This window comes from Heteronotia binoei, chromosome 13 (genome assembly GCF_032191835.1).
Source record: "Heteronotia binoei isolate CCM8104 ecotype False Entrance Well chromosome 13, APGP_CSIRO_Hbin_v1, whole genome shotgun sequence".
NCBI classification, from domain to species: Eukaryota; Metazoa; Chordata; class Lepidosauria; order Squamata; family Gekkonidae; genus Heteronotia; species Heteronotia binoei.
This window is the reverse complement of record NC_083235.1, coordinates 35,267,272-35,411,450: the sequence shown is the minus strand read 5'-3', so window position 1 is coordinate 35,411,450 and position 144,179 is coordinate 35,267,272. Positions and strand designations below refer to the sequence as shown.

At 44.3% G+C, this 144,179-nt stretch overlaps 1 protein-coding gene across 3 annotated transcripts; it reads right to left on the bottom strand.

Moving 5' to 3' along the window:
* Positions 1–63,746: 63,746 nt before the first annotated feature.
* PECAM1 (platelet and endothelial cell adhesion molecule 1) lies at positions 63,747–139,574 on the bottom strand. Of its 3 annotated transcripts, XM_060252721.1 has the most exons (16): positions 139,247–139,572; positions 139,127–139,153; positions 132,472–132,765; positions 127,506–127,811; positions 123,140–123,406; positions 119,149–119,397; positions 115,741–116,016; positions 112,738–113,019; positions 109,239–109,343; positions 106,926–106,953; positions 106,002–106,075; positions 102,315–102,371; positions 100,740–100,808; positions 94,852–94,908; positions 81,108–81,130; positions 63,747–65,644 (listed from the first exon to the last, which is right to left on the bottom strand). In XM_060252721.1, the coding sequence occupies exons 1-16, from the start codon at positions 139,278–139,280 to the stop codon at positions 65,615–65,617; spliced, it is 2,178 nt and encodes a 725-aa protein (XP_060108704.1). In that variant the 5' UTR covers positions 139,281–139,572; the 3' UTR covers positions 63,747–65,614. The 3 variants fall into 3 exon arrangements, with proteins under 3 accessions (XP_060108704.1, XP_060108706.1, XP_060108705.1); XM_060252723.1 differs by lacking the exon at positions 100,740–100,808 and having other exon boundaries at positions 139,247–139,574; XM_060252722.1 differs by lacking the exon at positions 81,108–81,130.
* Between the last annotated feature and the right edge of the window lie 4,605 nt (positions 139,575–144,179).

Below are 144,179 nucleotides of genomic sequence, written 5' to 3'. Positions count from 1 at the left end.
CGCCACCCACTTGGGGCCGCTCGCGTAGTTCCTAGCGTACACGGAGTCCCCCCGGGAAAACCCCCCTGGTCGCCTCTCTGCACTCAGGGGAGTTTCGGATGTCGGTGGCCCGGTCGGGGTGCAACCGATCGAGCCTCGTTATGAGTTTCCGTCCCATTAGCACCTCGGCAGGGCTGATCCCTGTGACGGGGTTGGGAGTTATCCTATTGTCAAATAGGAATGCGGCTAGGCGGTGATCCCAGTCCCCCTGTACTATGCGGCCCAGGGCCTCTTTGGTGGTGCGGACCATCCATTCTGCCTGGCCATTGGTAGCTGGATGGAATGGGGCTGACCGTATGTGATGGATTAGGTACCTTTGCAAAAACTCCCGGAATTCTCGGGAGGTGAAGGCGGTTCCATTATCAGAGACAATGGTGTCTGGGATCCCATGTGTGCTCAGGACCCTGCGTAATGCCCGAATTGCCGCCGCCGTGGATGTCGAAGCCACCGGGATGACTTCCAGCCACTTAGTGTAGGCATCTACCAATATGAAGAAGATCTGGCCCTGGAAGGGGCCCGCGAAATCTATGTGTAGCCTGGCCCACGGCTTTCTGTGTGCTTCTCAGCACTGAGTGGGGGCGCTGGGCGGCTCCGGCCGGGACTCCTGACAAGCGGTGCACCTCTGGACCCATCCCTCAATTTCTTCGTCCATCCCTGGCCACCATACATAGCTGCGGGCTAGGGCCTTCATCTGGACGATCCCTGGATGCGTTTCATGCAGGGCCTCCAGCACTTGTCTTCGCAGCGGGGGGGGGGGACCACCACCCTGCTTCCCCATAACAGGCACCCCTTGTGGGCAGCTAGTTCTTCCTTTCTTGTGGAATATGCCTTGAACTCCTCCCCCGGTTTTCCCTCTGGCCACCCCCTCACCACCCAGTCGAGGACCCGGGCGAGAGTTTTGTCCCGCCCCGTGGCTTTTGCTACCTCTGCTGCATGTAGGGGGTGCTCTGGCAGCGTTTCCATAAGCATCACATGGTTGGCTGGGGCAGGGTCGGGGTCTATGGAGGGGAGTGGTAGGTGACTGAGGGCGTCTGCGTGCCCCATGGCCTTGCCCGGCCGGTGGACCAGGGCATAGGTGTATGAATTAAGGAATTGGTTCCATCGCAAAACGCGTTGTGATAGAATCTGTGGCGTTTGGCGATCCGGGGCCAGGAGCCCCAGGAGTGGCTTGTGGTCTGTGGCTATTGTGAACCGCCTCCCATACAAATAGTCGTGGAACTTGCGCACCCTGGCGACAATTGCTAGGGCCTCCTTGTCTATTTGCGCATAGTTCCGCTCCGCTGAAGTTAGGGTCCTAGAGTAATAAGCTACTGGGACCTCCCTCTCGTCCGGGAGTTGGTGACCCAGATGGCGCCCACCCCGTACGGTGACGCGTCACATGCAAGGATCACCGGTAGGCCCTCATCAAAATGGTGGAGCATATCGTTCGATGTGAGTAGGTCCTTACTGCTTGGAATGCTGCTGCCTGTTTCGGTCCCCAAGCCCAGGGGGCATTCTTATCCAAGAGTCTGTGGAGGGGTTCTGCAATGGCGGCCTTGTGGGGCAAGAATGAATGGTAAAAATTTAATAACCCCAAGAAACTCTGGAGGTCCGCCTTGCTCTTTGGGGTTGGGGCTTCCACGATAGCTGTGGTTTTGTTGGGTGTCGGGTGGATTCCTGCTGCGTCCACCACAAACCCCAAGAACTCTACCCTCAGCACCCCCAGGGAGCACTTTTCCCGCTTTACTTTCAGGCCGGCCTCTTGGAAACGGCGGAGCACCTCATGCAGCCGGTTGCAGAATTCCTCCGGGTCCGGGGCGGCGATCAAAACATCGTCAAAAAACAGCTGTACCCCGGGGATCCCTTTGAGGAGCGAATCCATCAGACTCTGGAAAACCCCCGGGGCCACGCTCACCCCAAACTGTAACCTCCGCACCTTAAACGCTCCCCTGTGGGTGACTATTGTCTGTGCCTCTGCCGTGGCATCGTCTACGGGTAGCTGCTGGTATGCCTGTGCCAGGTCTAGTTTCCCGAAAATCTTGGACCCCGCCAGTGCAGCCAGAACGTGGCTGATGACTGGGACCGGGTAGGGGTTATCCTGAAGTGCCTTGTTAATAGTACACTTATAGTCTGCACATATGCACACGTCCCTGTTAGGCTTCACCGGGGTCATGATCGGAGTTTCCCATTCCACGTGGGAAACAGGTTCCAGCACCCCCTGAGCCGTGAGGCAATCTAGCTCGGCCTCGATCTTAGGTTTTAGTGCAAACGGGACCCGCCTAGCCTTAAGCCTTAGTGGCCGCACTTGGGGGTCGAGAGGTAAGGATATGGGGGCCCCCTTATAACACCCCAGGGCCCCATCAAACACTTCCGGGAACTCTTTACACGCGTCCCCAGCTGCTGCACCCTCACTATTTTTATTCCCAGCGGCTGGAACCAGGCTAGCCCCAAGAGTGTGGTGAGCTGCCGTTTGACCACCAGTATTTCGAGGTTGCCCCTCAACCCCTTGTACTCCACCCCCACCGTTGCCCAACCCAGGACTTGTACAGGGTTCCTTTGGAAGTCCCGGAGCACGAAATCAGCTGGACGCAGTCTGGGCTGGCCCCGCGAGCACAGCCTCCTCAAGGATTCCTCTGATATTATGGAGATGGAGGAACCTGAGTCCAGTTCCATTAGGCAAGGCTTGCCCTCTATCCTGACTGAGACCTTGACCTTGCGGGGGGTCTCGTTGGGCAAGTTCATTACCTGTACGCTGGTCGATGCTGTCGCGTAGTCGCCTGTCGATTCCTGGTTGATCGCCTGGCGGTGGCGGGTGCCCTTGGACCGGCAGGCCCTTGCTATGTGGCCCATCTTGCCGCAGCTCCTGCAGACCACGTGGCAGTAAGGGCAGTCCCTTCGCTGGTGTTGGTCCCCGCAGCTGGCGCACCTGGTCGAGGCTGGTCTCTCCGTCGCTCGGGGTCGCTGGGTTGCTCGTGGGTCCGTCCCTGGTAGGCGGCGCAGCTGGAGTGCCTCCTCCTCCTCCGGCCTGTAGGGGTCCATCTCTCCCTGGTGGACGGTGTCGGTTCTTGTTTTGGGAAAGGTCCTCGTGGACCGCTCGAACGCCACTGCCTCGTTGAAAGCGCTCTGGAGGGTGAGCTCTTCTCTTGCGAACAGCTTCTGCTGCAGCCTCTCATCCCTCAGGCCCCAGACGAAATGGTCTGCCAGGGACTCTTTCAGCTGTGCGAAGCTGCATTTGCCAGCGATTTGGCGGAGGGCCGCCAGGTAGTTGGCGGCCGACTCTCCCGCCTCTTGGTCCCGCTTGTGGAAGAGGAACCGGCGGGCTACGCGTGAGGGCTGTGGCAGGAAGTGCCCGGTAAGGAGCCGGACTATCTCTTCGTAGGACTTCTCCGCGATCCTCGCGGGGGCTGAGAGACCCTTGGCGATCTCGAACGTGGCCGCTCCGCAGACGCTCAGGAGGACGTCCCGCTTCTTGCAGTCTTCAGTTATGCGGTTTGCCCGCAGGTAACACTCGACCCGCTCTGTGTAAGTCTCCCATCCCTCTGGGGTAGCGGGGTTGAATTCTTCAAGACGGCCAGTGGTCCTGCTCTGGGTAGCCATGGTGGCTGTGGCGGCGGCCGTGTTCGCTCAATGGGTTGCCTTGGTCGTCTCTGTTGGATCCGTTTGAATTTGGCGGGCTAGCATCCCATCCTCGTCGCCACTGTAATGTACTGGAAACCGAGACGGTTGGAAGGCAACATTCTTTATTGCGAGCACATTACAAAAGTGAATACACGCGGCCGGGGTCTCGCATATATACATTTCCCTGGACGGCCCCCCTGGTCCGACCAGGCCAATCCTGGTCGGTTAAACTTCCCGCCACAGATGTTGAAGGGCAGGGCCACTGCGAGCCACATCTGGGAACCCGAGGGTCTCCCTTAGGTGACCATTGCCATGCGGCCTGGCCACTTATGAACAATACATAACAGGTGCAATGAAAATGCAGAATGGATTTTGGATGAAGGTGTTTAGGCCCAGATTACTCTGAGACTGGAATGACAGCCCCCAAAGTCAAACTGGAATGACAATCGCTAGAGTGACACAACAGTCCCCAGGAACAGAATTGAATGTCAGCCCAAAGAGCAGAATTACAGTCCCTCAGAACAGATTAAAGATTACTGATTCTATTCATAGGGAACACTTTTGCTACTCCTAGGGGCTGCCATTCCACTCTGGGAGCTGTCAATCCAGTTCCAGAGCAGTCTGTCTCTGACCTGAGAGCATCGTTCAAAATCAATCCTGCATTTTTGTTGCAACTTTTGTTGTGTGTAATGTGTTTCAGTGGGCAGATGTGAGTCAACTGGCATTCCTGGCTCCCATTATATCCAGTGGGCATGCTAGGGCTTCCCATTGTTCCCAATGGGCAATCCTGTCATTTGTTTTCCCCCTTCCTCTACCAGAATTCTTGTGATTTTAACACAGAAATTCAGCCCATGTAAGTTCTTCTTGATACAGAGAGCGATTGTAGGAGGGAAATCTTCACCTGTTGAATTTCTGCATGGCATTAAAGAATTAAATATACAGGAGGCCTGCCTGGGGGAACAAAAAGATGGCAGCCTTGGCTCGAACAGAGTACTTACTTGACTACTGGATTTCACAACCTTTTAAATCTGAATTTTGAAATCCTGGACATTTAGTATTAACTAATCTTGGATAGTGCCTACCTCTTTTATTGCATCATATGGACAGTTTTATGATGAACTTTTCCTGATGGGGTTTTTAATCTTGGACAGGGCTTTTTCTTTTTTTAGCAGGAATGCACAGGCTGGCTTGGCTTGGTGCCATGGGGTGTAGTCTAATATGCAAATGAGTTCATGCTGGGCTTTTTCTACATAAAAGTCATGTGTGAAACAATGGGGACATCAGGGGCTGTGGCCTAAATGTAAATGAATCCTGCTGGGCTTTTTCTACAAAAAAGGCCTGATCCTGGATATTTCTTTTTCATGGTTGTTGTTAGCTGCCACCTTGGGAGACCCCTATGGGCCTGAAAAGTGACAAACTAAAGCCTAAATACATAATAAGTCTTTTAATATATGAAGATTACTAGAGAATTAATGGGGAATGTACTTTCATATGCCTAACCAAATAAAGGAAAAAATACATATTTTTGGATGGTATATGCACGTGCCATCTTAAAAGAGGCATTCCTCTTCTAAGATAGCTACCACTAGCTGTCATATTTCTAAATAATTAAAATAATTAGCTTTTTTTTTTAAAAAAAATATCTGATGGCCTGGAAATTAGTTTTCAATTGATAAAAGGTTGAAACTGGTGGTGTCTATTTGAACTTTTTTCTGGCATTTAGCTTTAATGCTTAAGCTTGTAGGTTTTTAATTTTTAATGGCTTATCTGATTTTTTTTTGGTGGTTGTTTCTCTTATGCACTGTGTGTCACTTGACAGAGACCCGCCAGCTATTTGCAGCATGAGCAAGCTATGATCATCTCCCTCCAGCAGTGATCCCAGATCACCTCAGAGCTCCTGTAACACTACCTCTGGGATAATCCTTCTTACCTTGCTATAAAAGTGTGAGAGGGAATAGAACAGCATCTCCTTCATGCTACTTTTTCAGCCTCTGGCTGCTTGGAGCATGAGCAGGTTATGCAAGTTATGCTCTGCTTCCTCCAGGGTTTTCCCCAGACTACCTTGTAGGCCCCACTGACATCCCAGAAGTCCCTGTCTGTCTTTTTAAAATCTAATCCTTCCTTCAAGGAGATCAGGGTGACATACAGAGGTTTCTCTTTCCTATTTTATTGTCATAGCAAACCTGTAGATTAGGCTGGGACAGTGTAGCTGACCCAAGTTACCCAGGGAGCTTTGTAGCATACTGGGGATTTGAACCTAACTCTTCCAGATCCTAGTCCCAGGGTAGCCAAACTGCGCTTCGAGAGTCACATGTGGCTCGTCACACATATTGTTTGGCTCTCAAAGCTCCCACCATCTTGTTGGCCAATTTGGAGAAGGCATTTGTCTCTTTAAATAACTTCTCCGAGCCAAGCCAGCTGGCAGCTTGGAGAATGCATTTAATGTTAAAGTTGCTTTCTTTCCATCTCTTCCTCCCTCCCCTATCTACTTGCCTGCCTTTCTTGTCTCCTTCCTTCCTTCCTGTCTTGCAGCTTTCAAACATCTGTTGTTCATGTCTTGCGGCCAGGGCTTTTTTTGTAGAAAAAGCCCAGCAGGAACTCATTTGCATATTAGGCCACACGCCTTGACACCAAGCCAAACAACTGCGTTCCTGTGCGTTCCTGTTCAAAAAAAGTCCTGCTTGCAGCTCTCAAACATCTCATGTTTATTCTATGTGGCTCTAATGTTAAGCAAATTTGGCCACCCCTGTCCTAGTCTGACATTCCAGACACTACATTAAATTGCATTTCCTGTCACCTGGAGGAGACAGAAGACTCCCTTGCACTCAAATCCAAACTAGGAAGCCTCCATGACTACTGTTTGCAGAAGTTTAAAGAGTTGTAGGATCGCTTCACAGATTTTCAAAAACACGTCTCATTTAGTCTCAGTTGCCTTAAGATCATTCCTTTCTTCCTATCCCCTTCTATCTTAGGGCCAAACTAGAACAATGCATTGAATATTGCATACTTTTCTAAGGCTCAGAGACATAGATAGTCTTTTTCATTAGACAGGGCTGGACTTGCACCTTTTTCCTTATGCAAATTGACTACCAGATGTGCTATGTGCCTGGATAAAAAACACATATATTTTTGTGAGTTTTCCTTATCAAGGCAAACAGCATCTCCAGAGTACATGGGGGGAAGAAGGTTAAACCTCCCCAGAGTTAGTCTCAGATGTTGGACACCTGCCACTAGTGGACCCACTTCTAAATAAAAGCACTTGGGTGAATCTCCCATTTAGCAATGACAGAATTGGTTGGTAGTAGTGGAGGACTCTCTTGCCTTCTCCAGGTGTCCCCTCCTAATTGGCTGTCTGTGGCGATATCCCATTTCCCACCATCTGAGGGCTGGAGGAAGCAACTGATTGCAATTCATGCTCAAAGGAGCATAGAAGAGTCATTGCCACCCTTAGGTGCATTGAGGTGTTTCTTGTATCAGGAAATGGACAATTGCCCCGATCCTCTGGGAAGATTTCCCATTTCCTTTTGGTAAAGGCATCTGGCAGAGGCAAACAGCAGAGTATGACTCCCTCTGGCACAAAGGAGTGTGAAAATTTTTATATGTGTAAGAGAGAGCCAGTTTGGTGTAGCAGTTAAGAGCAGTGGATTCTAATCTGGAAAACCAGTTTTAATTCCCCGCTCCTCCACATGCTGTCAGCTGAGTGACCTTGGGTCAGTCACAGTTCTCTCAAGAGCAGTTATCTCAGAGCTCTCTCAGCCCCATCTACCTCACAGGGTGTCTGTAATGGGGACACAGGGTTGCTAAATCCTACCAGACAGCCAGTGGGGGAATCCTTGGTCATCTCTGGGAAGACCTTGCCAACATGAGAGGGGTGATGCTCTAGTTTTGGGGCAAACCTCTATGGTTTGTAGCCAATTTCACCATAGAGTTTTGCCCCCAAATTAGAGCGTCACTATACAACATTGGCACCATGACACCACTTCGGGGTTACGTCATCATGTTGCCTTTTCGGCCAATTGGGAGCAGGATTTCCACTTGCTGGCCAGCTGGTTGATGGTGGGGAAGTGCCCCCAAAAGCAGGGGTTCCCCCACCACCAGCAGGGGTCTGGCAACCCTATGGGTAAAGGAAGGGGAGGAAATTGTAAGGAGCTCTGAAGCTTCAAGTGAAAGTCGGGTATGAATCCTCCTCCCCCTTCTTCCAGGAATTCCTGGAGATTTGGGGGGTGGACTCTGAGGAGGGCGGGGTTTGGGAAGGGGAGGGATCTCATCAGGGTATAACGCCATAGAATATACTGTCCAAAGCACCATTTTCTCCAGGAAAATGGATCTTTGTCATCTGAATATCAGTTATTATTCTGGGGGATCTCCAGGCTCCACCTGAACATAATTCTCCTTACCTAAGAACTTTGCATTTAATTTACATTCCCATTATATATTATTGTTAATGGATTATTTATTCCTATATGCATCATTATTGAACTTATGAAACATATAATTATTCATTATTTATTCTATATTATTCAAATATTCCTCATTATTTAACATAGCATCCCATGTTTTTATTTATTTTATACAATTATTATCCACTGATTATTGTTCATCATTATTCACTGGTCATTTCATGCATTCTCTTAGGCTTTTTAGATGTTAAATCATTTAATTTTGTATCTGGTTTTTCTTGATGTCTCACAGAATTTAGACTGGCTATCTTTAATACACATTTTTAATTTATATCACATTTCATGTTCTGTATTTCATTAGTTTCTTTGGTATATTTTGGAATGTCTCCTAATAAGATTTCTTTTTGGGTGATAGGGAGTATAAATGGTGAATATATATCCTTATACGATTTATTTTTGGATGATAGGGAGTATAAATTGTGAATATTTTAATTATAGTTGACTGAATTGATATGGCATCTACACTGAGGGGGGAGTGCTGCCCCTACTATGTAATTGCTGATCCATCACAACCAATCTATGGTGACTCCAGCAAGCAGATTTCAGGACAAGTGAAAAACAGAGGTTGTTTGCCATTGCCTTCCTCTGCAGAGTCTTCCTTGGTATGCTCCCAGCCAAGTACCAACCCTGCTTAGCTTCCAAGATCTGATGAGATCAGGATGTTCTATATCATTCCACAGCCCTTCTTTTATATGCAGTCTTATTTATTCCTAGATATGCCACTGTAGACCTGGTGGAACATTCTTCCAGGTGAAATTTGTCCCCTGCAGGATCTAATGCAATTCCACAGGGCCCTAAAACAGTTGTTCCACCAGGCCTATGGTTGAGGGAAGCAACAGTTTTATATTGATTGGCCTTCCCCCTTTCCTACTTCCTACATTCCCACTTTGCCCCTTTCCCTCTGCATCAGACAGTTTATAAAATATTTATTCCCCTGAGATTTTACGCCATCAGTAGTTGTAATTGTTTGTATAGCTTAGGTTTATTATATTTATTGTTTTTATTGTATAATGTTTTATTGTATAATATATTGGGTTGCCAGGTCCAGCTCAGAAAATACCTGTGGACTTTGGGGGTGTAGCCAGGAGACTTTCCCATTCCCTAAAATAAACAAATAAAAGCACAGTAGTGCAGTTTCCCCTGAATACAATCTTCATTTCCTCATCCATCAGCAGCTGGCTGCACTTAACACTAAATAAAAGTGAATACACCCATATGCACTCACAAAGCAGCCAAAATATATGCAGTTTGCAAGCACACCTTTGTGATGTCACTGGGTCAATTTACTCTCGGGAGTTGCTGAATGTAACCATCTGCTGTATTTCCACCAACTTTTTCAGATTAACACAGGAAACGAAAGGTTCTAGTTTACTCTTTATTATGCAAATGACTTCTGAAAGGAATGTAAAGCAAATGGAGGGACTGGACTTTCTTCCTTTTGCACAGCTTCACAGACTCACTGGGAACAGCCTCGTGGCTCTGCTGGCTTGCCCTGCTCCCATTCAGCCTTGCTCTTGCTGAGATTTAAAGGCACACACACCTTCCAAGTTTCCAAGCTTCTTCTAAGCCTTCTGAGGTGGAAAATCACATGGTGGCTGTTGGGGTGGGGCTTCCTCCCACTGACCAGCTGGCTGGCAGCAGGGTGGAACCTGCAAAACTGGAGGATCTCCTGCCAGAACCTGGGGACTCGCAAGCCTAATAATATGTTTTATCATTGATGTAATCTGCTCTGAGCCCTGTTCACAGAGGAGAGTGGGTTATAAATCTAATAAAATAAGTAGACACTGCAAGTCATTTTTATGTTAACCTATCACGCAACCTATCATCTTTGCTTATTGATTTCTAATGGTATTTGAGAACTCAATTAATTCCTGTAGTAATTCAGATGGAACCAGCAGATTGTATTAGTTATTTTCCATCTCCATTTTAGTGCTTGAGTTTAATTGAGGCTTAGCGTGAGATCTGAATGCAGCTGCTATTGTCTAAAAGAACATTGGGTACTTTTATGTGATTTTTGTCATTTGACTGTGCAGAATCTCAAGAAGAATAATTATATTTCTCTCCGTTGTCACATCAAGAGGAGGGTCCCCTTCAGGTTACTCATAATACATAAGCAGAACAAATGTGTTAATACAAAATGCAGATTATTATTCAAATCTCCTGCTTGTGTTTTGGACTATCTAGGCAAATGGAGGTGAATGGAAATATATGTGGGAGAAATTTGCATTTTTGTTTACTGCTTTAGCTGTTTTGTTTTAATATAGCAAATACATTTCTTACACTGAGGCATTTAGACTTAATTCTTCCCAGCTGTGTAGTTTCTCTACTCATTCACTCTTAGGTAAATAGCACTAAAAATCCTTAAAAATGGCATTGTGAAGGGGAACAAAAACAGGCTTAATTTTTCTGGGCCTGGTACAAACTTTTAACATGATCTTATTCTGGAACAACAATCCCATGAGTTATGCAAGAAAAATATCTATTTTATTTTTGAAGTTACATAAGTAGATCATACCATGGCAATGGCCGGGGTCCCTCCTGGATTAGAATAACAGAATCATAGAATCACAGAGTTGGAAGGGGCCACGCAGGCCATCTAGTCAACCCCCGGCTCAGTGCAGGATCAGCCCAGAGCATCCCTGACAAGTGCTTATCCAGCTGTCAGTGACTGTCAGTGAGGGAGAGCTCACAACCTTTCTAGGTAGTTGATTCCACATCTGAACAACTCTTACTGTAAAAAAAGTTTTTCCTAATATCCAGCTGGTGCCTTCCTGCCCTTAATTCAAACCCATCATTGTGAGTCCTATCCTCTGCTGCGAACAGAAACAGCTCCCTCAGTAAAGTGTGCCTATCAATAAAGTGATTCCTCAATAAAGTGTGCCTATCTTGTTTATTTTCACATGTGTGTGTTGAAGTTAGGGTTGTCAGGTCCCCCTTGGCCACCAGTGGGGAGAAGGGAGAGTTGTTAGTTCAGGTTGGAAACTCCTGAATATTTGGGGGTGGAACCTGAGAAGGACAGGAACCTCAGTAGGGTATACTTGCCATAGAGGCCACTCTCCAAAGTATCTTTTTTCTCTACAAGAACTGTAATCTTTATAGTCTGTAGATGAGCTATAATTCTGGGAGCTTCCCAGGTGCCACTTGGAGGCTGGTATCCCTAGCCAGAGCGCTGTTTATAGCGTTTCCTTCTTTCTTTGGTTTACATTAATGGTATTTGTAATCTGTTTGATGGTGTATTATGAGGTTTGGAGGGGCAGCACTCCTAAAGTTGTCTCCATTTTGTATAACTCTGTGAACATTTCCTAAGGTTTAATAGTTGTCCTAGACTCTAACTACAAACAGAGCCTAGATCCATGCCGCTCCATAGTCACAGAATGCAGCATTGTTAAACTTTGTACAATTAAGAACATAAGAGAAGCCATGTTGGCTCAGGCCAATGGCCCATCCAGTCCAACACTCTGTGTCACACAGTGGCCAAAAAATTATATGGATACACACACACTGTGGCTAATAGCCACTGATGGACCTCTGCTCCATATTTTTATCTAACCCCCTCCTGAAGCTGGCTATACTTGTAGCTGCCACCACCTCCTGTGGCAGTGAATTCCACATGTTAATCACCTTTTGGGTGAAGAAGTACTTCCTTTTATCTGTTTTAACCTGACTGCTCAGCAATTTCATTGAATGCCCATGAGTTCTTGTATTGTGAGAAAGGGAGAAAAGTACTTCTTTACTTTCTCCATCCCATGCATAATCTTGTAAACCTCTATCATGTCACCCCGCAGTCGACGTTTCTCCAAGCTAAAGAGCCCCAAGCGTTTCAACCTTTCTTCATAGGGAAAGTGTTCCAACCCTTTAATCATTCTAGTTGCCCTTTTCTGCATTTTTTCTAGTGCTATAATATCCTTTTTGAGGGGCAGTGACCAGAATTGTATACAGTATTCCAAATGAGACCGCACCATCGATTTATACAGGGGCATTATGATATTGGCTGATTTGTTTTCAATTCCCTTCCTAATAATTCCCAGCATGGTGTTGGCCTTTTTTATTGCAATCGCACACTGTCTTGACATTTTCAGTGAATTATCTACCACGACGCCAAGATCTCTCTCTTGGTCAGTCTCTGCCAGTTCACAACCCATCAACTTTTATTTGTAGCTGGGATTTTTGGCCCCAATGTGCATTACTTTGCACTTGGCCACATTGAACCTCATCTGCCACGTTGACACCCACTCACCCAGCCTCAACAGATCCCTTTGGAGTGCCTCACAATCCTTTCTGGTTCTCACCACCCTGAACAAATTAGTGTCATCTGCAAACTTGGCCACTTCACTGCTTACTCCCAACTCCAAATCATTTATGAACAAGTTAAAGAGCATGGGACCCAGTACTGAGCCCTGCGGCATCCCACTGTTTACCGTCCTCCACTGTAAAGACTGCCCATTTATACTCACTCTCTGCTTCCTATTAATTAGCCAGTTTTTGATCCACAAGAGGACCTGTCCTTTTACTCCATGACTCTCGAGCTTACTAAGGAGCCTTTGATGAGGAACTTTATCAAAAGCTTTCTGTAGCAAAGAAATCTGCCCAGTTTCAAGCTGATACTTTCTGAATCATACCAATAGCACATCTTGTTATAGATGTGTGTGTGTAAAGTGTAAGTTGTAACTGACCCACAACAACGCCACCTGGGTTTTCAAGGCAAACGAGCAAGCAGATGTGGTTTGCCATTGCCTTCCTCTGCAAAGCTATCCTTGGTGGTCTTTCAGCCAAGTACTGATCTTGTTTTAGCTTCCAAAATCTGACAAGATTGGGCTATACTATACCATTCCACATCCTTCCTATTATAGGCAGTCTTACTGATTCCTAGATTGGATATTGTAGACATTGCAAGTCATTTTCATGTTAAAGACAGAATCTCTTATAATCTCATTTATTGGTAAGTCAGTCCCATGGATTTTAGTGAGACATAATCTGAATTAATGTATGTTGCATATTTACCCCAATGTGTCCCTGCAAAGCTAACTAGAGGATATGAGTCCTGGGATCTCCCAGAATTATCATCTTCAGAGTACAGAGAAAAATGGAAGGTGAATCATACGGAATTGGAAGGTGAATCATATGGAATTGTACCCCACTGAGGTCCCTGTCCTCCCCGGCTCCATCCCCAAATCTCCTGGAGTTTCCCAAGCTAGATCTGGCAACCCTACTCCCCATCCCCTGTCAGTGGCCAGGGGGGACCTGACAACTCTGGAAACTCCTGATGTTAACTTCAGATATATCAATAATAGTGCCTGGTTTGGAGATGGTAATCAAAGACTTATATTACTCTTTGCCCTTATGCATGATGGTACGTTGTGTTCATGACTTAAGATTTGAAAGTCCCCCTTTCTGAAGTTGTATTTCATAAGATTATTACATATATTCATAGATCAAAGGTATGGGTGTTGGTACATATAGTCTCCAAACCAGTTAATTTGTGTAATTTAAATTAAAAGTAATTCTGTTGTCTTCTGTTTAATTAAGTAGAAGATGGGGGTGGTGGTGGATGGGGAACCACAAATTAAAATATCCCTGTAAGCTTCACCCTTCAAGGAAGGAAGAGTTGCAAGCACATAAAACCAATCAGTCTTAAGTATTTCTATAGCAGTTCTCTCTACACTACATCAGATTTGATTGCTGATGAATTAATTTATTCTTGAATTGAAAGCAGAAGGCAAGGCATATTTGTTGCATATTTTGCTGGTCTTTGAGTCAATCTATTTGCCGAAGGATTCAGTAGCAAGTTAACAGAAAAATACATTGATGTTGTCCCAAATATTTATAGTGCATTCTGAAAACATTGTCCCTAACAGTCTCTGAGTATCTTAGAATTACTTGTGATGCTACCTTTGACCTATTTAGATTATACGTTAGCAGGACTTCAGAATGACACATATAGACTTTCATCTTAATGTATGGTATCAGGAATAGTGCTTGGAGTATTTTCATATGACCCAGGCTTTCTCAAATAAGGTCTGTGTTGGCCAGTACCTGAAGACTTTGGGGGTAGATCCAGGGAATGGAGGGGCTTGGGGCAGGGTGGGGCCTCAGCATGATACAATACCATACAGTCCACCCTTCAAAGCAGCCATTTTCTCCAGGGGAGCTGATCTCCGCCAGCTGGAGTTCAACTGTAAAAGAAGGAGATCTCCAGGCCCCACCTGGAGGCTGGCAACTCTGTAAAATGTGACATCTTCTGCAGTCTTCAGAGTCTACTAGATGTATCATGTGAAGAGATCTCACATAGGATGAAGTCTCTAGATACCTGTTGAACATATAAAGGTCACAGAGTGAGTCTTTGAACTGAATTTCTACAGGTGATGGAATTTGATGGCAGTTACCAGTATTAAGAGATAAAAGATGTGTTAGGGAAACTGGATCATACCATTTTCCACCTTCTGTAATAATATAGTAGATATCCAGCACTTGTCCTGCATATGCTATCTCAAGTTTATGATATTCATATAAGGTGAGCCACAACTATTATCCTAATACTACAGAAGAAAAACTAAAATGAAGAAAGAATGGCTTGCCTAAAGTCATCCAGTGAAATCATGACTTATGGTAGCTGAGATTTGGGCAAACCTCAGTTAACCACTAAATAAGGTCTCAACAGAAAGAGAAAATGTTAATTCTATATTGTTCATGGCTTGGAGTCTATGTTAAGAGACTCATTGGTCTGGATCAACCCAGATTGTGTTTGTTTTGTTTGTTTAATTATCTTATTTGTTTAAATTGTTATATTGTTTGATATTTTTCTATCAGATGCATTGGGATTCTTTGAGGGAAAAAGCAACATACAAGTCCTGTTGATTAATAAATTAATACTCCTGCATCTTCATGTTGGAGAATTAAAGACAATGGAGGCCCAGGTCACTGCTGTTGCCAGGTCTGCCTTCAATCAGCTGAGGCAGCTTGTTCCCTGTCTTTCCTCCCAGGACTTAGCTACAGTGATCCTCCACACAATGGTCACTTCCAGGTTGGATGCTGTAACTCACTCTACAAAGAGCTGCCCTTGAACCTGACCCAGAAACTCCAGCTAGTGCAGAAGGCAGTGGTGCACTTGCTGACAGTGTCATCTGTGAGGGCACGCATTCAGCCAGAGCTACGTCAACTGCACTGACTACCATTTGAGTACCGGATCTGCTTCAAGATTATAGTGCTGACTTTTAAAGCCCTACATGGCCTGGGACCAGTATACCTTCAGGACTGTCTTTCCTCATATATGCATCGAAGAGCCTTCTGCTCCGTCGATCAACATCTACTAGTAGTCCTTGACCCGAAAGATATCCCCTTAGCCTCAGCCATGGCCTGGGCCTTTTCTGCCCTGGCCCCACCTGGTGAAGTGTGCTTCCAATTGAAATCAGAATCCTGCAGGACTTGTTACAGTTTCACAGGGCCTGTCAAACCGCGCTGTTCCTCCAGGCCTTTGGTTGAGGCAGCTGATGTCTCTACTTTCTCAGCCTCCCCTGCTCACAGCATAGTTTACAGATGCTTGCTATCCTGCCAGTGTCCAATAGGAAGCATATTGGTCTGCTCTGAGCAATCATGTATGTTTTTTGCTGACATCTTGTTTTATTTAACTGGTTTTAATTATATATTTATTGTATTTTAATTATGTTGTTAGCCACCCTGACCCACCATGAGATAAGGCAGGATATAAGTGCAATAAACAAATAAACAGATTCATATAATGGCTTCATTCATTCCCAGTTAGAAACAACTGAGGAAAAATTTTCAGAAACCTTTTTAAAAATGGTCAGAGCCCATCTCAGCTAGGGTTGCTAACCCACAGGTGGAGCTGGAAATCTCCCACTATTACAGACAGAGATCAGTTCACCTGAAGAAAACTGCCATTTTGAAAGGTGGATTCTATGGCATTGTACCATGTTGAGGTCCCTCTCCTCCCCAAACCCCACCCTCTCCAGGCTCCACCCACAAAATCTCCAGGTATCTCCCAACCCATAGCTGGCAACCCTAATCTCAGCCGCCTGAATATTAAACAGTATCACAGTTTACAAGCCCCAAATGGCTTGGGCCTGTGTACCTAAAGGCCAGTCTTTCCCGCATTCTAGCCTGATAGTTAAGATCTGCCTTTCAAGCCCTGCTAGGGTTGCCAGCCCCCAGATGGGGCTTGGAGACCTCCTGCTTTTACAACTGATCTCCAGCTGGCAGAGAATGGCTGCTTTGAAGGGTGGACTCTATGGCATTTTACCATGCTGAGTTAGGGCTGCCAAGCCCCCAGTCTGGGCAGGAAATCCCCCGCCCAGGAGGTTTCCAAGCTGCCGGCCCACATTGGGCCAGCAGGGGGAACCGCCCCCCACATCGCTGGTGCAATGATGTCACCCGGAAGTGAAGTCATAAAAATGGTGGCACCAGTGTGGGGCCGCTCTAGGTGTTTCCGGGAAAACTCTATGGTTTTCCCAGATGCTCTAGCCATTTGGGAGGTAAAAACGCTATGGCACCTATTGTACCATAGAGTTTTTACCTCCCAAATGGCTAGAGTTTCTGGGAAAATCATAGAGTTCCTCCAGAAACGCCAAGAGTGGCCCCGCATGGGCGCTGCCATTTTGATGATGTCACTTCCAGGTGATGTCATTGCGCCGCACGCGTGCTTTGCACGCATGAAAGCCCCCTGCTCCAGGAAGCTGGGGACTTGGCAATCCTATGCTGAGTTCCCGCCCCCTCCAAACCCCACCTCTCTCCCGGATCCACCTCAAAAGTCCAAACCCCACCTCTCTCCCGGATCCACCTCAAAAGTCTCCAGGTATTTTCCAACACAGACCTGGCAACCCTAAGAGGTGAGGGAGTGGATACTAGAGACCTTCAGAGGTGAGGGAGTGGAGACTAGAGACTGGACATTTTCTGTGGTGGCCTCTTGCCTTTGGAATGCCCTCCTCCATGAGGCTTGCCTGGCACCTACTTTTCTATCTTTTAGGCATTAGCCTAAAACACATCTTCTTACTCAGATTTTTAATTAGTGGTTTCATCTTCTCAGCCTTTTAATGGCCTGATTCTGTTTTATGGATCGTTTCTATCTTGCTTATGTCCAGTAGCTTGTGTTTAAATGGCTTTTATTTTAATAATAGGACTCTGAAGAGGTGGCATAGAAATATTCTAAACACATACATGAGACATTGTTAGTCTATATTGGTTCCTGTATAAAAATAACAAATGCTGAAGTTCTCAAGTCAGTATTCTTCTTTTTTCTTGATGGTGTGAGACCCCACTGGAGTTTTATCATTTGTTGTCTTCCCCTCTTACCCAGAAGCACTATAGTGCAACCTATGAAGGCACCTATATGAATCAACTAGCTCCAGCATTCAGCACAGAGAAGCACAGAGAAGAAAACCGTATGGAGACTGGTCCGCCATTATATAGGGTATAATGGAGAATTGATCTGTGGGTATCTGGGGTTCTAGGGCAGCTGTTTTTTGAGGTAAAGGCACCAAATTTTCAGCACAGCATCTGGTGCTTTTCCTCCAAACTCCTCCCAAGTTTTGAAAAGATTGGATCAGGGGGTCCACTTCTATGAGCCCCAAAAGGTGGTGCCCCATCCTCTATTATTTCCAGTGGACGGAAGGCATTTAAAAGGAGCACAGTCCCTTTAAATATAATGGCCAGCACTCCCTTCAGAGTTCATTCATGCTTGTCACAACCTTGCTACTGGCTCCACCCCCAAAGTCCACAGATATTTCCTGAGTTTGACCTGGCAATTCTAGTGCAGTAGGTCTGGTTAGGATTGCCAGGTCTGAGTTGGAAAATACCTAGAGACTTTGGGGGTGGAGCCAGGATAGGGTGGAGTTTGGTAAGGGGAGGGACCACATAGTATTCACCCTTCAAAGCCGCTATTTTCTCCAGGGGAGCTGATCTCTGCCACCTGGAGATCAGTTGTAAAAGTGGGAGATCTCCAGGTCCCACCTTGGAGGCTGGCAACCCTAGGTCTGGTATCTCTCCTGCTTCCAGGCCTTTTCATTTTTGTAGCTCAACAGGAAATTAAAGAAGCACTGAAAATTTAAAGTTCTGTGTACTTGGATTGCTTGTGTCAACCTCACAATACTGACAAGCTTCTGCACCCCCCATTAACCAGCAGTTGCAAGGGAGTGTGGGTGTTTACTGAATTACCACCTCATGCTTTGTAGTGTTTGCCTAGGCCTCACTTCTAGCTGCCTCTTAAATGATTCAGAAAGACAAAAGGGTTCCGTTTGTGAAGCACAAACAAGTGATGGTTTCTCTCTGTCACCTTTGCCCCATCATTCATAAGGACCCTGCTGTCATCCCTGCAACAGAGCTGCTTTTCCTCCTACATATTTACCTAGCAACTCGCTGTAGCTTTTCCGGTTTGCCATGTGTCTTTTTTCAGCTACCTTATGCAATTCTTCTTGTGCTCTGTCCATTTCAGTCTCATTCCATTTCTGTTATCAACATCCTTCACTCTCACTAGCCCAATCCAAAACCAAAAGCTAATATAACACAACACATTGCGAAAGCTTTTGAGTTCTCTACAACTTTAGATCAGGCAAGATGTTTTTTTTAAAAAAAGGGGGGGGAGTAATTGACGCATACTGTGATAGAGCATTGGGTAAGCTGTTCTTTTGGGTGTGCTCTGCAACATTTTCTGTACTTGTGTAAGCAGTTTATTTCTTTGTATATATTTGTTTTGCCTCGGCGGGGAGGGTGGGATATAAATAAAAGGTATTATTATTATTATTATTATTATTATTATTATTATTATTATTATTATTATTATTATTATTATCATTATTTTGTTGTTGTTCAGTCGCACAGTCGAGTCTGATTCTGCAACCCCATGTCTGCTTTTGTTAGGTCCCTACCATTTTTATCCTTTATCATGGCCATCTTTGCACGAAACGTTCCCTTGATTTCTCCAATGTTTTTGAAGAGATCTCTTGTCCTTCCCATTCTGTTATTTTCCTCTATTGCTTTGAATTGTTCCTTCAGGAAGGCCTCCTTATCTCTCCTTTCTGTTCTCTGAAAATCTGCATTCAGTTGGGTGAATTTTTCCTTTTCACCTTTGCCTTTTGCTTTCCTTCTTTCCTCAGCTATTTGTAAAGACTCATCAGACAGCCACTTTGCTTTCTTGCATTTCTTTTTCTTTGGGATGGCGCTGATTGCTGCCTTCTGTACAGTGTCATGAACCTCCATCCATAGTTCTTCAGGCACTCTGTCTATCAACTCTAGTTCCTTAAGCCTATTCTTCACCTCCACTGTATATTCATAAGGGATGTGATCAAGGTCAAACCTGAATGGCCTAATGGCTTCCCAGCTTTTCTTCAGTTTAAGCCTGAATTTTGCAATGAGTAGCTCATGATCTGAGCCGCAGTCACCTCCAGGTCTTGTTTTTGCTGACTGTAAGGAGCTTCTCCATCTTTGACTGCAGAGTATATAATCAATCTGATCTCTGTGTTGCCCATCAGGTGATGTCCATGTGTAGAGTTGTCTTTTAGGTTGTTGGAATAGGGTGTTCGTTATGACCAGCTTGTTCTCTTGACAAAACAAATTAGCCTTTGCCAGGCTTAATTTGTTCTCCAAGGCCAAACTTGTCAGTTGTTCCGGTTACCTTTTGACTTCCCACTTTGGCATTTCAGTCCCCCATCTTTTTTGGGTGTTAATTCTAGAAGGCGGTGTAGATCTTCATAGAACTGGTCCACTTCAGCCTCTTCTGCATCAGTGGTTGGGGCATAGACTTGGATTACTGTGATATTGAATGATTTGCCTTGGATACGGACCGAGATCATTCTGTCATTTTTGAGATTGTATCCCATTACTGCCTTCCTCACTCTCTTGTTAACTATAAAGGCTACACCATTTCTTCTATGGGACTTTTGCCCACAATAATAGATGTAGTGATCCTCTGAGTTAAATTCACCCATTCCTGTCCATTTTAGTTTGCTGATTCCCAAGATGTTGATGTTCAGTCTTGCCATCTCGTTTGACTACATCCAGTTTACCTTGATTCATAGATCTTTCATTCCATGTTCCAATGCAGTATTGTTCTTTGCAGCATCGGACTGTTCTTTCACCATCAGACATATCCACAGCTGAGCGCCCTTTTGGCTTTGGCCCAGCCGCTTCACTCTTTCTGTGGTTACTTGGACTTGCCCTCCGCTCTTCCCCAGTAGCATATTGGGCACCTTCTAACCTGAGGGGCTTATCTTCCAGCACCATATCTTTTAGCCTTTTGTTACTGTCCATGGGGTTTTCTTGGCAAGGATACTGGAGTGGGTTGCCATTTCCTTCTCCAGTGGATCGCATTTTGTCTCAGCTGATTGTCTCAGCTGATTGTCTCAGCTGTGGCCTGTCCATCTTGGGTGGCCCTGCTTGGCATAGGCCACAGCGTCACTGAACCACGCAAGCCCTCTCACCACGTCAAGGCAGCAATTAATTTTTAAAAATTTTGTTTCAGTTCCAGATTATTGAAGTATTTTGATCACAGGAAGTTGGTATCGAAACATGTAAATTTTACCTGGGAAACGTGTTATCAGTTATACTTCTTTGTCTTTCAGTCTTCACTACACTGCAACATTGTTGTTCAGAGAGTTTGTCAACAATCATTTTGTTTTTCCATGGAGAGGTCTGCATGTCAAAACTGCTACTTCAGCAACCCTTCCTGGGGTGGACTCTTCAAGTGACTTGTTTTTCTGTATGATTTGTGACTCTGTAATTTTGTAAATGTTTTGTATAAGTGGTATAAGTTTGTAAAAAATAGGCTTTGTGCCTTTAACGAGCTCACAGCTTTACTAGTTAGTCTCACAATAAAAACAATTTTTGGCATTGAGCCTGTGTAACCCTCCAGGTGGTGGCTGGAGATGTCCCATTATTACAACTGAACTTCACGTGCTGGCAATCAGTTCACCTGGATAGATTCTATGGCATAATATTCCACATAAGTTCCTCTTCTCCCCAAACCCTGCCCTCCTCAGGATTCACCCCCAAAATCTCCAGGTATTTCCCAATCCAGAATTGGCAGCTCTATGTATTTGTATTTATTTTTGCCCTGTGTTTTAGTCCAGTGAGGATCCAAAGCAGCTTACAATCCAATACTCTCTTCCTCCATTTTCTCATGACCACTATCCTATCAGGTAGGTTAGGCGGAGAGTGTGTGACTGGCCCAAGGTCACCCAGCAAACTTCCATGGCAGAATGGGGATTTGGATGTGGATTTCCCAGATCCTAGTCCACTGGTGGTCAAACCTGCTTAAGAGCCACATAGAATAAATGTCAGATGTTCAAGACATGTAAGACTTGAGTGTCAGATGTTTGAGAGTTACAAGGAAGGAAGGAAGGAAGGAAGGAAGGAAGGAAGGAAGGAAGGAAGGAAGGAAGGAAGGAAGGAAGGAAGGAAGGAAGGAAGGAAGGAAGGAAAATAGATGGGGGATAGAGGGAGAGGTGGAAAGAAAGAAAATAGATGAGGGATAGAGGGAGAGGTGGAAAGAAAGCAACTTTGACTTTAAATGCATTCTCCAAGCCGCTGGCTGGCTTGGCTTGGAGAAGTGATTCCAAGAGACAAATGCCTTCTCCAAGCTGGTTGACAGGATGGTGGGGGCTTTGAGAGTCACACAATGTGTAAAAGAGCCACATGTGACTTCTGAATCACAGTTTGGCCACCCCTAATCCAATTCTCTAAGCACTATACCACATGGACCAACGCAGCCACCTTCTTTTTGTTTTTGGTCCCAGTAGCCCAGTCTCTTCAGGCTTTACTGACACTGTTTTTATCTTCTTCTGTGTACAAATAATAGCAGCTTTGCCTCCACCACTCCCATTTTGTCTGGCTTCTCTCCCACCTACTCATAGGCTAGAGTGAAGCCAGTGAATACACATCTGAAGGACTGATTCAATAAAATATTTTTTATGGTATTCTAATTTGTGAAATGAAAGCTTCAATTACAGGTTGAGAACTTGTTTTTAGAATAGGGGAAAAATGGGTTGTGGTGCTTCATTCTCCACCCACAAAAGCCACCCTGCACTGCCTACAAGAATCTTCCTGGCTCAGGTGGATTTATGAAGATCAGTATCACTCTTACTATTTGGGTGTGTGCACACATGTGTCCTGGGAAATAAAAACCTTGAATTTATTGCCATAAACATGGTAGGGTGCAAAAGGCAAGCAAACAGTGTTTCTTCTTTAAGGAAATTATAACTAGGCAAAAGTGTCTGTATTCTTGGAAAATAAATATTTTACATACATTTCTGACAGTCTGCACGTGTGAAACAATTCATAAACACAAAAGCATGGCTAGGCAGACAGATAGCAGGAATAAGTCCTTTTCTGATCTTTTTTTTTAAAGGTTCAATTAAATTTATGCCAACTCCCACCAAGGAAGAAAGACATACTATGGATAGGGATGGGCACAAATTGCATTTTTATAGTTCAGTTTGTGGTATGTGGCTGAACCACAAACTGAATGGATATGCCAGTTCCTGAACTGAACCATTCATATATTTGTAAGCCATTTAAAGTTTAAAATCTTGCTTTCTGCTCCCTGTGAAAGTGGGAGGAGACAAAAGCAGGGGTTGAGATGGCTCAGAGCCATTTAAACCCTCCAGTTCAGCTCCCCACTGTTTTGAAGCAGGGAGTGAACACACCCAGGGGGTTAAATATGGAGGCATTTCACCCCCTCCTGGCCACAGAGGACTGTCTGCTGGCCAGGAGAAAGAGGGAAGGGATCTTCTGGGAAGGCACTTCACCCTTTCCATTTAAGCCGTCCTTTCTGCTCCCTGTGGCTTTTCCCAGGCAGTAGAAAGCAGGGCCATTTAAACTCCTGTTTTCTGCTCCTGCCACAGGGAGCAGAAAGCAGGGGTGGTTTAGAGTTGCCAGCTTCCAGGTGGTGCCTGGAGATCTCCTGATTGTACAACTGATCTCCAGCTGGCAGAGATCAGTTCCCATGGAGAAAATGGCTGCTTTGAAGGGTGGACTCTATGGCATTGTACCATGCTGAGGCTCCTCCCCTCCCCACCCTCTCCCAGCTCCATCCTCAAAGTCTCCAGTTATTTTCCAACACAAACCTGACAACCCTAGGTATAAATGGGTCTGAGCCATTTAATCCCTGCTTTTTCTCCCATGAAAAGTCACGGGTAGTTGAAAGCAGGGAGTTGAATGCTCAGAGCCATTTCAACCAAACACCTTAGCAGTGGGGAGCTCCCAACCACTCAGCTGAAGAGCAGAAAGCAGGGGTTTCTATGAACCTAAATATAAGTCTTCCGTCTTCACTTCTTTCCTGTTTCCACTTACAATACATCAGTTCCCTCCTTCCCTTGGCCATGATGCAAGAAACATTTCTGCAGAACCTGATTTGAGGAGTTGGTTTGTTTCCACCTTCTAACTGCTTCCTGACAGTTCTTCTCTTTTCACAACTGAAAGTATCAGGCTGGGTTGCTAACAGGCCTGCTGATATGTTTTGTCCTTTTAACAGAGACTTAATGCATGAAAATGGGCAGTTGAAGCTTTTCATGGCATGGAGGTAAATAATCTCACCTGCTAATAACATCTCACTATGACTCTGTTAAAGGGACAAGTCATTTTATCCCCTGGCTGTTGGTAACTCTAAGAGGTGCCTAAATACATGTTACTTTGTAAGGAATCTGGACAGATACCAGGTTCTTGTTACATACTAGTGAGTCACTAGCCAAATTTGGGATGTTGCAGTATAATTATCTGACAGAAACTTTGTATGGAATAAGTCTATCCTTACCCTTCTGTCAAGGCCGACTGCCTTGGTGCAGAAGCATAATCAAGCTTTACCTGGGTATGATCTCAGTAACTTGCCAGAACTCCCTTTGGAGTTCAAACATGCTTGTCACACCCTTGCTCCTGGCTCCACCCCAAAGTCTCTAGATATTTCTTAAATTGAACCTGGCAACCTTAGTTCATGGGCAAACTCCAAAGGCACAGAGATACCTAAGTAGCACTGCATGAAGCAACTTTGGAACGGCACAGCAGCCATTTCATTACTGTAATCTGAGTCTGCTATTGCCCAGTTCGAGAACTAAATCTTCTCTTCTACCATAGAAGAAGCAGTATCCCCAGGAATCACAGGTTATTAATTTGCCTAGTTTGTATAAAACACGGAACTTGTACAATTGGGTGTATCCCTTAAATGAACTCTATCAGCTAGATTGCATTGCCTGCTTTTTCAGCTTGCACAGGAAGTGGGATCTTTTTGAGAAGTGATTGCAAGTGTGCATCAGTTTATGGGCAGACTCCAAAGGCACAGAGACACCTAAGTAGTAAGTGTTGACTAAAAAACTTCAAAATAGTGTTTCTTGTTACTATTCACTTTGTAAAATATGAGGCAGTGGTAGGGAGCAGTGGCCACAAGAATGCCATCTTATTGTACAAGAAACAATGTAAATGCAAACTGGATGCATCTGAATTCACTTGGATGTATCCAAACAGTCTCCTGAACAATTAGCTCCATGCTTTCAAGTGGCAAACAGGACATGCGCTGAACATTCAAGTGTAATTACTCTTTAAGTGGTGAGCATTCACAATTAATTAAATTTGGGAACGATTTTGGTCTAATTAGATTTAACAATAAACTCTCCTACAGTAGAATATTATTATATATATAGCTTGGCAAAATATTATTGCAGAATTTTATTGTACATATAGCGTGGGAGAGAAACCTATTCATTATAATGCAACTTGTTAAAACACTGAATTGCTTTTCAAGATAAAAAGGGGGGAGCGTGTGTGTATTGCTTTAACTGAAAGCCTTTATCAGACATTCTGTAAAGAAAAAGATAACAATACAAGACAGCTGTGTGTGCAGTCCGTGTTCTAATAAGCTGTACTAGAAATAAAGGCTGTCTCTTTGTGCCACTGAAGCTTTGTCCTGTTTGTCCTCTATGACTCCATGCTAAAAGAGTCCCACTGGGAGCATTTATCCCGCCTGATTGGATCCCTTTCAGATCTCAGCACCCCTATGAAATCAGTGAGTGGCTTCAGCAAGTCACTACCTTTTAGAATCAATAAACATGGGAATAACAATAATCTCTCAGATTGTTGTAGTAAGGAAAATGCAACTACTGGCAAAGGATTTTGCAAATTTAAGGACTGCTACAAAACAGTCTGATTCCATTAAATCTTGGAAGCTAATCTGGTTCATTACTTGTATGGGAGAACACCAAGAAAGACTTTACAGAGGAAAGCAAAGCAAACCACCTCTGCTTAATCGTTTGTTTTGAAAACCCTATGGTGTTGACATAACTTATCTGATTTAGGGTTGCCAGGTCCTTCCTTGTAGCCGGTGGGAGGATCCTGGCTCCTTTGACATCACTGATGTCAGGGGGTGACACTCTAGTTTTTAGGCAAAACTCTATGGTTTGTAACCAATTTTATCATAGAGCTAAAAAGCTAGAGCTTCGCCACACAACATCGGCAATGTGATGACATCACTTCCAGGTAATATCATCACATTGCCTTTTGGGCCAGTTGGTGGGGGTGGACAGCAGGAAGCACCCTGCAAAAGCGGGGGCTCCCCATCCCCAGTGTGGGTCTGGCAGCTGTACTGTGACTGGTTGGCACTTTACAGAGAGAGAGAGAACTCCTTCAAATAATGGGCATGATGGTTCCATGCTTGTTGAGCAGCAAAGTGGAATTACAGACATAATGGAAGTTGGTGCATCTCAGAGCTCTCCCAAGATATGGAGGGGGGAAAATAGTATATATTAAAAACCAACACCCTCCTAGAACATCTGCTGGACTTTTTTTGAGCAGGAATGTGCAGGAATGCAGTTCTGGCTGGCTTGGCATCAGGGGTGTGGACTAATATGCAAAATGAGTTCCTGCTGGGCTTTATCTACAAAAAAGCCCTGTATAAAACAACGGTGATGTCAGGGGATGTGGCCTAATATGCAAATGAGTTCCTGCTGGCTTTTTCAAAAAAAAGTCCTACATCTGGATGAACACTAAGCATGGTTTTTGGTCACTGGGACTAACAAAAGTTTGAGAGCAGCTGAGCATCAGTTGAAGGAAAGGGAAAAAACAAAAAGCAAGGAAGGGAGGAGAAATTGGACATTTGAGTTCCTATAATTTAATCTCCTCTAGAATGAGATATTAAGCCCAACTCCATTACCTTCAACAGGGATGGTATGCATGTAATTTCAGATCAAAAAGGTTAGAGCTTCATGGGACACAGTTTATCAGACACCAAACAGCTCTCTGACAAAGCCTTTCTTATCTAAGCAGGCATAACCATTCAAGACAATATAGACAACTCTCCAAAATAGGCTGAGAAATCAAAGGGGAGACTCATTACTAGGAACCCTTTTTTAATGGAACAACACCACACTAGAATCATAGACTCACAGAGATAGAAGGGGCCATACAGGCCATATCCCTGCTCAATGCAGAATCAGCCAAGACTCAGGGGTGGCCAAACTTGCTTAATCCAAGAGCCACAAAGAATAAATGTCAGATGTTTGAGAGCTGGAAGTCATGAATGTCAGATGTTTGAGAGAAGGGAGGGAGGGAGAGGTGTAAAGAAAGCAACTTTCTTTAAATGCAGTCTCCAAGCCAACAGCTGGTTTGGCTTGGAGAAGTGATTTAAAGAAACAAATGCCTTTGCCAAGCAGGCCAATGGGGCAGTGGGGGCTTTCAGAGCCACATGTGGTTCCCGAGCCACAGTTTGGCCTAGAGCATTCCTGACAAGTGCTTGTCCAGATGCTGCTTGAAGACTGTCAGTGAGGGGGAGCTCCCCACCTCCCTAGGCAGCTGATTCCACTGCTGAACTACTTTTACTGTAGATTTTTTTTCTCCTAATATCCAGCTGGTATTTTTCTGCCTGCAATTTAAACTCATTATTGCGAGTCCTCTCCTCTGCTGCCAACAGGAACAGCTCTCTGCCCTCCACAAAGTGACAGCCTTTCAAGTATTTAAAGACAAATAAATTTAAGGGAAAGGGAGAAGTAGAAACATCTCCTTATCCCCATTGCACTGCTCAGATTCCACTCTAGATAAGCAGCACCCTGTCCATTTGCTACTCATCTCACCTGGAAGTCCATCAAGCCCTAGGAGGAAAGGCTTAGCTGCTTAGGATTGTTCAGACTGGTGAAGAGGAAGCTGAAGGGGAGGGCATGACTGCTGTTGGGATCCTGACTGTGCTGGGATGGGAGGCCACTTAAGAAACTGGAGCTGCCTGGGAGGGAGGTCAGAAATTGATATAATAAGCCAGTACTTTAGTTTGGAGGCGTGTCATGCAAATGTTATTCATATTTAATGACAGCATGGAGGCAAACCTTTGCTTTTCTTGTTTTAATGGGCCACCTGTCCAAGAAATGCCACAAAATTGGTGATGTTGAACATGTTCAACAGTCAAGCATATCTTTTTTGGACAGCTGAGATCATCCTATCAGCATAGCTGTCAAACAGTTTTGCAGCTGTGCAAGAGCTGTGGTGACGGATTTTCTTCTGCTTGCAGTGGTGATGTTCAAAATCCTCCCCCTGCAGGGGCTTGTGCATCTGTGCAGTAGATGAAACTAAGTTTTCCTGGGGTTCTGGGTGAGGCTGTTAAGTGCCACCACAGAAGAACAATACCTCCTGTAACGCAATGCAAAAAATGTGCATGCATGATAGAACATCAGTAATGTGGATTTAAGAGAATACCAAATAGTAAGGCTTAAAAACAAGAGCCGTGTACTTTCTATGACTGGCTAGCTGACTGATTTGCTTACTGTTTGTTTGTACCATTGGCTGCTGAGCAACTTGCAATCATAACAGGTCTGTGGGGGAGGGGGAAAATAGGTCTGCCATTTGGCGTGGTGAAATCATGCATGCGTGAAACATTACTAATTGGTCCGGAGTGTGCTGTTTGAATACTTGAAAAGTAAACCTTGAACTTCTTATGAACAGCAAACTGATTGACAACTGCCTCCCTGTTTGTGACTGGCAAACAGATGGTGAGTCAAACTGGCAGGTGTTTGGGTGCCCTTTATCTGTGCCTTTGTGACATCAACAGTCGTTATATCAACTCCCCATCCCAATCTCAGAAATTATTTGCATGCTTATCATCCAATACATCCCACATTAAGGAAACAGTGTGAAGCCTGCCATATCTGTAAAGGATCAAGAAGAATGTAGGTGAACAGAGGTGAGCAGGGCTTTTTTTTGAGCAGGAATGCACAGGAATGCATGTGGCCTAATATGCAAATGAGTTCCTGCTGGGCTTTTTCTACAGACAAAGCCCTGGAGGTGAGCGTTTGCCCATCCATTCGGTTATTGTCTGTCTTTATGGCCCCACTTGCCCATTTGGTGGGCAGTTCCCTTGTTATCAATAACAGTAGCAGCAGGTGGTATGAAGGGAAAGGGTAAATTGCACAGGAAAACCTTCGTTGTGTTTTAAAGACAGCCTCCGTGTTTCTGTGTGACTGCCAACTCAATAAGCAGGAGTTGCCAGGCCATCACTCAGAAGCGGCACTTGTGATTTAAAGGCTTCATGGGGCTGACAGAGGATACAGCTCAGTTGCAACACCTTCTGCCTCAACAGACCCCTTGTCATTATGACAACTTAATTTGTCCCACAGTAGGTGACTAACAGGTGCTGTGCTCCCAGTCAGTTGTAGGAAACAAGGCTAGCTGAGAATCCAGCTTCTTTATAAGCCAGTCCAGTGTAGAGTGCAGCCCCAGAGTTTAGAAATTGAAAGAAGATTGTTTCTATCCTCCTATACGTTTTTATAGCCCCACCTTCTGTGCCCCCTGCAAGGCTTGTAGCAGTGAAACCATAGCCACTACATCACATATTTTGCCACTTCCAAAGTTTCTTCAGCATCAGGTTTCTTAAGACAAAGGCATTCAAACTTTTGCTGCATCTCCCCAGGAGACATCTTAAGTAATGATTGTCTCTATAGGGATACAAATGCAAATTTGTATGGTAGACTCCACAAACAGCATAAAGTAGACTGAGAGCACTGGTGGCAAATTTCCAAAAGGTGAGTTACCAGGTTTCAAAGCCTGCGTAGAAGTCACATACTCAGACCTTAGTGCCCTATGAGTCCCAGTGGTATGCAGACAAGCAGTGATTATTCTGTCATGCTGAAAAGGCTCAGAGGCACTCTCTTATAGTCTTCCATGCTTCAAGGCCAGGGCTGGCCCTAGACTGGCACTCTAGGCAAGGCTAACTTATGGCACCCGCCCCCCACACTGATAACTTCACTGAGTCACATGATGGGTGCCCAGTCTGTCACCTCCAGAAGGCCAGTGCCTTAGGCAATCATCCAGTTTGCCTAGTGGTGGAGCTGGCTGTGTTTAAGGCTAAGGTATAATATAGAGAATTGGTTCTGGGACTGAGCCCTGGCTCTAAGGTTGCCAGCCTTCAGGTGGAGCCTCCTGCTTTTACAACTGATTTCCAGCTGGCACAGATCAGCTCCCCTGGAGAAAATGGCTGCTTTGTATGGTAGACTCTAAGGCATTGTACCATGCTGCAGCCCCTCCCCTCACCAAACCTTGCCCTTTCCTGGATCTACCCCAAAGTGTCCAGGTATTTTTCAACACAGACCTGGCAACCTTACCTGGCTCAGTTCAAGCTCCACAAAACATCTGTCAACTGGAGCAAATGAGCCTTGGCCAGAAACTGATGCTTACCTGCATTCTCATGCCATTTGTATCTTAAAACCTCTATGGTATGCAGCACTGTGTATACCAATAAAAGTCATAGGAAGGTCAAAAGTGCCAGTATCTGGATCACTAATGCATCTAGCCATTGCCCCCACTGTTCTAAATGGCTGAAAATTGATTGGCACACGAAGATAATTCCCTCACTCATTGTGAGAGTAGATGGCAATGGTAACACAGAGACCTTTTCAGGTTTTCAGTATAACCTTGAGAAATTACAATAGAGCTGAAGAATGCAACAACACAGCTATAAATTCAGATCCTTCCCACAGACATTCATGCCAGAAATCCTTGACAATATCATTATGTCATAGACAGCTTGCTACTAGTATTTGCTGCTGGCTTCCTATTAATAGAGGTGAAAAGCATGGCAAAATCTAAACATAAACAAGGCACTTCAGTCTATTACTCATAAGTAAATATGGGAGTGTTCCTAAGCTAGGTCTACTCAGAAACAAGTCCCATATTAGCCGGTGGGCTGCATGATATATCTATGTTTAACATCAAATGAACATAAGAAACCTTTACAAGGCAACTTTTGAAAGGTTAGCATCTAATACAGGGGTGGCCAAACTTGCTTAAAAGCCACATCAAATAAACATCAAATGTTTGAGAACCACAAGACATGAAGACCAGATGTTTAAGAATCTCAAGATAGGAAGGAAGGAAAGAAAGAAAATAGATGGGGGAGAGAGGGAGAGGTGGAGCACAGGTCCATCAGTGGCTATTAGCCACAGTGTGAGTGTATATATAAAAATTTTTGCCACTGTGTGACACAGAGGGTGTTTTCGCACTCACCTTCAGCCGGCGCGACCCCCCTCTTCACCGCGCAGGATCTGCGCGGATTTCGCACTAAATGCCGCGGAGCAGCCTTTTGCGCCGGAAACTCCCGGCGCAAAAGCCGCTCAAACGTAAACCGCCAAAAAGCAGTTTCCGTTGGACTGGATGGGCCGTTGGCCTGATCCAACATGGCTTCTCTTATGTTCTTATGTTATGTTCTTAGATGGAAAGAAAGCAAATTTAAATGCAATCTCCAAGCTGCAGGCTGGTTTGGCTTGGAGAAGTGATTTAAAGAGACAAATGTCTTCGTCAAGCAGGCCAATGGGGGAGTGGGGGCTTCGAGAGCCACACAATGTGCGTGAAAGAGCCACAGTTTGGCCACCCCAGTCTAGTACATATCTTAACTATACTGTCCACATTTGTCAGGATCTCCCTTGATTGTTCCTACGCTCCAGTTAAAGGGGGAACTATAACAACAAAACTAAACATTATACAGCAAACACAGATACTAATCTTTGGACAGTTTCTTTTTAAATGAAAAGCAGCTTTGATGAGCAGATCCTGGAAGCAGAAGAGTGGCATATGAGGAGAGGCTGCTAACCATTCCCCATCTAGCTTAATTTTTGTTCTATCCTCCATAAATTGTTTTCCCCCAGTCATCATTTGATGTCAGAGAAGTTGTTGCTACAGTTTGCTCCAGCTTTCAATAAACAAAGGAGAGGAAAGCACAGCAAAATCTACAAATAAACACTAAGAAAAGATCTGAGCACCTGTCCATTTCTCTTCATAAAAGCAACTTGAGAGGATCCAGCTGGTCCCCAGATGCCAAACTTGGGAGCAGGGATCCCTTGGTTTAGAGGCTCTCCCTCCACTTCAGGGTTATCAGAAAGTAGTGGGGGGGGGGGGAGGGAGATGAGCATTCTGTTATACAGAGACCAGTTCCCCATAGGGTATAATGGGGAATCAATCTGTGGGTATCTGGGGTTTGGGGAGGGCTGGTTTTTGAGGTAGAGGCACCAAACTTTCAGCATCTGGTACCTCTCCTCAATCCCCTCCCCCGCAGTTTCAAAAAGATTGGACCAGGGAATCCAATTCTAAGAGCACCAAAAGAAGGTACCCCCATCCACCATTATTTCCAAAGGAAGAAGGGGATTTTAAAGGGATGTGGTGGCCAGAACTCCCTTTGGAGTTCATTTATGCTTGTTACACCCTTGCTCCTAGTGCCACCCCCAAAATCCCCAGATATTTCCTGAGTCGGACCTGGCGACCCTACTTCCTTGTTTTCCAGCTGTAAAAATGCTTATAAAATGCCCCTAAGTGCTGTTTGGGGTGATGACAAGGCTTTGAAACATCCCGCACTATGAGAAAGGAGACCTCTGGGAGCTGTCTGCCTTGCAACCTCTATGGATGGTGAGTGGGGGCTGTGGGTGAGCCACACATGTACAATGTGCTCTTGGAGTGCTCCCAGACTGCTGAGGGTGCTGCCGAGAGCACCTCTGAGAGCTCTCAGAGGTGGGGGGGCAGTGGGGCAGGCACTGGCCTGGGGCACCAGAGGCCCTAGCACTGGCCCAGATAGCCATGCACTGAAAGCCTGATGCTATGTATACAATTCTCCCAATGTCCCCCCCTCTCCAGCAGAGCAGCTCACATCCTGAGTTGTATATAACTGCTGTAATCTTAAAATGGGCGATGGGCAGTGCAAGACTCTCTGTGTGGCTTCAGGTTGCTGCTGAGTGGGGCTTCCTGTGTTAATGAGAGGCTGCTCAGGCACACAGTTTAGAGGAGCACTGTGTCCCAGCTAGGGTTGCCAATCCCCAGGTGGGGACAGGGGATCCCCTGGTTTGGAGGCCCTTCCCCCGCTTCAGGGTAATCAGAAAGCGGGGGGAGGGGAGGGAAATTTCTGCTGGGAACTCTATTATTCCCTATGGAGACTTATTCCCATAGAAAATAATGGATAATTGATCCACGGCTACCTGGGGCTCTGGGGGGGCTGTTGTTTGAGGTAGATGCACCAAATTTTCAGCATAGCATCTAGTGCCTCTCCCCAAAACACCCTCCAGGTTTCAATAAGATTGGACCAGGGGGTCCAATTCTATGAGCCCCAAAAGAAGGTGCCCGTATCCCTCATTATTCCCTACGAAAGGAAGGTATTTAAAAGGCGTGCAGTCCCTTTTAAAGGTAATGGCCAGAACTCCCATTGGAGTTCAATTATGCTTGTCACACCTTTGCTCCTGTCTCCTCCCCAAAATCTCGTGGCTCCACCCCCAAAGTCCCCAGATATTTCTTGAATTGGACTTGGCAACCCTAGTCCCAGCCCTTCTGCTCTGACACAGTAGCCAAGGTGTTATTTCCCCCCCTCCCCCGTCATTGAGTGACAGTTGAGTTATGGAGACAAGAGAGTTCAGAGTTGGTTTTCCATCGCCTGCCTCTGTGTATTCCTGCCTGGTATTCCTTGGTGGCCTTCCATCCAAAGTCTAATCAGGGCTGACCCTTCTTAGCTCCCCAGATTGATGAGATCAGGCTAGCCTGGCCTATCACCAATTCACCAGAGAGGCTGTGAGGAGCAACCTGTGTTGGCATTGCTTTCAGCACAATGCAGTCCCTCACCCATTTGCCTCTCAGAGCTACAGCACCCTATGAAGCAGTATGTAAAACATTAATTTAGCTGTGGGAAACCCAGGTTTATAACTCTGCACAGGAATAAGCCTCACTGAAGAGCCCGAAGCATGTTGTTACACTCCAGTGTAAACCCCCATAGGGTTATTATGTGAAGAAAATTGAAAACCTTATGTAAGCCATCCTAAACTCCTTATAAGAAAAGTGGAATGTAACTTTGTAGGATTAAATAATCTAGTATTATGACTGCATGTGTAAAAATGGCTGCATCGATACACCCTTCCATTGGAACAATAATGACAAAACAGCCTGTGGTATTCCAGTGAGGGAGGTGTGTGTGTGTGTATAGCAACTGCTCAAATATTTCCCCTAGTCAAAGAGTAATGTCATGGTTTATAGCTGAACAGGGCTTTTTTTGAGCAGCAATGCACAGGAACACAGTTCCAGCTGGCTTGCATCAGGAGGTATGGCCTAATATGCAAATGAGTTTCTGCTGGGCCTTTTCTACAAAAAACCCTGTGTGAAACAATGGTGACACCTGAGGGCATGGTCTAATATGTGAACGAGTTCCTGCTGGGCTTTTTAAACAAGAAAAGCCCTGCAGCTGAGGACATTTTCACTTGTAAACTGATAAATACATATAGTTGGAAAGAAAATAAATGGTGGTACGTGTTGTTGCTAAAGGGAATTTAGTTAAACCTGCCAATAGTCAAGGTAATCCAGAGCTCTGTAGGCTCAGTGATGGGCAGGGGAAGGCTTTTAGGTGGCTCTGTCCTTACCCCCCATGCTGAAGCAATGGTGGCATCATTCTGGCACCACTCACACAGCAGACAAAACATGAGGCCAAGTGCTCTGTACATGGAGTTAACTATGGATTGGAGAGAATGGTGCCACCTAGATGCTGTTCAGATTTCTATACCAAGTTCCTATTAACATGGATCCAGCAGTATGAATAGCCTATCCCAAGTGATCAGGTTTCTGAAAGTGCCAAGAATTTGTGTCTGTGGAAGAATGCTTTCTTACTTCTCTGACAGCCTAAAATGCCCCGGTAAATCCAGGAATAGGATTTTAAGGGACTTTCTAGATTGCTGTAGGAAAAGGGAGACAGTTAAAGTCTGCTTCACGGGCAGAATTCTTGCTTCTGCAGAAATGATCGACTGGTTCTATGCAATAGCATAGCTATTGCACTGGAACTCTGTCTGCCATTGCCATTTGGACTATTCTCAGGGTTCTAAGCCAGCACTTTTTAGTGCAACTTTATACAAGTTGTTATGTGTGTGACTTCCTGTCAGGTGGGCACATAAAGTCTAACTCTGGCTCTAAGAGTGAACAAATTGAAAATGAACCCTGACAAGATGGAAATGATGCTGGTTGGGAAGTGGAATGTCTTGAAGGCCATTTCCACTTGTGAAGGGGTTTAGCTGATGCTGACTCAGTTAAAAATCCAGTCAGACGGTGTAACTTCCGAGTTCTGACCATGCCTCTAATTTGATCCAATTTATTTTTCATGCTGGAGACTTTAGATTAAACATCTACTCATGACCTGCTTCACTGTGTTGGTGACTGTCCGGATTATTGCTACGCAGCAACAATGGTACAGTTGGTTAGACACCTTTTAAAAAATGTGTTGTTTGTGCATGCACATGACATAAGTGTGTATTTGAGCCATAAGGCAGAATTTTTAGTTATTATTTGTTGCTCATGCATGCACAGAAGTCCTATTTGAATCACTGCTCCTGTGACATGGCATGGAGAAAGAAGTTCCAGTGGCAGAATCATGGCCGCCAATATGGGAGCCTAGCTAGGGACTATTTCACCTCTATCCCATACCAAGAAATGGCAGAAAGGACTTTTTTTGTTGATTTTGTCACCCCAAAACAACCCCAAGGACTTCCAATCCAAACAAAACATTGCTGTGATTAAATGTGCAAGCAGTGCCTCAAGACCCTCAAAATCCACTTATGCATACATTGCTCTCTCTCGCTCTCTTTTTTTTAAAGGAGTAAAAATATAAGGGAAGGTTCAGACTTCCCAAACATCTCAAGATCACAACAGGAGAGTTCAGACATCTGGAAATGTGGAGTGAAGCCAGCTGTCTGGTAAAGCCCATACTTTTCCCGGTGTAAAAAAAAGAAGAATCGGACAAGGGTGACAATGGGAAGCTGATGGCAGGACAGGATAGGGATGATGGTGTCTGATCATACATTTTAAATCTGGAACACAGCAGCGATGACAAACAGCACGTCTGATCACACCCTTGGGTTAAGCTGGATCCATGTTTATTACTGAAAAAGCAAGTTAGTGTAGCTGCAAACAAGCAAACCATCAAACAAGAAAATGCTTTGTTTCAACTTAGTTTAGACCAGAAGATGGAGCTCTAGCTTGACTTGGCCAATTTGGCCACCTGGATGCCATGGCAACATTGGGACTGGACTGCTATAATGCACTCTAGGTGGGTCTGTACTTAAAGTCACCTCAAAGACCCCAGCTGGTATAAAATGCCATAGTTTGGTTATTACCAGGAGCTAGGCAGAGCATCCAGATTATACCCATTTTGCAGCCACTCAATTAGTTACCCATCAGTTATCTGGTTCAATTAAAGGTTTTGGCTATAACATACATACAAAGCCCTTTGCGGCCTTGGACCCTCATATCTGCATGGCTGCTTTTTCTCCTATGCTGTGCCATGACAGCTATGCTTATCTGAGCAGGGCCTTCTGTAAATGCCAATGAGCAAGTTGACCAAGCACCCATACCCACACAGGGCTTTTTTTGTAACAGGAAGCCAATTGCATATTAGGCCACACCCCCTGATATAGCCAATCCTCCAAGAGTTTACAGAGCTCTTTGTACAGGGCCTACTGTAAGCTCCAGGAGGACTGGCTACATCAGGGGTGTGTGGCTTAATATGAAAAGGAGTTCCTGTTACAAAAAAACCCTCTGCACCCATACATCTCCATTTTCTGGCACCTACCTTGTGCAATAGCCTGCCTGGGAAGGTCATAAGGCTTCCAAGCACCTGGTCCAGGTGGGGATTCCCAGGAGCTTCCCAACCTGCTGACCAACATTGGGCTGACAGGAGAAACCTGATGACGTGATCACACCGGTGACGGTGCGTGACGGCCATTCTAGGCGTTTCTGGGAAAACTCTATGGTTTTCCCAGACGCTCTAGTCATTTGGGAGGGAAAACTCTATGGTACAATAGGTATCATAGAGTTTTTTCCCTCCCAAACGGCTAGAGCATCCGGAAAAACCATAGAGTTTTCCCAGAAACGCCTAGAGTGGCTGCGAGCAATGTCGCTGGTGCAATGACATCACTTATGAGTGACATCATTGCATTCATTGCACACACTTTGTGCACACACAATAGTCCCCCGCCGGACAATGCTGGGGACTTGGCAACCCTAGAAGGTCAGGAAAGCTGCTACTCTTCTGTCATTCTTCAAGTTATGTAAAGCAGAACTGTTCAGGAGGAATTTTTATAAAGGCAACAGGACTATAATGGAATGTTTCAGGAGGGTGCTTTAATAAAGGGAATAGCACTGTGGACTACACTGCTACATTCTGTATGTGTTATATGTTTTCTGTATGTATTACCTTGCTCTCACTGTATTGTTTTCTGCTTCTGTAAAACCATTTTCTGCATTGTTTAAAATATCTTGCACAATACTTTTGTGTTTCAGATTTCTGTAATCCTAGTCCTATTGCATTGCTCATTAGATGTCTAATTCTGTTGAGTGCATTGATTTACACTGAAATTTCAGTGAGAAAGGCAGAGTCTGAATAAGGCAAATAAATAAACGGTGACCTCACTTTGTTAGCAGTCCAATAAAAAGTGCACAGGAAACAACCAAAGGAGAGAGGAGTTGTAATCGATTTGAGTGCATCCCTGATGCAATTTGTATTTACTTTCATGCAGCTGCAGCCAAGGAAGCCTCTGGAGGATTACTGATTCTTCATGTGAAAGGATCTCCTGTGGTAACAATTGCTGTTAATTGGATTGTTCTGTCATCAGAATCTCCTTCAACATTTTTAGAGGGGAACTGTTCCCTAGAAGAAACTGACATGTAGCCTCATCCATGCATGTCCACAACAGGGCAAACAGCGCCCTCTGGGGCCATTTCAAGTTGATAAAATGGCATGGAAAGTAAAGGAAAGATCCCCTGTGCAAGCACCAGTCGTTTCCGACTCTGGGGTGACATTGCTTTCACAGCGTTTTCATGGTAGACTTTTTACAAGGTGATTTGCCATTTCCTTCCCCAGTCTTTCACACTTTCCCCCCAGCAAGCTGGGTACTCATTTTACCAACCTCAGAAGGATGGAAGGCTGAGACAACCTTGGGCCGGCTATCTGAATCCAGCTTATGCCGGAATCGAACTCAGGTTGTGAGCAGAGAGTTCAGACCACAATACTGCAGTACTGCTGCTTTACTCTGTGCCATGGGGCCAATGGCATGGGGGAGGTTTAAATTCCTCACTCTACATGCCATGGTCCTGATCTGAATCAAGTCCGTGTATGCGTGGCAAGTGTGTGGAATTTCAAAACACGCCTCTTCTAATATGAGGATGTTCCCAGGGAACCATAGCATGTAGTTAGATAGGCACTAACTTTCATAATTAGTCTGAGGTGTTAACACGTTGTCCCTGATATAGTTGCATATACAGCACCAATTCAAAAGTACTGGTTGTATAAGGAAACAAGTAATGAAAGATAAAGGCCATTCTGACTTCTTAAAAAAATAGTTAATGGTATGAACACATATTATAAAAATGTTGCAAATACGAATTACCTGCAAGCTGCCACTTATTTCTGGGTAGCAGAACTCTGCATGTCAATGGCCTTTACGCAAGTGCCAGGGAATGTGTTTCACAGCTGTAATTATCTGTAACCTTTTCAAGAGCAGCTGAAGTACTCCGGACAAAATTTACATTTCCTAAGAGGCGCAAATACCCTGGTGCACCCATGCCTAATCAGGAAAACAGTGGGAGATGGAACACTAGATACTGTAGGTAGCCATATCCTTAATTTTCTGCATAATAAAAAAACCAATAGTACCATTTATTTTTTATTAAAACTAGAGAAAAAAAATATGTTTCAGTGTTTGCAATTGGACAAGAGGAAGGAAGTCAAAGTTAAGACCACCTACTATGGCTATAATTTCAGTTTATTCTGCAGTTTAGCAATCGGGTCAATCTTTAGCTCCTTTATATAAGTACAAAACTCTTTCGAAGTATTGACTAAATTCTTCTCAAAGAAGCTCTGCTCACAAACTCCTGCAAGTCTAAAATGACATGAGAGCATATGACTGGGATTTCCACACATGCAATTTATTCCTGCTTTTCTTAGCTGCCAGTCTGCTAGCATTGGAATTGTATTGGACATGGGGATTCTGAACATCTTTCCTCCCTCTGCATTTTTCCAGCTGCTGTATCAGTTTATTTTCTTACAGATGGTTTAAAAAACCATAGGACTCATAGAGTAACCCAGGGGTGGCCAACAGTAGCTCTTCATATGTTTTTTTGCCTACAACTCCCATCAACCCCAGCCAGCATGGCCAATGGCTGAGGCTGATGGGAGTTGTAGGCAAAAAGCATCTGGAGAGCTACCATTGGCCACCCCTGGAGTAACCAATCCCCAGTTGGGGGCAGGAGATCCCCCGGTTTAGAGGCCCTCCCACCACTTCAGGGTTTTCAGAAAATGGGGGGTGGGGAGGGAAATGTCTGCTGGGCACTCCATTATTCCCTATGGAGAACAATTCCCATAGGGTATAGTGGAGAATTCTTCCATGGGTATCTGGGGCTCTCGATGGGCTGTTTTTTGAGGTAGAGACACTAGATTTTCAGCAAAGCATCCAGTGCCTCTCCTTAAAACACCCTGAAGGTTTCAAAGAGATTGGACCAAGTTTTTCAGGTTATTTGACATTATTTTAAATGAAAAAAACTGACGTGGAACTAAGAGCCTGCACAAAGCAACAGTCAGTACATGTTAGAGCGAGCGAGGCCTGCTTGGGCTTGCTATAGATCCAGCCAGCCCAAGCAAGTCTCACCCACCTGGGACTCTCCTTGGCCTCCCCTCCTCCACAGTCAAAAGGCCAGCTAGCCACCTGTTGCCCAAAATCACATAAGAAATAGAGAAAGGGTGACATGGGCTTCTCCAGGGGTTAATGAGGGCTGCTGGGAGTGTGGAAAAGCTCCTGCTGGCTGGCTGGCTGCCTGCTTTCCTAATCCAGGGGTTGTTATGTAGCTGCATCTACTATTCAATGGACAAGGTAGGTGGGGAGCAGGAGGGGGAACCCTCACAAAGGTTCAGGAGCTGTGCTCCTGTGAGCTCCTGCTGAGTTCAAGGCCTGCACATGGAACTGGTCTAAAGAATAATTACTAATTATTATTGTGATTACTATTCTTATTAAAATGTCCGGCATTGCTGAACAAAAATCTAGTCTCTTTTCCTCTGTTCCTGTCCTAATGAGGACAAACATGGGGATGGTTTTGACTGTAACCCTCTCACCCAGGCTACTAGTTACTGCAGGTGGGTAGCTGCATTGGTCTGAAGTGGTAGAACAAAGTTTGAGTCCAGTGGTACCTTTAAGACCAACAAAGTTTTATTCTATGTATGAACTTTTGTGTGCACATCAAAGCTCATATATTGGATAAAACTTCGTTGGTCTTAAATAGTGTTGCCAGGTTTGAATGCCACGCCAGCAGGGTTGGGTGGGAACTTTCTGGGAATGGGGGGGGGGGGGGGCGGAGTGCCATGATGTGCTGATATCATGCAGAGGTGACATCAACACATTGAGAATGCTGCATGGTGACACTGTGGTTTTGGACAAAAAAAAAGTTTTGTCCAAAAACAAGAGCATTACCACACAACGTCCTCATGTGCTGAAGTCACTTCTGTGTGATGTCAGTGTGTTATGCTTTTTTCCTGCACCGACACTGTTTGGGGGGGGGGGGGGTGGGATTTCCTCTTGGTGGCCAACTGGCTGGTGGTGGGCAGAAGCCCCCAAAACCAGGGAATCCTCCATTCCCAGCTGGGGATTGGCAACCCTAATCTTAAAAATGGGTGCTCTAGAGGAGAAAAATGGGTGCTCTAGAGCAGGGGTGTCAAACTCATTTGTTATGAGGGCCAGATAATGAGACCTTGTTGGGCCAGACCATGTTGGGTTGGGCCGTGTCATGTTGGGCCGGGCCATGTGTGTACCTGTATAAAATTAGGTAGCAGAGATACAAATTTTATAAAGAACACAGACAAGCACAAATATATTTTTAAAAAACTTAAAACATGCTTAAAACATTAGCACTCATTGGTCCTAAAAGTGCTTTCTTTATATTTCTCCCACAAGATCTAGGGAACTGGGCAAAGGAAGCTCTGGCTCTTTCCTTCCTTCCCCAGGGGACTGAGAGGGGGAGGAGCCTTAGCCAACAGAAGGAAGAGAGGTTTGGCTCAGTAACTCTGCTCTGCAATTGAGAGAACCGGCAAAGCAAGCTATTCCTCCCCGGCCCCTCCTCCCCAGTGGAGGAGCCTCAGCCATCGGAGAAAAGAGGTTTTGCTCTGTAGCTCCTGTGCAGTCGAGCAAGCCTTGCAAAGCAAGCTGTGATGCAGAAGGAAGCAAGAGAGAGGGAGAAGAAAGCAGATGACAGCCAGTTGCTCGGGGGCTGGATAGGAGCCCTCCAGGGGCCTGATTCGGTGCCCAAACCGCACGTTTGATACCCCTGCTCTAGAGGGTGGACTCTATGACACTGTTCCCAGTGAGGTCCTTGTTCTCCCCATCCCCCAGCCCAAATCTCCAGGAGTTTCCTAGCCTGGATTTGGCAACCCCCTCCTCAGCCAAGGGCTGGGGGGGACCTGGCAACCCTAGCTGAGCCAACTTATTACAAATGCATTAATTTCTATTTACAGTTGGCTCCCAAGACTCTTTCTTGACAAATCCAAGCCTTACTTTTCCTACAAAGCAAGGCTTCTTCTGATGGAATAACATTCTTGCTTGCACATGGGAGGTTACAGACCCAATTCTGTAATCATTTTGGATATTCCCATATTAGGAACATTTGTGTATAATTTTGCATACATAACAGTGCAACCTAAGCTGCATTATACTCTTCTAAGTCTATCAGATCCAGAGCACTTAGAAGGACATAACTGTAAAGGCACCTTTGAGTCTCTTTTTACACTATTGCTATGTACACATGAGTGTGGTTAATGCAGTATATTAAAACGAAAGGACATTTTTTTAAACAGAATGTATATTTTGATCGTGTTTTTCTGTTTCATTGTAAACATTGGGAAGCAGAAAAAAACCCCCTTTTAAGAGTCATGTTTGCAAATGCTTCAGGGTCTATGCAGAGTTGAAATCATATATGTATGTGATGGGGGGAATAACTATGAACTTTGTCATGTATTACCAGGGTGCTAATTACTATGTCATACATAATAAGCATCGAATATGAATGTGTGGGCTAAACGTGTATTGTATTACACAAAAAGGCAGCAATTGCATTCAGACGGGAATTATGTCTTAATGATGCAGAGTTGAAAAAATACCATAATGCAGGAAATGTATAATTAAGAAGAATAAATTATAGCCTTCTCTTTCCAGGGGACATTTAATCAAGTCTGCTTTTGCTGAACCCCACAGACAGCTGCGCATGATTATATGAATTAGCCCATAACAGGAAAGAAGGAGTAAGCAACAACATGGAAAGGCAGCTTTAGCAGGAAAATATCTCTTTGAGTTTGTTTGATTTTCTTAAATAAAGGGGCTTTTAATAGCTTCCAGAAAACAGGTAAAGAATATTTCACACTCTAGAACACTGTGCTTGCTCCTAATTATGTATTCTTCTTTCCTTGGATCCTCTGTCTCTTTCATTTAAAAGCAGCCTTTTTAAAGGCTGATTCATGCAGCCAGTGTAGCTATCCTGAGCAAGGCTGGTCCTACCAGAGAGGCAAACTTCACAAGCACTTTGGGCACTGCCACCAACAATGTCTTCTGCCTCCAATAAGTGAATGTCTTAGGGAGAAAGAACCACTGCAGGCTTTTTGGTAAGAGGCCTACAAAGAAAGAGAATCTGTTTGTTATGCTTTCTGTTATAGGGCCTGGAGTGGGGGTGGCCCATGCAGCATGGAGGCATGGAGAAGACTAGGTGATAGTTGCAGTTCCATCCAGCTTCAAGATGTTGAAGAGAATCCTTTATTGTTGACTTCCAAACAGCACAACCATGTCTAGCTGGAGATTTTGGGTGTGGAGCCTGGGGAGGGTGAGGTGATGGGCTGCCCCTAAAAGGACCAAAAGGTTGGGTAGTTAAATGTCACTCCCCTCTCTGGCATGTATGCTGCTCCTCCTCCTCTGCTCCCTGTTTGGTCCACCCTCACCTTTAGAGCTCTTCCCAAGAACTATACCTGTGCCCCAGTTCCTTCTTCCTGCCTCTAGTTGCCCAGCCTCCAGTCCCAGCATCGTCTTAAGGCCATACCTTTTGTAACTAATGCATTTGAGACCATTAGCAGTTCCCATCCCACAATATGGATCTCAGGTAACACCCACCCTATAGGTAAGGTGAGGCCTCCCTCCCTTTAATCTTCTTGGTTGCAGGCCTCTTTTTTATCAAATTCCTTGCCCTCTAAGGCCCTCCTGTTGCACAGTTAGTACCATAGAGTTTTTACCCAAATCCTAGAGCATTCCCAGTGTTACGTGCCCAGCATGATGGTGTCACTTCCGGGTGACATCATCATGCCAGACACTTCATGCGGCAATGAAGCTGTTTGGGGGCAGGGACCCCCCTGTGTCCTGCTCCGTGCCAGTGGATTGGGGAACCCCCCCACCCCCAGCGAGAGCTTGGCAGCCCTAAGAGGAACAGACAGAAGATCAGGAAGGAAACTGATTACAAAATAAGGTCACATATTCAAGGGATAAATGGATAACCATCTCTTGATTGAATGAGGCCTTGAGGCTTTCTTTCATAACAACACCCCCTCCTTTGCCTTTCTCTCATTTATGGCTAACTTACTTATGGTGCTAGGAAATCAGATCCCCCAATATTGCCATCAAAAAGCAGCCCAAAAGGGTCCATTGTGCTAGCAACTCTTCTCTTCATGCTCTCTTCCCAATAGAATACTCCCCCCTTCCCAATCTGCTCGTCCCCGGTAGGGTGGGAGACAGGTCATTGCATATGTCTTTTTCCAGTCCTGGGGGGATTTCTGATAAGGAAAATTACTTAAAAGGTGAAGAGTTAACTCCTTAGCTCAGAGCTACTATTGTAATCTATATATTACAATCTATGTAATTCCAGGTTGCTTTTTGCAGCTAAATTTTGCACCTGGGGATCCAGTCATGAATTTCCAGCATCATTTGGTCCTTAGTCATGATATCACAAGTTATTGTGGAGATGAGGCAACATATAAAGATATAGAGTTGCAGTGGAGAAATGCACAACACAGTGACAGCACAACATACAGTAAGGAATCCAATATGTTGGTACAAAGGAAGAAATCAATCAATTATCAGTCAAATTTCGATGCTGCTGGCAAAGCTATAGGAGAGAAATCAAGCAAGAGATGCCATTTTCAGCCTCATTCCTATGTAACATATAACACATAGTTGTTCTTTTACATAATTTTCTCTCTTACTCCTTCTGCATCCCCAGGTTTTTTGTTTTTTTTAGAAAACCCCCAGTGAGAACTCATTTGCATATGAGGCCACACCCCCTGATGCCGAGCCAACCAGAACTGCATTCCTGAACATCCCTATGTCATACCTGGAAGGTCAGCCTGGCTTTCCAGGAACTTCACTTAAAGAGCTGAAGATTGCCTGTTGCTGCAGAACTAGGTATGTACGTACATTGTAGCCAATGTTCCCTCTAAGCTGCAAAGTCTTGTGAGCAAAAATTCTACTTTGTGAGCTACTAGTATTAAACTTGTGAGCTACTGGCATTAAAGTTGTGAGCTACTGCTATGGGATCATTTTTCCTGAGCTAAGACAAAAATGTGTGAGCTAGAGGCTAAAAATCTGTGAGCTAGCTCACGCTAGCTCAGCTTAGAGAGAAGACTAAATTTGTAGCTCTTTTTTTATGTTGCTGTCAAAAGCAACGTCTGAACTTTTTTTGGAAACATATGTGTAGCATGTATTTTGTATTTACAAAGGGTTTGTTTTGAAATCTACACTGTCCACAAATTCCATGTTTGAGTAAGGACTGCTAGACTCAGTGGGCATTTCTTGACAACAGCTCTCCTGAGGGGGTGACTCAAAGAAGATGACACTCTCCACTTATTCTCTTTCAATATAGATATGACTTTCTGCACATTATTTCTTTGGGTTTTTTTCATATAACAGTTATGGTAGAGTTCATTCATCCCCCTCCTACTCAGCTATTCCTGAACATACTTAACATACTGCTAACATTTTAGAAGTGCACAAATAGTTCTACTCATCCATCACTTCAATCCCTATTTAATTGTCTCCATTTCTTTAAATGGAGTTCTTTTCATCTTCCATTGCTTCCAGTCACCTTCGTTCTTGCTGTGATGTGCATTCCTGAACAGCTCACCGCCAGCACTGAAGGGGGGAGTTAGCCATACACTACCAGCAACATATGCAAAACCTTGTTCTGTGACACAGCTACAGAAATAACTCCCTTCTCTGTTAATTGTAATTATAACAGATGAGATGCCAGGGATTCACTGAGTGGTTTTCTACAATTCATTTTCACTTCAAAGCTTACAGACTATTATTGCTTACAGAGAAAAACACAGAGTTGGTTCAGATATAGCTATCCTTTGTTTATTAATCATCCAAACCCTTACTAGCACGCTAGCTACAGTTAATTTGGGTACCTCAGGCCTAGATACAAAGCTGGTTTATAAAGTTGCCAACATCCACATGATACATGACGATCTCCCAGCATTCCAAGTGATCTCTAGGTGACAGAGATTAGTTCTCCTGGAGAAAATGGATGCTCTGGAGGGAGGACTTTATGACCCCTCCACAACCCAACTCCACCTCCCCAGGTTCTACTCACCCAAATCTCTAAGAATTTCCCAACCCAGAGTTGGGAGCCTTGGCTTGGAACAGAGACCTGGAGGAGAAAAAAAAATGTCTTGCCACTTTAACAGAGGCTTCATGGCATATTATTTAACAGACAATATTATTTACTTCTATGCCATGAAAAGTTTCAGCTGTCCATTTCCATACAATATACCTCTGTTAAATGGGCAATGCATTTTTTCCTCAAGGTTGTTGGCAAATCTAACACAGGGCTGCACTAGCTTCTGTCATCCACTCTATGCACCACTTCTCATTGCCCTCACCCTGCAAAGGAGCCAGAGCTACTAATGCTCCTTTGGGGAATCACACCGACCCATTTCCTGAAAATCTGCTGCAAAATAACAAAATGTTGCAAAGTATTCTAGAGAATTCTGTAAAGTGTGTGTTCAGTTCATGTCAGGCTGTGCTCACAAAACCTGTTGGACCTAACCAGACCTCAGATTCAGTGGGAGCTCACAGGAGCACAGCTCCTGAACCTTTCTGAGAGTTCCACCTCCTTCTGAGAGTTCCACCTCCTTATCAATTGAATAGTATGTGCAGCTGCATAGCAATCCCTGGATGAGCTCCACCACCTACCGTATTTTTCTACAAAACGACCCCTGGATCTAACCATGGAACCTATGAACTGGTTCTGCATCCTAGAACACCCCCCCAAACACCACACACACCCTTCTGCAGATGAATATGGTAGGAAAAGAACATTAGTGATGGGCAGGTCTGACTTTGAGGGAACTTTGACCATCATTACTGATCTTTTCATTATGGAGTCATGATAAGGTCCACAGAAGCTCCAGATTTGCCTGTAACATAGTTCCTGACAAACACTAGTAAAGGGCACTGGAAAGTGTCCCAATATCTCAGTAACTATGTGGTATGCTTTGATGTGCATATTTGGTTTTCAATTAAACGGTCATCGTCAGGTACTATTCTTGCATTGAAATCACCTGCTACTAAAAAACCAAATGAAGAAACCCACCAAATGTAAACCCACCATGTAAAACTGGGGAATATTTGTCCTAGTAATCCCTGTAATCAATTAGGAAGGTCTTTCACTAACCAAATTACAGGCATTTCTGCTCTATGCTCAAATGCTGCACAAGTGTTCTGTAAAACCTCTGCCACCAGGGGTCAGAAGTGATTTAGCACTCCTGTGAAGAGTTATTTTTAAAATGAAGAAATTCTCTTTCAGCCCTGGATATAAAAACATGGATTGTGGAAACTAGTTGCAGATAGAAATAACCCCAGTGAAGTGAGATAATGTGTCCATTCTGTTTTTCAAAATCTTTAGGGTTACTCCAGAAATCATTCACAGTTACAACAGTTGACTCTTTCTGTGTATGTGTACATGATTGCACTGTGTACTTAATATAGTTCAAAAGCTAGGCTACACATTAACTTTTATAAGAATTCTCCTGAATAGTACAGTCGTATAAATTATTAAATGTATAATAGCAGAAAAAAATTAAATACAGCTGAAACATCCCTCAATTCACAGATAAGCTTGTAATATAAATTTCTGAAACGTTAAGCATTTTCCAACATTATTTTCTTCACACAGCTTTCCCATCCATCTTTTGTTTCAATAAGATACACACCCCAAACATTTCAAGCTTTTCCTTCCACAAATTCTTCCCACAGGATTGCTATGAGGATAAAATAGTTGCGTGGGGAGGGGGGAGATATTGTATGCACCCTTCAACTCTTTGGAGGGAGCATAGGAATAAAAATTGGATTAACAACAGCAACAACAACAATAAAGCCTAGGGGTGTGAGCTAGTCATGGGAAAAAGTGCTATGAGGTAACTGGATTGTTAGCCTTAGGGTCTCAACATTTAGGGTTGCCAGGTCCAACTCAAGAAATATATGGGGACTTTGGGGGTGGAGTCAGGAGACTTTGGGGGTGGAGCAAGGAACAAGAGTGTGACAAGCATGATTGAACACTAGCAATCACATTTAAAGGTACCACACACCTTTTCAATGCCTTCCCTCCATTTGGAAATAATGGAAGATAGGCGCACTGTTGTGTCTGGCATTCGTCCCAGAAAGTACAGCACAGCGCACCTGTGGGCGGTGCCTGGAAGGGACGAATGCAGCCTGCCTATGATGATCAGTGGTGGGAAGTTTAACTGGCCAGGATTGGACCTGGCCAGGAAGAAGGTTGTTCTGGGAAATGTATATAACAGGGGACCCGGCCCCGCCATGTTGTCTTTGTGATGTACCCGCTAATAAAACATGTTGCCATCTGAATGTCTCCAACCTCAGTACATCACAGGCAGCTTCTTTTGGGGCTCATAGAATTGGACCCCCTGGTCCAATCTCTTTGAAACTTGGGGGTGTTTTGAGGAGAGGCAATGGATGCTATGCTGAAAATTTGGTGCCTCTATCTAAAAAACAACCCCCCCCTCCCGAGCCCCAGATACCCACAGCTCAATTCTCCATTATACTCTATGGGAATTTGTCTATAGGGTTGGAGTGCCTAGCAGACATCCCCCCGCCCTGCTTCCTGATAACCCTGAGGTGGGGGGAGGGTCTCCAAACTGGGTAATCCTCTCCCCAGCTAGGGATTGGCAACCCTATCAACATTTGACCCAACAAACCAGACTTCCAGAAAATAGGCCTGGGGATCTCCTGCTTTTACAACTGACCTCCATCTGGGAGAGATCAGCTCCCCTGGAGAAAATGGTTGCTTTGAATGGTGGACTCTATGGCATTGTGCTATGCTGAGGCCCCTCCCTTCACCAAAGCCCTGCCCTCTCCCGGATCCACCTCTAAAGTCTCCTCATATTTTTCAACACAGACCTAGCAACTTCTTGTAAATGCTAGTTACAGAAGTGAAAGTTTTTCTTCCATGGCTGTTTGTTTCCAGTGGGTTGTTGAACTACATTTTTAAAGTAAAGTGGCAGAAGTAGAGTGACTGGGCATTGTATTCTGCAACCTAGTTCACAAGTTACAGTAAACAAACATCCTGTCTGTGTACAGTGTACATTTGATAGTTCTTTATATACATGTTGAACAATTCTCATGTTCTTGTAAGGCATTTATATGCTCCTTTCCTGCAACCTAGAATAAAAACAGAACCTGGTGTAACATTTTTAAAAAGTAGACTAAACAATTTAACAGGATTCAAAAGATCAGTGAAAAAGAAGCCAAAGTCTGTAAATACAGCCTGTTTTATCAAACGGAAGCTGAAACCAACCAACAAAGAAAACATTCTGCAGTCTTTCCAACAAGCAGAAATGTATCCATGAAGCCCACAAGCACACAGGGCATTTGTATAGCCCCAAAACAGGATCTGGTAATGACAGAGGATCTGGTACATGAATCTTTCACTGCATATTCCACTAGAAATGGTATTATTTTGGCGAATTTTCCACCTCAGGTTTGTATAGGGCTGCCGAACTCATGCTGGGGGTGAGGTTTCCCCTGGTTTTGGAACCCCCTGCCTACTGGTATGGAACTGGCCGGTGGGGAGATACCTGCCCCCCACAAGCTCTACTGGCACATAACATGCCCAGTGCAGTGACATCACCCAGAAGGGACATCATCATGACAGGCACATTGCACCAGGGATACTTTAACATTTGGGTAAAAACTCTATGCTTTTTTCTACCCAAATTCTATCGTGTACCTGGTGCGATGTCATTTCCGGGTGTTGTCATTGCATTGTGTGTATAAAGCGTGCATGAAAGGAGTCCCCCTCTAAACCACAGGTGGGGCTTGGCAACCCTAGTGTTGTAGCATGAAACAGCATCAACTAGGTTGCCAACTTCTGGATTACAGCTCATCTCCAGACTGCAGAGATCATTTCTTCTGGAGAAAATGGATGCTTTGAAGGGTGGATTCTATGGCATTGAGGCCCCTGTTCCCCCCACCCATCTCCCCACTACATCCCCAGATCTCCATGAGCTTCCCAACCTGGATCTGGCAATTCTACTTCCCATCCCCTGCCTGTAGCCGGACTCATTACATTAATAAGGGCCCTCACATTGTCACTTTGATGGTTCTTGCTCCATGTTGTTAATGGCATCTGGCGAGGGTGGGGAATCTCCCTACACCATGAATCAAATTACTGTGAATTCACATTCACAAGTACTGTGTCACATCATAGCTCTGAACTAGTAAACTTTCCAGAGATTTGGCTTTTCAGCAGCATTTGCAAGATGAAAACATCATCCTCTTGGGATGGGGTGTTTGTGTTCCTTGGAAGAAGTTGGCTGCAACTCGTGAGTAGAGAGGCCAATCCCTCACTTCAGAGTCGCCCGAAACCGGGGGGGGGGGGGAGGAGGGCGGGGGGGGAAACGTCTCCTGAGCACTTCATTATTCCCTATGTGGAGATCGATTCTCATAGGGTATAATGGGGAATTGATCTGGAGGTTTCAGGGGCTCTGGGGGAGCTGTTTTTTAAGGTAGAGGCACCAAATTTTCAGTATAGTATCTAGTGCCTCTCCCCAAAGTACCCCCCCCCCCAAGTTTCAAAATGATTGGACCACAGGGTCCAATTCTATGAGCCCCAAAAGAAGGTGCCCCTATCCTTCATTATTTCCTATGGAAGGAAGCCATTTAAAAAGGTGTGCTGTCCCTTTAAATGTGATGGCCAGAACTCCCTTGTGCTTGTCACACCCTCGTTTCTGGCTCAGCCCCCAATGTCTCCTGGCTCCACCCCCAAAGTCTCCTGGCTCCATCCCCAAAGTCCCCAGATATTTCTTGAATTGGACTTGGCAACCCTAAAAAGTACAGACCAAACAAGAATTGTCTGGTGATAATTTAGTAGCCATTTTACTATGTCACAAAGCATGAGAGAGAAAAGAGATCACTCCGCTTTTTGAAGAAAAATGTTTAATGTCTAATTGACATTGAACTTGCAAGCAAATATTAAGCAACAGTGGGGCATTCAGTTAAAAAAAATAAAAGAAAGTAATATCTTTCAGCTGCAGCAGGAGCAGAAGCACAGGCAGTTCTATTCTAGCATGAGGTCTATTCTGAGGAGGCTGAAGGGCAAAAATTGAAGAAACTGTTTCATGAGCCACTAGGAAATCAGCCACCAGTCTCCTCTTGCTTCAGGATGTTTTGGATCAAAGCCTCCTAGGATTTATGGCTATTGACGTGAGATCTCCGTATCTGTAGCCAGGAATACTATGCTAAACAAACCAGAGTACAAACAACATGACAACCTAATTCATAGTTCCAGCAAAATATAACGTATTTTTCCTGTTTAGCTGCATTATAAGAAGAAACGAGCATGCCTCCTACTTCACAAAAAGTGACAAGTGCTTGGCTGCCTTCTAGGGGCCTAAGTCTTGCCTCCCTTTGTCCTGGAACTTCTATCCCACATTGAAGGAAATGACCCCCCATGAGACTATGAGAGATTTCTTAGGCTTTCATAGGACCCCTCTCAAAACCATGTTCTATTGGTCTGAGGCAATGAGATGAGTTCATAGAGGGGTCACATCACAGTATTAGAGACCTCTCAGGGTCACATAGGTCAGGGGTCATTCCAGGCAAAGGGAAGTGGGAGTTAGCCCCTAGAGAGGGGCAAGGCACTTGTCACTTTTATGTCACCCCTCTTTCTTCTGCCTGTGTGATTGTCCTGGAGGCATCCCGCTTTGGAGCAGCTGGCACGAGAACTGCACTTTGGACCAGGAACCAGCACATGTCTCATAGAAGGGGAGGGTCCCCTAAATGTGGGAGTGTATGACATATGGTGGTCCATACTTTGTTTTGTGGTGTAGGGGGCAAAAAGTCAAACCAGCTCCTTATTCAAATCTCCTTTGGAATATAGGTTTCTTGGTGTTAATTCAACTGGAAACTTCTGGCTCCAGAACCAGTGTTTGGACTGGGCACCACTGTATGTCCTCACAGGGGACAGTCTCTAGAGCATGGCATTGTGTCATTTAGGGTGGTCCAAAGACTGTTTTGGGGTACAGGCTCACAACAGTGTCCTGTGAATGTCCTGGGGCACCCCATTTTGGAGCAGCTGGCACAAAACCTCCACTTTGAACCAGGAACCAACTCATGTTCTCTCAATGGGCAGAGTTCCCTGAACGTGCAGGTGTATAATATGTGGTAGTCCAGACTGTATTTTGGGGGTACAGAGGGCAAAAAGTCAAACCAGCTCCTTATTCAAATCTCTTTTGAAATACAGGCTTTTGGGTGGCACTCCAAATAGAAGCTTGTGACTCCAGAACCAGTGTTTGGACTGGGCACCATTGTATGTCTTCTCACAGGGGACAGTCTCCAGAGCATGGGGATATGTCCTTTGGGGTGGTCCAAAGATTTTTTGAGGTACAGCCTCGCAACAGTGTCCACTTTTGTGAGTGTCTTGGGGGCACCCCGCTTTGGAGCAGCTGGCATGAGAGTCGCTCTTTGGACCAGGAACCAGCACTTGTCCCCTAAAAAGGCAGAGTCTCCTGAACATGGGGATGTATGATATATGGGGGTCCAGACTTCATTTTGGGGTTCAGAGCTTTCAAACTCTCTCAAGTGTTTTTGGTTGAATTTACGAATAAGTCACAAATAAAAAATGAATAAGGAACTGGGACTAAGGAACAAACTCCAGCTTCCTCTTGCCTTGAGGAGTGGAGCTGACTTGTAGTCCCCTCAGAGAGATTCCACACAGCAGTAATAAAGGGATGCTCCACTGACCATTTAGGAAAGATGAGTATTATAAAATCTCTTGGGATAGATTGGCCCTGATTATTTTTGCAAGTGGAAAGACTGAAGCAAGCCAGCTTCATGATTATGCCAAGTTATTCCAGGAAAACCTGTACATGGCTTAATATGCCAAATAAACTATTGGCTCTGGCCTAGATTTCACTGAAATGAGCCGAGTTGCCCTTACTGATTGTGGAGCAATTTTTTAATGCAAGCCTAAGGAGATTTACACAATTCTATTAATGTCCAGTTTTCATCTCACCCCTCAATAGTAATAAAATTTTCATTCTTTCCACTATGAGCAGAAGTGAAACCCTTTAGAGCAGAGGTGTCATAGAATCATAGAGTTGGAAGAGACCTCTGGGGTTGTCAAATCCAACCCCCTGCACAAGACAGAAAATTCACAAATACTTCCCCCCAACCCCCCAGTTACTTCTGCTCCATGCCCAGAAAATGGCAAACACTAAGCACTGATTCAACTCTTCCTGCCTTTCCTCTCACAGTCTGCCTAAGTTCACAGAATCAGCATTGCTGTCAGAATTGTTATACCTGGAAGGTCAGCCTGGCTTTCCAGGAACTTTACTTAAAGAGCTGAAGATTGCCTGTTACTGCAGAACTAACTTGAAAGAGCTAGGTATGTGTTGAGTATCGGACTCTGCACCCGCGCCGCGCAAGCCGGGACGTCCTCGGGTTACCTGGCGCAGCGCGGGAAAAGTCACCGCCAATCAAGACCAAGCGCGGGAAGTTTAACTGGCCAGGATTGGGCTGGCCAGCAGGGGGGTTGATCCGGGGTGCATGTATATAATAGCGGACCCGGCCGCGTGTTTCCCAGTTCTGTAATGTATCAGCGATTAAAGACCAATGCCTTTACCACGTCTCGTCTCCCAGTACATTACACTGGCGACGAGGATGGGATCTAGATAGGTCCGGCCGGAGACGAGGAAGGCGAGAGACCGCAGGATCGGGCAGCCCGCCGCCACCATGGCGAACTCGAGCGTAACGACGGGCCATCTTGCGGAATTCAACCCGGAGCACCCCGAGAGATGGGAGACCTACACCGAAAGGGTCGAGTGCTACCTGCGGGCGAACCTGATCGACGATGACGAGAGAAAGAGAGACGTCCTGCTGAGCGTCTGTGGCGAAGAGACCTTCGAGATCGCACGAGGTCTCTCCGCTCCAGCTAAGCTGACGGAGAGGACCTACCGGGAAGTCGTGAGGCTCCTCACGGGCCACTTTTCACCCCAACCGTCCATCGTCGCCCGCCGATTCCTCTTCCACAAGAGGGACCAAAAGTCGGGGGAGACAGCGGCGGTCTACCTGGCGGCCCTTCGGCAGATCGCCGGAAATTGCAACTTTGACAAAAGGGACGAAGCCCTGCGGGACCGTTTCGTCTGGGGCCTCCGCGACGAGCGATTGCAGCAGAAGCTCTTCGCGAAGGAGGAGCTAACGCTACAACAAGCCTTCAACGAGGCAACGGCCTTCGAGAGGGCCACCAAGGCGTTCGGCCAGCCACGAGGTGAAGCAGTCCACCAAGGGGAAACGGAGCCAGAAGACCGAACAGAGGAAGAAGCGTTTCAACTCCGGCGGCCCCAAAGAACGGACACAAGGGCCCCCACTAGACAGCGAGCGACGGAGAGGGCCACCGCCACCACCGGTCCCAGATGCGCCAGCTGCGGCGACCCCCACGAGCGCCGGGACTGCCCGTACCGCAACCTGGACTGCCGCAGCTGCGGAAAGACGGGCCACATCGCTCGGGCTTGCCGGGCCAAGAACAGCCGCCGACAACCATCAGCGCATCACGACTCCCTGGACACCCACACGACGGCATCCACCACTCTGCAGGTATTGAACTTGCCCCTATCGGCCCCAGACAAGGTCAAAATGTCGGTCCTAATCGAGGGCGCCCCCTGCACCATGGAAGTGGACTCGGGTTCCTCCATCTCCATCATTTCGGAGGAAACCCTCAAGAAACTATGCCCCCACCGCCGCCTTCAAACGAGGCCAGCGGACTTCGTACTGAGGGACTTTCAGAAGAACCCAGTACACATCGTGGGGTGGGCCCGGGTGCATGTGGAAAGAAGGGGTTTCAGAGGGCCCCTGGACATCCTAGTGGTCAAGCGCCAACTGACCACACTTCTAGGGTTGGCTTGGTTCAATCCCCTGGGGATCCAGCTGGTGGGGGTGGACCACTTGCAGGCAAGCAATTTCGACGGGGTCTGCCATGAGTTCCCCGAGGTCTTTGATGGGTCTTTGGGGAGCTATAAGGGTCCGCCCATCACCCTACCGATTGACCCAATGGTCAGGCCCATAAGGCTTAAAGCGAGGCGCGTCCCGTTCGCCCTTAAGCCGAAAATAGAGGCAGAACTGGACCGCCTAACGGCCCAGGGCGTCCTAGAACCGGTAACATACGCGGAATGGGAAACCCCCATAGTAACGCCCGTCAAACCCAATGGGGAGGTGAGGATCTGCGCTGACTACAAGTGCACGATCAATAAGGCGCTACAAGACAACCCCTACCCAGTCCCGGTGGTCAGCCACGTCCTAGCAGCGCTAGCCGGGGCGAAGGTTTTTGGGAAGCTGGACTTAGCACAAGCATACCAGCAACTGCCGGTCGACGCTAAGACAGCGGAGGCGCAGACGATCGTGACCCACAGGGGCGCGTTCAGGGTTAAACGGCTGCAGTTCGGGGTCAGTGTGGCTCCGGGGATATTCCAGAGCATAATGGACTCTCTCCTTAAAGGGATCCCCGGAGTTCAACCCTTCTTTGACGACGTTTTAATCGCCGCCCCCAATGAAGGAGAGTTCTGCTGCCGCCTGCGCGAGGTCCTCAGGCGGTTCCAAGCGGCGGGGCTGAGAGTCAAAAAGGAGAAATGTTTGTTAGGGGTCCCGCGAGTGGAGTTCCTGGGGTTCGCCGTGGACGCGGCGGGGATACACCCGACGGCGGACAAGACCAGGGCCATAGTCCAGGCTCCTGCGCCCAAATGCAAGGCAGAACTACAGAGTTTTTTAGGATTGTTGAACTTTTATCACACGTTCCTACCGCACAAAGCCGCCGTAGCGGAACCGTTGCACCGTTTGCTGGATAAACAGGCCCCGTGGGTCTGGGGCCAACGCCAAGCCGCGGCGTTCCAAGCGGTGAAGGACCTCTTGGTCTCTAACGCGGTACTTCACCACTACGACGAAAACCTACCCCTGATCCTAGCTTGCGACGCCTCCCCCTACGGAGTAGGAGCGGTTTTGGGGCACCAACTCCCGGACGGGAGGGAAGTGCCAGTCGCGTACTATTCACGGACTCTATCTCCAGCGGAGCGGAACTACGCTCAAATTGACAAGGAGGCCTTGGCGATCGTGGCGGGGGTGCACAAGTTCAACGACTACCTCTACGGTAGGCGTTTCACCATCGCCACGGACCACAAGCCGCTCCTGGGCCTCCTAGCTCCAGACCGTCAGACCCCCCAAATCCTATCCCAGAGGGTCCTGAGGTGGAACCAGTTCCTGAACTCCTACACGTATGAACTGATCCACCGCCCGGGTAAAGCCATGGGACACGCCGATGCCCTCAGCCGCCTGCCGCTCCCCATGACAGAACCGGATCCCGCCCCTGCACATGGGGTAATGCTCATTGAATCGCTCCCCGAGCGCCCCCTGCACGCGGCGGAGGTGGCTCGGGCAACAGGGAGGGACCGCATCCTGGCACGGGTCAGGGACTGGGTGGGGAGGGGGTGGCCATCAGGCAAAGTCGAAGACGCGTTCAGGCCATTCGCGTCCAGGAAGGACGAGCTATCAACCCACAAGGGGTGTGTGCTTTGGGGCAGTCGGGTGGTGGTTCCCCCCCCCTTGCGCAAGCAGGTGCTGGAAGACCTCCACGAGACCCACCCGGGCATCGTGAGGATGAAAGCCCTGGCCCGTAGTTATGTGTGGTGGCCGGGCATGGATGAGGAGATAGAGGGGTGGGTGAGGAGGTGCCAACCCTGCCAAGAATCCCGGCCCGATCCCCCATCAGCCCCGGTCCACAGATGGGAGTCTAACAGGCGACCATGGTCCCGCCTCCACTTAGATTTTGCAGGCCCGTATCAGGGCCAAATCTTTTTTATACTTGTGGATGCCTACACAAAATGGCTGGAGGTGATTCCAGTAGCCTCAACCTCCACGGCAGCAGCCGTCCGGGCACTCAGGAGGGTCCTATGCACGCACGGGATCCCAGACACCCTGGTGACGGATAACGGTACTGCATTCACCTCCCGGGAATTCCGGGAGTTCACGGAGAGGTACCTCATACGACACATAAGATCCGCACCCTTCCATCCGGCCACCAACGGCCAGGCAGAGCGGATGGTGCGGACCACCAAGGAAGCACTGGGGAGAATAGTACAAGGGGATTGGGACCACCGCCTCTCAGCCTTCCTGTTCCACAACAGGATCACCCCAAACCCTATAACGGGATCCAGCCCCGCAGAACTGCTTATGGGGAGGAAACTGACAACACGCCTAGACAGGCTGCACCCCGACCGGGCCCCCGAGGTCCGCGGGTCCCCAGAGGTCCGGGAGGCGGTGCGGGGGTTCTTTCCGGGTGACCCGGTATACGCGAAGAACTTCGCAAGCGGTCCCGAGTGGGTCGCGGGGAGAGTCCTTAGGGTGACAGGTTCCAGGTCATACGAGGTGACCACCGAGGGGGGCCAGGTACTAAGGCGGCACATAGATCAGCTGCGCCGCCGCACCCTACCCGAAGAAACAGAGGAGGTAGGGAATAGGGATCCGCGGGCAACCGAAGGTCCGGAAGGGCGCTCGCCAATACAGGAACTACCCACTTATGACGCCCCCAGAGACACCGAACCAGAGCCGGAGCCTGAAACAGACCCCAACATCCCGCAGCCAGAAGCAGCATCGCCCACAACGGAACCAGCCTCCGCACCAAGAGCGACCCCGAGGAGATCGACACGGGAACGGAGAGCACCGGCGTACCTCCGGGACTATGTGGTTTAAACTAAGGGGGGAGGAGTGTTGAGTATCGGACTCTGCACCCGCGCCGCGCAAGCCGGGACGTCCTCGGGTTACCTGGCGCAGCGCGGGAAAAGTCACCGCCAATCAAGACCAAGCGCGGGAAGTTTAACTGGCCAGGATTGGGCTGGCCAGCAGGGGGGTTGATCCGGGGTGCATGTATATAATAGCGGACCCGGCCGCGTGTTTCCCAGTTCTGTAATGTATCAGCGATTAAAGACCAATGCCTTTACCACGTCTCGTCTCCCAGTACATTACAGTATGTTTACAAAAATAGCTCTGGAGTCTGGACCTCACTTAGTGTATTATGTTCAGTTTTGGGCACCACATTTTAAGAAGGATATAGACAAGCAGGACTGTTGGCAACCTTATTCCAAGCACAACTGAACTCCAAAGGGAGTTCTGGCCATCACATTTAAAGGGACCACACTCCTTTTAAATGCCTTCCCTCCATTGTAAATAATGAAGGATAGGGATACCTTCTTTTGGGGCTCCTAGAATTGCACCCCCTGGTTTAATCTTTTTGAAACTTGGGGGATGTTTTGAGGAGAGGCACTGGATGTTATGCTGGAAATTTGGTTCCTTTATCTAAACAAACAGCCCCAGCAGAACCCCAGATACCCTCAGATCAATTCTTCATTCTACTCTATGGGAATTGGTCACCTTAGGGAATAATTGAGTGCTCAGCAGACATTTCCCTCCACCCCTCACTTTCTGATGACCCTGAAGCGGGGGGAGGGCCTCCAAACTGGGGGATCCCCTGCCCCAGTGGGAACTGGCAACCCTATATTTCTCTTGCTATAGCCCACAATCAAATTCATTTGTTATGAAAGCCAGATCTGACATAAATGTCGCCTTGTTGGACTGGGCCAGTGTGTCATAAAACGTAATGCCAGGGACCTTAGAAACAAACTTTATAATGGACAGCAGCTGATAAGCTCCAGGTTGGTGTGACCTCACTGCAAAGCCCCATGGGCTGCTGGGAGAGTGCAGAGGAAAACTCACATGGGAGGAGAGCCAGTGGCGCAGTGCTGGGCAGACATCCCCACTGCAGGGGTGGCACTGGGTTTTTTGTTGCCCCAGGCCACCTGCATGGCTGCACCCCCTCCCCCCCATGGGGGAGGTCTGAGCAAGGCTGTGGTTCCTTTTGTCTGCCCAGTTGCTGGGCAGGGGAAAAGGCTGCAGGACTGCTGTGCCTTGCTCTGAAGCTGCCTCCCTTTGCAGGGGAGGCAACTTCAGAGCGATGCCGTGCCTCTTCCTTCCTCTGCCTGGCTGCTGGGTGGGGGGAAAGGGCCATGGGACTGCCTGCCTTGCTCTTAGGCTATCTCCCTTTGCAGGGGAGGCAGCTTCAGAACAATGCCGGCTGCTGGGCGCTGGCTGCTGGGCGGGGAAAAGGGCTGTGGGATTGCTATGCACTTCTGTGCCTTGATCTGAGGTTGTCTCCCTTTGCAGGGGAGGCAGCTTCAGAGAGAAAATAACGAATAATGTTTGCATTCTATCATTTGTGGTCATTTCCACAGATTTATTTGTCTCTTGGTATCTATAACATTTCTAAGCAGAGGCCAAATGTATGCAAGATAAAAACAAATTATATTGATTTCCTATAATACATGTTGTCCTATCCAACATCTTCCAGTTGAAACTAAATAATAGTTTTCAGTAGCAGAACTGCTGTCAGAGAAAGGTCAACAACACATTATGTTTTATGGTTGTTGATCCAGCCTTGGTGAGACAGCAGAAGCATGAGCTAAACAGTCGGGAGTTTTAATGCCTTATTGTTTTTGGTTTTATTGAAACTGAGCCCAGTTTCAATTAAGACATAAAGGTCATTTCAAAGTGTTCAACTTCTAGATGGATATACGTAATATGGGGAGTTTGTATGAATAAAAGGATACTGACATCAGCATCAGTGATTTTTTTTTACTTAATAGTGGGCCATTTAGGATTGGCAATATCAGAATTATGGCTTTCCCACACTGGACATTGGAAAACAACAAATTTAAACTAGTTTCATGGCAGTAATTTACTTTTTCCAAGGAACCTTGGGAACTGTAGTTCTGCAAAGGTGACTGAGGATCTGAAGATTTTCAGTGCCCTTGCTTGATATAATTTTTAAAACACTGCTGCCACATTTATATATCTCAGAAAGAAAACTGAGATGGTGCATATCTTTGCTAACTATTTCCATTGTATGCTTTTGGCTGTGGGTTCTTGTGGTGCTTCCCAGAAACCTCTTAATTGTTCAGTGATTTTAGCAATCCTCAGGGAGCTCTGATGGGGTGAAATAATACTCATACATTTTCCCCTTTGCTCAGAGGACTGGATGTTTTCAGCAGAATGACAGCAGGTAGAATAGTTTTTAAAATTTCCCCATATCCTGCTTTCCTTTTAAGTCATGCTTTATTCACAAGTAGGGTTGCCAACTCTGGGGCCGCGGTCACACTCACCATTAAATCCATCGCTAACCCATCGCTATTATACCCCGCAGCTTTTTTACAACTGATCAGACATCCCTCCATTCTTCAGTTCTAAGCAGTGTTGTTCCTGTCGTTGGTTGATCAGAGGTCTCAACCCAAAGCATTTCTAGAAGGGAATTTAATTCTCTGACCTCAATCTTACTGGACTGTATACCCTCTCTGACATACAGAGCCACCCCACCTCCAACCCTTCCCTCCCTATCCTTCCGATATAACTTATATCCAGGAATCACCGTGTCCCACTGATTCTCCTCATTCCACCAAGTTTCTGAAATTCCCACAATGTCTATGTTTTCCCCCAACACTAAACATTCCATCTTCCCAGTTTTATTTTGAACACTTCTAGCATTTGTATACAAACATCTATAATTTCACAGGCAAGTTAGGCCCACAACCTTCCTCCGGCTGCCTTGAGACTTTGGCAGACAGTCTGTTAGCCAAAATGCCCTCAAAACGAGGTTGGGGAATTAGTTAGGTGGGCACCTGGCTCACGAGGGATCTTTCCCAATGTATACAAGACTCAACCAACCAGAGAGTGATACTTAAAATATTAGGGGCTCTAATTTAGTAAAACCAATTATAATTTATTGAGAAAAATATAGTCTTCCATACAAGATAAAAATATTCATACAATCATACACACACAGTCCTAGGAAAAATAGATAGATGGATAGGGGAACATATAAGGGTAGACACACAGGGTAATATTACCTATCGTAGTCTTCGAAGAAGGCTCCAATGGCGACAAAAGAGGACGGGGGAAATGGACCCAAAACTGTGGCCAGAATTGGGGATGGATCTAGACAGCAGAACTGGGGTACTGCTAGATGCACACACGAGTGGAGTTGGGTCAGAGGTTAACTAGACTACCTTAGACCCTCAGGGGCTGGGAGGTATGAGGGAGGAGAAAGGGGGGGCTCTGCAATGACCAGGAGGGCTGGATTATTGCAGAGCCAATAGCAAGTCCCTTGGTGGCGCCCAATTGGGTACCTGCTCTTGACCAATGAACTTGCCTCGGTCCTGTGTACCTGAAAGAACTTTCAGATTGAAACAGGCCATGGGGCAGGCTCCAAAGTGACAGTTGGGAAGAAGAATAGAAGTGATTACTGAGTGGGGAACACTTAAGATTAGATGGACTTATCTGGAAAGGTGATAATAGAAAATCAAATATTGACCTAGGTATCACCCGGATTAGACAAAAGACTTGGCTCTGGCAGGAGATGGTGTTCCTCTTTTTCTATCTTCTTCCTGGCACCAGTCTTTGTCCTGGGTTTCGTTAGACAAAGGCTTGAGTGGTCTGGCAGGATCCATGCCTGGATAAGCTTGATTGCCTTATGCAAAAGTTGAAGCAGCGGTTGGATATGAAGTCAGGGAAACAAGATGGATTCTGGTGGTGTTAGCCTTTGGTTCATGGAAACAGGCTGGAAACTGTTTGCTTGTACAGTTCATGGTGGCATGGCTTCTTTTACTGCAGCGGCCAAGACTGGGCACACAGGGAGTAGCTGGAAGCACGTCTGTAGTTCTGGCTAACACCCATCCAGAGTTGTAGAATGCTGCTGCAAAGCTGAGGCTTATAGTATCCACATAAGCCTTAGAAACTGTGGGCAAAGTCCACTTCTTAGAGCAGATGTGTGAGAGTCAAAACTCCAGGCACCCTGGCAACCATACTGGTGATCACGATGTCCATTTGTATGAAAAGTAGGGGGCTTTTCCTTACAAGTCCATACTGTTTGTCACCATCTCAGTGGACAACTCTGATCCATTACCCGGTAGAAAGGTAACAGCTAACCCTTCATCCTCCCGAACCAGAGACATTTCATCTCCTGTCGGCTTTCCCCCAAGATTTAGTTTAAAAACGGCTTTGCCACCTTTTTGATTTTAAGCGCCAGCAGTCTGGTTCCATCTGGGGACAAGTGGAGACCGTCTCTTTTGTACAGTTCCTGCTTGTTCCAGAAAGCATCCCAGTGCCTAACAAATTTAAACCCTTCCTCCCTACACCATCATCTCATCTACGCATCGAGACTTCTAATTTATGCCTGTCTCTCCAGCCCTGCACGTGGAACAGGTAGCACTTCTGAGAAGCACTTCTTGTCTGCTCTCTCTCAGAGCTCTCTGAAATGTGCCTGTGGGACTATCTCCTTCCATATATGCCCAGGTCATTACGTTCGGCTTCCCAACATCTGTTGACTGTCTCCAGCCCAAGAGATGCCCACCTCACCTCAACTAGGGCCAAAGCTTTTTCAGTCCTGGCCCCAACCTGGTGGAATCAGCTCCCTATTGAGATCTGGGCCCTACCTGGCTTATTAGCCTTCCGTAGGGCCTGTAAAACGGAGCTGTTCTGCCAGGCTTTTAGCTGAGGCTGTGGGAGTCTATTCTTCATCAGGTTGGCCTCCCTGGTCAGCACTGTCATCTGTACTAGGAAATGGAATAAAAACTCCCATCTCTATGAGATATCATGATGTGAGACGGCTAGTCTGGGCAATATGTGATGAAATGGTAATCTGAGTGCTGTTGAGTTGTCTGTTTTTAGAATGTTTTTATTGTATTTTATTTATTTATTTATTTATTTATTTATTTATTTATTTATTTATTTATTGTTTTATCATATGTTGTACTTCGCCCTGAGCCCTACAGGAATGGGTGGAATAGAAATATACTAAAATAAAATAAAATAAAATAAATGTGCAAAAATCAGCAGGTGAAGATTTCAGTGATGGTGTGGAACTCAGTGCTAACACCTGCCAATTGCACTTGATTAGACTTCTTTTAAAAGGATCACTGCAATCAATCAGTCTAAATTTGGCAGACCCACTTAATGCTAATCAGTTAACTCTGGGAATCAGTGTGGCTTAAAAAAATTTAACATGCCCACGAGAATGGACTTGGTGGGAAAAATTCTGGAAACAGCAAAGCTGGACTATTTATCCCAGCTGTTGGCTGGAGGAAGCAAGAAAATATTGGTTGAAATTCTATATTTGACTAGATACTCAAGACTCTTCAGATTCTTTGGTGCGAACTTATATCTCCTTTCCCCTGTATTCTGTACTATAAGATTCTCTTTGTTGGAAATTTCAATTTGAATAGGTATTTTAATAAGACTTACAATATAAAAATATCAAAATATTGATTATGTGAAGTTAAGAGATAATAATGTGTGACAATTTATGTATTTTAAGAAAGTATATTAGATGCAGACTTGTATTTTATGGAAGTATACTATATGCAGACTAAGATTGATTTGTAACTATAATTTCTTGTCCCCTCTTGCCCGTTGCCCTCAATTTTGAGAAAACTAATAAAACTTTTTTTAAAACACAGAAAAAATTTTAACATGCAATTTTAACTCTGAGTCCGAGGGAAAACACTACTTAAACCTAACCAGAATACCCTGCAATGGGTTAATGTATACCACTCTGTTTTCTCCAAAACCCAGCTACAATTCTCGGGAAACATGAGTATAATATATTACATAAATCTTATTTAGATTTGTAGCATAGATATATTGTTACAGCAAAATAGCAAAATAGTTGTATGATTTAAGCAGGGGCATAGCCAGGATTTTAAAAGTTGTGTGTGTGTGGGGGCTTTTTAAAAAGTCAGGGTACCTTTTCCCATCCATTGCAGGGCTTGCTGCTTCTCAGAAGTTTTCTGGGGTAGGGGCAAAAGCTGGAGGCTCTGAAAGTGGCCATGTCAAAGCAGTCAAGAACTTTGGAGTCAAGAAGGGACTGCAAGTTGTGTGCAAACAGGGGTTTCCTTCCATCTCCCTCCCCCACTTTGCAGCCAGCAGCTCCCTCCATCCCCCCCCCTTTACCAGAATACCCCACAATGGGTTAATGTATATCACTCTGCTTTCTCAAAAGCCCAGCTACAATTCTCAGGAAACATGAGTATAATATATTGCATAAATCTTATTTAGATTTGTAGCATAGATATATCCTTACAGGCAGCAAAATGGCAAAATAAAACAAACCTGTCATCCATTCCTAACAAGTGAGGTTTATTTATTAGATTTTTATTCCATCACTTTTTATTCCATCCAGTAAGCTAAAGACAATGTGCATGGTCTCCCCTCCATTTTATCTTCATAATGATCTTAAGGGGGTGTCCCTATTGGGCTGAAGGGCAGCGTATAAATTAAGTACATAAATCCATTGAAGTCAATGGGCATAGAAGGGTGGAACTCTCTCTAGGATTGCACTGCTGAAGATCTAAGAATTCTTCAGTCCAAGTACTGGTCAGACCATATGTAATTTCAGAATGATTTATGCCATCACATACATTCCCAGTTTGGAACCAAATATGCCAACCAGACATGGTTCCCTGGTTCCCATGCTTCCAACATAGCCCCCTATGTGAACCGATGCTTAATAAATAATGTGGTATTTTATTAATATGAAAGAAGACAATTCTGATGCAAATTATTTTCTAATGATTTCTTTAATAAAATACTGCATCAAATTCAGTGTAATAGTATTTGATTAGGGGTGCATACTCAAGAGCTTTCTTATGTACATTTGCCAAAAGAGATGTGTCACACAGAGCCTGCCAGTTTTTAGTTTTGAAACATTAACTTTTTACAGAGAAAATACAGGAATCATGGGAAGGGAGTAAATAAATAAAAAATCCCAAATATTTCATTAGTGTGAACTGGAACAGCTTACCCTTTGTGTGAGTCACAACAAACCTTGCTTCAAAATGAATATCAGTCCTTCTGGTTTGATATGTTGTTCTATAAACAGCAGTGATAACTTCACATGAGATTGGTTTTGTTTAAAAATACATTTGAATGTGAGGTATATTGGGGTTAAACTATATTTCTTGTGTTAATTTTCTGTCATTTTTAGACACCTTGATGATTTTGGATCTAAATATATCAATGAGCATTCATACTTCTTGACCCAAGACCATAGTGAAACTACTGAATCTGTAAGTGCATATTAAATACTATATTTTATATGCTGTATCGTTTTTCATTCTTCTTGGCCTTTTTAGGACATCCATTAAAAAGGGACAAAACTAAATTAAAATATTATATACTGGGATGACCATATCTATGCTATTAATTGCTACTACAATCTGGTATTCAATTGATTTCTGCTCTTCAAAATTTAGCTCAAAAATTCAATCTGATATCTTTATGAGAAGGGGGAAAGGCAGAAAACTGCAGATCATACGCAAATATGAATTCAGTATCTTAAACCCTCTGTTTGTCGCCAGGGATGTCCTGTATCAGCGACCTCAGTTTTGCTTCAGGAGACAACCAGGTTCAACTATCCATAAAAGATATCAGATGCAAGAAATAGTTTGACAAATAATTATTAATGTTCACGAATGCACTGAAATTGCATTTTTAGAAGTAATAATCTTTGCAAAGGCACTCCAAGTTGTATAGTAAAAAACAGCTGTGATTTTTTTTTTTTGCTTCAGTGTGACATTCCCTAATCTGCAGAAAAAGAACAAGGACATAACTGGTTTAGCTGGAAGAATTAATTAGTATTTTCTGTCTTTCAAAAAGAAAATCTTTAAGGACATCATTATTGTATACCTTAAGAAAATGAACTCAGGAGCCAGAAGGTGGGCAAGTATTTGAACATTTTTACACTTTAAACTTTAAGTCTAAACTTTACACTTTAAACTTTAAGTCTAAACTTCACACTTTAAACTTTAAGTTTAAACTTTACACTTTAAACTTTAAGTCTAAACTTTACACTTTAAACTTTAAGTAGCCACGCAGCATAGATGGTGCAAAACTTGACACCAAATTATAGACTGCGTTGATGCCATCACCTGTTATTTTTTCCCTATGTGAAACAACATAATGTATGAAGTAGTCCTGCCAATCTGATAGCAATAATAACTCAATTGTTTTGCTTCCAACAACATTTCTGGCCATAAATCAATTGCTTAGACCAGAATGCTTTTCACCGAGATCACAAAAAAATGACCAGACATGGCCTCATTTTTTACAAGTTTATCCATAATTGCCTGGAAATTTTTTTTTTAAAAAAGATGGCAAACATTCATCATGTGTACATACATTCATTGACTAGAATGACACTGAATAAAATGTAGAACATATAAGTGGAGGCTGGGCTGAATGTCACTATTTAACTAGTGGAAGTGGCAGGACAGCAGTAATACTGTGTAGATGTCACATTCACCCCACAGGGGTTACCAACAGCTCAAGCAAAAAAATGATTTCTGAAAGCATCTAAGTGCCGCTGAATGTTTGGGACTGGTAGAGCAGCCTCCATCTTGTTTCCGCCAATGGTTTTTGCTTACTTCTCTAAGTTCCATCAGGAGAACCTTCTATTCTCTGCAAGCAATGATATTAAAACATTGTAAGAATCATTTTGACAAATTTATCCCTGTGAAACATTCATAGGGCCATAGTACAATCTAAATAACATCCCTGAAGAGTTTAAAGGCCATGTAAAGAACAGATTTGCATTACTAAATTCAAGTAAATATAAACTGCAAGATGGATCCATAGATTCATTACAGCAAAGATTTTGACTGCGGATCATGAAAAGTTATGGTTGATTTTAAAAGAAATGGGTGTGCCACAACATCTGATTGCTTTGATACTCTGGATAAGAGGCTATTGTTAGGACAGAATATGGAGAAACAGAACAGTTTCCAATTGGTGAAGGTGTCAGACAAGGATGTATTTTATCTGCCCATCTGTTCAATTTGTATGCAGAACATATAAGGAATTCTGGATTAGGCGGAGTGAAATTTATGGGAAGGAACAGTAACTGTTTGACATATGCAGTTGACACCACATTACTGACAGAAAATAGTGAAGAATTGAAACAATGACCAAACAGTTTCCTATTGCTTTCTACATGAAAGCTGTTTTTTTTAAATAAAAGCTTTAAAAACAGATATGAACTTCCATTTACAAAAAGAGAGAACTTGACCCATAAGTTTTATTTATTTTATTTTATTTTCGTAGATTTAAGGGCCACCCTTTCCCATAGTGGGCTCAGGGCGGCTTCCAACACGTTAAAACAATCAAATCCAGTTTACACTTCATTAGCAAAATCTGTAGTATCAAATTAATCAAAGCTACCACCATAATACATTATAAACCAGGATAATTTACCACTGTCAAACTAAAAAATGACTGTTTAAAAGCTCCAGATCAATGTGACACAAACCCTCCTCCTAATCCTATAGAATTTGTCAAAAAAGGGATGAAGCTTTTGAAGAACAAGTACCAATTTGGAAGTACAGCATGACGGTGTTAAAGCTGGAGTCTTCAACAACTAGCTTGTGAGCTATTGCTATCTCACTGTAGGGCTTTAAAAATAGTGTTTATTTCATAGGATATTACTCTGTGCTGTTTAGCTGGTAACTTCATTTCTGGTGCTCCTCCTATTATGTTTCTAGAGCAGAACGAAATTTGGTAACATGGTGGGGGAGGGAAGTAATTTGGAGTACTTTTCATTCATAGTCCTGTTCACAAGTTACAGTGGACACATGTACAACCTGTATTCTGTGTATGCTTGATATTTCTTTACACGCCTATCAAGTAATTAAGTTACAGTCAATGCACATAACAGCTGAACATGTAATTGAAATCCTACATTCATCAAGTCCCTAGTTTCATGTGTAAGGCGAGTGCAAGTTGGCTCTTTGTTATAGTCAAACGTGCAAAAACATGCAGTATGTATGTGTGTTTATGGTATCATGTGAACAGAGCTGCTCTTGTAATAGAAAAAGTTGGCTAATCCTCTGCTAAAGCATACTTTTTGATGTCTCTCTGTGCTAGCAGACTTTAGGGTGTAATAATTTGTTACCCACCCCATGCCCTTGGGATGTAATGGAGCTATAAATCAAATAATTAAATGCGTAAGTGGAATTTCATCTCCACAAAAAGCATGTAAGGAATGAAGAACAGTCAGGACATAATTAGTGTCTAGGCTAATTCCTGCAATATATATGGTAATAAAGCAGAGTGCGTGTCCTTTAATCACAATAGAGTAATAACAATGGTTCTCCAGCCTTTCTGTTGATAGATTAATCACACATAACAGCAAAAGGGCTCTTAATGACTCCTTTGTCTAAATGACCACCTTTGATTCCTCCCATTTCACCCTGGAAAGACAGGATGCTTCGTTTCTGGGCAACGAAGGAAAAGCTGCCTTTCTGCTCAAGTATCTACTTTGGTTCACAAGAAGAGGGGATAACTATTCTTCCAAGAGGTGAGAATAGAGGTGCAAACTGCCACCAAATCACAGCTGACATGGCAACCTTGTAGGTTTTCAAGATGAGAGAAACTGAGGTGGTTTACTATCACCTGTCTCTGCACAGCAACTCTGGGTTTTCTCAGTAGTATCCCATCCAGGTACAGATCCTGCTTAACTTCCAACATCTGATGACTGGATAGAATTGTCACAGCACATAAAGACTTTAAAAAAATATAAGTGGTTGAACTAATTTCTTAGGTGGAATACTCTTTCATATGTGCATTAATTGCTGGGGAGCGTTGCAATGCACATAGGGTTGCCAAAATCCAGGAGAAATAAATCTTGCCCCTTTAACAGAGGTTTAATGTATTGAGACAGACAGTTGACATTTTTGAAGCACAACGTTAAATAACAACATCAAGTATACTATAATTAACATCAGGGCTTTTTTTGAGCAGGAATACACAGGAATGTAGTTCTGGCTGGCTTGGTGTCAGGGGGTGTGGCTTAATATGTGAATGAGTTCCTGCTGGGCTTTAGCTACCAAAAAAGCCCTCATTAACATGTTCAGAAGAAATCATTGCAAGGAAGTAACAATTTAGAAATCTAGACCACCCCCACCCCTAAATCTTCCTCTTCTAGAATTATTTAAGCTCTTGGGGATTTAAGCAGGATAATTCCTCCCTCCCAAAAAAGTCTGGGAATATTGTCTTTTTGGTAGTTTAGAACTCTTCTAGAGCTCTTCTGGATCATCTGCACAAAACAATAGTTGTCCAAAATGAAGAGCTGTTCCACATGATGAATAGTAAATGTCAGCCTTTCAGATATCACTCTTATCTTTACTAATTTGCCCTTGAAGTGCAGTGTGTGCTGACAGTCTATGAAACCCAATGAAGCTGATGGACAATAGGTTCAGAGGAAACAAAAGGAAGGTCCGGCCCCTTCCCAGCCGAGCCAACTGGCGGGCTATAGGCTGGGGGCCGTCTTTGCACCCCCGGAAGGAGGGAGGGGCACCAACATCACCCGACATACGGGTGTTTTTGCAAGGCGTGGAGTCGGGGCTTTATAAGCCCCGGCTCCCGCCTTATTGCGCAGTTTTGTTCGGCTCTCTGTGGGAGAGCCACGTGCGTTTGTTGCTGCTGCCGGGCGAGGCCTGGGCAGCTTCGGTGGGAGCTCACGCGCTGGCGGCGGGTGTCTGGAAGGCGCGGCGAGCTTCCTGAGGGAACAGCTGTTCGGCGGGTCCTGGCAAGGCGCGCTTGCGGCGGCGACCAGAGGCTGCGCTCCAGGGATCGGCGGTTTGGCGCGGCTGGTCCTGGCGGCGAGGCGTGCTTGCGGCAGCGATCAGAGGCTGCGCCTCAGGGATCAGCTGTTTGGCGCGGCGCGGCGAGGAAGACGCGCTTGCGGCGGCTGCAGTAGCGCTGCGAACGGCTTGTATTCTTCGGAGGGTTTGGGGGGAGGCCAGGAAGGCGGCGCGAAGTGGCCCAGCTAAAGGAGCCGGGGCCGCGGGCCGCACATCCAGGTGTTTCCTTCCCTGGGGATTTTGCATTCCTTCGGGGGGGGGCCCGGTTTCCTGTTGTTTAAACCCCCCCCCCACCGCCGCCCTTCACCTCTGCAAGAACCTTCCCCTCCGGTCATCCCTTCCTTCCCTGTGGGGTGGGTAGGTCCAAGGGGCAGCGGAAAAGTCTCAACTGGCCATTAGCTCCGTGTGCTGGGGCTCGTTTTCGGACCTCCTCCCCCCCCTTCTTTTTCTTCCTCCCCCTGCCTCTTTGTGGGGGGTGTGAACTGGAAGGGTTGGTGCCCCTCCCCCCCCCCTGGTGCCCTTCTCGAGGGCCGGGTGCCTGGGCTAGTGCCTTCAGCTACCTTCCCTCGCTCGTCCTCCATCCCTTACTAATAGGGTTGGTAGTTTCTGGGGTTGTGCCTTTCTGTGTAGTGGGGGCTGTGGTGTGGGATACCCCATTAACAGGGGCGTTTGCTGCTTTTCCTCTCCTGGGAGTAGGTGGTGGCTGAAAGGGGCCTTGGGTGGCTGGTAGCCTCTGCTTTGTGTATTGGTACCATTAGAGGATGGCACCTAAGAAGGGACAGGGCAAGTCTAAGGGCAAGCAGCCTGCTCGCCCACCTCGGGGGCGGGGCCAGCAAGGAGCCCCGCCTGAAGATCAGGGCCAGAGTGAGCAGGTTCGGCTCGCTATTATTAGCCAATTGGACGCTCTCGAGCAGGAACGTGTGGCCAGAGGTTCACCCATTTGGGAGGGCCGTCGTCGTGCCACCAGCCGGTCGGCCCGGCTGACTTTTGAAACTGAATTGCTGGCAAGGTTGTCTGCTTTACAGGGCGGGCAGTCGGAGCCGGAAGCGCCGCTGGAACCTGACCAGGAGGAAGATCCAGGAGAAGGCCCATCGGGCGTGCCATCGGGCGAAGGGGCATCCGGAAGCGGTGGCCCGCAGCCCCCTGGAGGCTCGGGAGTCTTTCCGGGTGATGGTGGTAAGCCCATGACTCCGCCCGTTCAAGGTTGGCCTTGGGGTCCAGCCCGGCCGACCCCCCATTTACGGGGAGTGGGCGGGCTGGGATGGGGGCCCGGGTGGTCAGGTGCTAACGAACAGCTGGGCCCCGCTCAGCCGTGGGCCTGGGGTTTTAATACACCCAGCTTGCTGTCCAGTGCAGCCCCTGCCCCCGTTGGTCAGCTGGTGGGCGCTGTGGCGCCCCCTTCTGCCCCTCCTTCACTGCCCACACCGGGCATTTGGCCAGGTGGTGGTCAACAGGGGGCCCAGTTGGGGGGGGCATGGCCTTCAGCTCAAGTGAGTGGGTGGTTCTATCCCCCGAACCCCTATGCGAGTGTCCCCTTTCACGCTCTCCCCTATGGCGACACTTCATTGCCTTTGGGGGATCATCTGACGGCGGCCACACGGGAGAAAATCCTCCGTGGGGAGTACGTCGATGTTTTCGGTCTCCTGTTCAGGGAGCTCGAAAAAAAAGTAAGGATGAGCTCGACGACAGGGACAAAGAAAAGATAAAGCGCAGGAAGGTTGACAGGGCCTGGGCCAATTGGTTGCCCGGCTTTCTGATCTATGCCGGGGTCATCGCAAGGGCTCAGCCGGCCAGGGCGGCCGCCCTCTTTCAATATATAGACATAGTTTATAGGGCTTATACGGACTTCGCCGGGGCAGCATGGCGGCAATACGACGAAGCCTTCCGTATGCGGGCCGCTGTTAATCCCGGAATGCCATGGGACCAAATAAATCAACAGCTGTGGCTGCAGCTGATGGCCCCGGCAAAACCAAATCCCGGGGATAGGTCCGACAGCGGCCATTTGGTGCAGGGAGCACAGCAACAACAGACTACCCCAGGTGCCCGCGTTTCGGGGGGCCAGCCGGATCATTTCCGGTTGCTGTGCTGGGAGTTCGCTTCCAAGGGGGTCTGCCCCAGGGAGCCTTGTAAATTTCGTCACGAGTGTCCGCTGTGCAGTGGGCCCCACGCACTGTCGGCCTGCAGTAGATCAAAGCACGGAGTGGGCGGTAAGCGTCCCGGAGGCGGCGGTTCGCAGCCACCTGGAAAAGGGCCCCAGCCCCCTCCGCCGGCCGGCTCCCAGTAGGTCGTTGGCCACATTACCGTCTGGGCTGATGCTAGTTATTTCTGGGACGGTTTTGTTGAGGTGAACAGGACGTTGGGGTAAAAAGAGCTAGGGAAGGCAGGCCTCTGTGGATTGTTTGGGGGTTGGCCTAATGTTGTCAATTTTGCATGTTGCTGATTATGGTTTGTTTTTCAGGTGCTGTGGCTCGGGGTGAGAGATGGCGGTTCTCATCTTCGGGCTCAGCATGGTCCTTTGGGGCTGCCCATTTCTCCGGACGGCCCCTGGGGGCACCCAGTCCAGTCTCAGTGCAAGGGCTGCTGTGGATTGGCTGGGTCGCGGGGGCTGCGCTGGCCCGGGATCTGTCCTGTTGGTTAGGAAGGGTGTGGCGTTGCTTCCGCACTCCGGTTGCTTACTTGGGAGCGCATTCCCCCGGGGGGAATTGAACGGGCCTGACGTAAGGCCAATAGGGCCATTCCAAGGCCATGGAGTAGTGACCAGGATTTTCTTCCCTCATCCGGCCATTCGGGTCATTTAAGTCGACCTGTACCGGCCGGATGGTGTTTAATTATTTGATTTGGGTAACCGGGCCTTTCTAGAGGAAGTTTGGCAGGGGGTGCGGTTGGCTCTGGGCCACCCGTTGGGGCGCTAATGCCTAAGCAGAGGCTTGGCATTGGCGGTGGCTGGTTTAGGTTTGGCCATTGGGTTTTCCAGGGGAGCACCTATGGCCTAGCACCGTTGGTGCGGTGGTCTGCAGGAACCGTAGATGGGCTAAACGGCTCAGTACGGTGATGCAGATCACAGAGAGCCTCACCTGGTTGGATCTTTCCATGGGGATTGATGCCAGCCCGGTTGGTGATGGCTGCGGGCCTGGCCGCTCAGTACAACCCGATTACGGCGGGTTTGTGCTGGGGGCAGGGTGGCTCGCCCTTTGGACAAGGCGGGGTCCAGGTGTTGACCCCAGGGCTTGTCTGGTCTGGTTTTCCCTTCCCTGCCAGTTATATTTGTTAATTTTAATAAAGTGGCCCGGTTTAAATCCCAACAATTGTGTCTGCCTCTTCATTCCGACTGGGGGGGCAAGGTCCGGCCCCTTCCCAGCCGAGCCAACTGGCGGGCTATAGGCTGGGGGCCGTCTTTGCACCCCCGGAAGGAGGGAGGGGCACCAACATCACCCGACATACGGGTGTTTTTGCAAGGCGTGGAGTCGGGGCTTTATAAGCCCCGGCTCCCGCCTTATTGCGCAGTTTTGTTCGGCTCTCTGCCCGCCCACCCTTCCCATGGCAGTACAGGTTCATGCCGGTCGCCTTTTGGGGCCAGGTAGGAATTTTTTCACTCCCACAAAATTGGCCTATGTGGGGGTGTTTTTCGCCTACCTTGTACTGTCTCGTAGGTTAGTTTGAGTATTAGTTCGGTCGCAGGCTGGTTTAGGTTTGGCCATTGGGTTTTCCAGGGGAGCACCTATGGCCTAGCACCGTTGGTGCGGTGGTCTGCAGGAACCGTAGATGGGCTAAACGGCTCAGTACGGTGATGCAGATCACAGAGAGCCTCACCTGGTTGGATCTTTCCATGGGGATTGATGCCAGCCCGGTTGGTGATGGCTGCGGGCCTGGCCGCTCAGTACAACCCGATTACGGCGGGTTTGTGCTGGGGGCAGGGTGGCTCGCCCTTTGGACAAGGCGGGGTCCAGGTGTTGACCCCAGGGCTTGTCTGGTCTGGTTTTCCCTTCCCTGCCAGTTATATTTGTTAATTTTAATAAAGTGGCCCGGTTTAAATCCCAACAATTGTGTCTGCCTCTTCATTCCGACTGGGGGGGCAAATACTTCTTTACCCAATAAGTAATAGGTAAATTGTGATGTTGTGATGGCCATGAATACAGATGGCTTTAAGAGGGAATTAGATTCATGGAGAAAAATTTTTTCACCACGGTTACTAGCCGTGGTGACTATGACTAAAGAAAACCTCCATATTTATCAGCAGAAAACTGCTGAACGCCAGTGCTGGGAGGCAACTTCAGGGTAAGGCCTTGGCCTCTATGCATATTTGTTGTCTCTCTCCAGGGGAATTGCTTGAGCACTGTGTTAAATAGGATGCTGAACTTAGGTGCACCATTGCTTTGACTAGGGTGGGAGTGGAAGGGAGATTCAGGTTGGGAAACTCCTGGAGATTTGGGGGTACAGTCTGGGGAGGACAGGCACCTCACTCATTGGGGTACAATGAGACAGCGTCCACCCTCCAAAGCATCTATTTTCTCCAGGGCAACTGATTTCTGTAATCTGGTGATGAGCTGTAATTCTGTGGGATCCCCGGGTCCCTCCTGGAGACTGCCATCTCTAGTTCTGAGCTAAAAGGGCTGTCCTTAGGTTATTATAACTATCTTGTTACTAATTCAAAGTAAAGCAAAAAAGCCTGCAACCGTGTCAAGATGGTCAAGGAAAAGACTGAAGAGAGAGCAGCAAATGAAATCAGGCTGTACTGCTGAAGCAAATCAAGCATAATACCAAATCAGTATTTGGCGAAGTAGTTACCTCATTGTTATGATATTTCCTTTAATATGTTTTCAGAAACTGGGGAGAGACATTAAATTGCATATACAGATTGCCAGCTCTGATTCCAGGAAGGAAACCCCCTCCCAGTTCCTTTCTGAGCAATTCAAAATTTGTTCCCCAATGCCTTCCAAGCAAATGAGGCAGAATTCAAAATGGGGCAAGAACACTGGCAGGAACACTTGCAGACAACAGCCCTATATTACATTCAGGACATCCACAATCCTGAATCAATCAATCAAGGGGTGATATATATTTAAATAGAATACCACAAATTCTTTAAGTCTAATATGTTTAGATCTGAAGTGCTTACAGGATTGCTCATCTTTGACTGTGAGTCCAGTTTGAATGAAATTCCTACTTAGGTTTAGTTTAGATTTAAAGCAACTTTTATTTTTCTTAAAGGAATGCAATTCATTTTGGATTAAACTGGACAGCCTGGACTACTAAATTCTCTTTCAAAGATACCATCTGAACAGATATTAAAGATTTAAAAGAAGACTATTTGTACCCCATTCAACAGCAGGGGCATACATTTATTGAATTCTGGGACTTCCTCAAAAATATTCTGTGGGTAACTAGAGGCAACCATGGTTCTAAAACGGGTCAGTAATGGTTCTAAAAGAGCTAGTGTGGGGTAGAGGTCAGAGTGGCAGGTTCAAATCTCAGGTTGCCAGGAGGAGCTCCCTTTTGTGTGCAAAGCATGCATGGGATGATGACATCATCTAGCAGGAAGTGATGTAATTGCACTGGGCACGTTGCACAGGGATGCTCTACTCTTTGGGTAAAAACTCTATGCTGCCATAGAGGATTTTTTATCCAAATGCTAGAGCATCCCAGCACAATGCGACCAGTGCAATTATGTCACTTCCAGGTGACATCATCATGCTGGGCATGTTGGGTGCTGATGAAGCTCTTTGTGGGACGGGGCTCCCCTGCCAGCCAGTTCTGCACTGGCAGGTTGGAGGCCCCAAAATTGAGGGAATCCCTGGCCCCAGTGTGAGGCTGGGAACCCTATTCAAATCCCTACATTGCCACAGAAAGCTTGTTGGTTGGCCTTGGATCAGTCACTCTTTCTCAGCTTAACCTACCTCACAGGGTTGTTGTGAGGACCCAAGGCAAGGTGAGGGAACAATGGATGCCTCTCTGAGTTCCCCAAGGGAAGGGTGGCATAAAAATGTACTAAATAACAAACACTGTGCAATAAAATAACTGTGTGTAGCCACCTTCCATCTTACAGGGTACCCAGTAAAAACCTGCTAAACATGAGGCAGCCCTTCAACTTCTTCCATGAGTACGTGTTTTAAATTAATCAAGCTCACGATCCTGATTTATTTCAGAGGAGGATGTGCCAAAGTAAACATTTAAGACTCTGGAAGAAACAATGGTACAATGGAGCCAAAGCTAAGCACTTGTAAATCCACTGAATGCAGTGGAAAAGAGCTACTCATATGCTTTAACTCTCTCACAGAAACTAAAAAGACTATAGGGTCTTTCCCTTTGTTTCAGTCGCATTCTATTCTTTTTTTTTTATTAAATCTACTTATTCCCCACCAAAAGCTGATGCAAGTTTATTTTAAAACAGTTCAGTTTTTTTTTACTAAAATGGTAACAGATGCTTATGGTCAGGCCTTTTTTTTTGTACAAAAAGCCCAGCAGTAACTAATTTGCCTATTAGTTCACACCCCCTGGCACCAAGCCAGCTGGAACTGTGTTCCTGTGCATTCCTGCTCAAAAAAAGCGCTGCTTATGGTGGTGAATCAATATTCCCTCTAATTCCCCCACCCCACCCACTGAGCAGAGCAGTGTACATCCTGAGCACAAAATAACTGCTGTAGTCTTCAAATGGGCAATGGGCAGTGCAAGACCCTGCACGGCTCCAGATTGCTGCTGAGTGGGGCTTCCTGAGTGGGGATATAAATCCAATAAACCATTAAAAAAACCCATAAACCATTCCTGCATTACTGAGCAGCTGCTCACATGCAGTTTAGAGGGAATGCTGGTGGTGACTACAAAATAAATATACAGGTTATAAAGATGCCAGCATCACACACCTTCTGTCTCCATAAACTGAGCAAGTCCCTTTAAAAAAAATCTCACAGTTTTAGCAGTGCCGTCAATCATTATCTCTGGCTTAAAATGGTCTCCTTGTATTTGGTGATTACTATTTCCCTTTCACAACTAGGGTTACCAAACCAACCCCCCCCCCCCCCGCAGGTGGAGCCAGGAGATCTTCTGGAATTACAACTAATCTCCAGATGACAGACATAAGTTCTCCCTGAGAAAATGGCTCCTTTGGAGGGTGGATGCTATGGCATTATACTCTGCTGAGGTTCCTCACCTCCCTAAACCCTGTCTTCCTCAGGCTCCACCCCAAAAATCTCCAGAAATCTCCTAATGTAGAAGTGACGACCCTAATAACAGCACATAAGGCTGTTATTTTCTGTATGGTCAGGGCTTTTTTTGAGCAGGAACACACAGGAATGCAGTTCCAGCTGCCTTTGCACCAGAGAGTTCAGCCTAATATGCAAATGAGTTACTGCTGGACTTCCTACAAAAAAGCCCTGTGTAAAACAATGGTGACATCAGGGGGTGTGACCTAATATGCAAATGAGTCCCTGGTGAGCTTTTTCTACAAAAAAAGCCCTGTGTATGGTTATTTGCATATAACTGTAAAATCTCATCACTTATCGGCAGGGGTTTTTTTAGTAGAAAAAGGCCAGCAGGAACTCATTTGCATATTAGGCCACACCCCTAACAGCAAGCCAGCTGGAACTGCGTTCCTGTGCATTCCTGCTCAAAAAAAGCCCTGCTTATTGGATTTATTTAAAGTGTTATCTCAACACTGCTTGAATTTAAAGTGGGGGGGAGCACACACACAGACGTTTTAGAATCCTAGAGCTTCCAAAATAATTCAAAAGATTTGCAAATGCCCCTTCTCCTGAAAGTCTAGTAGTAAAACAATCTGCTGTTTCAGAGCTGTTTCTTTTACACTGCTTAGCTCACCATTATATCATTAGCACCTTCATATAGGAAAGGACAGGTCCCCTGTGCAAGCACCAGTCGTTTCCGACTCTGGGGTGACGTTGCTTTCACAATGTTTTCATGGCAGACTTTTTGTGGGGTGGTTTGCCATTGCCTTCCCCAGTCTTTGACACTTTCCCCCCAGCAAGCTGGGTACTCATTTTACCGATCTCGGAAGGATGGAAGGCTGAGTCAACCTTGGGCCGGCTACTTGAATCCAGCTTCCACCGGAATCGAACTCAGGTCGTGAGCAGAGAGTTCAGACCACAGTACTGCAGTACTGCTGCTTTACCACTCTGCGCCACGGGGCTGCTACCTTCATATAAGGAAGCATTTAAGATCTGGGCATAGTACCTTGAATAGCTTAATATTCAAGATCTTGCAAAGAAAAATCAGAGACCATTTTGTGCGCTTTAAAAAACTTGCTGAAACTGCATCCTTGTCCATTCACTTTAAACACGCTGTCTTAATTAGTCATGTCAACAACACTACCATGTCCTAAGGAAGGAAGAAATTCTTGAAGAGATTTGGAAGGGTATACTAAAGCGTTACATGTATTTTCTCATCTTACTAACGCACCTGGACTTTGACTAGAGAGTCTTGGTTCATAGTCCCATTCAGCCATGAATTCACTGCAGCTGCTTCCATGTGAATTTTTTTTTTTACTACCTTGACTTCCAAACTGGAATGCTTTCTTTGGAGCTTCCAGAAGATGTTATGCTGTAATCATCCCATTTCCAGGTTTTCCATGTCTCCAACATGTTCTTTCCTATTACAACTTTTTCTGATTGTTTGGGAAAGAACTCAGTTCAAGCTATGGTTGCCGGGCTGATCATCCCGTGGAAAGGTTGGGGATATGATGAGAGCAGTACCAGCCCTAGGGTGCATGGCACCCCAGGCAGACTCCCTGCTTACTGGGAGGCATTTCAAGTTGCTTGCAGGGCAGGCCAGGTCATTCACTTAATTAGAATGTGTTCTCATAGTTCTTTGCAGTAGTGCAAGAGACTCAAGGCGGGCCCCAATCAGAGTGCAGACACGTAGACTTCCACCTAGCTACTTTCTACATTAAATGAAACAATCACAACACACACTCCTTCTGCCCCCATCAGCCATTGTTCTGCCTCCTCCAAGAAAGTTAAGGGAGCTTCCTTGGCCAACTCCACCCCCCCACCCCTCCCCCCCAAAAAGTTCTGCAACACTGGCTTTTCCATTGGCGTGGAATTTCTTCCACTCGGAAACTGGCCTATGTCCAAACGCCAAACAAAAGTGTAAGGCAAGAAAATGGAACACAGATTTTAAAAAAACAAATCTAGCAATGATGCAACTGTTGCTCATCTATTAATGTGGGTCTGTTTATTCTAACAGTGACTATCAGTTGTCTGCATATTGGGATGTAAACAATAAAAATAGTTTCTTGCTAATCCCACGAGAACGTCACTGTTGATTAACAAGGATGCTCTCTGTGTACATGTCCATATATTTGTAACTAGCTTATACAAATAGTACAAGTCTTATAAACATTCTTATTTATAAACGTATTCCTCTTTGTTCAGAACAAACTGCAGAATTAAAACGAGGGACACTCGAACACCAACGAGTTTGACTCATGTCCTGTTTGCCAGTTGCAAACGGGGTGCCAATTTTTTGATAGACTGTTCACGGCTTTTTTTTTTTTTTAAATCTGTTTTAGTGTTTGCATAAGTAGTTCTTAGTGATGTTAAAAGCTACTGGTATGTTTTGATCAGAACCATTTTCACACATCCACAGTTTTGAAGCCCCCCGTTGCATACCTTGGCAGGCATCCAGATCATTTGATGCCAAACCAAACAGATCCTGTGATGGGTCCACATCTGACAATGGCAGTCTAGCATGATAAATCTGACTGCAGAACACATTCAGCACAAAAAGCCTGCAGTGTCCCTAGCCTATGGCTAACTGACCATGAACTTTTTCACACAGCCTATGTATTCTGGTATGGAAGCTGGTCAGTTACTGAACAGTAACGGGTTTCTGCTGGCATTCCAGACAGACCCGACTCAATAACTGGCTGCTACCGGAATACTGTCACCTTTTCACACAGTCCCGCGGCTGTCCCGGTAGTGAGGCATGCCTGAGTCATTACTAACAAAGAGCAGCTTCTTCCAGTTTTCAACCCCTCCTTCTGGGTTGAAATTGGTACGGGGCGCTGTGTGAAATGTCCAGTATCTAATCCGGGAGCAGTTTTCGCGCCCTTTTTTTTGCCCGCCAGCGCACGATCTCTGGCTTATTTTTTTTTTTTGGAACGTCGGGCAAAGATTGCTATAGCGCTATAGTGACGTATCACAACAGCACCACCATAGAGATGGCTAGGCTCCATTGAGATACGTTACCAAGTTTCAGCAGCGGTGATTTCTGGCATCTTAATGGAACCCAGGCATCCCTATGGTGATGCTGTTGTGATACGTCGCTATAGCGCTATAGCAATCTTTGCCTGACGTTCCAAAAAAAAAAAAGAAAAGAAAAGCCGGAGATCGCACGCCGGCAGGTGAAAACGGCTGGCGCTGGTGGAAGCGAGATAAAAGCGGAACAGTGTGAAATGGCTTGCTTCAATCACGGAACCCTACTGGGAAAAAAAAACATGTGTCTGAAAACTCCCATCCCTGTCTCGGATTATTGCAAGGCGGCACAATACCGACTCCCTTCCGGTTTCCACCAGTAAGTGTGAAAAGGCCCCATGTGTAAGCTCTAGCAGGCATAAGTTGCAGCTTTTGGAGTTTGTGAAACATGTTCCAGAAAATGTTTTGTTTATAAAAGCTTCATAGCAAAACAGACTGGGAGGCCAGTTACTGCACTGGCACCTCCCTTCTACCAAATCTGCCTAGTTTAAGCAGCGAAATTTGGAATTCCTCCCTGACAGGGCCGGCTTGCCCACTAGGCAAACTGGACGGTTGCCTAGGGGCGCCAAGAGGCAGAGGGTGGCAAATTGGGCTCTCGCTCCCCCTTTTGGTGCCCCAGGCAAGTGCTTAGCTTGCCTTCCTCCCCCCCACGCTGCTGCCATGGCCACCACTAGCTCCCTCTGGGCTGCCGCCACTGCCCGCTGTTCCCGGCACCGCCCCTGCCACCCCCCCCAGCGCTCTGCTCGCCTGCCCGTCACTGCTAAAAGCAGCGGCGCTCTGCTTGCTCCCTTGCCCCTGCTCGCCATGGCTAAAAGGAAGCTCTGCTGGCTTCGCAGCTTGCGCCTGCGCGTTTTGTCTCTTAACAAAACATGCAGGTGTGGGCTGTGAAGCCAGCAGAGCTTCCTTTTAGCCATGGAGAGCAGGCGAGCGGAGCACGGGGGGGGGGCGGCGTGTGGGACGCCGCGCGGGGGGGGGCGGGACATCGTGCTGGGGAGGCAGGACACCTGGGGGGCACTGGGGGGCCGCCTGCCTAGGGCACTGTTCGCCCTAGAGCCGGCCCTGCTCCCTGGTCCAAGATTGCTGTGATACAGGAATGTCCTCTTTTCATATCCCTCATCCAGTCCTGCCTCCTGACCACCCATTAAGCCTGCCCCTGACATTTCTGTAGGCCAGCTGATTGTTACTGGTAGGTGCGCAGTTCTTTATCCCAATTAAGGAATTATAATGCATTAATCTTTCCTATGCTTGTTATTTATAACTGAAATCAATTATAATATACAATTTATGAGAGAAATTTATTAGAGAAAAATAATTTCAACTGGGTAGCTGTGTTAGTATGTAGTAGTAGAATAAGATTCAAATTCAATAGCAATAAAAGAGCAGCAACATTATCCAGCATAAAAGCTTTCATGGCTCAAAGTTCACATTGTCAGATACCACAGAAATAGGGTTGCCAATCCTCAGTTGGGGGCAGGGGATACCATGGTTTGGAGGCCCTCCGCCTGCTTCAGGGTTATCAGAAAGTGTGTGTGTAAGAAATATCTGCTGGGCACTCCATTATAATGGAGAATTGATCTGTAGGTATCTGGGACTTGGGGGGGGGGCTGTTTTTTGAGGTAGAGGTACCACGTTTTCATCATAGCATCCAGTGCCTTTCCTCAAAACACCTCCCAAGTTTAAAAAAAGATTGGACCAGGGGGTCCAATTCTATGAGCCCCAGAAGAAGATTCCCCTATCCTTCATTATTTCCAAATGGAGGGAAGGCATTTAAAAGGTGTGCAGTCCCTTTAAATTTAATTGCTATAACTCCCTTTGGAGTTCAATAGTGCTTGTCACACCCTTGCTCCTGGCTCCATCCCCAAGGTTTCCTGGCTCCACCCCTAAAGTCCCCAGATATTTCTTGTGTTGGACCTGGCAACCCTACACAGGAAGATAAATATTGCGAGAATACCTATTACAATGAAATCTGCACACACTTATTAAAAAGAGTCAGGAATCTTGGCTTCTGCTTTGCCTAGCAAGATACTATTATCCTAAACCCATCTCCCCATACTGCATGACTTAAGAAAAATGCATACTTACAGAATTTCTGTTTTCCCCAGCATCTGAAAATTACAAAATACAGTTCAGAAAAATAAAGAGCCTGCAAAAAGTCAGCTTATATTGCAAAATACAAATATGTGTACAAATGTGCAAGTAAAAGGCAGCTCTGTGAGCCATTTTATGTGAGCTGCTTTCAGGATCTCACAATTATGGTTGTAATATACTGATTTCAAAAACCAAGCTGATATTTCCCCATCCATAGCTCAAACAAGTTCTTACTGTCAATTTCTGCTATGACATAGTGCCTTTTGATGGTTCTTTGCCATTCCTGTTAGTTGCAGAAGAACTAAGCATTACATGTTGATGTTTGGTGAGCAGTTTTATTTAATTATATAACGTTAGGAATACTTTGGTATTCATCTTAACTTTGGGGAAAATTTCAGTGTCATGGGGGGTTGTTCAGTGGTATGTGCACTTTAGACGAAAGTGCAATCCTACCTAAGAGCACTTTCCTGGGAGTAAGCCCCACTGAATAGACCTTAGTAGAATTAAGAGTAGACCTGGTTAGGCTTGCTCTCTAACAATATGATCCCTATAGTGAGTTAACTCCAGTGTAAGTCTACTGATATTGGTGGACAGACTGGAGTAACTTTCCACAGGACTGCACTGTAAGTCTGAAATCAATCATAAATCTTCTAAGTACTATAGACCCAGCCAGGATATCTGTATTACAGATGACAAGGCAAGCACCTACGTATCTGTAGTTTGACATTTTAGAATACAAACACGCAGCTATGGTGATAGACTCCCTGTAGGAAGGGCACTTTGCCCAAAAAAGCAAGCATTTTGCACAATACACACAGGCAACTTTGCTGATGGAAACTCTAGCATTAGACCACAATGAAGAAACAACCAAGGCTGAGCACATATGTGATTATAGAATACTAGCTATCTCACTTCTGCTTGAAACCCTTACAGGTATTCCTCCTCAGAACACAAAACACTTGGATCCTCTACTCTTGCAACTGCAAGAACAATGCATCCCACACAGGTAAACAAAAAAGGGAGATCCCCTCCTTCACACTTCCCCTGTCTCCACAACATGTAAAACACCATGTGTTGACTCAAGAACCCTTCCTCCCCTAGGAGTTGCTAACAGTTGCTTCAGTCCATTGCTGCACAAGCAGAAACATAAATGCACTTAATAGTTCTACTTGTGCAAGAGCTTCTTGGGCAATTCCTAGTGCTTTTCTCCTGAATATTATAGTGCCCAGAAACCGGTCACACAAAATCCTGTGCAAGCAGAAACAGAAGATGGTATACCATCGGTTCAGCTACAGTTAGCAGGTGCAGTCTTTTTCTCACAGTTCTACTTGAGCAAGAGCTCTGGCAGGGCCTTTTTTGTAGAAAAAGCCCAGCAGGAACTCATTTCCATATTAGGCCACACCCCCTGACATCACCATTGTTTTACATAGGGCTCTTTTGTAGAAAAACCCCAGCAGAAGTTCATTTGCCTATTAGGCCACACCCTCTGGTGCCAAGCCTGCTGGAACTGTGTTCCTGTGCTTTCCTGCTCAAAAAAAGCCCTGGGTAAAAGTGAAAGTTTTGCACTGGACCCAGCCCAGTCTCCTCACACTGGAAGCAAAGACTTAATACAGAAAGGAGAAATACTGAAAGGGGAAATACAGAAAGGGGAAACACAGAAATACAAACTTAAAACAGAAAATGGACCGTATATTGGTAGAGAAATCAGTATAATGTTAGAAAGTGTAACCCCCATGCATTAGTGGAGGAAGTGGAGCAAAACCACATTATTAAGTGTCAAGCTTGCAGAAAAGTAAGCTAGAGGAATCCACCCAATAGTTTTATCTAGATTGTCAGGATCAAAAGGAAAGATAAAATACACAAAGTATTTGTTGACGTAGACTGAGCTCCAGACAGTAATTCCCTTCAACAGCTTTTAGATTAAAGTGCAGCCTGAACCAGTCAAATATGAAACACATTCTTAAAGAACATGTAGCATACTAGGTATTGTACTACCAGGAAAGAGGAAATTATAAATTTTGTAGATTTCTAAAGCTTCAAATGAAGGGATGTTTGTTAATTATACAGTGGCAGGGCAGCAGGGGAGGAGATGGGGAACCAACGGATATCTCATGTCTTTGTCATCATAAATCAAAAGTCTGCATGTCCATCAACATTTTTTGGATAAATCTAATCTGATTTTTTAAAATCTGCAATATATTTGATAGTGTAGATCAGGGGTGTCAAACATGCAATCTGGGGGCCGAATCAGGCCCCCAGAGAGCTCCTATCAGGCCCCCAAGCAACTGGCTGTCATCTGCTTCCTTCTCCCTATATCTTGCTTCCTTCTGCATAACAGCTTGATTTGCATGGCTTGCTCAGTTGCTCGGGAGCCACAGAACAAAACCTCTGTTTTCTCCATTGGCTGAGGCTCCTCCCTTGGGGAGGAAGGGGGGGCAGAGCTTAGAACATAACAACATAAGAGAAGCCATGTTGGATCAGGCCAATGGCCCATCCAGTCCAACAATCTGTGCCACACATTGGCCAAAACAGTTTTTTTAAAAGATGTTAAAGATGTTTTTCCATGCTCTCTCAATTGCACAACAGAGCTACTGAGCCAAGCCTCTCTTCCTTCTATTGGCTGAGGCTCCCCCCATCCTCTGAGGAAGGAAGAAAGGACTCAAAGCTTCCCTTGCCCAGTTCCCTGGATCCCATGGAAGAAATACAAAGAAAGCACCTTTAAGACCAACAAGTGCTAACATTTAAAGCATGGTTTAAGTTTTTTTTTTAAAAATTGTGCTTGTCCCTGTCCTTTATAAAGTTTATATCTCTGCTACCTAATCATAAATAGGTACATACATGACTTGGCTTGACAAGGCCCGGCCCAACTAGGTCTCATTTATGTCAAATCCAGCCCTCATAACAAATGAGTTTGACACCCCTGGTGTAGATATTCTTAACCACTGACATATTAATATATACTAATTAATATTTAACATCTGGCTTCAAAAAGACATAATTTATAGAGTCAGCATGGTTCAATGTGTCCAGTGCATGTAGAAAGAGAGGCTGCTGAATTGCAATTGATAATGAAGCTCAAGACAATGTATCCTTCATGACTGAACTGAGAGCTAATTGTTCATTATCAATGTGTGCGATTATCATTTGACAATAGAAATCACTCCACCCAGCAAGATACAAGGACCAATTGAAGCATTCTAATTCCTAATCAGGGACTTTTTGAAAGAAAATAAATCCTGATAGGAAGGAAGAAATCTAATTTTTTGTTATGTATGTGAAGGCATGCCTGGACATGTTGGATGTAAGCCCTTGCCTGACTCATTGGAGCTATAGGACTGAGCTAGAGGTGTAGGCTTCCCAACCCCCCGCCCTGGCGGGGGACCCCTGAAATTGCATCCTCCTCCCCCGCTCTCAAAAAATCTGGTGTGTGTGGGGGGGAGAGAACATACCTTTAGGCATCATGTTGTAGAACTTCTGATCCATTTTAAAATGTGTCCCTTTAAGGCTGCACAGGAAACAGGAAGGGCTTCATGGGAAAGTAACAGTTTCCATGGAGAACTGCCCTTCTCTTTCTTTTCCTGTGGAGCCTTGCTTTCGTTTTCCCAGCAAGCACATTCTGCTGTAAGAAGACCAAGTACGGTAAGTGTTTGTGTGTGTGTGTGTGTGTGTGTGAGAGGGAGGGGGCAGGGAGGGGGGATTCCCTGGTATGGAGGCCCTCCCCCCCTTAGAAAGCGTGGGGGGGAGGGAAATGTCTACTAGGCACTCTATTATTCCCTATGGAGAACGATTCCCATAGGGAATAATAGGGAATTGATCTGTGGGTATTGGGGGCTCTGGGGGGGCTATTTTTTGAGGTAGAGGCACCAGATTTTTATTATAGCATCTAGTGCCTCTCCCCAAAATACCCCCCCAAGTTTCAAAACGATTGGACCAGAGGGTCCAATTCTATGAGCCCCAAAAGATGGTGCCCCTATCCTTAATTATTTCCTATGGAAGAAAGGCTTTTAAAAAGGCGTGCTGTCCCTTTATATGTGATGGCCAGACCTCCCTTGGAGTTCAATTATGCTTGTCACATCCTTGTTCCTGGCTCTACCCCCAAAGTCTCCTGGCTCCGCCCCCAAAGTCCCCAGATTTTTCTTTAATTGGACTTGGCAACCCTATAGAGGTGCATCACAATAGACTGAGAGGATCTGAGGATGCACATTCTAATGAAGGATCCAAAAAGGGCACAATCACAGATGAGTTTCTGCTTCTTGGGGGCTGGGTTTCTCCTTCCCCAACTGTATATATTGCCACATGTTCTGGTGCTTAGGTGTAGTTTGTAGTTACTTAGTAAACATGCTGAATCACTAATAAAGAGCTTTAATCACTATGCAAGAGCCTCCTCATGCATTGAACTCAAAATTTAACATCTTAAAAAAAACTTTTCAGAATAAGCCAAAAAAATTTCCTCAATGTAAATTGTGCTTGTCAGAAAAATCTACCCACTGGCCCTCCTTCTCTCCCTGCCTCCCTGTGAAGAAATGTGCTTGGACACAGAAGCTTATACCTGGAATAAAACATTGTTGGTCTTAAAGCTGCACTGGGACTCCACCTTTGTTCTCGCTCTCTTTCCTCTCCCTCCCTCCTCCCCAAAAGAGGAGGAGGAGCAGTCCTGGAGAAGGAAGAAGCTGCGCAAATGTGTGTGTGAGAGAGAGAGAGGGAGAGGGGCTTGTCTTTGTATCTCTCCTGCAGCCATGGAGGGCTCTCTCTCTCTCTTTTTGGGGGAAAGGGAGGCAAGAGGCAGGAAGCGGGAAGCAAAAAGCCACTGAAGGAGCTGGAGAAAAAGCAAGCTAAGGTGCCGCTTTAGTAGCAGCCCTGCAAAAGGAAGCAAGAGAAGGAAGTTGCTTGGGGGATGGATCCAGTGGTGGGATTCAAATAAATTAACAACAGGTTCTATGTCCTAATGACCATTTTAACTATATCAAAAGATATACCGAAAGGTAGTTTAATAATTCACGCATTAAATACTGCAATAAGAACAGTAAAAGAGGTAAAGACAACTAGATTATGTTTAAAGAAAGATTTATTGAAGATATTTCCATATTGGGAGTTCTGGCCCTCACATTTAAAGGGATGGCACACCTTTTCAATGCCTTCCTTTCATAGGAAATAATGAAGGATAAGGGCACCTTCTTTTGGGGCTCATAGAATTGGACCCCCTGGTCCAATCTTTTTGAAACTGGGAGGGTATTTTGGGGAGAGGCACTACCGTCCTCCACTGCGAAGACTGCCCATTTATACTCACTCTCTTTTTCCTATTACTCAGCCAGTTTTTGATCCACAAGAGGACCTGTCCTTTTACTCCATGACTCTCAAGCTTTCTAAGGAGCCTTTGATGAGGAACTTTATCAAAAGCTTTCTGGAAGTCAAGGTAAACAACATCTATTGGGTCCCCTTTGTCCACCCCCTCAAAGAACTGTAACAGGTGAGGCAAGATCTTCCCTTACAGAACCCACCCTGAGTCTTCCTCAATAACCCGTGTTCATCAATGTGCCTGCTCATTCTGTCCTTGATAATGGTTTCTAACAACTTTCCCGGTATTGAAGTCAGACTGACTGGCCTGTAATTTCCCGGAAATCCTCTGGAACCCTTTTTAAAGATGGGGGTGACATTTGCTACCTTCCAGTTTTCAGGAACGGAGGCAGATTTCAATGAAAGATTACATATTTTTGTCAGAAGATCAACAAGTTCAACTTTGAGTTCTTTCAGAACTCTCGGATGTATGCCATCCGGACCTGGTGACTTATTAGTTTTTAATTTGTCTATCAGTTGTAGGACCTCCTCTCTTGTCACCTCAATCTGACCCAGGTCTTTCAACACCCCTTTCAAAATTAGTGGTTCTGGAGCGGGCAAACACTTCTCGTCTTCCACACTGAAGGCAAAAATGCATTCAACTTCTCAGCCATTTCCCTACCCCTGATGTAGCCCATCTTTGTATTCAGGTACTCATGATGTTATACATGGTTTACTAGCCTTCCCCTTTAAATCTGCACAACCTTGTGCAGTAGGTGGGGCTGACAGACACAGCACCATCCTTAGGAGATCTAACTCAGACTCTCACGCAGGTCTATGCAACTGGGCTGCATAGGGAAATGGCTTTAGGATTGCACTGATAGTGACTGATTGAAATCAACCTGTGAGTTTTGCAGGAATCTGACCTTCAGTCTTCCTAGCAAAGATACAAACTTTATAAAAGACACAAACACAAATATATTTCCTAAAAAACTTAAAACATGTTAAAAGCATTAGCACTTGTTGGTCTTAAAGGTGCTTTCTTTGTATTTCTCCAACGGGATCCAGGGAACTGGGCAAAGGAAGCTCTGGCTCTTTCCTTCCTTCCCCAGGGGACTGGGGGGGGGGGGAGCCTCAGCAAATAGAAGGAAGAGAGGCTTCACTCAGTATCTCTGCTGTGCGATTGAGGGAGCCTGGCAAAGCAAGCTATTCCTCCTCCTTCCTCCCCAAGGGAGGAGCCTCAGCCAATGGAGAAAATAGAAGTTTTGCTCTGCAGTTCCTGTGCAATTGAGGGAGCCTTGCAAAGCAAGCTGTTATACAAAAAGGAGAAAGAAGGAAGCAGATGACAGTCAGTTGCTCAGGGGCCTGATAGGAGCCCTCCGAGGGCCTGATTCAGCCCCCAGGTCAGATGGTTGACACCCCGGCTTTGCAGAACGAAGTGTCACTCTGGCAATGTGAGCTTAAAAGGCTGGCCTCCCTAAAAAAGCAGTGTGCCAACCAAAGCTGGTTATACAAGCTTAAGCAAACACGGATGGAGGACTCACATGTCCAGGCAGAGGGGTTTTTTACCATCACCTGAAAGCTACTACAGTTGGGGCACCCAAACGCATGCCACAGAACCCATCTGAACAGATCAACCGTTGGCTGGGGAAAAGCCCAGCTATCAAGCCTTGTTTTGCATACATGGCAACACGCTCCAATATTTATCTCTCTGCAAAAAGAAAAATCTGTCACCTAATTTGACTGCCATTTGCAAAAAAACCAAACAAGCCCGACGCCCCCACAAGCGTTTGCAGCCCACAGACCTTCGCCTACTCATCCTTCCAGGAATGAAAGTGGGCGGGGCTTCCTGACTCCGCAAGCGCGCACGAGCGAGCGGAGCCCTTCTTTGCCGAGGGGCATGCCGGGTCTGGTAGTCTTTCGAGCCTCCTGCCTGCTGCGCTACTGAGCGCAAGGACTACGAGTCCCAGAAGGCGCCGCAGTGGTTAGCTTGAGCTGCTTTTTCCTCGGCGCCTGGGTTTTAATCACACGTGGGAGTGGTGAAGCTGGAAGGGGCTGGAGGGAGTGAGACGCAATTCCTGGCAGGGTGCGCATCTAACTTGTTCGCTTGGGCTTTTTTGCAGTCTGGTGGGGAAAAGAAACTGGTGAGTTTTAGGCACTTAGAGGGGAAAGTCCCCGTTGATCCGAGGGTGCCCGACCAACAAACGGTTCTATAGAACCGATAGCGCATTAGGTAACGGTTCCATAGAAGTGGTGCGAACCTGCTGAATCCCACCACTGGATGGATCTGAGTCCTGCAGGGGCTGCATTTATCCTGTGGCCCATATATTTGACATCCCCGCTCTATACTACACTGGCTTTTAAGGGTGGCTGCTGTTGAACAGCCAGGCCTCGCTGAGTCATGAAAACCAGGTAGTAGCAGTTAGCCTGGTGGTTGCTGCCAGCTCAAAGACCAAAATAGCCCTGGAAAGGTTCCAGCTGCCTGCCTTTTACTGATGAAAACCAAGCCTAGAATGCTGTGATTGCCTAGCAATGGCCACTAAGTTCTTCTGTTTCTTAAAGTTTCAGGCACTCCTTTTATCATTTGGGAGTTCCATTTATAATTTTATTTATTTATTTATATTTTAACCATTTGCATGCTGCCTTTAGACTAGCTAAAAAGGCAGGACCAGTTCCAGGTTTTGGGAGCCCCCGGTCCCCATTAGGATAACTGTTGTGTACTGCATTTTGGTCCCTGAATTTCCAACTCAGCGTGCTTAGCACTCCCAGGTGAGCCGTGGGAAATGGCAGGTCACCTGACTAGGGAAGGACTTAACTGACCACCTATTAAGAACTGTGGCATGAACTTTAACCATTCAGGATTGGACTGGACTGGGAATGGGTTGTTCTGGGTGAAAGCATATAAGTGGGGGCCCGGCCGCGCCATGTTGTCTTTGTTGTGGTGTACTCATTAATAAAGGATGTTAGTGGACGAACGTCTCCAAACCCAGTACTTTACAATAACCAACCTCCAAGTGACGATTGGAGATCTTCCAGTATTACAACTGGTCTCCAGATGACAGGGATCACTTCCTCTGGAGAAAATGGCTGCTTTGGAAGTTGGACTGTATGGCATTATCACTCTGCTGAGGATTGCCCCTACCCAAAGCCCACTCTCCCAGACTCCACTCTGGATATCTCCTGGTATTTCCCAACCAAGAGCTGGCAACCCTAGCCCCTGTCTACCCACCACCAGGCCCCCCTCTTACCTTTGTACCCCCCACCTCTGGGCCTCCCCACCTTCTCCCATTCATAAGCCCTGCAACACCTGTGCACCCTTTCCCCTACTGCACTGATTGGTGTTGGGAGTGCTGCTGCCATGGCCACCAGCAGCATCACTTCTGTGTACCACATGCCTTTCCTCAAGAACACTGGGCAGCTGTGAGCAGGGCTTTTTTTGAGCAGGAACACACAGGAACGCAGTTCTGGCTGGCTTGGCAGTAGGGGTGTGTGGTCTCATACGCAAATGAGTTCCTGCTGGGATTTTTCTACAAAAAAGCCCTGTGTGACACAATAGTGATGTCAGGGGGTGTGGCCTAATATGCAAATAAGTCCCTGCTGGGCTTTTTCTACCAAAAAAGCCCTGGCTGTGAGCATGAATGATGGAGCACTTCAAGCAAACAGTGGAGGAGGGCATGCAGACAGGTGGCAGGAGCAGTCAATAGCAGAGAGTCCAATCAAGAGCCCTGGCAGCCACCCTAAGTATATGCTGACCCCTACCCCCTATCTAGGTGTATGCTTCTGTGTACATGCTCTCCAGAAATGTCTCCTTAAGCGAAGTCAACATTTTTCTGCTTCAAGAAGCAATGCAATGAAGCTTCCAATGTGGAGTTGCTGTTGTGAGATGTCCTGCTTATCTATTTGAAACACTTTTTCCTGTGTATCTGTCAGGAAAAGCAGACGCAATTAGAACAATACACTGTTATTAGGTTTCCAAAAATAACTGAAACTGCAGCCGGCTATATGTGAGAGAGAAGGTGGAAAGCAAGATTAAGGGGTGCTTGTGTATTGTCAGTCTAATCCCGCCCTCACATGTAATCGTATTTCATTGCACTGGACTTCCTGTCCTACAACAAAGTATAGCTTTAGAAGGCATTTATATAATGCATGCCATTCTCAAGCACATTTGAGCTGATAAACTAGATAGATAACAGAGAGTTCCTCTATGTTTCCCACGAGGAGACCCATCGTGAGAAGTCTAGCCACTCCTGCCTCACCAACTCGGTACAAAACGGACTTGCATCTATTTCCTTAGGATCTAGACATCCAATATAAGCTAACTGCAGTCTAGTGAGACAAATTTATAAATTGTGGAAGAGGTGTGGGGATGAATATTTCTCATACTTTTAGTTGTTTTGGTGAAGTTCAGTAATTAATTTGTCATGCATTTTAGATGTTTTGTTATCTAACTTTTGTTGTTATCTGCCCCTAGCCTGTTATAGGTCAGAAAAGAAATGTTTTAAGCAAACAAATATTTAAACAAATATCCACATAAATAAGGCAGTGGGGTAGAATTTAAGATTCTTCTCCCACATTTTAAAACCTAGAAAGTAAGAGTCATGCCTACTAAACACAAGATTAGATCCCTGAGGTTCCATTTTTTGAATCTGTGCGGATGTTTTTGGGTACTATAGTGTCTGAGTACTATAGTATTCTTGCATGAGCCAAACATGGGCTGTAGAGTGGTATCTAATCATTATATAAAAACAAAAGAAAGGTTCTGTGACACCTTAAAGACAAACACATTTATTGTACCATGAAATGATGAGGTTGTGGAGATAGAGGCAGGCTTGGTTTTCAGTGGATACAACTGGGACAAGGTGAACACAACTACCATTTTTTACCTGCTCCCTGCCACAGCTATTTGGGACACCAACACTGCCTTTGCACACATCTTTATTTTTGGCCCCCACTCCAACGGATTAATTGAGAGCACCCCTGTACTGTACTGTTGCCGTGGGTTGGCCCTGACTAGTGTTTGGATGGGTGACCTCCAAGGAATACCAGAGGAATGATGCAGAGGCAGGCAATGGCAATGGCAAACCACCTCTGAAAGGTCTCGCCTTAAAAACAAGTCTTGCTCGCTACCTAGTGGGGCATAACACTTAAATATCTAGAACTTTAGGATGCCAGACAATTTTAGGATCTCCTGGCTATACTACACATACTGCCATAACAACAACAACAACCCCTGTACTTTCTGTCACATAAGTGAATGGTTACTATACTCTCCTACAAGAAAATAAAGTACTGAACCCTCATGCAGAGGGAGCAAAAACTGCCCATTGCTCCTGGCATTGCATGATGCATTGACAGGGACCCTATATGTTCATGCATGTACTATGCACCTCTATGTACAGAGCACACATCTTTATACAAAGCACACATCTATTTATACACTGAACACAGATGTGTAGTTCATACATACACACCATTGGATGACGCCTAGTAACCTAAAGGCCTTCTCTTCAACTCTTGCTAGGGTTCCCAGCCCATGTTGGCAAATGCCAGGAGATTTTGCAGGGTGGTGCCTGGGAAGGTGGCATTTCAGCAGAAAATGACATCACTTCTAGGTGATGCTTTTGGGACTTCCCGTAATCAATACCATTCCCTCTTTTTTTCTTCCTGCTCCCCCGTGTGCAGGTAAGAGATTTGCCCACAGCCAATGGACAAATGGGACCTTGTTTGCTTTTTGTTTTCATTGTTTTCTGTAATCCTAATCCAATTTAGGTTTGCCAGCTCCCACCCCCAGTGGAGGTAGGGGATTCCCTGCCCACAGGGCCCTGCCCCCATTGCCAATCAGCTGGCTGTTAGGAGGACTTATCAGGAGCAGGAGAGAGGCCCAGGCTACATTGTTGGCAACCTGGTGATGTCATTTCTAGAATGTACCGAAAGTGATGCCATCATGACAACACCCAGGGATGTTCTGGTATTTGGAAAAACCTCTATAGTAGAGGCTATTTTTACCATAGATATTTTGCCCAAGTGTCAAAGCATTGCTGGGACATCCCAGTGAGATAATGTCACTTCTAAGGATAGACTTGAACCTGGAAAATATGGATAATTTCAGTTTGTGGTTCACAAACTTTTAGGAGCCAAATGATCTGGTTCAGTTTGTGAGCTTTGTGACATAGCAGAATGTTCTCTCTGGTATGCTAGAGACAACAAACACACAGGGGATCTCTGACTGACTCTCCTCTACCTGCCCTCCAAATATGGTGAGGATTGGATTTACAGGGTTTGAGTTACACTCCCCCCCTGATTGTGCCCCATCCTCCATTGTTTCCAATTGACTAAGGTCAAACCAGAGAATCTCTCACTAGCAACTGGAAGAGGGGAGTATTTTTGCAAGCCCAGCAGAACCAGTGCCATGTACTAGTGCCCGGCAGAGGAATATACTAAAAGGAATGACAGGATTGCCCATTGAAAACAATGGGAGAGGAAACAAAGCTCATTAGAGATAATGGGAGCCAGGAATGCCAATAGATTTGCATGGGTCCCATTGAAATACATTAGAGCACAAAATAGCTGCAATGAAAATGTGGAGTGGATTTTCAATTAATGTCTCTGGGCCAAGAAAAACTGCTCTGGGACTGGAATAACAGGTTCCAGAGTGGAAATATGGACCTCAGAAGTAGCATTCACATTCTAGGACTGGAATGACAGCCTCCACCCCACAAGAGAAATGATAGCCCCTGGGAGTAGCAGACGTGTTCTGCGGTGTCTAATGGGACTTCAAGCCTCTTCTGTTGTTTCCAATGGGCAATCCTATCATTCTTTTTTAGTACATTCCCAGTGGAACCCAGTGCCACTGTGGCATGGCCAGCTCAACAGGACTGATGTGAAACACAGAATTACTCTTCAAGGAGAGGGGAAGAGGTTGAAAACCCAGCAGAACCAGTACAATGTACTCATGCCCAGCAGAACCCAGTGCCACTGTGACAATGCTAGCAAAAGGAGGATTAATGTCAAACCAGAGAATCCCCGTAGTTACAATGTGCAGAATGCCCAGTAGAACCCAGTGCCATAGGTATTACAAGCTTAAAAGGACTGCTTTCAAAGCACAGAGTCACAATAAATCCAAGCAAGGGGGTGGGGTGGGATTTTGCAAGCTCTGTACAACAAATGAAAAGGGAACGCAGGAACCCTGCAAAGGGAGGGGAAACCCTCTTGAAACTGACGTGACTAGTTTGCAACTGACCAAAGTGTTTCCAAGGCTGGAGAATCCCCCCTTACCCATTGCTTTGAAGTTTAGTAAGCATTTTGATTGTGCAGAGACAGTCTGTCTGGAAAGGTATCTATTTACAAAACTGCATGAACCTCCACCAACAGCTTGACAGTCTATGGAAAGTTCATGCTGGTTGACATGCTATGAACTTCGCTTTGCAAACCACTAACCAAGTAGGGGTAGGCACAGACAATGCTGAGCCAAAGTCTGGCCTGAACTTGGCCTGGTTCAGGGCTCATGAGCTGAGGTGTGTGAAGATGCCTTCCCTGGACACTCACCCTAAGCTTTTCAGGTGGGCTTGGAATTTCATTCAGCATGATGCACACCTGCCAGTTCTGGGTAACATCACCATCATGCTTGCATCACTTCCAGAAAACATCAGCATGCTGGGGGCAGAGCCCAACATTACCCAGAACTGGTGGGTGCACATTGCTTCCAGGTAATGTGGGCATGCCAGCAGTGGGGTCCAATACCGCCCAAAGTAGTTCTGCTTGGGCAGGGGTTTGGCCTTGGGAGTTTGGTCTGGGGCCATCTGTGCCCATCCTTACTAACCAAAGTTTGTCACAAACTTTAGTTCATGAGCTGGTTTGTGCCTAACTCTAGTAACTTCTAGTACACATTGGAAGTGATGTTGCCACATTGCAAGCAACATAGCCTGGGGCTCCCTCTACCTCCTGGAATATCCTTCCCTATCCCCCCACCTGTTGCCAGGAGGGACTTGGCAACCTGCAGTGTGTGTGTGTGTGTGTGGGTAGCTGAGGAGAGTTCCACCACATTTTATTTTTTACAAAACAACCCTTGTTGCCATTGCTGTGTCCCAGGCTCCCTCCTCGTCTAGACAACTCAGTCTCTCCTCTCCCAGAGGCCTCCGTGCTGCTGCTGGTGTGTGCCCCAGGCCCCCTCCTTCATCCTAACTCAGGCTCAGTCTTTCCCATTGCCAAGGGTGTCTGGCCTCTGCATCCCAAGTCCCCTGCCTCCTCTCATTCTGCTCTGCTCGCACGGCTGCTGCTGCACTATGCACGTGCAATGGAGGAGGTTGCTTTGGAGGGTAGACTCAATGTCATTAAACCTGCTGTAGTCCTCTTCCTCCTGCAACCTCCCCCTCCCCAGGACACATTCCAAAATATTCAGGAATTTCCCAACCCAAAGTTGGCAACCCTAGCTACACAGGTTGACTTTTTAAAATGATTCACTTACCGTTCAAAGATTTTCTGATTTCAGTATAAACTGTCTCATTCCTCTTTGTTATGGGAGCTGGAAAATGTAGCAGAATGGAAACAATTACTCTCTGTATATTTACTGAAAACCTCCCTAACTCAGACTGCCCTATCTTGTGTTATATTCATTTACTTTATTGGCTCTGTCTACAGCCCAACTTTCTCCCTGAGTCTCAAGGTAGATTACAGCTAAAAACAATGCAGTAAGAACTCTACAATACATAAAACTGATAAAATTAGAGAATGCACTAATATAGACAATACAATAAAGCAGCACTGAAACACTGCACTAGGGTGTTATATTATGTACAACAGTAGTAGAGCTGGGTTAATGCTGAAAATCTCCTTGATTTAACAGAATGGATGGGGCTGTATTCAGGAGAAACAGGATCTTAAAGCACTGTGTGTCATTTGGACAGAGTGGTTTTACCACCAGAACAGAAATAATGAGCTCTGCTTCAGACCAATATATTGTTTTTCTTCCAATGAATGTTAGCATTCTAACAGATAAACTGTGATGGAAACTTACCTCAGTTCCCCCCCCCCCCCAATTAAAAGAATCGTTTAATGTTAGGTAAAATAGAGTTTTGCCAAGGGAAAAAAGAATCACCCAAGAGAAGAAAACTAGGACAAATGTCTGCCTATCTGAAACCTTGAAATGAAAGCCTAAGCTAAGAATAGGCAAGGAAGGCTAAAAGTGAGGAATAAAATATTTCTGAGGAGAAAGTTGTGAACAATCACAGAGCTGCTTCAGAGACAGCCAGAAGAGAACTGAGGGCGCAACTAGATTAGAAAGTGGTAACTCTGCTTAGGAGGTCTGTGTATGTGACATTTTCCACAAGGAATTTGCAAGTATTAGTTCCACTTGGTTATGGCCACTCAGCATAGAGGTTGTTGCTCCTCCAATATACAAGTAGAAGGAAACTGATCTTTAAAAAATAAACAACCAAAACACCTCTACTTTGGTGGGGGGAAATGGAGGCTCAGAGGTGTGACCAGGGCTTTCTTTTTGTAGCAGGAGCTCCTTTGCATCTAAGGCCACACACTCCTGATGTAGCCAGTCCTCCGAGAAGAGCCCTGTAAGCTCCAGTAGGATTGGCTACATCAGGGGTGTGTGGCCTTAGATGCAAAGGAGCTCCTGCTACCAAAAAAAAAAAAAAAAAGCCTTGGGTGTAACTCTCTTGTTTGGAAAGAGAGGAAATGGGGAAGGTTTGAAAATCCCACTGTGAAGTGAGGAGAGATGGGGCTGGGAGGAAAAGGGAGCAGAGAGACAGAAGGAAGGATGGCATTTGAGCTGCCTCCTTTAAAGTTTCCTCATAGCTCAGCTGATGGAGGTAGGAAAGGAAAGAAGTTGAGGAGAAGGCAGCAGTAGCGTTAGATGTGCTGATTGAGAAGAGAAGCATCACCACGGTTCTAAGGAGTCTCCCAGTAATTTACCTCTGTCCCCTGCTTGTGCTTCACAGGTTGGGGGGGGGGGGAGAAATGGGGGAGGGGACCTCATCCTGGCATACACTGTCGCTGCCAGCGCAAAACTGAAAATGATGTCATTGTGTTGGGCCAATGCTATAGGATTTGCCTAAACTCTGTGGTTTAACTATAGAATGTTGGGCAAATCCTAGTATCACCCTGACACAATGATGTCACTTCCGGTTTCATACAATAAGTGATGTCACACACTAGAGTGAGGTCGGCATGCCTTTCACCACGCTCCAATTCCTACTGGCAGGGTGCCAGCTGTTGCTGGCAACTCTTTTCTGTTAGCCCCACTGTGGGCAGTCTATCTTTCCTTCCCTCTCTTCTTGCCTCCTCTTCCTCCTCCTCACCAGTCCCTTCTCTCCTTGACTGTTTCTCCATATGAACACTAGTATTTTGATAAAAACAGATATGAGACATACCCAAGTAATTTTCCTCCTATTAAGCTAATCCTTTCTAATACTATGAAAAACTCTTGTTTTGCTGACTATCTTGTGCCACTGATTAGCAGTGTTTTTCTCTTTCAAAAACCCAACACCATTAAACCCACACTTATGTTTGACCATTTTAAATATGGATCCTAGATTTTGTATGCTTACAATCAGGCCTTGAACCTTTCTGACAACCCCCTCCTCCCCCCCCCCACCTTGTCCATTGAATAGTAGGTGCAGCTGCATAACAGTCCCTGGATTAGGAGAGCAGGCAGCCAGCCAGCCAGCCACCAGGAGCTTTGCCACACCCCCAGCAGCCCTCATTAACCCTTGGAGAAGCCCACACCACACTTTCCCCACTTCTTATGTGATTTTGGGTAGCAGGTGGCTTGCTGGCCTTTTGATTGTGAGGGGGGGGGGGCGTGGCGGTGGCTAAGGAGAGTCCCAGGTAAGCAAGGCCTGCTTAGGCTGGCTGGATCTCTAGCCAGCCCAAGCAAGCCTCGCTCGCCTGGGGCTCTTCTTTCTTGCATAGGGTTGCTTTTGACTGGTGTGGTGGCTGCAGCATATGCTAATGAGTTATGCTAATGAGCTCCACCACCTGTTCTTCTACAAAACGACCCCTGCTTACAATACATCTCCACCTGAATATCTAAGACTAGCAGCACCAGGGAGTCCTGCCTCCACCATGGCTGCCTGAGACAAAGAAAGGTTTACAGAACCAACTTTTGCTCTTCAAAAAAGAAAGGAAATCTCTACTTAGCATATTTATATGCAACTTTCCTCCTCCAGTTATTGACCGAGTAAAAATCACCAGGGGCTTACAAGCAGTGGGAAGGGCTATGGATAGTTTAATGCCTTTTATGGAGGTGATTCCCCCCCCCCCCCTTAATAAGCAGCAATACAATGGTGATTCAAACAGCTCCACCAAGCCTGTAAACAAGTGGAATGTTACACTCAGCCTGGGCGTGGGAGTTATTCAGGCAGGTTTTATTTAAAAAGGAAACATATGAACATGACATCGGGAGAAATTTTAACCTTGTAAGGCTTTATGGCTAATATATCCAGTGAGGTCAATCCCACATCCAGGAAGGCCTGTGACGGCTCCTGATGCGTAGGGCTAGTGAAAACTACTACCAACTGGGCACAATCTAATTTATTTATGATTTAAGGCTGGAATCATGCTTGCAATGGGCTTATATTCATTCTGCTAAGAGCATTCTGTATAATCTGGATTCAAAATAAATGGTACTGAAGTGAATGGTCAAAGTTTAAGTGCTATAGCTCTGCATCCACAATCTAAAATGGAAGTCTGAGCAGCTACATTGCAAAACCTCTGAGCCAAAAGGGAGTATTTACAAACAGGGGACATAAAAGTCACACTGAAATTCCAAAAAGAGTACTTGGATGTAAAGGAGTCAGTGAAAGCAGTGGAACACGGAGAGATGCTCAGTGTTCTGGAGGATGGCAGGACACAACTGCATGCTGCTTCACTGATTGCATTTTGCTTCCCCAGTATAATATAGTGGGTTCAACGCATGGAAGAGACAAGGGGGTAGTGATCATAGCTCCTTTGTTAGATACAGCAAAGTATAGGGCTGCACTTAGAACTGAAGAGTGGGCCAACAGGGTCAACTATATATATACATTCAAGTTCCCGCACAAGCTTGCCATTGGATCATTCAAACCAGCAGGAGGCCCGTGATTGGAGCAGGGCAGCAAGGATTTGGATCCTACTGCCCATTGTTCCTGAGTCCCCAAGCTCAGGCCTAAAGGCTCCAATGAGCCAGGCAGGAACCCCATTCCAAAGTCACAACATTAGTTTATATATACAACACTCAGTGTGCCTAAATATTGTCATCTCCCAGAAGCTCAGAGGCAGACAGCAGCTGCTTATATTTAAATGGGGGTTGAACTACATATTGGGGATCTATGACAGGATCTCCTGAGACACATTTTTAAAATGCAAAAAGTAGTTGTACATGTGTGTAGGATCTAGATCAAAGCTATGGCACTGCAGCTGGGAGGGAAGTGAAACGCTCCTGTGTCCTGTTTCCCTGAGAAAAACCCTCTCCCTGTTAGATCTAGCAGGGGAAACAGATATACAAGAGGCCTATTCTTTTTTTCACTGGGTTTAATAGAAATGGTGTGTGTGTGTGTGATTCTCTTAGGGAAATGGAAAAGAAGGAAAGAGTTAATGTCCAACCAAGTGCTATAGCTCTGATCCATTCCCTCCCTTCTCCTTTTGAGTTTTAATTATACTTCTGAAGGTCCAATCACAAATCTTCAAGCAATGTGTAATTTTGATCCTAAACTACAATGAATACTAGACCCAAACCCAGGGTCAAATCTCTGCTCCATGGTGATACTTGCTGGGTGATCTTGGGCCAGTCATTCACTCTGAGGTTAACATGTCTCACTGAGGTTTTGTGAGGGGGATAAAAAGAGGGAAAATATATATATTTCTCCTCTCAGTTCTGTGGAAGAAGCGCAAGATAAAAATGTGCTAGACCAGGGGTGGCCAAACTTGCTTAATGTAAGAGCCACATAGAATAAATTTCAGGTGTTTGAGAGCCAGAAGACATGAACGTCAGATGTTTGAGAATTGCAAGAAAGGAAGACAGGCAGACAAATAGATTGGGGCAGGGAAGAGGGAGAGAGAGGTGGAAAGAAAGCAACTTTAATTTTAAATGCATTCTCCAAGCTGCCAGCTCGCTTGGCTTGGAGAAGTGATTTAAAGAGAGAAATGCCTTCTCCAAGTCGACCAATGGGGTGGTGGGGGCTTCCAGAGCCACACAATATACATGTTAGAGCTACATGTGGCTCCTGAGCTGCAGTTTGGCCACCCCGTGCTAGACAGACATAAGCCTTTTCCATAGAGGTTATTTGCCATAGACTCAATACCGCCTGGGTTTTTCTGTGGAATTGGTCCAATCTCTTCCAAACCTGCTTTGCTGTGAATTTTCAGAAACACTGCAGTGAAACATGGATGGTTGCCATTTCGATGGGAGAGTCTGCACTTTCTCAGTTCTGCCCATGTGGCAACCATTTTACCTGCTTTAATGGCCTCCCCCCTGCAGAACCTGGGAGCTTTTTCAAGGATTTCCCACCCCCCAGTAATTGGCACACCAATATACTAATAAAATTGCTATGTCAATTACTGGTAGGAAAATTCTCAAAAAGCCCCCTGGTGGCATGGAGGTAGAGAGGATGGCCGTGATGGGGACCAGGAAAATGCAGGAAAACCTGCCACACAGAAGTCCTTTTGCCATTTTACAGCATTGGCAGCTGCAGCAACAATTGGGTTCCTAAAGGAAGTCTTCATCATAGTACTGAAAGTGAATCATTCGAGTAGGGAAAGGGGATTCTACAGCTGCAAAATTAGTCACAGTAAACTTTGCTAGAATCTGCAAACAACAAGGGCAGACCTTTTCACTTGGTTGTCCAAGCACAAGACTGCTTTCACGTACATATGGAAATATAAAGAAAACTATTGTGTCCTGCTCGCTGGTGAAGTGTGGGATTTTGATTTTGACGGTAGCATGTGGGTTGGCTCATTGGACTGTGTCATCTTCCTCTGAAATAACAGTTGTGTTCTATGTGATGTAAGGCATGTTGTATAAGTTTTGTTCTCTGTCCTAGAGGATGGGGGTGAATCTGCAATGAACACAGCTGGGGCCTTGGAACTGGACAGGATGGCCCAGATTTCCCTTCTAGATTTATGATTCTATAGGCAGGTGGCTATCACAACCTGAAAGTGTGGAAAAAACAAGATACATTTAGGAAGAAACAATTTAGAAGAAACATATGTTGGTCTTTGAAGCAAAGATTTTGTTTCTTCCTGCTTGCAGGCTTAAATCCTGCTCTTTCCAAAATGAATTACAGAATTACCGTTGACCTCACCCAACGCACAACATGCTCCCCGTTATTCCCTTTTTACAATTACACGAGAAAGCCATTTAATTACCTCTGTAAGGGTCAGGAACCGCCACTTCTACTTCAGTATATTCCACTTCATTGTTCTCAAGGTCAGGTCCTGTCCCCAAAATAGCAAGAAGATGTTTTCTTTATCTGAATATACTAGAAGGTTGGGGAGGGGCTAGTTTTGTTGTCCCTGCGGCAAGTTATTCAGGCTTCCACTTGCGTTCATAGATGCAGGAACAAGGCCTGAGTTTGTCACTCTCCTAATGAGGAAATGCATGGATTTGCCTGATCCTGTCAGTTCTTGAAAGCTATGCAGGATCACCCTTGGTTAGTAGATGGAAGATCACCGAGCAATCCAGGGTCACTATGCAGAGGAGGCAATGGCAAACCACCTCTGTTGGTCTTTTGCCTTGAAAACTGTATGAGGTTGCTATAAATTGGCTGAGTTAACAATGGCTGAGTTAACAATGCCTGCTTTGGAATCTCTGACTCCTCACCATCAATGATAACAACTGTCCCAGACCACTGAAGAGACTTTACTGAGGCATATTCAGAAGAGGAGGAGAAGTAATCACAGGTTGATCTGTCCTCATTTTTAACAGATGTAGCAAAGCTGTACCACCTTATTCTGGCAAAACCTACCTTTGTCTTACAGGAAGAGTAAGGCAAACAGCAAATGATGCACACAGTCAATGAGGTAAAGAAAACATGCTGACAGTGTAAATAAAGTACTACTGCTTTTAAAGAGCTTGGTCCTACTGACAAATTATTTATTTACTGCAGTTATATCTTGCTTTTCTCCCCAGTGGAAACACAAAGTGGGAGGCTTGCACAGGTCTCCTGTATGCCTTTTTATCATCACAACTACCCTGTGAGGTAGGTTAGGTTGAGAGTGTGTGACTGGCCCAAGGTCACCCAGAGAGCTTCTATGGTAGAATGGGGATTTGAATCTGGGTTTCCTGAATCCTAGTCTGACATTTTAACTGCTACACAAAATTTATGAATCACCTCATTATTTATGAATCGCCTTATCTACGCCAGGATGATGTGATCCATCAATTTAATAAATAACAACAACAACAATAATAATAAAAACCCAACTATGCTGGTGGATGTGGGATAGCTCTTCTTTTTCTTTCCTGGGGATATGGGCAACATCTTTAGCTTGCTGTACACATGCACAGGGATAAGATGGCAATGAAGTGGCAGGATGCTGAGATGGTGCCACTTCTGACTGCAAGTGAGGGGCTACATTTTTAAAGTATTCCTATAGTAACAATTCCCTGAAAATGGCAAACCAGCACAGCCTGTGAACGGCTTAAGCTTTTTGTATGATGTGTTTTTAAAGAAAATTTCCAGGGAGCTGTTCCATGGAAAATATTACAAATGTGATATTCCTTCAACTGTCTCAGGCGGTACAGCCCATTTTGCCATCTCAAAGTTTTACTACCTCATTCTGTTTTATGTATAAACCAGGCACTAAGATGCCTTCAAAATCCAGTTTGAAGTGCAACCTCAGAAAATACATACAGGTAACATAAAATTGCTCCAAACAGATCCCCAAGAACAAGTAATCAGAAGCAAATATATTTAAAAATGAAAATCAAACTGAAATTACCTTTATTATCTTCTTTTGATTTCACATGATTTTCACCTTCTTCTTTATAGGCTGACCCTAAAGAAAGCCAAAACTATATCAACAATAGGGTTGCCAAGTCCAATTCAAGAAATATCTGGGGACTTTGGGGGTGGAGCCAGGAGACATTTGGGGTGGAGCCAAGATCAAGGTTGTGTCAAGCATGATTGAACTCCAAAGGAAGTTCTGGCCATTACATTTAAAGGGACGGCACACCTTTTCAATTCCTTCCTTCCATAGGAAATAATGAAGGATAGGGGCACCTTCTTTTGGGGCTCATAGAATTGGACCCCCTGGTCCAACCTTTTTGAAACTTTGGGGGTATATTGGGGAGAGGCACTGGATGCTATACTGAAAATTTGGTGCCTCTACCCCCCAAAACAGCCTCCCCAGAGCCCCAGATACCCACAGATCAATTCTCTATTATTTCCTATGGGAATAATACTCCACACGGAATAAGAGTTCCCAGCAGACATTTCCCTCCCCTCCCCCCGCTTTCTGACGACCCTGAAGCAGGGGGAGGGTCTCCAAACCGGGGGATCCCCTGCCCCCACCTGGGGATTGGCAACCGTAATCAACAATGACTGCCAACATTTGGTAAACATAGTGTTTTAAGCACCATTTGAAGAGGATATAAAGTCAGTATTGATTATAGTACAGTATAGAAGCCTAGCCACTTTATGCCTCCTATTCATGCCTCTGTTCTGAGACACTGATTTTTTGCTTTCAAACCAGAGACTGGAACTAATTTATAATCTTAGTTTTGGCATCAGTTTGAGAGCAAAACGATAATTAGAGGTAACTATGATAATTTTGGTTCAGATGTCATGATCGAAGACAACTAGGGAGCAAGAAGGGGAGTTCACAGAGTTTGGGGGAGAAAAGAGGACTGCAGGTCACTGCCAATCACCTCAGACTTTTCCGACTGGATAGTATGTTGTTTGAACTAGGCCTTACAGAACAAATACATGGAGTAGTGTGCCTTCCTTCCTGTGTTTTCCTATTTAAATGTTCATTAGGAGGTTAGTCTACTCTGATAGCGGCCCTGTGGCGCAGAGAGATAAAGCAGCAGTATTGCAATACTGTGATCTGAACTCTCTGCAGCGGTGTCACTAGGGCGGGGCCAAGGGGGCCATCGGCCCTCCCCCAGAGCATTCTCATTGGCCCCAGGCACTGACCCATGACCCCCCCCCCCAACAGGAAGGGGCTGGCCCTGGGACTAGAATGCTGCTGCTGTGTGTGGGCTGGCCGGGATTCTGAAACCGGGGCCGCGCTGCCGCCGGCTCAGCTAAAAGCGTGTGGGTGAGTGGGGGAAACTTAAATGCTGCAAAACTGGTATCTTGGATTACGGGGGCTGGTCATGTGACCAGAGGGTGGATGAGGGAGGGGCCATGTGAAGTGGGCGGGGTTGTGTGCGGAGGGGGTGACGCAGCCCTCCAAAAGGGGTGATGCCCAATGGGGGGGGGTGACTTGAATCAGTTACACCCCAGGGTGCAACCCACCCTAGTGACGCCTCTGATTCTCTGCTCACGTCCTGAGTTCTATCCCAGTGAAAGCTGGTTCAGGTAGCTGGCCCAAGGTTGACTCAGCCTTATGAACATATGAAGCTGCCTTATACTGAATCAGGCCCTTGGTCCATCAGTCAGTATTATCTACTCAGACTGGCAGCGGCTCTCCAGAGTCTCAAGCTGAGATTTTTCATGCCTACTTGCCTGGACCCTTTTTAGTTGGAGATGCCAGGGATTGAACCTGGGACCTTCTGTTTACCAAGCAGATGCTCTACCACTGAGCCACTGTCCCTCTTTTCCTTCTATTGGATGAGGCTCCTCCCCCCCTCGGTCCCCTGGGGAAGGAAGGAAAGAGCCAGAGCTTCCTTTGCCCAGTTCCCTGGATCCCACGGGAGAAATACAAAGAAAGTACCTTTAAGGTCAATGAGTGCTAATGCTTTAAGCATATTTTAAGGGGTTTTTTTTAAATCTTTAATTGTGTTTGTGTCCTTTATAAAGTTTATATCTCTGCTACCTAATCTTAAATAGGTACACACATGGCCCGGCAGCCTTACATCCTTCTGAGGTCGGTAAAATGTGTACCCAGCTTGCTGGGGGAAAAGTGTAAAAGACTGGGGAAGGCAATGGCAAACCACCCTGTAAAAAGTCTGCTGTGAAAACGTCACACCAGAGTTGGAAACAACTGGTGCTTGCACAGGGGATCTTTCCTTTTCCTACTCTGATACTTAACATCATCTAAAATTTGCCCTCCTCAAAATGGGTCAGGGATTTGAAGACACAGATGTCTAATCTGGTAGTTGGCTCTTCATACCACTATTCAAAGTGGCCATGGGGAAAGGGAGGCAGTAAGCTACCGTTTCCCCAGTAGTGTACAACTGTGGTAAACTGTCCCTGGATAAACAGTCTCTGAGTAGTGGGAGATGCAAGCACTAGTATGGCAAAATGCGAAGGGAAGCTGGGAGCACTGGCCCTTTCAACAGGTAATTCCTAGTACAGATCTGGGCTGCACTGTCACTAATATGCAGACAACATTCAGTTCTATCTTACCTTGTAGGCAGACTGCAGGGGATGTGGGCTAATAAACTGAAGCTTAATCCCAACAAGATTGAAGTTATGCTGGTGAATGGAAGGCTCAACCAGAGATCTAAGGCATAACCACTTCTGGATGGGGTTGCACTCTGAGTCCTCTTGAAGGAACAAGTCTGTACTTTGGGGGTGCTCTTGGAATGAGGCCTATTGCTGAATAAGTAGGAGGAAGTTCTGGCCAGGAGTTCCTTTTACCAGCTTCGGCTGTTCAGCCAGCTGTGCTCTTATGTGGGCAGAAAATATATGGCCACTGTGATGCATGCCCAGATTATATCTAGATTAGATTACTGCAGTGCATTCTATGTGGGGCTGCCCTTGAAACTTTAATTGGTGCGGAACACTGCAGCCATGATGTTGACTAGAGTTCTCATAAGAACCATATCACTCCAGTCTTGGCCATCTACACTGGCTCCAAATCTGTTTCCAGGCAGAATTCTAGGTGCTGTATGACTGACAGCCTATTCCCTTATAAGCCTACCCAATCACAATGGGCATCTTCAGAGACTGTACTTTTGGTGACCCTGCCTTTTTAAGAGTAGGTGGCTGGGGACTCAGAGAAGGGCTTTCTTGGTTATGGCACCAAAACTGCAGACTCCTCTCCCCAAGGAGACTTGTCTGTCTCCTGTTCCCATCTTTTGCTAGTGGCTGAAACCTTTTGGTTTCATTTGACATCTCCTCAGTGATCTCTCTTTCCTGTATATTTTAGCTGTTTTTAAATGTTTTAATTATGTGTTTTTATTAGATTTAATAGTTTTAAAAATATTTTTCTTATTGTATTTTTAATCTATTAGCCATTGTGGTGGCCCTGATGAAAGGCAGCATATAAATTTTGTAAATAAAACAAATAAGTTTATGAGGACCTCCTTTTCGCAACATTTCCCATAATCCTAGATACTATCCCTATTTCATTAAACAAAACAAAACACAGTTTGAATCTATCAATTAAAGTGTTAGATCCGTCTAAGACATTGACCTGACTGAAAGATGGAGACATAAGTGCAGTGTTCTCCTATTCTTTGTTGTTGTTGTTGTTTTTAAAAAATCTAAAATAGTCATTTGAAACAACATTCATTACCATAATACATTTCCCCTTCATTATTCATTCCTGATGTCAGCTTTTCACCCATTGAATTGTTTGGTGGCATGGAGCTAGAAACAAAGCAGATTAAGAAAAACTTTGGTACTTTAACAGTAGAAATCCTTTTAAAGGCCTCTCTTGCCTTTGACCATATAAATATAGTTATGGCTTGAAACAGAAAACAAAGAATCCAAAAAATCACTGAGGATTTACAGATGCTCCCCCCCCCACGCCCCAAGGTACTCTTGCTCTGCTTTCAGACCATACACTTCTGGATTGAAAAGAAAGCCCATTGCTAGGCCATTGGTCTTCATGCTTTTATGATCTATGTGCCCCCTTTCATCTCTAATGCATATAAATAACAATAGTTATTTTTTCCCAAGCTATGAACTTTTCCTCTAGAACAATGTGGGCTCTATGAAGGAACTGTATCAGCATGGACAACAGAGGTCTTTGTAATTTTGGGGCTCCAGTATGGAGCCCTAGAATCACTGCTCCCCGGGCCAAACAAAGGTTGGTCTGAGTCTCAGATGTAGTAGGCAAGAGTGGTTGTCACTCACAGTGATCTCCATATAAGGTGGATGTAAGCCAGGGCAGGATCTTTGTTCCCCCCCCCCTCCAATGGGGTGGGGTAGAGCTGTGGGTGGTCAGGGCCTCCCCATCATGGGGCCCAGGACAGCTGCCCCATTTGTCCATTGGCAAAGATCTCCCATATTCATGGAGTGTGGAGGAGGAACTGCATGACTGAATATTCCCCCTATAGTAAATAATGCTGTAAGAGTAAAAAGTTCAGTCCTAGCCTTCTTGATGTTCTAGCCGAGTGTAATCAAGTATATGGAAATTTTAAAGAAAAACTTTTACATTTAAGTAAAAGTGACTATATATCCATCATCATAATTAATAATTGGAAATACAACTTACCCATCCAATTCCATAGAATTGCCTTTAGCTGCAAGTGAGGAGAAAATTAAAATTAGGTTGCGATCACACAAGTAGTTTGTCCTGACATAGCTACCCCTCCTCTCCAGATCCAATTGGGGTGACCAAACACACACATCTGGCTCACATGCCCCACTTGTCCCTACCACACACAAAAACGACTCCCATGTACATTAAATAGCCACTGGCAAATTCCAGTGGCTACCTCAGTGACGTGCTTCCATGGTAGGTTTCCAGGCTCTGATCACCTAGGCATGCCATGGAAATGCATGGGTGGTATGATCATTCCACTCCATTTCCGGCACACCCTTAAAAAAAAAACCCACTCCAATGTGCACTTCATCACCCCCATAGAACATGACCAGGAACGCATGAGCATTTGTCTGCTTCTGTGCACATACAGTGGGAATTAGAAAAAAAAAGAACCAACCCACCTGTGGGTCTGTAGTTGTGACATGTTAGCAATATGTCCATGGGCCCACAGCACTGTGATGCCAGCTCAGGGGGTGCTGTCTGATGGACAGAAATTGCCCCAACCCAAGCAACTTAATTGAAGCTGAGATTCTGCTTTGGCAACTTGCCCATCTGACCCCAATCTTAGTTGCTACAACTGTACTGCACCAATGGAAAGACAATTGTGTAAATAAATAGATCATGTTAGAAATGCTGTTGACTTGGTCCAGTCAGGAAGTATATGCTGAACGAGTAACTGAGATACCAAACTATACCACTGAGGATGAGTGTGCACTATTCCTAGCTGAATCTTCTTGTGTTGGTTGGTGATCATTATATGTCTATGCTTATTAATCCACTGAGTATTCTGCATTATGAATGTGCATAACGGTGAAAGGCACATTTGCATTTTAATCGTGAACGCAAATATAAATACAAAAATCATCAGAACTAAGAAAGCTCTGAAATCATCTCAAGGCTACTGTGAATACTAATGTTTCTCACTCGCCTAGGTCTCCAGGAAAGACCTGGAGATTCCCTGGATTTACAGCCCATCTCCAGACTATAGATATCAATTCCCCTGGAGAAAATGGATGCTTTGGAGGGTGGATTTTATGGCATTGTACCTCACTGAGGTCCCTGTCTGCCTCAAGCCCCATTCCCAAATCTCCAGAATTTTCTGAATCTGGATCTGGCTTCCCTGCACTCCCATTCCCTGCCAGTGGCTGGGGGGAACCTGGCAACGACACTTCACTGTATACATTTTTCATGCTTTAAGAAATCAAAAAATCCAGGACCACATATTTTTGAGAAAAAATATTGATATTTTAATCTGAATAGCACTATTCAAATTGCTAGGGCCAATTGGTAGATTAAATCAATCAGAAAATTGGATTGCATTCTGAACCTGTGAATGAAAACAGTCTGATCTGGAATATTGGACTGGATTCTTTTTACCAGTTCATTCAGTTAAATATGGAGCAAAGTTCTGCATTCAGCTGAGCAGAGCAGCAGTAGCCAATCCATTATTTCCTGAGCAAATAGAAGACCCCCCCCCCTTTACAAAGTGTCTCTCCATTTACAAAGCTGTGACTGACACAGAGGTTGAGATATCTGATCATCAAAAACTTTCATAAATGGAACAGCTGCTTGAATAAGATTATCTTGTAACCTGATACAAACATAGGCTTGGATCTGCCTAAAATTCCTGCAGATGGAAAGAATTCTTTCCATAAATCATGATAATCCTGCCTCCTTACTCTTACTGCAACCAAAAATGTCCTTCAAAATCCCATTTCTGGGAGACAGTGGATCCAAAGGAATAGCTTGAGGCGGAGAAGGGGGAACTTGAAGGTCTACTGTGGCAAGGGAGAAATCAGCAAAAACCATTTCCCTTGCATCCGTGCAAAATTTTAGGCAAGGTCCAACAAAAGATGCTGCCTGATCTTCTAATTTCAGTTACAATATTGCGTGAACCCAAAAGATCTGCATGCTCCTTCCCTGTTCCTTTTCTCCTTTTAAGAATGAGTTCTCCCCTTCTTGTCATTTTTGCAGCTAACCCTGGTGCTGTCTTGCATCTGTGCTGGCATTTTCACCAGTCTTGGTGAGTTTAATACCCTAATTTACAACTATGGTTCGAAATGGATTTGCAGACCTGGCTTGCAGCTAACCACAGAGCTAACACTGCCTATGTTTAACTTTGAAAATGAAAAGAGACAGGGACAGAGTGGAAACCTGAGGGGAATCCCCAACGAGGAGGGTTTATACAAAGTTATGTCTGATAGCAAGAAGTGTTTCTGTGCTATTCACTGAATGAATGAAAACTAAATAAAATATTTTTACCTTTTGCCTTCTTTTTGAAGTACCACCAGAAAGTACCAGCCATGCCAAGGAGGACTACCAAAACAAATAAGGCAATGAGCCCTTTCTTCCATGAAGCCAGAATGACTAGAAGTCAGGAGAAAAATAGGTCAGGATTTGCAAGCATGGGCTTGTAATCAGTTTCCATCCCTGTAAGTTCAGTGCTCATCAGAGGATCAGGGATGCCAAACTATACCACTGAAGATGAACTGCACAAATATGGCCAGCCTAAAAGATCACTGCCACCAGGAACCTCTTCTACTTTAATAGCACAGTTGCTGCTCTCCGGTGGTTTATTTATTTTAAACGCTTTTTAGCCATCTTCCTCCCATTGTAGAATTCAAGGAGGCTTAAAATTTAAATAAAAATATTTTTAAATAAATATTTAAAAATAAGTATTTTTAAGAACACATGGAAACACATATGAAGCTGCCTTATAGTGAATCAGACCATTAGTCTATCAAGGTCAGTATTATCTACTTAGATTGGCAGTGGCTCTCCAGGGTCTCAGGTAGAGGTCTTTACATCTCTCCCTACCTGATCCTTTCCACTGGACATGCTGGGGATTGAACCTATGACCTTCAGCATGCAAAGCAGAGACTCTTCCATGGAGAGTCCCAATACAATAAAACACATTAAAACAGTAATTATTTTTAAAAAACACATAAAAGGTCACAAATTAATTGTTCATTTTCATGATATGCTGATAACTGCATGCTATGCAGGGTTATGAAGGATTATCTGTTTTAGATATATTTAAATGGTTTTATGAATGTTTATCTGTTTTAGATGTATTTTAATGGTTTAAATGGTTTAAATGGTTTAAATGGTTTAAATGGTTTAAATGGTTTTAGATGTATTTAAATGGTATGAATATGAATATGTGTGTTTTGATGTGTTGGTATGTTTTGTGGAAGAGCACCTCATTTCGTTGCTCTCTTTTTGTTGAGAACAATGACAATAAATTTATCTATCTATCTATCTATCTATCTATCTATCTATCTATCTATCTATCTATCTATCTATCTATCTATCTATCTATGCTGGTAATTCCAGCACAAGGAAGGTCACATTTGGGACTTGCATAGGGCTATCAAGCTCCTGCTGGGGTGGGGATCCCCCAGTTTGGGAGGGCCCAACCCACTGGCAAAAAGCAGGCCTCTGGGGGGATCCCTGCTCCCAAATAGCCCTGTTGCCGCACAACAAACCTTGAGCAATGACATCATCTAGAAGAAACATCATTGCACCGGGTACATTGTTCTGTGGATGCTCTAGGATTCACGGTAAAACTCTATGGTACCATAGAGTTTTTACCGCGAATCCTAGAGTGTCACTCCAGAGTGTCAGATGGACTTGGCAACCCTATGCTTACAACATGTTACAGGAACACTGCCCTTCTGATATTGGCCAGTGTCCCTGATGCACGCCTCTGCCACAATATTCTCCCTTGGTCTTATATTAATATAGAAGCATGAAACAGCCATATAGGAGAGGCAGCTATGCCACTCTTGTAACAAAGGAACTGACCCTAGCATATTTGCTTTACTCAGTTTGCCTGTATACTTCCACCTGGTGTAAATATTAGACCTGGAAAGGCCATTTGAAGTTGAAAAGATGGCAGAGCAGAAAGTTTTAAATCCCTTTCCTCCTGCTGCAGTCCAAACTGGTTCCCCAGCAGCTGCTATTTATTTTTAAAAAATTACAACAGATCTGATCATTTTGTCTGGTATGGCCTTCAAAAGAACATACAAATAGATCTATTGATATGTAGCATCTATTATGCACATTTGAAACTTGCAATATTCTTCATGATCCATTACATTTGGAGGAAACGTCATCATCTACTAGATGTGAGCATATTCTGAAGGATTGTATAGGAAATAAGAACACAAAAAGAGCCCTGCTGGATCAGAGCAGTGATTCGTCACACAGCAGCCGACTAACTGCCCCAGAGGACCAGCCAATAGGGCATAGGGGGCTCTGGAAGTTGCCTCTGCAATACATTTTAATTTTCTGAAATGTGGAAGCACTCTTCCCTTCCTTCTAATGTACACACTGCTTTTTTTCTTTTGTACTTGTCTGTATTAAGTTGATTTTAGAAGTTTCATAACACTTTAGGAGGTGCCAGGTAACAGCCAACTCCTTGCCCTAGATTCGCTTTGACAGAGATATGCACATATTTATGAGAGTGGTATTGCTGCTATAGGGTAGTGCCCATGCCATCACTGGTAACAATTCCCCCATCCCCATCCTCATAATACTGTCATTTCTAGTTCTTTTTCAAGAGGGATTCTTTTGTCAGCAAAAGTTAAGCATGTTTCCATTTTAGTGACAAGCAAGTTTCCATCCTACCATCCCCAGCAAGAGGATATTTTCACCTGCCATAATCTGCCCCACCTTAAAAGTTTATGCCCCTCTAATTATTGCCATCATTAAAGCATACACTCCCATTAGAAACAATAAAGCTCCCTTCCAATGTGCTTTCCCAATAAGCACACTTTTTGCAAATTCAGGGCTACTGCTACTATAGGGAACTCAATCATTTCTTACAGTCACAGACAGTGTTCCCTCTAAAATGAGTTAGTGTGAGTTAGCTCACAGATTTTTAGCCTCCAGCTCACAGATTTTTGTCTTAGCTCAGAAAGGATGGCCCCAGAGCACAATAATTTAAGCAGTAGCTCACAACTTTAATGCCAGTAGCTCACAAAGTAGATTTTTTTTGCTCACAAGACTTTGGAGCTTAGAAGGAACATTGGCCATAGACCAGCAGAATAAAATAAACATAATAACATACATGAACAGAGTGGCTACAAGAACACCATAGGTTCAATAGGGAATTAAGAGGGATCTCTTTTCCATTTCCTCCACATACACTGTAAATAACTTGCTGTGCAATAGGGTGACCCTGACCTGGATAGCCCAGGCTAATCTTGAAAGCTAAGCAAGGTTGGCCTTGGATGGTATTTAGATGGCTAATATTTAGACAGGAGACTTCCAAGGAACACCAGGGTTGTGACACAGAAGCAGCAATGGCAAACCACCTCTGAGGTTCTCTTGCCTTGAAAACTCTATGGGGTTGCCATATGTCAGCTGTGACTAGACAACACTTTCCACCACTACAATGGGGTGATTAAATGCTGTGAAAGGTAGGGCTCTTATAAAGAAAAGCAAACATTATCAGGAATCCTTTTTCTGTTCTATGCTTGACAAACTCCACCTGATGAAATGTCCACAGAATTTTTAGGAAACATAAACTTGTATCGACAAGCTTGCAAGGGTTCACCCATGGAATCCTAGGTTGGAGAGGGTTTGCTGGTGATAGAGAATGACCATTAAATCAGTATATTTCTGGAGTGTAAATATGGTTTGAAAGATGCAGGAGTTCTGACTGCCCTAAAGGGCGAGCCCTTTTAATGCACGGATCTACACCCAGCCCTCTCCCCCAGTGGTTTCGCACAGTGAATCTAAGAGCACAACTTACCCTTGATGATGACTGGCTTGCTCCGTAATTGTGATTTTGCAGAGTTGTCAGCTGCACAAAAGTACTTTCCTGCATCTTGGCTTGTAAGTCCTGTTTTGTACCAAGTTACAGTGTGGATTTTATTTTCTATTACCTTGTGCAAAAAATGTGCTTTGTTCTCTTTAAAAAAGTTAAACTCAATAGGGAACGATCCTGAGGTAACAGAGCAAAAAAGGACGAGGTCTTGGTCATCTTCCAGGTCTCCATGGGAAAGGCTTTCCAAGCTTATGTTATAAACTGGAGCTGTGGATCAAATGCAAAGAAATGATTTAGACCAGATTATGAACCAATGAAGTACTTGGAGGACAGGAAAAGGCAGTCAGGCAGAATTAGTTTATAACCAGCATGAGCAAACAAGTAGTCATTGTCAATATAATATAGATGAGTATCATTATGTGCTTATTTGTGAGCATTAAGATGCTGTAGGTACTTTATGCAAGTACTTCTCCACCTAGAGAAGTTTAGCAGATGGACAGGAACAGGGCCTTCCTAGTGGCAACAACAAGTTCCCATTATTTCATTTGAAGCCCATCCTTTTCAATGGTCCGTGCACTGGTTAGACTATTTTGTTTCAATGGCCTTTTAGTTTTTCGTTTGCTTTAAATTAGCATCTGGCCTTCTGTTATTAATCTTCTTGACCCAAATAGATTTATTAGATGTGGATTTAGATTGATCTTTAGATTGAAGGCTGGAAATATGGGAACAGGTGTACAATCCATTGTAGAGAAAATTACACTACCCCAGGAGGATCATATGTGCAGCTGGGGGGATGTTCCAATGTACTTGAAGAGGCAATTCCTTTTAAAATCCACCATAGGCACCCCCCCTCCCAATTTAACATACACACACATCTGTCCCCTATAGTGGGCTCATCCTTACCTTGTTGTAGGACAAGTTGCCACTGCATTAAAGAAACATCGGGAACTTCCCTGTGGCACACTTTAATGATGCATTCCCAGTCATCTGATTGGTTATGGGTGTGCCATGGACTCACTGCACATGCACAGGAGCATTGTGAACACTCCTTTCAGTGTGTGGGCAGCCCATATGGGAGTCGGCAGCATCCTGGGAGCTTTGTGATTGCCACCTCTTTTAGGACTGGCTTTTTTTGAACCAAGAAGCTACCATGGCAAATTCCTCATCTAATTCCACTCTGAGTATTCACCACCTCATTCTCTCTGCTACTGTATCCAATGGACAGCTTTATGATGAGGCTTTTAGGTTTTTCATGTTGTCATTAGCTGGCTTGAATTAGGATGTAATGGCTTCCTGGAGCCCCAAAGGCTCAGTTCAGTCATGAAATGAAACCATTGTTTATTTTAACTATGATTAGTTTGAGAAACTAGGATTTAAGTCACAAGTCCTTGCCTTACCAAATGTTGGTTTCATCACCAAGATATTCCCCACCTCTCCAGCAGAGACCTGGCTTGTGTCCTCCTTTCTTGAACTGTGGCAAGGGCAACCACAAGCGAGTCTGAAGTGAGCTACTCTGTTCTACTTGACTGTGAAGACAGTTTTAAAGGGTAGCTGCAGTAGAACAGTTAGATTCGTGTCTGCTAGAACCTTAGAGTAGGGTTGCCAGGTCTAATTCAAGAAATATCTGGGGACTATTTAGGAGACCAGGAGCCAGGAGACACAAGCAAGGTTGTGACAAGCATAATTGAACTCCAAAGGGAGCTCTGGCCATCACATTTAAAGGGACTGCACACCTTGTAAATACCTTCATTGGATATAATGAAGGATAGCGGCACCTTCTTTTAGGGCTCATAGAATTGGATTCCCTGGCCCAATCCTTTTGAAACTTGGAGGGTATTTTGAAGAGAGGCACCAGATGCTATGCTGAAAATTTGGTGTCTCTGCCTCAGCTGCCTACAGCAGGTTCTCCACCAGCTCTGCCAATCTCCAGGTTTACAACTGATCTCTAAGTGACACAGATCAATTCACCTGGAGAAAATGGCTGCTTTGGAAGGTGGCATTATATCCCATTGAAGCCCTTCCCCTCCCCAAAAGGCTCTATTCCCGCCCCCCCCCCCCGACAAAAAAAATCTTGGTATTTCCCAATGGAGACCTGGCAACATTACCCTCCACCCACTGACTCATTTGCCCATGATTCAAATCACAAGAGCCAATGAGCTCTTTTACCTTTCGGTCTACACAACCAAAGACTTCAGGTCTTGTTAGTTCTCTGCCCCCTGCCACTTCCCTCAATCTAGGCATGGGAATTAACTACAGAGAGGTTGTTTACTATAGGGGGAAGACTTGGCCAAAGCTGCTCTTGCCCTTCACATTGCCAGAGAAGGGTCTAAGTAGCCCTTTGTTTACCTAATGCAAAATCATACATTTGTGGAGTGGGGCTTCCCACTCTGTGTCAGATGCCACCAATGAATATGAATTGTGAGTTCCCCTCAGTTCCCATGCATGTAGTGCATGGAAATGTGGTGTGTGTGGAGAAGAGAATTCTGCTTTCTCTCCACTGCAATTTCCCCACCTTGCAACAATCCTGGTCATGCATGTCAGGGAGGAGGGATACTATTTGGGAAAACTCATGCGCATCCCAGTAGGTGAAACAAAGATCCCTGGTTTGCCTCAGATTACAAAAATAGCACTTGGGAGACACTGAAGCCCATTCTTCACACATGCCATCATCCTGGTCCAAACTGGTCTCAACACACAGAGATATTTAGGAGACCCTGCAACTCACACTGGACTGTGGTATCTGATACAGGGCATAGGCCCCAAGTGTGTTCTGTAAGGTATGAGTTGGCATTTCTCGGTTTGGGAGAAAATGACTGAAATATAAAATCTTTTGGCAGGTGAGTGGGCAGGTCATTTGGATCAGGTGTGAAACTAATGGACAGACAGCTTTTGAGAGCCAGATCTGGATGTCCTAACTGGATGTCCAAACAGGAGTTTTGCAGCTTTAAAAAATCTCAGTTCTCTTGTGTATGTATCTGAAACACTTACTTATCACTGTGATATTGAGCCCATTGCTCTGGGATTTCTTAGAATGGCCATTTTTAGCTTCACATTTGTATTCTCCTTGGACGTGCTCCTTAGTTGCCATGTCCTTAAACTTTGCAGCTATATCTTTTTCTACTTCAGTCTGGCCAATGGTTATGTTTCCTCTGTAGAGAGTATATGTTATAGGTAGAGTTCCATTCTCAGAATAGCAGCTTAAAACAAAGGGACGTCCCAACACTGCTCCTTCAGGGAAGAGGAAGTGTGGCTTCGAAACTGGAGCTGAAAAAAAGAAAGCATTGCATGACAGAATCTATTAATAATCCATCTCATATTTCATTTATGGCATATTCCCAAGGGAAGACAAGAGTCACTGGAAAAGACAATAATGCTAGGAAAAGTGAAAGGTAGTAGGAAAAGAGAAAGACCAAACATGAGATGGATTCACTCAATCAAGGAAGCCATAGCCTTCAGTTTGCAAGACCTGAGCAGGGCTATTATAATAGGATGTTTTGGAGGACATTAATTCCTAGGGTCAGGCCTTGGATTTGGCAGGAGCTCACAGGAGCACAGTTCCTGAACCTTTCTGAGGGTTCCCCCTCCTCCTCCCCACATTGTCCATTGAATAGTAGGTGCAGCTGCATAACAATCCCTGGATGAGCTCCACCACCTATTTTCTACAAAGCGACCCCTGCCTAGGGTTACCGTGTCAGAAGTAACTTGATGGTACTTAACATACACACAGTCCTAAGGAGAGTTACACCCTCCCCAATGACTTCAGTGGACTAAGATATAATTTTGCAGGAACACTAGTCTACCAGAAAGCTACACACTTTGCACTTGAAGATCTACCTACCACAACCTTATCCATCCCACCTTAATCCCAGCTGTGCAGTGGTGAAGGAAAAGCATGCTTTCCTTCAACAGCACTGCCTTTTAACCAAGTGGAAGGGGAAAAGTTTCCTCCATCAGAATGTGATACCAAAATATGTATAGTTATGTATATTTTGTAAGTATATTTTGTTATCCAAAATATGTATAGTTTGCTCAAGTTTAATATCAAACCAACTCACAAGAAAAACCAGGAGCAAAAACAATATGGGCCCGTAACAAAAATTAGTAATTGAAGTAGGAAGAACAATACATGGCAAGTTCTATCTGTCTAGTTGTCTGTCTATCTGTCTGTCCATCCATCCATCCAGTTCTGCTTATATGGCTATTGCCTTAAGCAGGTTAGAATAAAAAAAATATATTTTTTAAAAAAACCTTACTCATTATTTTTCTTGTACTTCATTATTGCCCCTATGAATTTTGCCACTGAGAGGGTGACATGATCATTAGTATCCAACAGCAGCCATGACACCTGGGCTCACACACTCAGCAATTCTGTATTTTTAAGTAAGGAAAGGAAAGATCCCCTGTGCAAGTACCAGTTGTTTCCGACTCTGGGGTGACGTTGCTTTCACAATGTTTTCATGGCAGACTTTTTATGGGGTGGTAAGTAAAGGGGTGACCAAATTATTCCTCAACTCGTTAAATATAGGGTACTCCATAATCATATGTTCGCTAGTTTTGATTTTATCATCTGAGCATTTGCATGTTCTATTATACTCTATTATATCTGCCCTCTAAAACCACCGAGGGAAGAGCATTCATTCTTGTAAAAGTAAAAGCTCTTAGATTCGGGACTGTCAATTGATAACAATATTTTGGCAGTTGCATCAGGAGGGCAATTCCCAAACGTAGCGTTGAACATACCTAATAGACATACTTGTAACATCCCACTTCCTTACACACTTTTTTATTTGCCTTATAATATCAGGGCAAGTTGATTACAGTCACATTCACTTTTAATAACTGAAAGTATCAAGGAATGGTGTGCTCTGAGGGGCCCACAGCTTCTCTCCAAATGCCTGATTGCTCCTTTCTGCTAGGCAGCACCAGAGACATCTCCTCATTAGTAATAATAATAATAATAATAATAAATAATAAATTTTATTTTTATATCCCGCCCTCCCCCACCAAAAGGCGGGCTCAGGGCGGCTCACAGACATGACTACGTCATGATTCAATTAAAAGCAGATAAACATTATAAGTACAATACAATTACATATATAGATTAAAATACATTAAAATAGATTAAAATAGATTAAAATACATAAAAATAGGTGCTATAATTTCTAGTAGATTTCAAGTTGATGGGAATGCATTACTGTTCCTCTTGCCACTGACCAGATCATAAGAGAACATAAGAACATAAAAGAAGTCATCTTGGATCAGGCCAATGGCCCATCCAGTTCAACACTCTGTGTCACACAGTGGCCATATAACCAAGGTGCCATCAGGAACATAAGAACATAAAAGAAGCCATGTTGGATCAGGCCAATGGCCCATCCAGTCCAACACTCTGTGTCACACAGTGGCCAAATAACCCAGGTGCCCATCAGGAGGTTCATCAGTGGGGCCAGGACACTAGAAGTCCACACCCAAGCACCAAGAATACAGAGCATCAATTGCCCCAGACAGAGAGTTTCAACAATATGCTGTGACTAATAGCCACTGATGGACCTTTGCTCCATATGTTTATCCAATCTCCTCTTGAAGCTTGCTATGCTTGTAGCGCTCCTGTGGCAGTGAGTTCCATCTGTTTATCATCACCCTTTGGGTGAAGAAATACTTCCTTTAATCCGTTCTAACCTGATTGCTCAGCAATTTCATTGGATGTCCATGAGTTCTCATATTGTGAGAAAGGGAGAAAAGTACTTCTTTCTCTGCCTTCTCTATCCCATGCTTAATCTTGTAAACCTCTATCATGTCACCCCTCAGTCGACGTTTCTCCAAGCTAAAGAGCCCCAAGCATTTTAACCTTTCTTCATAGGGAAAGTGTTCCAACCCTTTAATCATTCTAGTTGCCCTTTGCTGGACTTTTTCCAATGCTATATTTTTTGAGGTGCAGTGACCAGAATTGTACACGGTACTTGAGGTCTCTCAAGTGCACTCTTCCATGTGCCTTCTCCTTGCTTAGCCCTGGAGAAACCTGTTGTCCCAACCACAAGCATCAGGCCACTGACAGTGCCACATTCTTCTGGATCGTGCTTATGTATCTTGCTGAGCTAGTGGAGCTGCAGATACACCAAGGAATGGCAATAACACAACAGCCAGTATGAGAAGAGCTTCATTCAGCAATGAATAATTCCTTGTTGATCAAATAGGAATGCTCTTAGAGGTCTATAAATTTTTTTTTTTTATTTATTTATTCGGGATTTGTATCCCGCCCTTCCCACGAGTGGCTCAGGGCGGCTTCCAACAATAACAATTTAACAATTTAAATATAAACAATTAAATACTTCACATTTAAACATTAAAACCAATACATTTCAATTCATAAAAACAATGCAGCTCAAATCAACTCACAGTAAACACGGATCTGTACAGGGTCACTCTTTTTGATGATTCCTTTCATCTTCGCCCTGCAGTCATAGACTCCGCTGTTAGCTATGTAGGCCGTAAAGGCATAGGAAGTAGAGTCCGTCAAGAATGTATTATCCTTCATGAGTGAGACATTTAACGGTAATGAACTGTTAACTAGACATGACATGTGTACTGTACTGCCTTCATCCAGGTCTTTTTTATAAATAAGTAGTATTGGCTTGGAAAACAGCTCTGCAAAAGAGACAGACAGAATAGAAAGGTAATGCATTTATAGCCTTTCTACATCACTAATGTATAACACAACAGATGTGCCGTTATTATTCAATTATATTAAGGCATCTAGTCATCCTTCATGAATATAGCATTTCTGATGCAGAAATATGATGTTTTCAAAAATATTAAAGTAGAAAACAACTTTGGTACAAAATGCACTGCAAATAGCATTCACACAATGGAAAATGCCACAAGTGAATCAATATCTAGATTATAGTGCATTTTCATAAAACTAACTAGTATAAGACTGAGAGATCAGTAAGCTCCACCATTTCAATTAGACCCCATTTAACTCTCCTAAGACAGAAGGTATACGAAATTGATCCCAATACTTGGCTACTAAAAATCTGGCAGTCATAATCAGATTCAAATCAGTTTAACTCAAATCTCAGGTCAGTTATCAGTGGGTTCTAAAAATATACCGAACAGTTCAAATATAAGCTTTTGATCTGTTATCTCTACTGCATGTGATACCCACCCCCCGATATTTACAAATGGCAGGAGAACTCCATCATATATAAATGAAGTCTACTTTTAATTCAGAATGCCTACAACATGAATAATTAGATGTACTGTGTTTTGGAATTGATTAGGAGTCAAATACCAGCATTTAATAAAAGCTTCCTTTCTAGTTTGTATGTAGGGTGCGATCACATGAGCAGTTTGGCCCGACATAGTCACCTTCCCCTCCGGATCAAATGGACATGATCAAGTGTGCACATCTGGCTCCCATGCCCCACTTGTCCCTACCTTGTGCTAAGATGACTCCCACATGGATTAAATAGCCAGCAGCAAATTCTGGTGGCTACCTCAGTGAAGTGCTTCCATGGCAGGTTTCCAGGTGGCTGATTTCCCTGGTGTGCCATGGAAACACATGAGTGCTGCAATCATTCTATTCAATTTCCAGCACATCCTTTCCCTCCCAACCCCACTCCAATGTGTGCTTCAGTGCCCCTATAGAATGCAGCCAGATATGTGTGTGCACTTGTCTGCTTCTGTGCATGCACAGTGGAACTTAGGAAAAACCCCCAACCCAGCCGCAGTTCCATGGTTGCAGTGCATTAGGGATGTGGACAGCCAACCACAGGCCTGCAGTGGCAATATGATGCCAGCTTAGGGGGGTGCTGTCTGATTGACAGAAACTGCTCCGACCTCAGGCGGCTTTTTAAAAGCCAAGATACTGCCATGGCAACCTGCCTGTCTGACCGCACCCTGAGAGAGCACGCTGGACCATTAACATACAGTCTTTCCCTTTGTTTTACATTTTCCCATTGTTTAAGTTGAAATATTTGTTAAGAAGACAATGAGAGAAAAATGAAGTTGAGAGGAAAATGAAGTTCTTCCCTCACCTAGTACATCTATTTCAATAGCAAATCTATGAAATGCGGCTGAGAAAGTGTCATGGGTTCATATAGAATAGCTCCTGTGTTGTCATCATCTCTGGTACATCTACAACTGTGCCTTTAATTTTTTTTAAAAAAAGTTTAGTTATTGTAATATCTCAGCCCTTTTAAAATCAATGAATAGTTTAACTGGTGAAGGCAGAGGTCCATATTAGTTGATGGGGCTGCAAGTCAAAAGCACCATTGTTTATTTTTATGTCTCATAAATTAAAATCAATTTAATTTTAATCCCTCCTTCTCCTTGATCATCCATAGAAATGTGAAGTTCAGGAGAGGGGATGGTAAGGTAAGGTTTTGACCCTCAATATGCATAGCAGGAAATGGTATGAGGCCTTTTTCAATTTTTCCAATGGAAAAAATTAGAAATCTGGGGCCGTACTGAAAGAAAAACCTCTTCTGAAATATTTTTTCTTAAGTGAGAACATACTTATCTTACAAAACATTTTACTCATTCTAAATGTACAGATAAAACACTGGAAATTAAGAAAAATTGAACATTCTGGGGGGAAATCCCCTCTAAATACTGTATAATAGATTTTCAAGAATTTATTTAAATGTAAATATTTTTTGGTAACAATAAGCTGCAATGTGTTTAATGATAAAGTTAAGTATTTTTAATTTTAGCTTAATATTCAAGCATACTACCTGCACTGCCTGCTGTGACTCTGTGATAGAGTTTCTGTCAAAAATAAAAGTTTTGTTTTGTTTTTTATTTACTATAGATTTTATTTTCTACCTTCAACTTCTATTTTTTCTACCTCTCAGAGACAAAAATGAGGAAAATGTGCTAAGGTGACATAGGGTGCAGTGGTTTGTAACTCTTTCTCAAATCTTGGGTATATTTGCAGGTTTTTTCATGGAATATTGAGAGTATTTATATTTTTAAATCATGAAATATGTCAAATAGTAAACTTTTATATGCTGAATTATAAATGATGAATTGTTATGTTGCTCAATCAATGAAAGAAGTTTACCTAAAGAACCTAAGTATTGCATATATTTCAACAGTAAAGGAAATTTACCTAAAGAAGCTAAGTACTGCATATATTTCAATTTCCCCCCCATATTTTGGGCCCCCAGACAAATGTTTCCCCTGTTCCCCTGAACATCACATGACTTGCTCACCTCAGGGATTGTTCCATGACAAGGGACCCTGGAATTTTGTCCAGCATACTCCCTCTTTTAAAGAATGGAAGCCCTGCTTATGAGTCTTAATTTTTCTGCTTTCTAATGAATACATTGTGTCCCAATTCTATATTAAGATGCAATTATTATACACTGTCATTTTAATGATTAGAATAATTGCTTATGATGACTCAGTGGCATATTACTATGGTAATTCCTAGTCATCACAGGTCATTTGGAAAGACAATTTGTGCCTATCTATCTGAGACTGAAAGAATCAGTGCTAGACTCAGCTGATGAAGGCTTGCAAGGATCAGATGGTCTCATTCATCCATGTACTACAAATCATATACATTTTGAGCTGATCCCACACCAGAGATTAGTGCTTCAGAAATACTTCAGTCTGAGCTCTGAACTCCCCAAAAATTCAGAGTACAGATTTACAGTAAATCAATGACTAAATATGCTACAGAAGAAGTGTGCTTGCACACGAACTCAAACATTGACTAAATCTTTGTTGGACTTAAAGGTACCACTGGACTCAAAATTTGTTCTACTGCTTCAGACTAACACGTCTGCCCACCTGGATATATAGATATGCTAAAATTATACCTTGAGAGGTGTTTGTCTTCTAGGGTTGCCAGGTCCAATTCAGGAAATATCTTGGGACTTTGGAGGTGGAGCCAGGAGACTTTGAGGTGGAGCCAGGAGCAAGGCTGTGACAAGCATGACTGAATTCTGAAGGGAGTTCTGGCCATTAAAGGGACTGCACTTTAAATGCCTTCCCTTCATTGGAAATAATAGAGGATGGGGTACCTCTTTTTGGGGTTCACAGAATTAGACCCTCGTGTCCAATCTTTTTGAAATTTGGTGTGTGTGTGTGTGTGTGGGGGGTTTGAGGAGAAGCAGCAGATGCTACACTGAAAATTTGGTGCCTCTAACTAAAAAAATAGCTCCCCCAGAGCCCCAAGGATCAATTCTCTATTATACCCTATGGGGACCACTCTCGATAGGGTATAATGGAGTTCCAATGGACATTCAAAACAGCCCCCACCTGCTTTCTGATAGCCCTGAAGTGGGGGAGGGCCTCCAAATCAGGGGATCCCCTGCCCCCAACTGGGGATTGGCAGCCCTACTTCTGAGCTAGTGCAATTGAGACAGAAAGCTCTTACCTGCCACTACAACATTCACTGTGACAGTTTTGGTCACTCTTCCAAGTTCCACTTTGCAAGTGTAATTGCCATTGTTCTCCATTGTAGCTGCTGCAGAGTATGTCACAGACTCTCCACCCCTAGAATTGTTAAGAATATTTTTGTCCTTCTGGAGGATCATTTCAATGTCATGCCGATGACTCAGGATAGTAGTACATTTTATCAAAATATTGTCTCCTTCTACAACACTCTGCGGATAGACCGTTACATTGGGAATGGAAAATGGCTCTGCAAAATAGTTAAGACAGAAGAAATAATATAGCTAAAAGCTCTACAATGCTTTGTGTCAATAGTCTGAAATTTCTACTGCTGCTTTTGACTGAAGACTCTACTACACATGCAGAGATCAATACTTTTATTTCATCCGAAATTTATATTTTTGAAAAAAAAAGTTTCAAAAATAATCCCAGTGTTTTACGGTTTGTGCCTTTTCTCCAGGAATTTTATTATCACATATCTGTTGACTTCTAAAAATCCAGAAATTGAGATATTTAGAGATCACCTAGGCATAATGGCAGGAAAAATTCCTTTTTAAAAGATGGATGTGCTATAATCACATAGGTTACTTCCACACTAGCCATTTAGGCTGCAGTTGCCATTGTTTGTTCACTCAGTTTTACTAAAGAATCCAAACATGTCAGTGGCAATCAATTGCTTTTCATGTTGTCTTTATATCTTTTAAATCAATTGCTTTCCATGTTGATCTTTGTATCTTCTGTGGTGATTTTTTAAAACTCAAAATGCAGTTTCAGAGCTGGGGTCTTCTATACCGACAATCCAAATACTACTGAGATTTCTCAAGGTCATGGTACTAAACATTTTTCTTCTAACCTTCTAATTTAATTATCTCTGTTCTTTTGTCACTGGCTGCTTGACATGCATATATTAATTGTAAACTACCAGTTCTTTTTAGGGAGAAGGGAAAAAAATATCATGTACTGCTAGGGCTTTTTTTTGTGCAGGAACACACAGAAACACACTTCCGGCTGGTTTGGCATCAGGGGGTGTGACCTAATGTGCAAATGAGCTCCCGCTGGGCTTTTTCTACCAAAAATCCCTATGTACTACCTTTCACTTTAAAACAATTACTAAAAGAGAAATGCAGGACTTAAGAGCAAACATGCAGTAGGAATTTGCTCATGAGATGGGCATTATTTTCATCTATCTATCTATCTATCTATCTATCTATCTATCTATCTATCTATCTATCTATCTATCTATCTATCTATCTATGTTAATTTCTAGTCTGCCCTATCCCATGAGCGGGCTCAGGGCAGATCACAACAGACTTAAATAATAACAATAGGCAATAAAATTAGAAGTAAATAAACAATTAATTTAATTTAATTTTTTTATTTATATCCCATCCTATCCCTCAAGCGGGCTCAGGGTGGCTTACAGCAGTAAAAACAAACATCAGAACTAAAACATCATAAAACAGTTTCAATTAAAACAATAAAACAATTCAAACAGTAAAATTACACTGTTATTGGACTTTTATGGGCAATATCATACAGCACTGTGCTGTGTAGAACTCCAGATTAAATTCTGCTTGCAGCTGATTGTGGAAAACAATAAGAGTCCCAAATAGTTATCCAGCTTCAAAGCAGTTATGCAAAACTGAGCAGGATTAATTTAAGGAGCAAAATGGAACAGGGTAAGGAATGCAAACCCTCAACCGTATTCATATTTTTGGTTCCAGAACTTACAATTCTGTAATGCTTGGAATGGCAACAAGTGAAAACAACTAATACTTCTACAGCGTTATGTCATAGTATCAGTAACTAACAACAGATGGGAGTGTCTCATGCTCATGCTGTGTGAACTGATTTTTTTCTTTCGACAGGAACTTGTTTTGACCCAGCTTTTCTTTGTAACTCCCCCATCCCACACCTTTCTATGGTGCATATAAATTGGGCTGATGGATTTATGCTTCTGTGCAACTGATGAACTGAGCTTCGACTCACAAAAGGTTATGCCAAAATAAATGTGGTAAGCTTTTAAAGTGCCACTGGATTCCTGTTATTATCCTATTAAAGATTAATATGACTGTGTGTGTTAAGTGCCATCAAGTCATTGCTGACTCATGGCAATTCTATGAATTAATGCCCTCCAGAACATCTTATCATTAACAGCCTTGCTGAGTTCTCAGAGAGCTGTAGCTTCCTCGATTGAGTCAATCAGGTTGGGTCTTTCTCTTTTCCTGCTGCCTTCAACTTTTCCTAGCGTTATTGTCTTTTCCAGCAACTCCTGTCTTCTTTCATAGAATCATAGAGTTGGAAGGGACCTCTAGGGTCATTTAGTCCAACCCCCTGCACAATGCAGGAAACTCACAAACACCTCCCCCTAAATTCACAGGATCTTCATTACTGTCAGATGGCCATCTAGCTTCTGTTTAAAAACCTCCAAGGAAGGAGAGCCCACCACCTCCCGAGGAAGCCTGTTCCACTGAGGAATCGCTCTAACGGTCAGGAAGTTCTTCCTAATGTTAAGCCAGAAACTCTTTTGATTTAATTTCAACCCACTGGTTCTGATCCTACCTTCTGGGACCACAGAAAACAATTCCACACCATCCTCTATATGACAGCCCTTTAAGTACTTGAAGCTAGTGATCATATCACCTCTCAGCCGCCTCCCCTCCAGGCTAAACATCCCCAGCTCCTTCAACCTTTCCTCATAGGACTTGGTCTCCAGACCCCTCACCATCTTCATCACCCTCCTCTGGACCCGCTCCAACTTGACTATATCCTTCTTAAAATGTGTTGCCCAAAACTGAACACAATACTCCAGGAGAGATCTTACCAGAGCAGAGTAAAGCGATACCATCACATCACGTGATCTGGACACTATACGTCTATTGATACAGCCCAAAATTGCATTTGCCTTTTTAGCCACCACATCACACTGTTGACATGTTCAGCGTATGATCCACTAAGACCCCTAGATCCTTTTCACACATACTACTGCTAAGACAAGTCTCCCCCATCCTATAACCATGCATTGGATTTTTCCTACCTAAATGCAGAACTTTACATTTATCCCTGTTAAAATTCATTTTAGCCTACAAAATTCATTTAATTGATTTTAGCCCAGTTTTCCAGCCTGTCATGGTCATCCTGTATCCTGTTTCTGTCTTTTTCTGTGTTTGCAAACCCTCCCAATTTAGTATCATCTGCAAATTTAATAAGCATTCCCTCTATTCCTTCATCCAAATCATTGAAAAGATGTTGAACAAAACTAATATGACTACCCACCTGGAATTACTGTCTATTTGGTATCTGTAAAAGGTTACAGTGCTAAATTAAGCTATGTGCCAGAAACCCATTCAAATATGGTCAGGGGGGCTGGGAGTTCAGCTTGCAACTCAAACATTTCTAATTCCACTGCTAATTAGGATATAATGATTACACTATTAGACCAGGATCTGGGAGACCTCAGTTCAGATATCCAGTCTGGCATGAACCTTGATGGAGGACCTTCAGACAGTTACACTTGTCTGGCAACCAGTGAGAGGTTGCCTGGCACCCAGTGCTAAGGGGTGGAGGCTGTGATTTTCTCTGTGCCACTACATCACTTCTTGAGAAAAGACTGAATGTGATGCAAAGTGGCTCTAGGAACAGCCAGAACAGTGGTGGGGCAGAAGACATCAGAGCTTAATTTTTCTCTCTCTCACTGCTGCTTTGAGAGGCAGTGGACTAACAGGGTTGTTGGCTGCCTTACTCACACTCTCTTAGCCTAACTTCCCTCAGAGGGGGGTTGTGAAAGTAAAATGGAGGAGACTGATGTATGTAGTGGTAAGTAAATGATTTGTTGCATTTTGTAGTATATTTCATGTAGGCTCATAGAGAGAAGAAATTATATATGACTGGCTTCCTTAAAGGGGAAATAATTGTGCGCATCAGATTTTTGTGGGCCCCAACCAGGGCTTTTTTTTATAGCAGGAACTCCTTTGCATATTAGGCTACACCCCCCTGATGTAGCCAATCCTCCAAGACTTTACAGTATGCCCTGTAAAAAGAGCCCTGAAAGCTCTTGGAGAATTGGGTACATCAGGGGGCTGTAGCCTAACATGCAAAGGAGTTCCTGCTACAAAAAAAGCCCTGGCTTCATCTGTCATTAATATTCAGCCTTGGGGGGAAAAGACAACAGAGGAATTATGGTTGCAATTTATAAACACATAATCATCATGGATGATGATATAGTAAAAGGTGAAAAGGTATTCGGGGCCAACAGAACTAATGGGTACAAGAACAAGTAACAATGAAACGAATTTAAAATGTAGGAATGACAATAAAGAGCAATTTTTTTTAAAAAAAGACTGACTTACCAGCAACACCAACGACTTCTCTGTTACTGGGTTCTGATGTCTCAGACACCATAGCTAAAGATACTCTCACAGTACATTCAAAAAACAAAACGCTGTCTCCCTCGTCGACTGGGAATTCCACCTCTGCATAGTTTTTTGTTCGTTCAGGCTTACTCTTGTGCACTGAAGAATTACTTGGAGAACGTCGGATTTTATAAAATGTGAAATAAAAAGGAGGATTTTCTCCTGTCACTTCACAACGTAACAATACATTTTCTCCTTCCGTCACTTGTGTTTTCTGAACAGTCAGTTTTGGCTTCATTATTCCTTTTGAAGAGAAAACAACCAGTGGCCATTAATCAGAACATGCTTATCTTCATGGTTATACTAGGGCCAAAATTAAATAAGCTGTTGGATGCCTGAGATCAGATATCCGGTTTATTTAAATTTCTATTCATAGCAGTCACAGGGACCAATAAAAGGAACTGAGATTGTAGGGTTGGGCAAGAGAATCTTCCCCACTGTGTCATTTTCCCACACTGAATACCCAACCTCTGAACCCAACCTCTGTCTGCCCTAAGAGGGAAAATTTATAGCTTTGATTTCCATATTGAGGCAAACAGCAGCTTTAGAGAGAGATTTACATTGACAAAGTGATGGGAAAAGGGTTAAAGCTCGCCCCTTCAGCACTGCCATCCCAAATCAGTACAGTCCCCCTCATCTGTTAATAGGAATTTAGAAAAATGGGATGGGGGAGGTCTACTCTGAAGTAAGTCCCATGCTATTCTATGGGACTTACTCCAAGGGAGATGATCTCAGGATTGCAGCCTCAACCATGGAAATTCATGGTTCTGTCTATATGAGTTCCGACTCCATGAGAGCTATTCATCGAGGAACTGATTATTCAACATGATTTCAGGTACAGAAATTTTCATATCAGCTTGGGCTGAATGCCACTCAGACCTGGAGAGACTTGTAGATTCATCTATTCTTGCTCTATCTGAATTTTAGTCTGTCTAACCCTCATTTTCACATGTTGTCTGTGTGCATGCAGTCCTTAGTTTCACACATGTGAGCCATTCATAGCATGGAAGGTAATATCTGAGAAGGAGTGTGGTGGGTACAAGGGGGCCACATGAGGGTTTGTTTAAGGCAGGTGTCACCTCCCAGGAGCCTTCTAGCTCCACATACACACTCTTTTCCTCCAACCCCCCTTAATTCCTGCCACCACTCTGGTTTGGGGGCTCAAACTAGGGAGGCTCCAGAGAATCTCCCCTCCCTTCACCCTTCCAAACAGCATCCCTCTATTGCCAGGTGAATGGCCAAGTTTGAACTGTGAGGACTCAAGCAAATTTTTAAAAACTGACTTTATTTTTTAAAAGTGCATAAGAACCAAACAAATAGGGTCACAATAGTACTTGTAATCAACTTTAACAGGGTATGTTTTCAACAAACAGGGCCTGTTTAACACATAAAGGAGCCAACAAGAAAACAAAGCCTCCTAATGCAGCTGCCACCTGGTTCCTCCTCTATCTGGCCCTTCCAGGGTCCAACCCACCCCTCCTTGGGTGAGGGATCCTCTCCTGCTTGATAGTAGCTTCTCTGCCTCTCAGATCCTGAGTTGGGAGAAGGACACTTTTTTCTCATTGGGGCCCTATATTATTTCTCTCATGGCTCAGCTTCCTTGGAGATGATAGGCCTTTCTTTCCCCTCCAATTTCATCGGGCCCTTTCCCAGGCCTGGAGGGCATCTAGGACATGTAGACCCATAGGGAAAATCTCAGCAAGGTCCCAGGCCTCCAAGTACAAGGTGGAGGCTACAGTGAGGACTACAGGCTGCTTCACTAATCAGTCTTAGGCTTAGGAAGGAGTAGGTTAGGTAGTATATGAGCTGTAGCACAGGAACCCAAATTCACAACAAGGGGTAGGGTTGCCAGCCTTCAGGTGAGGCCTGAAGATCTCTCCTTTTACAACTGATCTCCAGCTGCCAGATATCAGTTCATCTAGAGAATATGGCTACTTTTGAAGGGCGGACTCTATGGCATTGTACCATGCTGAGGCCCCTCCCCTCCTCATACCTCACCCTCTCCTGGATCCACTTCCAAAGTCTCCAGGTATTATCCAACACATACCCTAGGTTATCCCATAATTATTTGACCACAGGCATTCTTTTACTATTAATGTCTTCTGCAGTTCAGTTATTACACTTTTCCAACAATGAGATTTATGGAAAAAGTGTATGATCCTGCGGATAGCTCCTGCTTCATCTGTTTGTGATACAGATCAGGTCTGATGAAGGTAATATTTGAACAGGTCCTGGTAAATTATCCTTCAAAAACCACATCCCTTTCTTTCTTATAAATGCAGATCACTGGAATAATTTCAGTGGCTGGGCAGGCAAGGAGTCTTCTTCAAGTTCACATTTGACAACAAAGGCAGCATTTTTAAAAATACTTGTACAGGTCAATGCTGCAGGAAGTTAGCATTTCAGTGGTTGGGCAAGAAGTCAGATATGTCTGAAGTTTTCCAAGGCATTTAACAACAAGTGAGATCTTTGCATGGGGGCACCGATTAAATTGGCAAAACTTCTAAACTCTGGCTAACTGAAGTAGATGTCACCTGTCCAGCCTAAATCATTCAACTCATTATTCTTGGGATACTCTAATTATCTCCTTTAATGGTTCCTTGACAAACCTGTTTCTTGATTACAGTTATCATTAATAAAGGAATTTCACATGCTAGGATTGGATCCTATGAAACATGAATGGAACCAGCTAAGAGAATGGATTTCTCCATTTTTCTCTGCAGCTTCCTGGCCCTTTATGAGTGTTGGAAACCCCCCATGGCAATGGGATATGGCATTGGGTGTGTGTGTGTGTGTGTGAGTCTGCAATAAGAAGGACAACATTGGAGGAACTTGGAGGAAACCCCTTTTCTCCCCAAAGGTGAAGTTGTTATCAAACCCTGTTATCAAGGGGGCCCCTGACCTTCAAAGGTAGCTTGTGGAGGTTGTTGTGGGGAGAAAGGAGTAGAGATCCGTTCTATGAATTTATTTCATCTATGGTTTACAGGATCTAGGACAGGGGTGTCAAACATGTGACCTGGGGGCTGAATCAAGCCCCTGAAGAGTTCCTATCAGGCCCACAAGCAAGTCTGCTTTCTTCTCCTTCTCTCTTCTGAATCACAGCTTGCTTTGCCAGGCTTGCTGAATTGCACAGGAGCTATAGAGCAAAGCCTCAATTTTCTCTATTGGCTAAGGCGCCTCCCCTGGGGAAGAAGGAGAGGAGGGAGAGCTTGCTTTGCCAGACTCTCTCAATCACATAGCAGAGCCAAGCCTCGCTTCCTTCTATTGGCTGAGGCTCTGCTCCCTCCTCATCCTGTAATGAGGGAGGGAAAAAGCCAGAGCTTCCTTTGCACAGTTCCCTCAATCATATGGGAGAGATACCAAATCTTTAATTGTGTTTGTCTGTGTCCTTTATAAAGTTTATATCTCTGGTACCTGGCATGACATTTTATGACACACATGGCCCAGCCCAACAAGGTGTCATTATGTCAGATCTGGCCCTCATAACAAATGATTTTGACACCCCTGATTGATGAGGATCCAATACCTACTATTGTGTAACAATTTATGACAATGCTGCTAATGTTTAAAAACAGTTTTGGCAAGTACAAGAACACAGATAATTGGGTTTTGAACAGGAGGAAGAAAGCTTTTGTGGCAAATGTTAGAAGTGCTGAGATGCTAAAGCCTACAGTTAAGTATATGGATCTAGGAAGGAAGGAAGGAAGGAAGGAAGGAAGGAAGGAAGGAAGGAAGGAAGGAAGGAAGGAAGGAAGGAAGGAAGGAAGGAAGGAAGGAAGGAAGGAAGGAAGTGTAAAGTACTGGGGTCGGCGCAGAGTCGGAGAGTGATTTCAGCAAGCTTTACTTCAGGAACACACACACACACACTGAGCTCTGTTCAAACTTCCCGTTCCTTTATACAATTCTTGCCCCCTTCTGATTGGTCCTTAACTATCTACACGGATTGGCTATTTACAGGGCCCTAAGGGCCTATCAGGGTACAGTATGAGCCTGGATGTTGATTGGCTGCTTATGTTTCAATCCTTCCCCTGATTGGGCATGCTTAGGCCTTCTCTGGAACCCTGTTGTGGAGTTCAAGCTCTGGCTTGTTCGGCTTCCCTCCAAAAGTAACAGTTTCCTCCAAAAGTAACAGTTCCCTCCAAAAGTAACAGTTCTCCCATTTGAGCCTAGGACACAACAGAAGGAAGGAAGGAAGGAAGGAAGGAAGGAAGGAAGGAAGGAAGGAAGGAAGGAAGGAAGGAAGGAAGGAAGGAAGGAAGGAAGGAAGGAAGGAAGGAAGGAAGGAAGGAAGGAAGGAAGGAAGGAAGGCCATTGTCACCCTAGATTTGGGAAAGGACAGAATCAACATTGTTGCTGGGCGTGGGGGTGGGGGGTGTTGGGGCAGGAGAGAAGCAAGGTAGAAACAAGAGTAAAATAAATGCAACCCAATCATAGAAAAGCAATAAGAGTACATCTGTGAAGGAAACAGCTGGCAGAAGGGATTATGAGAAACAGAAAAGAACTAGAAGAAAGATACATGGCAGATAGTCACATGCAACACATTATAGTCCAAAGAACTATAAATGAAGCTAAGTGAAAGATACCTAAGGAGCAGAAAACCAGAGACAGAATTGCCAGCAATGAAAATATGGAAGGAAAATATGAGAGCGGGGGGGGGGGGAGTCCAACAATTGCAAACAGAAAATATAGTGATTAATTACAAATTTCTAAGCAGGTGTGAAAGGAACTGAAATTACTAACTGGTACAGCCTGGGGTGGAGGGAAATGAGAAGTACCAGTTTGGTTGCTTTCTTGCCAGTACTGTATGCTGCCCTGCTTTCACCACGATCTCTAAACAAGGCTATTATTTTAGGATCCAGACACTTCTTAGATAGAAAAGAAGCAATGATGAAGAAATGCCTACCTTTTACTCGAATAACTAAAAGATTGCTGGTCTTTGTTTTCCCTTTAGCAGTCACCTCACAGTGATATTCTCCAGAATGAGAAAATCTGGCTGGGAAGATGTTATACACCACCCATTCTTGCTCTGATGTGATACTGACCAGAAGATCTTCATATTTGGAAATTTTAAATGTATAATTCAGCACAAAATTGCCACTTTTGATTGTTTCCACTGAACAGTTGAGAATGACTGACTTGCCATTCTGAACTTCTTTAGATGGGTTGGCGCTGAGTACAGGTTCATTTAAGGTGAACACTGGAAAAGAGGAGAAATATTAGTGATAGATGCTTTCAGTTATAATCAAAGAAAAGGCAAGTTGGTCAACAATTGGCTGCTTAGAGCTATTCATATCATTGCTTGAGCTGTGTTAGCCAATTAAAGAAATTTGAGATATTTAACAGAATATATTTTGAGCATATTTTTGAGCAGTTGAAAGTGTCCAGTTTGCCATTCTGTATTTCCTTAGATGGTCTGGTGCTGAGTATAGGTTTATTTTAGATTAATATTGGGAAAGAGGAGAAATGTTAGTGATATTTGCTTTCAGTTGTAATTTAAGAAAAAGAAAGTTGTTCAGCGATGGCTGTGGAATATCCAAAAGCTACCCATAATCATCACTTGGGCTGTTTTAGCCAATTAAAGAAATCTGAGCTATTTGACATAATATATTCTAATAAAGTGCTTATAGCTGCATAAAATGTGCATAAGAATAAAACAAAATCAATATTATCTTTGCTTTTTAATGATGCAATCACATTTTCCAGAAGGGAAATCTCCATTTTAGAAGATGTATTCCCTCCTAGGGTGAGGGTGGGGAGAATTTTTTTTATTTACTTTTTCTGCAGTGTGTCTTTCTTGCTGAGACTCAAGGTAGATGGCATGAAATAAAACAGTGCAAACAGATAGCATAAAACAACCAACAAGCAATATAATAAGACTAGGATTAGAGAATTACAGAACTATGCAAACAACAAATTACTCATTGCAAGCAATGTTCCCTCTAAACTTCAGAGTCTTGTGAGCAAAAATTTTGCTTTGTGAGTTACTGGTATTAAAGTTGTGAGCTACTGGACTTATAGTTGCGAGCTACTGCATAAATTATTGTGCTTTGGGGTCATTTTTCCTTAGCTAAGGCAAAAATGTGTGAGCTGGAGGCTAAAAATCTGTGCACTAGCTCATGCTAACTCAGTTTAGAGGGAACACTGATTGCAAGGTTATACTATAAACAACATAGAAGATGGATGACTAGATACAAAACAATGCTGTGATTTTTGTAGTTGACTGAAATCCTACTCCATTACAAAGGTGCCCTCCTGGGCTGTTCTTTCTACTACAGTTCTCAGCGCTTTTAAAAAATGCCCTCTTGGACATTACTGTTTTGCACATTTTGTGGAATAAGAGAAGAGGGAGCCTTGTGGACCTCCTCAGGTGGGCTATTCTACAATGTGGGAGCCACCACTGAGAATACTTGTGAATGGGCAGCTTATCCATGGGCAGGATAACTCCTTTAGAAGGCTTTGTTCAGATGAGTGAAACCATCACAATTGAACATAATGGGAGAGGCAGTCCTGCAGGTATGTGGGTCCAAGGCCATTTAGGGCTTTGCTGATGATAACCAGAACCTTGACCTGGACTTGTTAACTTATTGGTAACCAGTGGAGCGTCTGTAGAATGGGAGTGACTTGCATGTTCCACCTGATGCTCAACTGTAACTGGACTGTGGTGTTCTGCACCAACTGGGGTTTCTAAGTTGTCTTGAAGAACAAACTCATGTAGAGTGTCTTGCAACAGTACAGTCTCAAGACAGTCATATCTCAATTGGCACCTGCCAATGTGCATTTAAATGCTTGCTATTTGATTCATTACCATGGTCAATGCTTTTTTTGTAGAAAAAGCTCAGCAGGAGTTCATTTGCATATTAGGCCACACTGCCTGGCCTGGGAGCACGTGTCTGCTGCATGGCAGGTCTGGCCAGCTGGAGCCCTGGCCAGCCCAGGAGGAGCTCTGCTCCTGTGGGCTCCGGCAGAAAAAAAGCCCTGACCATGATTTATCTCCACCCAGCATATAGACAAAGTGTTAGAATGAAACAAAAATCTAGTGACACCTTAAAGACTAATGACTAAGATGGCTACCGCTTTGTAATTATCATAGGCAGGGCTTTTTTTTTTGTAGAAAAAGTCCAGCAGGAACTCATTTGCATGTTAGACCACACCCTGATGCCACCATTGTTTCACACAGTGCTTTTTGTATAAAAAGCTCAGCAGCAACTCATTTGCATATTAGGCCACACCCCATTGTGCCAGGTCAGCCAGAACTGTGTTCCTGTGCGTTCCTGCTAAAAAAAGGCTCTGATCATAGGAGTTGTAGGAATCAGAGATTTCTGGAAGCAGACATTCATTTTAGGTAGCCTCTGTGGTATGGCTTATAGACTAGCTTCTGGTAATTGCTACATTTTGGAGGAAAATCACAGAGAGCACACAGCGAAGAGAAACAGAACTGAAAGAGAGTGTCAAGTGAAATCATCTTCACACATAAGAAATTGCATGACTGGAAACCAATAGCCCCTCAAGTTCAGTATTCTGTTAACCAACAGAAACATTAGTGGTAGCAATAAATACCAAGTCATACAATCAATTCACATAATAAAATAACAGTTGCATGCCATCAAGTCATATCCAGCCTATGGCAACCCTGTGACTGTGGGGTTCTCAAGGCAAGGGATGAAGAAAGGTGGTTTGTCATTGCCCTCATCTTGGTGGTCTCCCAAGCATTAACTGTGGCTGACCCTGCTTAGCTTCAAACCAATGACAAGATCAAGCTTAGCTGGGCTATTGTTCACAGATGTAATCAGATGTGACTTCTCAGTTCTGTTTCTTAAGCTCCATATCTAAAAGTGCATCAGCTCCTATGGCCTAGAGAATTTAGTTTCATTTCTGATGTTAAGTAGATCTGAATCTGGGACCTGTCTACATTCTGCTTAGGGCTTCTTGGAAGAAAGCAAGATGTCAGTGTAATGAGGAATTCTCACACTGGCAAGTTCGAGTGAAGTGACTATCCCTCTGGAATTTGCTGCAAGCGGATGTGATGCAAGGTGTCACGAGCATAGATGCCTTTAAAAGGAGATGAAAGAGGTTCATGGAGGATAGGTCTATTTATGGTTTGCCACCATGGTGACTAGAGAGAACCTCCACAGAAGCAGCAAAACTTCTGAACACCAGTGCTGGAGGAAACACCTTGGGAAGGCCTAGAACTCTGTGCCCTGTTACTGGATCTTCTGGGCTAATGGCTGGCCATTGTGTGAAAAAGACCACTGGTCTGATTCAGAAAGGCTCTCTTAGCACTATACCTTTAAAAGTTATAATAAAAGGAAAATTCCACAAAATACAGATTCTCCCTTCACAGCACAACTATGTTGAGAGAAACCACCCATGACAGAAATCTCTCTTCTAAACAGCTTTTAAAAATACACAGCTCTCAAGGTTTGGACATAGAAGTCTGATGGATGCTGTGGTTCAGGAATCATTGGAGGTGGCTATCACAGAACAGCTGAACTGATATGAGGAGATAAGAAGAGGCTGCAACAGGTAGGTTCTCACTGTGAGGTGGGTAGAAGGCAGCTTTGTTTCACCTTTGTTTCAAGATGCCTTTGTATGCCAGTCCATGTCTCCTCTGCATTTCCCCAGCAACGTATAGGGTTTTTTTTCCCCCTGGGGGTGGGGGGGGGAGGAATATGATGAACTGCCATCATATTAGTGTTTCCCCACCCTCCTAAATGTAGGAGCCAATGAAGCAGAGTCCTAAGGAAACAAGGATGTTATATCGTAGCACATGCCTTTCAACTATACATTCTACTGAGAGCATATACGCTACTCAGGTTGAGTATTTGTGGTTCGAGGTTTGCGAACTGGCCAAAGTTCAGATTCAGGTTTGGGTCTGTGTCCATCCCTTCTACTGAAATCGGTTTGGTGTTGCTATACAATTTAGGCTAGGAGGAGACACTCAAGGCTGCATCTCAATTTGCCTAGTCCCTTCCCTGAGATGTTTCTGACAGTACAGCTCAGCTTCTGAGACTCTGTGTCAAATATTTTAACAGTTTTTAAACATGCAGAAAGAAGGTTTTAATGTAAAAAAACAAACAAAAAAATTGAAACAGAGATCTTTGATTTAACTGCTAACTGGCAGGTCACAAATGAATTGAGTGGGCATGAAATGCAACCCTGAAATTGGTATTTCAACCTTGGTGGGAAAATCCAATGTGAGACACTCCTTTTTCCATATTCAGTGCCAGAATCCATGGCCAGACATTGATTCATTACACCATGAAGCAAATGGCACCACTGGTTATTAAGCCCCTGCAACAATGCAGATACAGCCAGCCTCGGGTGCTATCCATAAAAAGATATTCCCAGGGCTTTTTTTGTAGAAGAAGCACAGCAGGAACTCATTTGCATTTTAGGCCACAACCCCTAGTGCCAAGCCAGCCAGAACTGCCTGTGCATTCGAGCTCAAAAAAAGCCCTGGATGTTTCTATCAGGAAATTAGCACCTTGAAAGTTTCTCTGCACTCACCACTCTGTAAGCAGACACACAGCCATTGCACAGTCAAAGTAACACTGGTCTTTTCTGTATTTGGATAGAATGCCATAAATCTTTACACACAAGCTGTGGGAAGTTTGGATCCTTGTCTAGATTCAGGCTACTCAAAACAATGCCATCTTAATGCTTAAATTGCTGGCAGCCAGGGCTTTTTTTGAGCAGGAACGCACAGGAATGCAGTTCTGGCTGGCTTGGCATCGGGGTGTGTGGCCTAATATGCAAATGAATTCCTGTTGGGCTTTTCCTACAAAAAAGCCCTATGTGAAACAATGGTAACATCAGGGTGCGTGGCCTAATATGCAAATGTGTTCCTGCTGGGCTTTTTCTACCCAATCCAATACAAATACCTTTATTGGCATAGAAATAAAAAGCACAGCATGGCAAATTTGCATAGAGTTTCAGTTATAAAAACTAGTAAAACATCAAGAAGGGGAACTAGTCCTTTGCTCCCTGATTGTTATGGCAGCAAAAAAGGTACTTTGCAACTAGGCTTGTGGTATGGGAAAAGCCCTGCTGGCAGCCATTTCCAGTTCTTTCTAAAAATTCAGCCAGTGAAGTGAAGAACATGTTGAAGCAATGTTATAGGCTTGTCTTTTCCAATGAGCTGTAAACTTTCCTTTTGGAGAAGTCTTTACGTCTATAAAAATCCATCTGACATACTTCATCCCTCCCCCACCCCCAACCAATGCAAATTTTTAGTTCAGTTTCTAAAATCAGTTCAGTTGTAACTGATGTTGTTGCAGGTTTTTAAAACATTCAGACCAATGACGGTTCAGCAATGTAGAGTGATGAGAAGCATGGATTTCTGTTAATTGTCAATGGGTAAATTACAGCTCTGTGTAACCCCAATTCAGGAAGAAAAGGATGGGGGAACTGGATGTCATTTTCTTACCAGCTGGGCTCTGACACCAGAAGTAGGCTCAGCATGAAGAAAAGCACTTGGAGGGGAGAAGAGATTGTGGGGGGGAGGGGGGGGAGGGGGCCACTCCAGGGAGGATTCAGATCTCTCCTCAACCTTTTTTGCTTTAAAAATCAACCTTTCCCTTATGCTTAACATGCAATTCAGGCAGAACAAAGTTTTAAACAAACAAGGTCTGCTGCAAGCCACATTTCTTGAGATTTAGGGTGAGAACTCTGTGTTCTGCAATTATTTTAAAAGACTTAAATCCTTTCCAAGCGCAGCTGCTGGGGATGCTGTTCTTGTGGGGATACTGGGCTTTCCAACCATTTCTTCCTATGCCTGTCTCCTGCTGAAGAAAGCCACCTGAGGCCACTTCGATCCAAGAGGAAGAAAAATATGGATTAGTAAAAAAAGGAGAAAGATTGAGTTACAGTTGTAACCAAAATGTTTTCCCTTGGTTGACATAGCAATGTGGTACTTTTGAATTAATCATTATGAAAAATGGCCTCCAAAGGATCTGTGCTGTGTACTGCTGCCGTACACAATCAATAAATGCTAATGTAATTGGTAACCTGTCCATGATGCAAAGCCTGCTGAAAACAGTTTGTATAGTTTGCTTTAGAGTTATGCCAAAGAATTCTAAAGAACTTTGTTTTATTCACATATTGTAATTAGTAGCCCAATCTATAATTCATTTAACATGAGTTTATTTTAGTCACACTGAAAGCAAAACAAGGCTGTTGGAATACATCTAAATACTTCAGAGAGCAGTCCTAAACAGATTTATGCAGAAATAGATCCCATTTTATTCAGTAGGATTTACTCCCAGGAAAGTGTTTTTAGGATTGCAGCCTTAGTTTATGGTAATTATGATTCACTCTGAATGTTACATTGGCTATTTTGGATTAAAATATGGAACCTATATCACCAGATATAATATTCTAATGAGAAGAAGAATATGTCTTTTATAGAGATATGATGCTTCCAGTTCTGCTTTGTCAAAATTCTTCTCTTGGTTACCTGCATGCAAATCTAGGATACACCAATGTTTTTCTGCTTTGCCCCATTTACTCTGGAAATTTTTAGATCTCAAAAATGTAATTTTAAAAAATCGCCCACTTACCATTTTCATGAGCTTTCAGTTTGCAACCTGGAAAAACAAAATGTACATTATTAAACATGTCAACACAAGGACAAATTTTGTTAATTTTTTAAAAATGGAGATGATCACTCTGGAACTTACAGTGTAAGAGGATCAAAAGCAATACACAATACATCTCGTCATCGGAGAGCAGATATGAAACTCCAGAATAAAATGGTGTTCATTAGTTCCACTTTTCCCCTTCTTTAAGGATCTTCAATCATAAAGAACATTCAGTTCCTTTTTCTAAGCAAGTTAGGTGCAGCGGCCGATGGACGTTGTGGAAGCCAGTGCTAGTATGTTTTTCCAGGACCCGAGTACAAGCTGCCTAGATATTGGTCAAGTAATCATTCCCATTACTGGAAACTGGAAGTGGCAAACAATACAGATCTATCTGCTGCAAACAGGCAGATTGCTGCTCAGGAAGTGACTGGCCTTTCCTGAGAGAGTCAGTGGACACATTTGCTTTGTTCAGTTTCTTAAGGTACGTATATTCAAAACAAGACGTACCAGCAACGTTTCCGGTGGCTTTGGTCATTATTTAAGAAAGTTACCCTTCAAACTGTTTTAAAACTAGTTATGTTCATTCTTTGACTGCTGTGCATTTCCAAAAAAACAACAACACACTGCTACCCCCCATAGTTTTTGGTTGTCAATTTTTGCAGAAAACTTGATGAGATTTCATGAAGAGTCTAACAGTTCAATTCTATGGAAAGTTATACCCTTTGAAGGCCACTGATGTCAGCGGGCTTAGCAGAGTGTAACTCTGTTCAGGTCTGCACTATAAAGAGATCTTTTTACTCTGACATTTAAAAATCATACTCAGCAGGGTAATAAATAATAAATAGAAATACAGCTATATTATTTGATTTATACAATATATGTGACTCCATCCTCTGGGAATGGAGCAAGTGTCACTGTGTGTGTGCGGGGGAGGGAGGGAGGTATTTGTGAATTTCCTGCATTGTGCAGGTGTTGGACTACATGACCCTGGAGGACCCTTCCAACTCTATGATTCAATAGATTTAGACGGGTGAAATTCTGTTTAGGATTGCAAAATTAAGAGTTGTACTTTCCCCCTCAGTTTCTAGTGGAGCATTGGTGATCTAACACGGGAGTTTCCTAACCTTTTCTAGTCTGCCAGCTTCTTTTGAATTCTGAGTGGTAGATAAAACCACAAAATGACTGCCACAGGAGGCAGAGCTAGGGTTTCCAGTTCCCAGGTCTGAGCAGGGGTTCCCCCAGTTTCAGGAGCTTCTCCCCATTGTGGACCACCTGACTGACGGGGAAAACATTGCCCCTAAAAGGGACATCACACAGGGACGCTCTGGTTTTTGGGTAAAACTCTATGGTCTGAGGCTAAATTTACCATAGAGTTTTACCCAAAACCAGAACATCCCCTCCAGCATCGCCAACATGATGACATCACTTTCGGGTGACATCACTGCATTGTATAACATTGCATGATATCCCCCACTCCCAGAATGTCCACAACCCCCTATGTCAGAGCAATGAGAGGACCTAGCAACCCTAGGCAGAACCAAACAGGGAGTGCATAACAGTAACTCTTCAGCACTCCAAACATGTGTTCTGCTTAACAGGAACATATTTTTTTTAAAAAATACAATATTGTTAAAGACATTTTCTTTCATACACACTGCTTATCAGAAGCTCTGTCGAACAAAAGCCTTGTCCAATGTTTAGAACACTTCCTGTGTGTACCAGGAAAGGTGCCGGTGGGCATGATACCTGTGTTGGGAATTCCTGCTCTAACCTATAAAAGCAGGGGGGTGCAGACAGATTCTGTTGCTAGAGCAGGATCCTGCAGCTGTCCACATCCTGCCTTTGACTTTGATCTAGGCCAGGGGTGGCCAATGGTAGCTCTCCAGATGTTCTTTGCCTACAACTCCCATCAGCCCCAGCCAGCATGGCCAATGGCAGGGGCTGATGGGAGTTGTAGGCAAAAAATATCTGGAGAGATACTGTTGGCCACTCCTGATCTAGGCCACTGCCCACCTGGACAGCTCCCACTGAATATTTTATTTTTGCATGGATTCCAATTAATGGGAATAAAAAAATCAATATTTTGCTTTGTGTCTTAGTCCACAAGAAGGGTTAGCAGCGTTTGGAAAACTTTAAGCAAGTGAAATCCTAGTATCTTTTGTCCACTCTCTCCCACACCCAGCACTGATCAAGGCATGTTTATTTTTGCTGAAGTCATTTTTTCCACAGGCTCTGCTAATAAGGTCTGTCTACTATCTGTTCTGAGTCAGTTTGGGAAGACTGCCTGGGTACAATGTATTTCTTTTGTGAACAAAAATTTTATTTTGCAATATATTGAAAAGTATTCTACTATCAAAATCTAAATATAGTTCATCAATACATTACACTTCTCACCCCTCCCACCCTCCAAATTATGACCTCCGCCGGTATACAAAACAAATTAAAAACCTTTTAAAAGTAAAAATTCACATATATAGAATCTTAACTAAAAGTTATTATTCACTTAACTTTATCTTAACTCCAATATAACTGAGACACTTCGGTGAGAAGGGCGGGATATAAGTCCACTAAATAAATAAATAAATAAAATAAACTACTATTCTTATTCTTTTACTCATTACTTTCTTCTTAATCCTCTATATTACAGATTTAATCAGATAACCATAATTATTCTTTTTTGCACTTTTAAAAATTCAATTATTACTTGTTAAACATTAAACATATATTTCATAGTCCTTAAATCATCACTAAAAATTATTCAAATCTTAATCTTAACTCACATAAATTTACTATATAAACTCAGCTACATATATTTCGCTACTAAAACAGTACTCAGTAATCACAGTCCTTTTTCTCTTTTAGAGTTCAGTTAATATTATCAAAAACTACTAAATGTCTCTTCACCTTCCATTGCATCTCCACATAGTTTTGAAATTTATTCCAATCTTCTTTAAAGTTCTCCAAATTATATTCTTTTAAGATTCTAGTAAGTTTCTCCATTTCACTCCAGTTAAGAACCATTAAGACCCAGTCCCACTTATCAGGTATTTTGTCTTGCTTCCACATTTGCGCATACAATTGTTCTTGTATAGATCAATGTTCCTCATCGTAAACTCCACACCCAAATACTTTACTTTTAACTTTACTTTTTAACTTTTAACTTTTTTGAACTGGCAGAGACTGACCAAGAGAGAGATCTTGGGGTCGTGGTAGATAACTCACTGAAAATGTCAAGACAGTGTGCGTTTGCAATTAAAAAGGCCAACGCCATGCTGGGAATTATTAGGAAGGGAATTGAAAACAAATCAGCCAGTTTCATAATGCCCCTGTATAAATCGATGGTGCGGTCTCATTTGGAGTACTGTGTGCAGTTCTGGTCGCCGCACCTCCAAAAGGATATTATAGCATTGGAGAAAGTCCAGAAAAGGGCAACTAGAATGATTAAAGGGCTGGAACACTTTCCCTATGAAGAAAGGCTGAAACGCTTGGGGCTCTTTAGCTTGGAGAAACGTTGACTGCGGGGTGACATGATAGAGGTTTACAAGATAATGCATGGGATGGAGAAAGTAGAGAAAGAAGTACTTTTCTCCCTTTCTCTCAATACAAGAACTCGTGGGCATTCGATGAAATTGCTGAGCAGACAGGTTAAAACGGATAAAAGGAAGTACTTCTTCACCCAAAGGATGATTAACATGTGGAATTCACTGCCACAGGAGGTGGTGGCGGCCACAAGCATAGCCACCTTCAAGAGGGGTTTAGATGAAAATATGGAGCAGAGGTCCATCAGTGGCTATTAGCCACACTGTGTGTGTGTGTGTATAATTTTTTTTTTTGCCACTATGTGACACAGAGTGTTGGACTGGATGGGCCATTGGCCTGATCTAACATGGCTTCTCTTATGTTCTTAACACAACTTCACAGCCAGTAGCATTTTGTAACTCCTTCTGTTTACATGATGACAAATTTTTACTAAGGATTTTAGATTTTTCATTATTAATATAGAAGCCTGCCAACTCACCAAACTCTTTATTTTTTTTCAACAACAAAGGTGTTACATGTAATGAATTTTCATTGATAAATATCATGTCATCTGCAAATGCTCTATATTTGTAGGAAAAACCTTTCAATTTCAGACGCTCTATCTCATTATCTTCATCAATTTGAGTCAGTAAGACCTCTAGGGTCATTATAAACAACAGCGGAGATAGAGGGCAGCCTTGTCTTGTACCTTTGCTGATTATCATTTGTTCAGTCAAATCATCATTCACACAAAGTTTGGCTTGTTGTTCTGTATAAATTGCTTTAATCATGCTTATTAAATCGGCTCCTAATTCCATTTTTTCCATCACTGCAAACATAAAATCCCAATTAAGATTATCAAAGGCTTTTTCTGCATCTGCAAAAAATAAAGCCACCTCTTTTTCTGGGTGTTTTTCATAGTACTCTGCAATGTCTATTACTGTTCTAATATTATCTCTTTGCCTTCTGGGGGGAAATCCTGCTTGTTCCTGTTGAATAGAAATGTTCAAATGCTGTTTGAGTCATTCTGCTAGAATTCTAGCAAATATTTTATAATCATTATTCAGTAGTGAAATTGGTCTGTAGTTTTTAACATTCGTGGAATCTCTTTCCTCTTTCAGTATAAGTGAAATTACAGCTTCTTTCCATGTATTTGGTACCCTCCCCTCTTGCCTGATACAGTTCATCAATTTTTGAAGTTTGGGTACTAATACTTCTGTCAAAACTTTATAAAATTTTGCTGAAAAACCATCAGGACCCGGAGCTTTACCTACTTTTATGGAACAAATTGCTGCTTTAATTTCCATTTTCTCAATTGAATCATTCAAAATTTTGTCCATGCTTTCACTTAAAGGTTTCACTTTTATTCCTTGCAAATAGGCCTCAATTTTCTCTTTATTCACTTGTTGGTCTTTAAATAATTTGGCACAAAATTTGTAGAATTCCCTTTTAATTCCGGCTTGATTTAAAATTTCTTTACCATCTGAAATAATTTTATTTATAAATTTCTTCT

What these genes read in the sequence shown, in the direction of transcription:
- PECAM1 (XM_060252721.1), bottom strand. Translation starts at nt 139,280, where the DNA reads ATGTATTGTGTATTGCTTTTGATCCTCTTACACT. An exon ending in GGTTCCTGACCCTTACAGAG is followed by an intron (nt 94,909 to 100,739) that starts GTAATTAAATGG and finishes TACATTTTCCAG; the next exon opens with CTCCCATAACAAAGAGGAAT. An exon ending in CTGGGGAAAACAGAAATTCT is followed by an intron (nt 65,645 to 81,107) that starts GTAAGTATGCAT and finishes CATTGCTTGCAG; the next exon opens with AGAATAGAAGGTTCTCCTGA.